Raw genomic sequence first — 121896 nt, 5'->3', positions numbered from 1 at the left:
TACGATGCTTTTTAAAGCTTAGTTGTGAAAACTAATGGCCTGAAGTTGAGGATGAAAAAGTGCACATTCCTTTGCAGAATGGGCCAACCAATTTATATTGTTGCCTTTTATTTAGCTGAAAGTGAAAGACAACTCTGCAAATGGTGGGAGACATGAGGTCAACAGGCTGCTCACAGTTCATAGTCAGTGAATTGTCACTGTTGGGATTTTAATGCGGTTATAAAAGAGGACTGAGAAAATACATTTTCTGCTTTGTCTGTTTGTTTTATTTGTCCCAGGAAATTTCTTGAGCTTTAAACTTGAATGCATGTTTGCTGCACCTGTATCAGTCAGACTGGGCATTGTGCAATTTTTACGCTGTCAGCTTATCGGTTCAGTGCTGATATTGTCTGAATTTAGCTGGCATGAAAACAAGCGACTGTCCGGGGGATTCATAAGGAGCCAAAGTGCATGCTAATAACTTTTGCATAATGCAGCTGAGCTGAGGTAAAACTTGAAGAATGCAAACCTCCAACAGTATGCAAAGCTTTGTCATCACCTGATGCGTGTGGCTGCCAGATATGATTGGTGAGTGGTGGAAATGCTTGTTTGTTGTGGTTCAAACTCTTCCCTCTGTGTGCTATAGTCCCACTAAACAGAAATGCAGATGACAACACAATCTTTTGACTTGAGAAATATATGGGCTCAGCTGTTTTTGGCCAAATTTACAGCCTGCTTCTGAGGGAAACCTTTCACCTGAACCAAACCATGCGTTCAGACTTTGGTCACATGACCAGTTTTTATGTGTCCATGTCATATTAATTAAAAAAAATATGTATACATGCAGATACTGTTGAGATACCACTAACGTTTGTTTGAAAAAACACTGAAATATCATCTAAAGGATGGAAAGTGAAAGAAAAATCTTCATCATCTTGTCGCTGTGATGATTTCCTAAAGTCCCACTCCGATCATCTTTTGATCTATTAAAAGAAAATGGCGAGCACTATAGGAGCTATCCAGCTGTACAGTTTTGAGCCACATGCCAGCTAAGATAAGGAAAACAAAGACGTACATGGATCTACAAATGGATGTATCAGAATGGAGCGGAGCAGAGACCTTGTGGCCTGCTGATTGTAGCACCTACATCAATGCTACAAGCTGTTTCCAACAGCAGTTAGAGAAAAAAATAATAATAATGGAGCAAAGCAGAGAGCTTGAGGCTTGTGGCGTTTACGTCAAAAATGCGCTCCTTTACAAACGGCCTGGAGTAAGTCTGCCATGACCTCCATGATTCCTCTGTTTACACTCTCTCCTGCTAACTTATAGACCCTCATAACCCCAACATAACATTACCAGTGCAAGAAAAATGCCAAGCAATATTAGAGCTATCCAGTTTGGAGTCAGAGGGCAGCTTAGATGAGGAAAACGCAGACGTACTTGGATCTTGCCATCTGCAAATGGATGCATCGTAATGGAGCAGAGCAGTGAGCACACGGCCCTCCAACTGTAGCAACGTCACTACTACAGGCTTTTTTTAATAGCATTTTTTCATCTGCTCCTGATTCACAACAATTTGAATAAAGAAATACTCAGAAATGCAATTTTAAGCCTTTTTTTCTTCATATATGTTTTCCATCATCAGAAAAATGCCACAAGCACATGCGGAAAACACCAAAAACATGAATTTCATCAGAGTGGGACTTAAACATTTCCTGTTGGAATTTAATTAAGAGTGATGCTGGCAGTGTGATCAGGAAATGTAGGTCTACTTTTAATATGTCCAAAATTAAACAAATTCGAACTCCTGAAAACACCAGAAAACCCATTAAATTCACCTCAAACAGCAAAAGGTCAAGTCGAATTGTGAGTTTGATTCATAGCGTTGCAAATCCAACGGTGGTGTGTGGCTGATTCATGTGAAACCCCCACCGCCCCCCACCACTATGGCTCCGGAATCCTGCTGACACAGCAGCTGTGAGCAATACATTGCACTTGTGTGTGCGTGTGTGTGGGGCGTGTGTCTGTGCAGGTGGTGGGAGGGAGGGCCAGGGAAGCCTGTGAGCTGAATAACAAATATAGAATCCTGCACACCTGAGAAGCTGTCATTGTCATAATCAGCCGTTTATAATGCATGGCGGAAGGGGGGCAGGTGTCGAGAGGAGGAAATGAGGACGCGGTTGATATCAAAGCTCTTCAAATATAATATCATTTTCCTCTTTAACTCAGTACACCTGCATATGAATTTAGGATCTTTTAAAGAGTTGGAATTTTTCTCCACAATATCTTGGACCTGCTCGGCCACAGATGCTACCAATGGAAAGACAGACATCCTGCTCTCCTTTTTCTCTGCTTTCATTCCAGCTTTCTCTTCACACCCCGTCTGGCCCAGCAGGTTTGCGTCCGGACGCCTCCTCCAGAGAGCTCAAGGTGACACATGGCTGCTCCGGCACAGATGAGAGACTGTGTTTCCAGGACTGTTGACAACTGCGCTTTTTTTTTTTTTTTGGTTTGTTTCCTCTACCAAAGTACTAAAAGTCCCTGTACAGCTGGTGCAAACATCCACCCACTCCTTTTGCAGCCTTGTGTTGTTTCAGTGTGACGGTAATCTATGGCTCTGCTGTGAGGGCCACAGTAGCAGGCTGACTCACTTCCAGCTCACTGACACAATCATTCACTGCTCATGTACGAGTGTGCAGCCGGAGCATGGCCCGTTGGACAGCCAGGCTGGTATTTTTTTGCAAGGTCAGCAGAGACTTGTCCGAGCCGGCATGGCCGAGGAATGAATCAACGAAAACCCAATAGGATTCCCAAAAAAAAGTCGCACTAAGGGATCACTGTTTCACAATTCCTAAACAAAGCCCCACCACAACCACATAGATATGTCAAATTTACCTTATTTTGATATTTTGATATAAATAAAATTTGTGAATTCTTCCCATCAAACACTTAAAATTCCTTGCGGGTAAAAAGTGCAGTCATATGTTTGCAGAGAGGGCAAGAAGTGAAGCGGTGTGTCTTATGATCTCCTCCTGAGCGAGCCAATTGAAGCACCCTTTGCTCTGAGCAACCTGTCACTAACATCTGCTGCTTTGGCTGCAAATGTGCCTCTTCAGTCTCTTCTGTCTGCTCTGAACCATTGTCCAGAATCGGATCATATATGTGTAGTTCGTGCAAAATTAAAGGAATACCCTTTGCTATAAAGATCCACTTCGTTCATCTTTTGAACAAAAGTTCCCAGTGGTCTTATTTTTAGCCAAAAAATAAATAAAAATCTGTGTCATTTTTTAGGACGTACAGACCCTTTCCAATATTTGGACGGTGATCAAAGATCCTGTTTTGTGACTGAAGTAAAGAGTGCCTTTCATTTGGGAATCAAGGTTCAAGGGTTTGGAGGAAGACTGGTTGACTGGTGAGGAGCAGAACCCAAGCTGCCTAAGGTCAAGTGTAAAATCTCCATAGTCAGTCATAATGTGGGCTGCAACGTCCAGCGCTGATGTTGGTAAATTCTGCTTTTATCAACCCAAAATCATTGAAACAGTCTAGCAGGATGTTCTAGAGGACATCCTGCTGAGGATCTGGATGGAGATGCAGATTTCATCTTCCAGCAGGACCCCTGCCCAGACTTTTGAAGTATTGAATTTGGACATTTTATTTTGAAAAAAAAAAAAAAGAAAGATACAGTAGATACAGTACAGACCAAAGGTTTGGACAGACCTTCCCATTCATTTGAATGAGAAGGTGTGTCCAAATTTTTGGTCTGCACCGTATATACTGTGATTGATTTGATGTTATTATAATCTTTGTCTTTATCTTTTAGCAAAAACTGAGATGTAAATAGTGATCTTTTCTCAGTATTCTAGTGTTTTTGGAATCCTGTATTTGTGGGTTTTATGAGCTGTAACCCCAATAAAAAAATAAACCAATAAATAGTTGAAATCAATTAAATATATCATCTATAGAGATTTAATTTTTGAATGGAATTATGGAAATGAATACACTTTTCCATATTCAGGTTTTTTTTTGCAAAGGGTGTGCAGTGTAGAAATTTGTCTCTAAGTTTAGGCGGGACGGTTGGAGTAGAGGAACCCCGTCCCCTTCCCTCACCTGTAGCTAAGCTATTTGTTTACACTCTCTCCTGTTTGGTAAAAGCCCCTCCCATCCACAACCTAACATTAGCGGAGCAACACAAACGGCGGGTAATATTGGAGCTTTCCAGATGTACAGTTTTAAGCCAGATGCCAGCTTGGACGAGGAAAATGAAGACGTAAATGGATCTAGTCTTCTACAAGTGGGTGCATCAGAATGAAGCGCAGCTTGGAGCTTGTGGTCCGCCCAGTGTATTTTCTACATAACAAATACATTCTTTTGTCAAACTGCATTTTGTCATTTGCTCCAAATTCACAATGATTTGAGCTTAATTTTCTTAATTTATTTCCTCTGTCATTAGAAAAATGCCAAAGGAACATGCTAAAAACACAACTTTTTTTTTTTTTTTTTAATCCAAGTAGGTCTTTAAATTCACTTGATTTTACAAAAGGTTTCACCTCACATTCACACAAGTCTGCAGGATATATGACAGTGTGTCATAGGTGGTTGCTAATTATGTTGTATCTTTAAGATATGCTACAGAAACAAACTTTGACTTTACTTTTGCAGGAGGATCAGATTCCTTGCTCTCTATTGTTCCAGAGTGTTTCGGCTTTTATCTAATTCTAATGAGAAATGTGCTATTTTCTCAACGAAAGAGAAGCAGCATCTTTGGATAACCTGCTGCCTGCTAATGAGCTGTGAAACGTGCCACCTAATCATTGTCTTCACCCTGGCATGGAATAAAATAGGTATTAATATTCTCTACAAGTGTTTTAGATTAGACTATATGGTAATTGGTCTGGAAGAAAATAATGTATAGCATTTGTAAGAGATAAAAAAATGTATTAAATTTGTTTATTTAATGTAAATGTCAATGCTTTTAGCTTGACCTTTTCTTTGTAATGCACAATTAAATTTTCTATAACAGATTAGAGACATGTCAAAATTGTAGACATCTGCTTGTATATTTTAAGTCATGATATGCAGTTATTGTTGCTAGAATTTTCACCTTGCCTTAAGTCTTTTAACTTAAAGCACCTCCTTGAGCAATCTGACAGGATTTCACTAAAATGGTCTTTTTTTAAGCTTACAGCAAATATTTATGTGATCTCTGCCTGAAAGCAAAGGGTAATAATGTGTAAAATCCAAAGTATTGCGGCAGAAAACATCAATGTAACCTCAGAAACAAATCATGAAGGTGGTAATCCTTAATCTCACTGTGCTTGCAGTTACAGAAAGCAGAGCTGCACTTTTAAACTGTTCTCCAAATGGCACAAAAGATAAAAAGCCCGATGTGAGGGGGTGTAAATGCAGAGCAGGCCTAATATAGATCCATCCAAACCCCTGTGCTTAGACAGGCTGCTCGTCCACTTAAGAAAAGCTGGGCTATCACTGCAACAGACTTAGGGCTCTTGCTGATCAAGGATGATAAAGTGAAATTCCAAGGACACTGATGGAACCTCAGAGGCATGCATACTAGATTTTAAACACTAAAGTTATGAAAAACTGAGATTTTTATGTGTTCAGCTCCCGTTTGTGCAATAAGACAAAATATATTTCTAACGTATAATGACAAAAACACGGAAAACAAATAATTCTGCAGTGAAATTCAGCTAGTTTTAAATACTATACCGGTAAATGGAAATTATCTTCTAAACACTGAAGTTCTTTTTTGTAGATTCAAAATTGTTCATATTTTTACTTTTAAAATCTACAAAATCCAAAGTGATCATTTACTATTAATTAGTATTTTAAAAACAGATACTTAATCATCTAAACATGACTTCCAGTGTTTTTTAGTGCAGTGTCTGAGACGACATGCTTGAGTTCTCTGTTTGACCTGTGAATTTCCCCTTGAAAGAGGTTAACCAGTCACTGAAGTTGGGCTTTAGCAGCTTTCTGGCCAAAGTCGAGACACAGCTGAGTGCATCTCTCTGGTAGAGTGCACAATCCAAGAGTGGATACAGCCTCTAGAGTTGCTGAGTGTCTCTAGCCAAGTAGGATTTTACAAACCTCTATCTGCTGGCTTTCCAGCCTTTAGGCTGGTCTGCTCAGAAGGAAGTGTGTGAGACGGTTTGCGGTTTTCAGTCACTTTGTGTAGCCTACATGTATGTGAACCAGTTTTCAATGTCAAAAAATACAATTTTCTCATACAGACCAGGGTGAGTAGTAGGGTCTGGATCCAGTCTACTTTTAGTTCACTTTAAGCTCACAGTTTGGCCTTAAATATTATGTTTTAATTAATTTGAGATCTAGTGAGTCTATTGTGAGTCACCCATTTGACATTTTATATTAAAGCTGTGAACGGCGTTTTATGGCCCTGCGAGCTGCAGGGAAATGCCACATGTGCAAAAATTCATGTTAACCAGTTACTAGGTGTGTGTAAATTTTGGTGAGTTTTTGGGTATGTGGCGGGGATGAAATTTCTGTTAAAACATGTGGTAAGAAAGAAGAATCTTTTTATTTTTTTTTATTTTTTTATTTTTATTTTTTTATTTATATATATAAAAAAAAAAAAAAAAAAAAAAAAAGAAAGAAGAATCTCTGTGTCCTCACAAGGATTGCAAAAACAATGTAACATGCAGTAAAAAAAAGGTGTTATGCACATTAACATGTGTGCGTGTATATAAATATATATATATATATATACATTCTGTTGTATCCAAATAGAATGGTAGGCAACTGTTTAAGATTTTGCTAACAGGATGAATAAAGTAAAATAATTAATGACATGAAATATGGCTTAACAAGTGAGCAATAAATAATCGTAGCCGTCCTTCTGTATTCGTGCAACACTAATGAAATATGTTTTCTTCTCTCCCCGGGTTGCTTAGAGGTTTAACACAATTTCTTTAATCAGGTAATCAATCACCATTAGATCTGTAAGCCACACCAGCACACAGCAGGCAGATTTGGCCCTTAGCAAAAGCTATGAACCACAAATTGGGGCAGACACACACATGTTAAAGCCCCGTGACTCTGCAGACATTGCCAAAGCTGCTTGCAAAGCAGCATTTTGCTTTCCTCTGTCGACGAGTGGCGGGCACCAAGCTGTCTTACTGACACGTCGCGTTGCAAGAATTTAAAGAGAAAGGGTTCAGCAGAAATGTTTGTGCACTTTGTTCTAGTGTTGTTTATCACTTTGGACACAGCTTGATTAAAATAATCCATTGATTTTACAATAGATCTGTCAGCATGGTGCACATACTGCATATGCAGCAACCTTTGTGTTGAATTTCTAGAGTATTTAACCCAATGCATCCATCCAAGACACTTCGAAAGGACAAAAACACTGCAGTAGTACAATATTAGATTTGTTCCTTTATACACATCACAGCTCAATTGCACACCGTCATTGAAGTGGTATAAAAGACCGAATGAGACCATTTGGTCCAACAGTGGAGTAATCAGAGCGTCACAGAGGTCCTCAGAGATCTTTTATTGAATGCATGACAATGAAGCTTGATTGAAATTGATAATGGCTTTGAAGGCTGAGTCGTTCTTTTCCACTCTCTAATTTGTTCCAAAGTGACCTATGACTTGCAAGGAATTGTCCAAGACAGAGTGATTAGACAGCTGCCAAAAGGGCTTCAGGTTTATATGTACATATGAACACTTTTTTTTATTGAAAGACAGTTGTTTCTTACTGACTGGAGCCTGATGTTTACTGTCATATCAAAATACTGCAGTGGGCTCTGAAAGCTGCTAAAAGAAAGCAGCTGCATGCATGAATTTCACTCGATGTTTGCTGCCTTTGAAAAATAAATGACTGAGCACAAAGCTACTGTATGTGAGAGCAGAGGGGCACTGTGTCATATTCCTGTATCAACACAAAGTCAGCAGATGTGAAAGTGCTGCTGACCTCGTCCATTTTTCTTCCAGGGCCATCAAGGCCACAGCGCCACAACGCTCCAGACCTCATCCAATTGTACAGGGTAAAAGGTGTGGAATCAGGGGTCTCTTCACAGGCCACCAGCTCCCGGACACTTGAGCTCATGAGAGTCAAACGCAGTGTCAGCGTTACCACTAACATGCATCAAAAATCCGCCTCACACATGCCTACAAAACAACATTATCTGTCTGCACACAGACAGCCCAGGCTTGAGAATATATTATCTGCACTGCAACCTTGGAGACAAATTTCTCCTCTGATTGCACATTTTAAAGCATGCCGAATTAAAGGACACACCGCAAATAGAATTCTCAGTGGGGGCGGGGGCTCTGAAACTGGTATTATGAATCATGCAACATGATATTGTTTGATTGAATGCAGAAAGTCCAAATTGGATTTCCACTAACACTTCGTGCCCCCTCCCTGCATAGACACATTTTGATGAAAGATAACTGCATCTCCATTAATCAAAGAGATGGAGCATTTTGATCCCACTCTGAATTAGATTAGACTGCACAATTTTAACAATTTGTTCAAAACACAATGTCAATTATCAACAGGTCATCCAGTTTGATCTTTAGCCCAAGTTAGCCTCAGCAAACAAAAGAAATTCACATGAAATGTCTCATGCCTGCAGAAAAAATGAAGAATATGTCATGTTGTAACAACTTTGGGGAAATCTGTGGCATGCCATAAACACAGCAGCTGTTCTTTGTTGAGCTTAGTGTTATCTCAAGACCGTAGTACTTTATTTCTTCTGCTGATTGAATTTGCTTCCATCAAAGAGTCTAATTATCTTGAACCGCGGTCTAGTCAGACACGCTAATCAATGACAAGAGCATAAGTGACACAAGTTACTTTTCTGCAAGAGGAGAACATTTTCAAAAAATGATTCGGCTCTGTCAAAATGTCTCTGCGGGTTAACTGGAAGTGGGATGTGCTGGTGCTTACTGTTTGTTTGAGATTACAACAGACTCCCGAGGGTGGGGGGATTTGATTCAAAAGGGGAGGAGAAGACTCATCACACAAATATGCCTGCTCCTCTAAAACACCAATAACAGAGCGTCAGAAAAAGAGGTGAAGCAAAAGTCATCCTTTGTTCATTATATTGGAGATGGAATGAGTATTTCCATCTTTTATTGAACTGAAGTGTCTTGGTTTTCCATTGAGCTGTCTCATAGCAGTTCAATTGATGTCAGCAACATAACCTACGAGATTTCATTTCTACCGGCCCAAATCACATGACAACCTAATACCAGAGAATTATTCATAGATTCTTTTAGTGGAACATGAAAAAGCTTTACTTACAAATTCTGACTACAAGTTTAGAGAAATGGCTAGAATACAAACTAAGAATTCCAGAGTGATTGAGTCATTTGTGAAACAGAGAGCTTATTAGGCAGCTACCAGGAAGACTGTGTGTGCTCTGACTCAAAAAAAAAAAAACAACAAAAAAAAGAAAGAAATGGGGCAACACACACCGATTTAGCTCCAAATTTACTGATAATTAATAATCTCTGAGATCAAACGTGCAGTGAGCAGCAATTATACCAGGGCGGTGGTGATTAGAATAGCATGCTTTATGATCAATAGAGTCTGGGCTTCTCTAAATGCGAATGGAGCCCTGCTTTACTGATGCTCGTGACATTCAGAGCACATTTTTCTCACAGGAGCCTAAAGCTTGATGGGTAGAATGTAAATGAAAAACAATAAAAAGCGCAGCGGGTCAAGATCCCAAATAATAAAACAAGCTTTGGAATCAGCTATGAAAAATGTGGATTTAGAAAATAAATTATGCATGACAGGAGTTATCTAGATTTGTTTGCACTCCTATTTTATTGCATTTTTGTTTGAAATGGATCATGTAGATGTGAAACATGGTGTTATATAGATGTATAGAATAGAGTAGAATAAAGGAGAATGGAATAGATCTTTATTTAACATTGCCAAATGTATATTGACATTAAACATGCTTTCTGTTCAATGCAACACTCATATTTTAAACAACCCATGGCAAAAACGTTCAACTAAAAATAATAAATAATTCTTAAAATATACATAACAGGTGCATTATCCCGTAACTAGTAACAGAAAATGTATTTTATTTTTTGTCGTTTAAAAACCAGGTTGTCCAAATATTATGTGCTAAAACTGTTAAAACCAGAAACCAATAAATGAAGAACAGCCTAATCAGAGTACTAAGTCAGAGTACTTTCCACATTTTGAAGATGGTATTTCTAAATGAAAGTGGTAGTTGACACCAGTATTTTTGCCCCAACCGAGCACGAGAGCAATAAAAAAGAAAAACACTGCAAATTCCTAGATGAGAGCTTCCTTTGCTGAACACTGAAATTGGCTGTGTCACCAGCAGGGAGAGACAGAGAGATGGCCGGGCTCGCTTTGTTTTTGTGGGACTGGATGGGAGGGAGCAGCAGCCTCAGTACCAGGCAGCGCGCTCCCACAGTTCGGGCTGGGCGCACGGAGGAGGAGGCTGCTCTACATGCTGCTGCTCCTGCCTTTTGTGTCGTACAGGGATCGTTTTCGAGGCCACTCCTGAGCCACTGGGATATTTCTTCTTCTTCTTCTTTTTCTTTTTTTTACACCTCCTCCTCTTTTTTGTTTTGCTTTTCTGTCGCCGGTTCCGAAGCGGGGACGTAAGCGGACGCACCATGCACGCGCCTCACGAGAGCAGCGGTCCGCTGCTGCTGCTGCTGCTGGTCTTGGCAGGGCTGCAGGTAAATCAGCGAGCGGGACTTTCTCTGGACACTTCACGCGTCTTCGGCTCAGTCGGTGCCGACGCGGTTTGCGGAGTTTGCGGTGCTCGTGACTCCGAACACTTTACGCAGTTAAAACACCACCGCGCCTGACGTGACGGTACAGTCAGATGACAGGGGTGGTAATTAACGTAAAGGCTCTCATTAGACGCTGGAAACGAGCGGATTCGACTTAATTAATTCTGTCAAGAGAATTCAAATTTGCATCGAGAATATTCAATTTGTTTCTGCGTCTTAGTTTTTCTTTTTCTTCCTCTGGAAAGCTGACAGACCCAGGCCTGGATTAACCTAGATATTTTATTTTAAAAACACTTCTGTAGATTGCTGCAGTATAATGCTCCAGTCCCCTGGCGAGTTAATTGTCTTTCTAACGGAAGTCGTTAGGAGCAACAATGTAAAGCAGACTGGAACAAATGATCCCAGTAATGCAGTTTTTACAAAGTATAGCAGAAAGTTATCACAAATACAAGGATGGTTAGAAGATGGGATGGGATTCTTTAAAGCAAAATGTAAAGATGTGTGTTTTAGATATAAAAACCACCCAGCTTAATTAGTGGGAAGATTTATTTCTACCACTTGTTTATTTTGTTTTATTATTAAAAAGGATGAACTAAGTTTCTCACCGTGGCGTGGACTGGTGTGGGTTGGTTTGTGACCGTTGTGAGTTTCAGCTCTGCTCCTCCCCCAGTCTGCAAGCATTTAAATTCCTCTGATTAAGAAAGGCAAGTGGCACGGATACCCACAATGCTCTTTTTCAGCAGGACTCCTCTCATTTTACATTCTTTTAAGGGAGCATGCAGGGGAAATAAGAGCAGACCTCTGTTCGTAAAGAAGCTGAATCAATGCTGGGGTTGTGCATGGAGTACATTTGGATAGGGCCACATGTTCTCTACAGTTATGCATTTTTATAATCTTCCTTTTGTGCCAAATCCACATTCAATGTATATGTTTTTGCATTCATAAGAAACAAAAGCTTAATTGGTGGTTCTTTAGAATAAAAGTAAAAGTGTTAAGTCTTTATCTGCAGCCTCTTTTGGAACAAATGCTGCAGTCTTTGTATGTTTATTCAGACATTCACACATGCATGTTTGTTTCCTGTTCAGCAGCTCCTTACTGAGCATCCACTGTTTTTAGTCTGTGGTTCCTGAACTTCAAAGCGAGAAGTGTTTGTTCGGAGCACTGTGCTGATCTGAGTGCCTGGACTGCCCCTCCGTGCTTTGGCCTAAACTCTGGCACAAATGGGGCTTGTTCTTGCCTAGCCATGCTTTTTGCTTAATGCTTAACCCTTTTGGCCTCATTATCCTAATTGCGGCCCCTGTTATAAAAACAACAGATGCTTTTGTACAACAGAGGGGACCTCGGAACGCGAACTGAGGGGTTTCTGAGGCAACAGCGTGCATTCTTGAAGGTTGATTTATGAGACATTGTTGCCCTCCTTCCCCTCCCCTCCCCCCCCCCCCCCCCATCACAGAGTGCAGCAGAGAGCAGGGGAGCCCCGCCATGCAGACCAGGTTTCTCTGAAGGTCTATACACTGTCATGATTCCAGACATCACAGAGAAGGGACAACCTCTTTTCAATGGTGAGTGGGCAAATTTGCCTTGTTCCTGTGCCATGCAGGATGCTGGTCATGTCTGTGTTCGATTGAGTGTGTACGTTTTTGTCGGCATGCAAATCATTTGAGTGCCTTCCTACATGATGCAGTTCAGGGGGAGGATCGGAACAAGCTTGACATATTTAAACAATTAGCTTCAGTGCAGTTCTGCGGTGTTCCGACCGTGTAGCTCGCCTTGTAAACAATGAAAAAGTCTTTCTTCTGTCTATTTAACATGCACTATTTGCACTTTTTTTATTTTATTTACAAGCCTTTCTGGCTCTTATTTTGCTGCAATTTAATTTTACTTTATGCTTATGTGATTAAACATATTAGTTAATAATAAAAATAGCAGTTGCCAAAACAATTGTTTTGTTGTAGTTCAGAGGGTAAGACACATGGTCTGTCAATCAAATAGTTGGGGTTTGAATTCCCTGGTCTGATAATCTCTGTTTCTGTGGGTAAGAAATGTAAGACCAGATTCAGAGGAATATTTGTGTTCTTAAAAGACCCATTCCAATGAAAACTCTACCTTTGGTGTTTTTAAAATGTTTTTGTAGCAGCTTTTCTCATGATGGAGGACATACTCAAAAAATTATGATTTAAAATGCGTTTCTGATGATTTCTTTATCAAGATTTGTGTGAATCAAAAGTAGATAAAAAAGTGTTGTTGGCAAAAGCCTGTAGCTATGACGCAGCTGCTACAGTCGGCAGGGCACAAGGTCCCTGCTCCGCTCCATTCAGCTTCATTCACTTGTACACGACTAGATCTGTGTACGTCTTCTGTTTCAGAGCTGGAAAGCTCCGATATTGATAGCCATTTTTGTTGAACTGGTAAGGTGAGAGTGTAAACAAAGTGATCGTGGCAAATGAGAGACTCAGAGGTGAATTTCTGATTAACTACTACTGCTCTATCGCTGCTTATCATAATTAAAAGACCAATGGGAACACTTTTACAATAGATTAAAATATGACTGCCTCTTAAAAAATGCCTCTTAAAAAATGCCTCTTAAAAAATATTTAAAGCAATGTTTTAGTTTTGTATGATGCACATATGGTTATTTCTTTGTAGATTTTGATGTCAGGGTAGAATCATCATTGCAACTTTATATCAAAATTGAAGTTAACATTTGATTGGCTGCCTGCCTTTTTTATCACCTTGCTTGTAATTTGATATTGGAAAAAGAAAACGCAGCATCCTTGGAATGGTACACAAGTCTGCAAGTGGTAATAAAAAGAGGAATATCTCGCCAAAGTGTCATCTGGAGCGTTGGAGCCTTTAGGTCATCAGGACCACAGTGCATTCACACCTGTGTTGGATTTCACAGTGCAGGTCTAAAACTTGCACGCTGCTGTTGATGTGAGTCAGAAAACAGGAGGGGAGATGGCAGTGACAAGCTGAAAAAAAAAAGAAGAAGCAAAAGGAGAGTGACGAGAGTGGTTAGGAGGGTGGGTATTGCTTTCAGTGGGTTCTACCATGTGCACCAGTTTCCGTTTGATCCTGCAGGTGATGGATTTCCCTGTGGTGGCTTGTGGATGAGCCGTGACCAGCGCTAATCAGGTCCTCTTTTGTTTGCCCCCGCACTAGCCCCTTTTCTGCTTTCCCCTCCCCCAGCGAGTTGTTGCTAAGAGGAGATTTCCTTGACGGAGAGGGACACTCCTGTGTCATTGTGATGCAGCGGGCTCAGTAGTGTGGGATGATCTTAATGAAACGACATTCTCTAATGAGAGTGTCCTGTGGTGCGTTTTCAAAGACAAAGCCCCCACACTGTGAGGAGTGGTTTTGAAAGTTTCCCTGCTTTGCTTTCACCCTGCTGTTTTGGGATATTGTTTCTGACCAATAACTGAAAGCTTTTTTTTTTAAATAATTGTTAGGTCATGCCTCTTTAGCCACATGCAGCAGGGTACCTCTTGTTTCCTGGCATTACGTTAGCTTCGTCATTTTTGTCCTGAAGTCGGGAATGACTAAGACTAATGAAATCATGTTTCCTACAGCCACAATATGCAAAATTAGTTACACAAGTGATGGTTTAATTCAATTTCAAAGGGTATAGATTTTTGCTTGAGTCATTTATAAGTGGTCATCTACAAGCCATTGGTTCAATGGGCTTCTTTGAAACAGGATAAGCCTTAGAAGCTGAAATACCATCACCAGATTGTGTCAGGTGTCAGTAACAGTACTCCTCTGTTCATATTATATTGCATTTGACCCTGGATACATTTTAGACACAGCAGAGCTGAGTCTACTCTGATGTCTTCCTTATTTCCAACCACTTAAAAACTCCACGTCCATACTGAGGTTCTACATCCTTTTGTAAAGATCTGAAACCCCCCCCCTCAAAACTGCAGTCACACGCTCACCACATCCTTTCACCATTTTTTTGGGGATGCAGTAATAGTTTGTAATAATCATCCCTGACTAGATGATGAGGAGACATTTTATAAAATGTATTGGAAATAGCCTCTGTCACTGTACAGAGTGACAGATGGTACAGGTGGATGTGGTAACATAGAGGGAGACATAATTAGACAGATGGAAATTAAGATTTATTTAGAAAACAGGGAAAACTCAAATACCTTTGTAGTCATGAAATTGATTTTTATGATTTTTTTTCTTCGTCAGTATTGACTTAAAAGCCTTTTACTAGTTTAGAGCTTCCGGGTTTTCTTATGGGGCTGCTAAGCCTATTCTTTATAGAAAAAAAAAAAACAGGGTTATGTAGATGTCATGAGTAGAAGTAAAAATATATATTTTTTAAGATAAAAGATGCTAGTGTGGATGTAACTGTCAAATGACAGCCTTTCTTCTTGTCTTTGATCAACAGAATGTCTGTTACAAGGAATGTAAGGTTCGGCAATGATAGTAGTTGTTTATGTGTTCCTTATTTCTTATGTGCAGCATCAAGACATACTGTGAATTTGAGAATATCAGTTATGGATGGAGTCTAGGTGCTGTGAACAAAAGTTTGAAACGCTAAAGTAGCACGTTACGCTCGTCGGCTTTCATCCGATTATACTTTTCAAATGTAATTTTGGACGTTTCAGCGTGAGAACTTTGCTCCAGTGGTCCGTCAAAGGGAGGCTGAGCTCATTGTTTGTAGAAGTAAAATCTCGTCTCCCTTTTGAGGTCACTTGGAATTGCTTTTAAAGAACATTTGCCCTGTCCCGATGCTAAGTAAAGATAGGTGACCCGACTTGGTTATTTATTACTAGCACATCAAACAGATGAAAAGAGCTAAGGTCGGTAAACATTTCATGCCGCTTGATGCTATGGCATTGAATTTGTCTAATAAAACCACTTGTTTTACAAGTTTTCTTTCAGCTTCTGATGTGATTGAGTTATGGAGGGGGGGGGGGGGGGGTCATCGCTGGGTGTCAAATGGAATGTCAGAGGCTCTAAAAAGTAGACACACGTTGTTCCATTGTTTTTCTTTTCTTGCTTGATGAAACCTTTTAAGCAGAATGGCAAAGTGATTCTGTCGGAGCATTATTCAGCAGGGTTTCCCTCCCTAAAAACTGGGTTAATGAAAAGCCCAAAAGCTTAATTGAGCTTAATACACTTTCTTATTCCGCTGTTCTACCATCTCCACCCCCAACCTTCTTTGCTGCTTTCATTTTTTCTTTCCTCCACCCCCCCCCCCCGTGCAGACTTTTATTTGGTTTTCTGATAATTATGTGAACTGCAATGATGAAAATGAAGAATACCGATAGCTTTGGCTTTTGTTCAAGAGCTTTGCATGGGAGGGCGACAAGAGGGTCCCAGTGAGCCTTCTGTCTAAATGAGCTGTGCGGGGGTGTTGATTTACAGTTGTCCAGTTTAATAATATGATTGTAGCAATTAGTGTCAGCGTCTGTAGTGTGAGCACCAAACAGAAAAGCTCTATCATGCTTAGATCTGTTTTTCTAGGTTGTTGGCAAATCCTTTCATGCTTTTTTGCTAAAAAAATAAATGAAATAATTGCACTTACTTTTTTGCTGGCCCCCCCCCCCTTTTAACATTCTGATTGGCTTGAATCCAGCTGGGGCCGCTCACGTGTGTTTTTAAGGGGCCTCACCATTTGGTGAGATGTGACCCCGCTCGACCTTCTCTTGTAAACCGGGGCAAGTGTGCACCAACATACTCAACCTTTTTTCCCTGCTCTGAGATTGAGAGTAACGGTGGTGGGGGTTTCCTGGTGGGATATAGATGACTGAGAACAACCACAAAGGTCCTGTCACATTACCAGGGAGGCCCAGAGACACGGCCCCTTTACAGTATCTGGGCTTTAGGAGTTTTCCTCAACAAATTCTGAAAGTCAGATGATTTTTGGCACTCTGCCTATCGGGGTTTAAATATTTGTCCTTGCTGCCAATTTTCTTCTGAATAGGACATCTGAAGGTGCTTTAGAGCTCTTGCGCTGTACACGAGCCGTTTAAGAGCAACCAGAGACGCCGAAGCTCTTCAGCTGTTACACATTTGACATATTTTTTCTCCATTAGTAACACCCTGGTCATCTCCCTCTGCTCCAACTATCTTATAAAGTAATGCAGTAGTTGAAGTATAACTTTGTTTGAAAGAGCTCTGTAACCCCCCCCATCCCCCTGTTTTCTTTCTGAAAGTGGATCAATGAATTCAGGGTCTTTGTTTGCAGAGATCAATATGTTGTAATGAAGGCTGCGCTCCAGTTCCCAGCTAAGGCATTACCGGGGGGGTTGGGGGTTGAATTTGTTTTATTCTTTATTGTAACACCCCTACATAAATTTGATTTTTATCTCACAGTCACTCTCAGCTTTTACTGTTCTTCTTTTTTTTTTCTTTCTTTCATTTTTTGGAGGGATGGGGGGGTGTGGGTTGGGGGAGGTGTGGGGGGAGCGTGGTGGCCTAGATAACCACCACATATTGTGACAACAGATTGAGTCTTGGCAGTATGCTGATTTGGAAAGAAACATTTTTGCGTGTTATTTGCAGTTTACCAGTGATTCACAGTTAGTTTGTTAAGACAAGATTTTTCTTTTTACAGTTATAAGACACAGGAAAAATGAAATCTGTTTGATAATGTGAGTATGTCAAGGCAAAGGTTGCATGAAAAGGTTATAGAATAAGCAGTCTATAAACCTTTTACAGTTGGTTAACTAGTAAAATTGAAAAAACAACAACAAAACTGTTGTGGAATTCCTTCGTTTTGCTAAACAATAATTTCTAAAAAAAAAAAGAAAGAAAAAAAACCAAAAAGACAGACTTTGGCGTCACAATGTCTTTCACCTCTGACATGTCCCTTTTGTCAGCAACAGACTGCGCCTTTTGCCACTTCGTCATTGGGTACACACACACGGACTGATGGTGTAAGTTGGGTATATGTCCTTGGCATATAATTAGCTTGCTCTGCTCAGAGAGCTCTTGATGGCCGCGGACAGGTATTGGTAACACCGACTTCCCCCACCAGCTGCCTCTGTCAACACTGGCTTCTCCTGAAAAATCATCAGTCAGCTCAGGTCCTCTGGTCTGACTGAAACTGCTGAGCTGACATTATAATTTTTCTTTCACATTACTGAATGGGACCACTTCAAAGGGCAATGTTTACAACGATGCTTTGAAAAGAAAAAGTAGCAACTTTTACACCTTCGTCTGTACACAGTCAAATCTAGATTTAGGTTTATTCATCGTTTGGTTTTAGATCCCGCCTGCTTTTCTGTTTTTGATGCTCCAAAGACAAGGGTTTAAAAACTGATGTGTGTATTCATCTAGTGACATAGATTTATTTATTCATGTAACATCACACTGCGATCATCTGTTTTTAAAAAGCGTTTGCAGTGGCAGAGCAGGGAGCTGGTGGAGCAAACAAAAAGCTTGTAGTTGTGGCGTAGAAGGTTTTTGTTTGCTCCTGAATTATCGCATTTTCAATAAAGAATTACTTAGAAATGTAATTTTAAGCTTACTTTTCTTCATACATGTCCTCAACAAGGTGCTACAGCAATGACACCCTCACCCCCGTTTGCTGATGGTTTTAGCATCAAAGGAATTTGGAGTATTCTTGTTGACTGTGTCGTGTCAGCGTCATCAGTTCTGGCTGCTTTGTTTAATGTGAAGAGCTCCTCCAAAGTGCAAATGATGACCCTACTATATAATGAGGCCATACAGAAATAGCTCTGTTGGCCTGACTCTTCTGCATAGGCTTCCATATAACTAGGAGAGAGTTCTTTTTCACAAGTGAAATGTTAGAACCAGTGAGGAAAAAGAAATGCCAGCTTGCAACTAGAAGACAATGCATCAGCACTGTGGAGTGAATTGTTTGCTTTTCCATGGACTGATTTGTGGATTTTAGCACCATTTTCTTACAGCAGAACAGTCGTTTTTTTGTCTGGCAAAGCAAACAAAACCTTTTAACAAATGCTGCCTTTACAAAGTAAGCTCTGTTGTGTTTCTTAGCTGCTTACTGCAGACTAGCCTTGCTTTATTTTGCCCAGGATCTCTTCGAACCCTGCTTGGTTTTTGCATTAAGCTACACGGGTGTATAGAGAGCTCTCTCCTCTCGTGTAAAATTGGCAGGCATGTGAAAGGGAGCCACTCCCATTCCCCTACTGCTTTCTCTCCCGCTCTCGTTAAATCTTTTGTCCATGTGGCAATACATTCAGCTTCGGCTCCTTTTCTCTGTTTCAAGCAGAAAGGCCTGCCCAGATGCAGGCCGAACAGCGCTACCTGTCTCCCTTAGCTTTGAACGATAGACCGTCTTTGTGTGTAGCGTGAGACAAGCAAGCCAATTCTCAAATGAATGTATTAATGGGGGCCACTTTCTGCAAGTGTTGCAAATAGAGCAGCTTTAGCCGTAACCCTTTTTTTCTATGTACAAGTGACGGGCATCGTTCTGTTTCCAAACCACATGCTGTGCTCAAGAGTTTACACAAATTTGCATGCTATTATTCCTCTGACAACACGAGAGAAATTTGAAGCAGGGACACATTAATTGGCCCAGATTCTGTAACTGTGTTCACAAAGGGCAATATCCTGCCTGTGAAGAGACATCTACCTCCTGGAAGCCACGTCAACTATCGTGTTCCGGCGCAGGCTTCAATTTCAATGCTCCAGCGCTTTCCTAGGCGCCTGCCTCTGATGGGTTGCTAGGATGAATCTCCTGACATTCTCTTAGCAACCTTCTTTGATCCCGCCCTCCTTCACCTCTGCCACTCCCTTCCATGCCGTCCCTTCCCCCTCTTCCTCATGAGATGGAAAAGCTTGCTCCACTCCATACTCCATGATTGATGTACTATAATTGAGCAATGAAAAGACAGTGTCGCAGCAACCAGGTTTTTTTTTCTTTTTCCTAATTTTTTAAGTACAATTTACTTTTTTGCTGTCACTTGATGAGATTTGATGGCTTTGTGTTGCTTGGGAAAAGCAGTTTCAGTTGTCTGGATATAGCTCAAATAGAAATCCTCCCTTTTTGTTGTCATAAATGAAAGGTGGTACCTCATCAAGTTAGCATATGTCACGCAACAAAGGACTCATCTCAAGTGATTTACAGCTGTTAAGGCCTCGCTGACACCAGTGCCGCCATCACCGTGGATATTATAATTGACCTGCAGCAATTTCTAACCCTCCATCGAAGTGCACACTCTGTAACAGTGTGAACAACGTATTGCTTTGTGGTCAGCACTGTCTGAGTTTATATGGAGTCGTCCTCTGTCGATATTTACTGAGGGTTTAAAACCGTGCAGCATTTTATTTTCTATAGCATCGCCATGGCAGCAGATCAAGATAAGGTTAGATTTATAAAAAAGAAGGTGTAGCTGCTGTAAACTGGAGTTCTGTTGCGTTCCAAAACTTTTTTTATATTGGATGCCCAAAGATTCTTTATGTGAGTGAATGGATGCAGACCTCATGGGATACCAGTTTTAATGTGCTTTTAATTGGAGGTTCTCTCGACAAGGGCTTTCTGACTAGTACTTTCATCAAAATGAACAGGAGTGTTCATGCAGTTAAGTGGCTTTATTATGATAAGTGGCTAAGAGATTAAAAAAAAAAAAAAATTAAAAAATCAAGGTTTCATCCCAGAGTGGGCTCTGATAAATTCTCTTATTTCTAATTTATCCAATCCAGGAAAATTGACAGCCTCTTTAGTGTTTTAAAATATTTTCATTTTAGCTATTAGTTTGTTCCGAGTCCTTGATGTCTTTAAGTGTATTTATTCTAGATAACTAGTGTTTATATTTTGCTTTGGTTTGCAGGAAAAACCCCAGTTTGGCTGTAATAAAATTAGGAGTCCTATTTGTATTGGCATTTGGTTTCCCCCCAGCTACATGACTGAGTTAAAACCAATAATCATTGATAACTTTGAAATGTCCTCCCCACGTGGCAGGGTCTGTGCTTCATTTGGAATAGGAAGAAATGTCTTGCATTAATATGCTTTAATGAATGCTAATTTCTTCTAGAATTCTAAATTGAAATGAGTCAGAAATGAGGCCCCTTGGTAATGATTGGGTTGGCTAAATGCATTTGTTTTTGATATGCTTTTCCCAAATTAAGATTATGTTCATTAGGATAAAAAATTAGCTTTTTTGTGTAAATCTGTTAACAAATGTGTTACTTTTTCTACTGTCAATTAATTCTGGCATACATTATAAGTTTTTAGTATTTTTTAACAACACTACTTTTAAAGCAATGATATTATTTTAAACTTCCCAAACTTCCCTTTCTAACTTCCCTTTAACCTTTGTGCTATCTTAGATGACCCCGCCCTTACATTGACGTGTTCTCCCTACCATGAAAAACGTGGATAAAGGTGGAAAGATTTAATGTAATCCATGGACACCAGTGAAGATCACAAATCATTTAAGAAAAAAGGTTCAGCGCACTGTCTAGTGGGTCTAGATGACCCAACTCCCAATGTTAAAGTGTCTAGGATAGCACAAGGGTTAAATGTGACTTGCCTTTTCTTGGTTGGGTGTCTATTTTATTTGATTCTGTGACAAACTTGTTTTCCAAGTTAGTTAAAAAGAAACAAGCAACATTTTGACCTGAAAATAGTCTTTCTGCTGTTGCTGTGCATACCTGTATTTTAGAGCAGATGGATAGTTTCTAATGTAATTTGATTACCGGTAACTCTGCATTCTTATTTCTAAAAACAAGACACTCAACCTAATGTAAGTCTGGTGTCAACTCTTCACTCCTACACTAAGTGATCTAAGCATTGTGACCTTTGTAGACGATGAGCTTCATTCGGCTGACTCAAAGAGTTTAGAATAACGGCCTCAACCATTAATTCATGGCATTGCTAACCATATGAGGACTATGAGCCAAGGGTATTGACCTTTCATGCTTGTCACTAGTGATAGAGGGAGCCAGACCCAGGAGTAAAATGAATTGCGCTTATTAAGGAGCTGGACTTTGAATCAAACCCAGGGGGCAACTTTACTTTTGGTCTTTTTTTCCAATTCCAATAAGTACTTTTCAACCGCGTTTGACCAACTTCTCAGGAGAACACAATGCTCTGCTCTAATCACATCTCCTGAAATATTTTGGGAGAGATCAGTGTGTAATGTACAAACAGCCAGCAGGATGAAAACATTAATTTTCATTCAAAAAAACCTTTAAGTAAACATTTATCCCTCTGCAGACCAGCTGCATAGACAAGGTTGAAGTATAACATGTTTTTTTTAGTAAGGTTATTAAGCAATCTTTGGATTTTTATTTACAAATGCCACTAAATTAAAAGAGAATGCATATCATAACCATTCAGCATCTACTGGGATGTTAACCAAACTAATAGGTTGGTTAGATTTTGGTTAAAGCTAGTGGTCATTTTAGACGGAAGAACAGACTTTGTGACCAACCTGAGAAGAAAACATAGAGATGGAAGAGACTCAGTAAGGAAGCTAAAACAGGCTATTATGTCTTCAATAGTTTTTTTATAGTGTTGGTTAGAGGAAGTACTCTATTTTTCCACACAGCAAACACTGAACACTATTCCAGAGGAAGCACAAGAGGAACCATCCATGACGTAACTGTAAAGCGATTTGTAATGAATACCCACGTGTGTACGATGTGTTTATTAACAAAAAGTCCATCAGTACAACAGTGAGACGCCTCGTTTGAAAGTCTCTCAATGTGTACCCTAAAAGCATAAAACATATTCAAGGACTGGAGTTTAAGCTTGATTATTGGAAGTATGTGCCAGAGAAGCTTAAAAAAATGTGAAGAGTGAACTGCTGATCGGCCTTTGCCTCACTCAAGCAGACGCAAACTGAAAGTCCTTGGAGGAAGGTTGTCTTTGCTGGAGCTTGCTTGTTCCCAGTTACTCTAAAGGATTTACTGGAATCATTTGGTGCCAAAATACCTAATGTTTGTTGGCATGTTTTCATTTGGACTACTTCAAAATTTAGTGTTTCCAGCCAAAAATCCAGAAAAAAAGGTACTGCCAATGATGTTGTTCCACAGACACTTCCTTTGAAACTTTTGGTCTTTCTTGGTGTTCAGATTCATTTGTGTCTTAGAAGCTGTAAGACACTGGAAGACTGCAGAACAAACTCAAACTGATTAAAATTAAACATGTGAGGGAAGTTGGATGTACTTTTGAGAAATCAAATACTAGTTGATTGAGCACATTTTATTTCAGCATTGCCCTCCCTCATAGCTCCCACACTGGAAATCCTTGTGGGACACATGCATTTATATAGGCTCAACGCAGAATGCATTTTTCCAACTCCATTTCTGTGTTCTTAATCACGCTTGGTCCCTTATGGCATGCAACTAAAACCTTTTTTATTGACTCTGGAGAAGCTTATCACTGCCTGATACACTGTTAGTACATAGGGCCTCAATTCCATCCCAGTGGAAACAAAAATTTGATGAAAAGAGAGAAGTTGTATCATAACTGTGTTGGAGTCATTACACAACCTTTCCAGTTCAAAATTTTACATTTCCTCCTTTATTATATGTTCCTCAGATATTACAAATGGGTTTTGCAGTGCTCACATTTACAAGGCAACCAAGAAAGTAAGGACATAAAATAGTGATTTGAAGCTTATAGACGATAAATAAAAAGCGTTTTGTCACAAGCTAAGAGAATGTTGTAACGTGGTAGAAGTGTGTATTGTGTACTGTGTGTTGGGGGACCTCATTATATTTTATTTATGAACTGCCATTTCATAAAAATGAACAGTTTGCACACTTTGAATTATCTTAGCATGTGGGTCACAGGGGTGGTTAAGTGGATATTTAAAGCTGAAAACTGTAGTTTCGGAATACTTGTAACCTGACTTTTACCTTAAATGACATCTTATGCTAAGAATGAGTATCAAATTAAGTGAAAATACACGTTTAAGCTAAATAATGTGCTTATTTCTTAAAGAAATTATAGAAAGTAATACAAAACATAAAAGTCATACTGCCTTTTTCTGTTTCCTCTCCTGGTATAATTTTTTCTATTTTAGCTCTGTTGCCTTTTTGCATTCAATCTTTAAAATAAAGTATGAAGTTTGACCTATATTCAGTTATAGTATAGACATGATTCTCTGCTATTTCTATTTTTGTGATGGTCTACAATTCTACAAAATTCCTGATAAAGATAATTTCGAATTTCATTCTATTTTTTTGTCTTGCAGCTCAGAAAATCTAAAAAAAGGCAATCAAACTATGAAAGCGCGTTATCAAATACATGACTCATTACAACAGCATCCTTTGTGCTTTCATTTGGTTGCACTTGAAGGTAAAACGACTCGGAGAATGTTGATTTGTATGCAAAGTTCAGTCTGATGCTGCTCTGCTGCTGTGTACATAAGTGGAAGGAACAAAGGCGGCGATAGTTTCCTACAGCGTGTTTTATTATAGGGGCTTTGTTCTGCACCCCTAAACTCTATTTACAAAAAAATTCTATACCACCTATAGCTTCTTATACTGGGGTTGTTTTGTTGTGTAAAACTAAATTATTGACTTTGTACAGGCAGCATACCTTACTGAGGTCTGTAAGGTAAGTATGTACCTTCAAAAGCAAAGATGGTTGTTGGAGTTGACAATCAGAAACTTTGTCTTAAACCGTTTGGACACCTGAGCCTAGTAATCCTGACAGATTAGAGATTTTGAAATTGGCTTTTTATTGTTACATTGTAAACAAAATTTTTCTTTCTTTCTTAGAATTTTCAATAATTTATTGAACTTGAAACAATGTAAAGAAAACACACAAAAAGAAAACAAGGATTTATCATGTTAGAAAAAACTTTTAGAGAAAGAGTGTTTTGAACGATTTGTTAAAATATCAACCATTGGGGTTGCATGACAACATTACGTCAGGGTTTAAAGTGGCCGAGCCATCCGGAGTGCACACACGGCTTATCTTTGTAGTCAATCTTATTAGATAAATGGCATAAAGAAACTGTGGTAAACCCATTTCAGTGTTTTTCCTGCTGTCCCACCAAGAATGTGTCGTCAGTCAGAGCTAAGGTCAAAAGAGACAATCGCGCCTTTGTTCTGGGTTTATCAGGCTTTTTTTTGTGCGTGTGTAGAGTGACTGTCGTGGTCAACACTGGCACACATTGTTCGCTTACACTTTTTTTTCAGGGATGGCGCAGTTAATTAAAGTAGAATATTTATTTGTGAGCTGTCACACTGTTTATTATCGTGATTCATTTTAGACTGACAGCATAATTAGCCCTGGATCCTAACTTCCGTCTGTTTAGTTACGTATCAACATGAACGTTGAAATAACCGAACTGGCAGGATTATTGATGTAGACTAGGTTACATGCTGATGATGCACATTGATGTGCCTTCTTTCTCAGTGGCAGATACTTGATGACACAAGTGGGAGTGCAGCGAAATCCATTTCTGTTGTTTAGATATAAGTCTATGCACATGGGACAAGCAAGCAAGCAACATTTGTTATTCTTCAAATGAATTATTTATGGTGTTGAATTTACGGACCAGAACTGAAGTGCACTTGTGTAAATTAATGTCCCAAGTCATCTGTTTCCTAAGGCCATCAGTCACTGCGTTATGAGGATAATGCATCCACATTTTCTTACAACTTTTAAGAGTATGTTTTCACAGGAGCACCAAACTTTTTCTTTTCTTTACATTAAATAAAAGATATTCAAACCTGAACACTTTTGGACGTGCCGTAACTCAAATAATTCATCATGTTTCACCGTGGAAGTTGTTCCCCAAAACCTGCAACAGTTTTTCACTGAACTTGGTATAACAGTCATTATATCCTTGTAGTCTATCCTTCTAACCTGACCCTCATTTACTGGTTTGTCTGCAGCGCTGCACCACCTTTGATTGTCTGTTTCAAACGGGCAGTCCAGACAAGAGGCGCATATTTGTCTTTTTTGTTTTACTCCTTCCCTTTACTATTGCCTCCCCTGTCTGCTCCTCATGAAGTCAACGTTCCTCATAGGTCAAAGGATGCTTCTTCAGCTCCTTGTTACATCTCCTTGTAGACTACTAAGGGGCTCTGCGCCACTGCTGAACTCTGGTCTTATGCAGGATAAGTGGGCATTCCTTGTTCATAAGAGCAGGCCTTGTCTGTTTAAAAGATGCAACAGCTGGAAAGAGCTTTTTTTCACTCCTGTATGAGGGGGACTGGCTAAAATGAGACATTACTCAGTCAGAAGAGTGACGTCGGCAGTGGTTTTGCCACTAATCGACTTGGCGATAAAAGAAAACATTTGTGCATGCGTTTTGCATTAGTGCTGATATAGCCGGTTTTTTTTACTAGATGTGTGGCTGATGTTTTCTTTTCTTTGTTCCCCTTTACTTATTGTGTTATAAACACTTTTTAGTGATGGTAGGAAGGGCAGGGGAGTAATTTATGTGAGGAGTAGAAGCCCGAGATGAGCCTTTCCTTTGGGATTAATGGGAGTCTGTGTCTGTTCACAGGAAATATGAAAGGCCCTTTGTTGGTAAAGGACTTGCTGCTGCCAGCAAATCACTATCCTCTGTCATATCAGAATCATCCAATCCTAAATTCATTGCCTCTTCTGTTGCTCATTTTAACCCCCCTCCTCCTCCCACACACACCCACACCCTTTTTTCCTCTATATGTTTTCAGTCAAAGTTGCTCAATTATAATTCTAGTCTGTGTCCTCAGTTCAGGATCTCAGGAGACACCAGCTCATATTGTTAGCATTCACCATCTCTGCTGGAGTCCTGCTTATTGGGGGATCGGGAAGAAGAGTTTGAAAAATGGTGCAGTTTACTTTGGGATTTATGTCTGACGGCAGGTCCAGAGATGTACAGCTCCCATTTTCTATCTGTGTTCACTTCTAATAATTATCATATCAAGCTGAGAAAGGCTAGTTTGCTGTGCTTTAATGTGTGACCAATGGACTGTGCTGGTGGTCTCGTTTATTTTTAGTGACGCTGGCGCTGTGTGATGCTCTGTGCAATGGCTAAGCGTACCTCCTTGGGCTAAGCTAAATAAAGAATGGCATATCAGAGAGAGGAAATGACTGTTGGGCATGGCGCTGGCAGTGTGTCTTTCATCAGGTCACACATTGGTCTCCTCACACCTGCGGCTCTGAACAGGAGGCTGAGAGCTTGTTGGCAGGTGTTAATTGTTGGGGAAAAAAAGAGTAGAGGACCAACAAAAAACATGACACATATTCCAACATATTGTATAATTATAATTGTATATAATTGAATAAAGAATAAATGCTTTTTCAGCATATTCAACAATTCCCGCTCCCGCCTTGGTGCTTTTTTTTAAATGTATAATGTTATTGAAACAAAACACTGTTATGCTACTACACACGTGGTTTATTCTATCTAGTTTTGATACAAACCGTTAACAGGTGAATTCATGAAATCCAAATTATTCACAAGATAGTGTGAAAATTTAAATATTTTTTTAAACAGGTTTAAATCTTAATGCCTATTAGTTACTTTGATTTTACACTCAAACTAAGAAGTTTGCTGGCCTTTTTTTTGTAGCTGACATTGAGGTCAGGTGACCCTTCAACATCTGGTAGGGCATGGAATGCTGCACCATGTACCTGTTAAATTGTACTTGAATATGTTTTTGTTTGCAGTATAAATAAGTCACACACAAGGATGTCCGCCGGACTCTTTGTTCAACTAGTGATGCAACTTTTTTGCAAACCGAAAGCGGGACTTGAGCTACTGAGACACGTTGGATGATTAGCCCATAAATGCTTTATAATTGAGGTTTCTAATGCTGTGCGTGTAGTGTAGATAGAATTGACCTTTTAAGAGGCTTCTTAATTTCACGTTGTTCTATGCTTTTAATTCTAATACTTAGATGCCATTCACTTGTTGTAATTTACAACAGTAGGAGCTGATGGCTAGGCTTTCACAGAAGGAGGCAGGTTAATGGCCATTCTCTTGAAAGTACAAGGCTTATTAGGACTGATGGACTGTTCCTGTATAACCAAATGTTGTTTTGATAGTTGGGATTCTAGGTCTGAATACATTGGGATCATAAATTGAAGCACATCTTAAGTCTCTGGATTTGGTAATTGTTCATTAAGGGCCGTGCTTGTGGATGGAGGAGCCATATGTCCCTAATGTGGGTGAGGGTCTAACGTCCGCTCTGAGACTACAGCTACTTAACAAAGAAGGGGCACATGCTGGACATCGCCTCTCATTAGGCTGACCCGTTCTCTGCTCGGAGACTCGTAAAAACAATTCCTTAATGTTCTTACCAGAGGAGCCCCAGAATTTACCCACAGTTCCAGTGCCATAAAAAGGAATTGAATTCCATTTGAATTGTCTGCTGTCATGCCTCACGGCACCAGCTGTCTGTCTGTGTTTTAGGCCTTGGGCGTCGCTCCTTCTGAGTTTAGTGTATTCCATATGCTACATTGATCTTAAAAGCTCAGCCCCCGCTGGTCAACTTCTGCAGAAGACCTAAACCTGATTAACTGTGACATATGGAATGACAACACCAAACAGTTCAACTTTTACAGTTGGATCATGATCCGGGTGAAAGGAATCCGACTGGTTAAAGCAAGTACATTATGTTTTTTTTTTTTTGTTTTTTTTTTAACATGACTGCTATCAATTATTTATTGGTTTCCTTCTTGTTTGTGTTTGGGCAGTACACCCCTAACAGCTGCCGCTGACACAAGTCTGCAGGGTTGAGTAATGCCAATGACCTCCCAGTGTGGATTCCAGTGATGCAGAAAGGCAAATGTTTGTGCTTCCAAGTCTTCTCAGTGTCCCAGGTCGCAGCAGCTGTCATATTATCCTTTTCCTGCATATAACTCTTGGCAGGATACAACAGTATATCTGCTAACCTTTTTGTTTCAACTTAAATATATCTTTCCGTGTGTGCATACTTGTTGGACGTCTTGCACACCAGGACAGCTCACAAGCTGAGAAACAACAGATGCATCTTAAAAAAAAAAGGAATTTGAATAATTACCTTTGGGATGCTCAGATATTCATATTTCAAATGTAGCACTGACTGTTTTCCAATTTCATCTTTTAGCTGAAAAGTCAAATTGTCTTTAGATTGGGTTGGTTAATGAATATTTACCAGCACAAAAGGGAAGTGTCCCACGTCTCCGAGCCTTGACGAACAACACTGAGCTCTGTTTCTGATTGATGGATGTTTTAGGTGTCGACTGAGAGGAGCCCCTCAGTTTCTGTCACGGACCAGAACACAATAAAGAGGCTACAAGCAGAGCTCCACTTTCCTCCCTTTCCTTTGTCCTTGTATCACAATGGTTTTTTTCAATCTTTTTTTCCTTTGTTTTTCCAGTCCTGCTCCCTACATCTCTCCTTAGTCTGGAAAACCTGATATGCAGAAAACGCTTCAGGTTACAGCACAGACTGGGATATTCTTTTTCAAACGGTGAACTCTGTAAATAACAGGATGTTGTAGGGGTGCTGGGATAGGGATGGAGGGGCTCTGCACCACAGGAGGAGCTTCTCCCTTCTTTGCCGCTGGGCTAAAAACATTCAGCTTATGCCCATTGTGAGCTTGTTCTCAAAGGGATTTGTGATGTGGATGATCTTTGACCCCTACACCCACATCATGTAAATGAGTCCACACAAGAGAAGAACGCTACAACTACTTTTTGACAAACACAAGACACAAGTATCACATTTTGGTTTTTAGTTTTGGGATTCATTAATTCCTTCTAATAATCAAATATTCTTGCAAGTATATCGTTATTTGTCTTATGCAGAAATATTAGACGATGGACCTGTTGATACATTGCATAGTTTATAAAGCAGGTTATAAAACTACTTTTAAAGGTAACCAGATCCATCCCATTGTCCTTTAGTAGAAAGGGTGGGGGTTGTGTAACGCTGGATGAAGCAACATGCTGAGGTTTATAACCAACGCCTTTTCTTGTTCTGCATCTAAGCATGTCTACCTGCAGTCCTGTGTCTACCACAGAAAGACTGGTGTGTTTTGTCAAACAGGTTCAATAAATGAACTGTGAACAAATGCAACCATACTTTTACCTTATTAGCTGAAAGTTAGACTGACGTTTCTGAAAAAAGGAACAAAGAAGCAAAAGCAAAGATGCAGGACAGTGGGAGGTCCTGCTGTTACAATGATGCAAAGAGGAAATGTCACAAAAAAATCCCAAAAGACAGAAGATCGGTAATTGAAAATACGTGGTGACTTCAAAAAACATGCAATAATATAAAACATTTATGGTAAAATCATAGGATGTTATTTCTCTTTGTTCATTGAGGTCACCAATAGAGAAAGGGTTCGTTAACTTGCCATGTTCTGCACCTTGGCTGGATGGCACCCGTCTTTGTATCACTGATGTTTCACACAACAGGGATGGATTATCATTATATGGAGTCTGTGACCATCTCTCTGTGCTTTAGGACACTTTCTACTTTCTACTTTCACATTCCAACTGGTTAACCTGCGACTTTCCTTTCTCCGTTCCACACCTATGTTGCCATAAAAATAAAAATAAACCTTTGGTTGCTAGAAAGTCCACTTTTTTTCCAAATCAACCAGCTACTGCTTCAGATTGACTTAGCTAAAACATAATCATTGAGCTTCTTTAGCAGAGCCGGAACTGCTTTTGGGCACTTGTGGTCTCTGGTGGGTATGGTTACCTTGATAAAACGGAAATGTAATAAAAATGTGAAAAATGCAGCCTGCATTCAGTGGCTTTTTATCTGTTCTTGTTCTAACAGGAATTCAGGTTTCCTTTGAAGAGTGCTTGCTTGTTACTTCCTATCTTTTGTGTGTGATGTTAATGAATTTAACATCACTGTGTTTGACACTTCAGTAATGGAAGCAGGGCGGTTTGATTTAATGGCCTTCACCAATTTCTTTTGTGTTATCTTCTCTTGTATTAACTTTTGCTCAGCACAGGAATGTAATGGTTTTTAGAGTACCAACGTTCCTCACACTTAAGGATTAAAACCTCAGCGAGGTTGTCATCTTTTTTATTCTCTTTTTTTCATTTTTGATCTTAAATATGAGCTGAATACATGTTGCCTGTTGAAATATACTACAGACCTTTGAGCCAAACACTTTCCTGAACTTGAGCTACAAACAATTTAGTCCAATCTGGGATTTGAAAGACTGCCAGGTCACTGTAACACTCATCACTGTTGGCTGTAAGTCTAAACTTCTAAAAAGCTGGATTGTCACATTTTGATTTAATGGTCACATTGGTATACTGTCAGCATTCCCACAAGCTTTAGCTGATTTCATTTGACATGAGTCATTCTTTCCCACTTTTGACTAACAGAAAACTTTAGCTTGTTGCTAAATACTGAAATCAACTGGAGTATTTTTTATTTAAAGCATATGTTAAAGCAGCTTGAAGGGTTTCCCCTGCATCAGCAAACACAGCTGGCCAGCAGTTTGTGATCTCATGCATTCTTCTGTCTTACCAAAGCCATACGTCTGCCAGACATGACAAATAACAAACAGGTTAACCAAAGACCGGAGCAATTAGTCTTGCTTTTCCCAAAAGCAAATAAGTAAATAATAAAATAAACGCTGTTGTTCATCAGGTTTCATTCAATGTTGTCGCCCTTCGGATGAAATGCTGAGCTTGAAGATCCGTTTAGACCCATAAAAGTGTCAGCTTTATTTTATGGATGCTGTGTCTGCATGTTTTGGACACTCATAACATAGGCACGGTAATTACAGTTCATACTGGCAGAGATTTGGGCACAGACAGTGAGTTATAGCACAACTGGCCTCAGTGCTGATCATTAGGAGGTCTAACACACTCAGGGATTCAAGTTTGTTTTACTGGTGTCATCAACAACCGCGTAGTGCAACAGCCGCGTTGCTGAATTCATACAATGTGAGAAACGAGGTCATGCATCTTGATTGTCCATTTATATTGCCAGATGTGTCCCTTGGTGTCTGAGAGAAAATAGAGTAGCTATAAAGATCATATTGGCTCATAAGCTGCAGCACCATGCACTGACCACAGAAGAAATGAACAAAAAAATAAAATAAAAACAAAAAGTTATTACATCTTATTATTAATAACTTTGCTGCATGCTGAGGTGCATGCGGGGGTCCATACTTGTGTTGGCTGTTTTTCTTTCAGAACAATAAATACGCTTAGTCTTGGAACAGAATTTTGTCAGCCAATAAAAGTAATGAGATTAAGCTGGTGGAGGGAAAAAAAAAAGAAAAAGGTTGGAGGGCGGGGGTTAATTCTTAGGCCCACTCCAGTGAATCAGAGGAATGTGAATAAGTTAGGAGAACAGCCATGGATGGATGAGGAGCAGTCAAAGTAATAAAATCTTTCTGCAGTCCAGGAGATGCAGCCCCCTCCATTCCTGTTGGTTTGTTCATGCGCTTTAAAAAAAATGCGATCAATTTCAGTCTGGAGAATTGCTCTTGTTATACCTGCAGGCGGACGAGTTTTAAAGAAAGTAGCACTCCTCTAGGAACAATTCAATGCTCACAATTATTTTCAACCAAGAAGTGCTGTATCCGCCTGGTGTCATCAGTTTTTCTAACTTATATCTAAAGTCATATAAACTTTTTGTGTTTGTAGAGAAGCTGTAACAAAGGGGGAAAAAAAACGGTATAAGAAGCTGTTTATGATTAGTATCTTTATTCAAGTGTTCAAATAGTAAAGCTGTTATCTATATGTAAGGGGAAGAAAGGCATAAACAACTGGTTGGTGGATTAGGGTTCTGCAATGTGGTTTGTTGTTTAATCACTCGCTGTACATAAGCTGTTCTGAGGGGGATAGAGGAGCTTTTGAGTAAGCCTGAGTAGTCTTCTTGGTGGATCTTGCCTCTGTTTGCATAAAGCTCTGTAAACCTGCATTTTTTTGTCTCCCTGAAAGGTTCCGCTGGAGCAGAATGATGGGACAAAAGCTCACACATAGCACCTCTCTTCTCTCTTGTTTATCCCACCGCCTCATTTGACGTGAACTTTAGAAGAACCGATTTATTCCGACAAAAATCACTTTGCTTTCTGATGGAGCAGGATGATACTTTAAGAATAAAAGAATAATATTGGTGCAGCACAGCGCATACATTCAAGTGTCGCATAAAATCCTGCATATCTATAAAACACAGAGAGTCAACGTGGCAGCACGGTAAGCTGTCTATGATTCCCGTGTTTGTGCCACCTGCTTGTTTCTGCTGCTGCTGTCAATGTTAGCACGACCCTGACTAACGTTGCTATCACCGAGAGGCGACAGAGTATTCCCGTGAGCCTTCATGTTAAAACGCCACGGTCTGGAAACATTTTCTCCAGGCCGCCTTTCCAAGCGGAGACAGATTTGTACGTGGCCTGCTTGTGGTTTGGTGTTATAGCTACAGACAAACCGAGGACAGATGTGTTTGGAGTTCCCCCTTCCTGTTTCCCCATGATCATTTATTCCTCCTTCCAGCGCTCCTTATTGTGTCTGAAATAAAGCCCAGCTGCACGGATCCCTCTGTGAACCCACTCAGTCCAGCTTTTTACAGGAACAGGAGAGCTGTTATATGTCAAGCTGACAGTCTAAGAACCTCATGTTTTAATCACTGCAGTCCTCAATTTTAATTGTAATATATTTCAATTAATGTAGGCTCAACTGAGCAATTTAATTTATTTTTTATTTAATTGATTCATAACTTAATTTATTCCTGAAACAAGTAATTACCAGGTTTTTCTTTTCTTATTTAGGACTTTGTGGACCGCTGCTCTCTGAACCACAATGCGATGCTTTTCTGCACACGTAAACCTGATGTGTCCTAGTTGGCTGTTAAATGTCATCCTCGCAGCGTGTTCAAGTGCTATGAATTTTTTTTAGCCCAGTTGCTAGATATGTCGAAGAGGAGGGCGGCGTCACTTTCCATCAGTTTGGAGCATGAGAGCCAAAAAAAAGCCGTCCTCTGGAGCGGTCCACTCGTCAAGTTGGACGTCACACATGGGAGTGTTCAAAAACAGCCATGACGGAGAGGAGACGCTTATGGAGCTGGAGCGATGCCAAAATTAATTGTTCTCACCTGATGGCTCAGTTGCAGAGAGCAGCTGTTTCCATACAGGGACTTGGAAATCGTGTTCATTCTTCTACTTGAGTCAAGTTCTGGTCTCACTGTATAAATATAGAATAGTCTTAAAACCACACAAATAAAAATAGATGAAGTTTTGATCAATTTGAGTAATTAATGTTATCTTCCAGTTCTTAGACGACATACATCATGGTATTCTTAAGCCTTGTAGAGTAAACTATATCCATATTTATGATAATAAATATTACCGTTGGCACATTAAAGAATGATTTTCTTGTAAAACATATTTCTTTTTCTGAGCATTTTTTTTTGCCAGATAGATGACTTGATAACTGAACCACCGCCTTTTGCTCCTTGTGGGCGCCGCCCATTTCATGACGTCAACCTAGAGTCGGCCTCAGCATCGTGTCTGCAATTCCCCCACAGAAACAAACAGCATCAAAACCTGTGCAAAGATGGATGGGCATATAAAAATAAAAAGTTTAAAGCCGATAACCGCTAGCTCAGTGGAGAAAGTGAGTGTGTGCGTGTTAGCCTAGGGGCTGGTGCTGGCAGTGCAGACTCTTCCTGGAAGGGGCGGTTCCCCATTTTGTGATGTCACAAAGTGAGGACCCGCTCATTTTCGTGGATTGGGAGGGGCTGGTTCATGTGACACAGTCCATTGATCAAAATGTTTACATTATTTCCCTGTTTCTTCCTAAACCAAAGTCTGAAGTGTCTGCAAATCTCCTGCGAACATCACAGGTTTTAAGTTAAAAATCCAAAGTATCTTTGTTCGCTTTTCCTGAGCTGTTGTCTTTTTAACAAAAAATTATCATAATTTTAGCAGAATGTGATGCATTGATTGATGTGCCCCTGCAAATACACATTCTTAGGCAAATGGCTTTAATCTATTTAATGTAATTTTTTTCAGCTGTTATTGTTTTGAAGATTGATCTATTTCTATCCTTAGTGATCCATATGTTTTTAAGCTCCTATTAAAAATTTAAAGGGCCTTGGGATTATTCACATGGAGAAAAATCAAGTATTCTGAATAGTCTGCTCACCAAAATAGTTCATTGACTTTTAAAGCATAAAAAAGAAGCACTTTGAATTTTTACATTTTCTTTTCTTCTTTTGGGTTCCTTTGGCATGAAAATATCCCGAAAAGTATGTTATCATTACACCGAGTAACTAAGCCTGAAGTAGACTGTTCAAGCTTTCATCATAAACATTTCAGAAGCAGTTCTATAAGACAGACGAGTGTTCGGGGATAAAAAATCGATTCCACATAAGAACAAAGATGCTTCAACTTAAAAATTCTAAATTGGTTTGAACAAAAGAGGCTGTCCCTCCAGAGGACGATTAAAGAAATATTGCTGTATATGTATTTTGTGGCAGCCTGTCATAAAATGTTCTAACTATATAGACAGACATCCTGCTCGTCTTTTGACCCAGGAATTATGGAAAATCTAATAAAGGATGGAGGAAATTGTATAAAATAACACTTAAATGTAAAGAATAAGTCAGATGGTTATTTTCATTTCATAAACTATAAATAATAACAGACGTGCATGAATTCTACAACATAGTCGTCTCTCAGCCTCATCTGCTTTTGTCTGCTGTCTTTGTTTCCTAGCTTAGCAGAAATCCCCGTCTTGTTTCTGCTTATGCATGACTTCTCCAAAATAAAAGGCACACCGAAATTCGTTTGTCTCCCAAAAACAATAGTGTGAACTGTCTTGCATATGACGACAAGGCGTCAGAAAACATCCCTTTTTATTTTAATACACATTTTATACCATCAGCGTGTGCCTACCCTTCATGTCTGTCATTTTACAAGCACTCCTGCTTGTATTAAACGTCTGGGTTTTTAGATTTGGATTAAAATGTCTTTGCAGGTCTTTCTTGAACGTGTTGAAGAATAATCGAAAACTGTAAGTATGTGCACTTATTTATGTGCATATAAAAATTAAAGGGAGGAATAGTGAACCAAAAAACCACGTTTGTGTGTGTGGTTAGGTTTGTAATTAGATGCAGTGGACTGTGTCAGTCTTTACCTGAGCTAGTAATTTGCATTTTAGCTTGATTGACAACAGAGCCGTGCAAAATAAGCACAGCATTTATTCTCTAAGCAGGCAGAGGGGGCACATCATACCTTTTCATTAGCAATCACCTGCTTGTCTGTTTGGATTGAGTCATCATTTCTGAAGAATATGGTCACAGTTTAATTTGCATAAACACATATTAATCATATTCAGTCTTGGCCCATCCAGTGCAAAGGTTTGCTTCATACTGTTGGAGTGAATGGATTTTATGTAATGTTTGTGAGGGGCCGTTATGCATAAATATCGACTGGCAGCTCTTAGTCAAACGCAGACGAAATGCGTCTAGGAAGAACTCAAAGGTGGAACCAAAAAAACCTCAGTTTGTGGAGGGTCAATCACTGGGTCTGGATTTATGTGGTGACTTTTTCAGATTTGTAGTCTATTCTTTTCTGTATTTGTTTTTTTAAACAGTTCCAATAGTATAACATTATAAGAAAAAGTGCAAAAGGTTAGTATAGTTAAATCCCCTTTATCAAAGAATTGCCTAAATATTCCCTTTTTTTTTACTTAAAGGCCTTTAATAGTAAACTATATCCATGTATATGATAACATTTTATCTCTGGCACACAAAAGAACCAATTGTTTTACTTAATACTAATTATTTTCCTGAGTTGTTTTCCAATCCGAAAGTAAGACGACTCGATATCTGAGGCACTGGCTTTCACTCCGTGTGGGTGCCGCCCAATTCTTGACCTCAACCTAGAGGCAGCCTGAGCAACGTGTCTGCGTCTCAAAGCTTTGCAAAGATGGATGTGCATAAAAGGAAAGCATTTATGCAAAACACCCGTAGCTCCATGGACTAAGTGGGTATTTGTGTCCTGGCAGCACAGTCTTTGCCTGGAAGGGGCTGTTCTCACCTGTCTACGTCAGCCCGTGAGAACCCGCTCATGTTCGTGGAATGGGGAAAGGCGGGTGCTCAGAAATCAGGTTTTTAGAGGAATACTCAGAAATGTGTAAATGGATTAAAATACTGCTTTGATGTTGTGAGGAATTAGCAATATAATGCACTTAATAGCTAAAAAAAAAAGATTTTACACACGGTATAAACAGCCCATTAAAAGGTTTTTAACCCTTTGATAAAATCCACAAAAACGTGCTATATAATTGTTTATGAGATAAAGATAGTAATAATTATGATAAGTTGGGTTATTTGGTGCGTTTTTAGCTCAAAACAATTTTAGTTTAAGATGCAAAAATATTGAGTATTAATGGTGTAACCGTTTTCTAAAGAATAATTATCAATAAATGTTCAATTCTTTCAGGACAGCAAGTAGTCATTTAAAAAATAAATAACAATTGTTTTTCTCACAATCAAAGTTTGAAAACTTTTCCTGCCAAGAGTTTTTGTGATTTAACGGAAGCAGCCATTTTGAAATTAGCAGGAGAAGCTCTTCTACTGCCCCTAGTGGAATGATTCTGAACTACAGGGGAGAAAACATTTTTCAAGTTATCTACTCAGATTTTTTAAGCAAAGTTTGGGTCAATCTAATGAGATATGGTGGTCACAGAAATGCATGTATCAAATATAATAAGAATAGTTATTTGTGTAACTACTGCATGGAGATTATAACAGCTGTGAACAACATGAATTGGACAGTTTGTGTTATTGCCCATTCACTTTGATGAGAACCTACCTTTGCAACCAAACATGCAGACATGTAAGACATGGTCAAGTCAAAGTTTTAAGGGTCACTGGGTGGCCGACGCATATATTTCTTTTACCTGTTTCTCATTCACCTGTGTGGATGCCTTAGAATCAGTGGTGCAAAGAGGTTCAATTAAATCGGAATGTTATTTATTCAGATTATCATTGTGTTGGACTGAATGTCACACAATGGTGTGTGCTGTGGCTGGTAATTCAGGGGCTTATTAAGCATGAAGTAATGAAAGCTCAAAGGTGTCTGCATACAGTGACATGTGCATGAAGTTTGCTGCATTGAGGATGAGCCACCCGCAACCGTCACGCCTCATGGTTATTATTTATGGTGGCTGGATCGGCTTCCTTTCAGCATTTAATGAGGCCCATGTCAAGTACTGACACAAGAGGTTAGGCAATTTGTCAGAATTTAATCACATTCTAATAAACAACTGCGCTAATCTTATCAAAACTGATAACGTACAAATGGCTTCCTCTGTGGTCAATCTCCTGGGAAATAGCTTTGTCTTCTCGAACATTCATTTGAACAACCTTTGACCAGTGCAAATCAAAGTTTTAATTAATTGTGTGGTTTGTTGTCCCCAGGTAAAGGTCCTTTCCCTCTGTCAACTTTCATGGAACTGGTACGCTTGGAATTTTAGCAGCAAAGCTGCATGTTTCATATCCAGTGGCAGGCTTAGCTGTTCCAGGCCGAACAATAACATGGGGCCCTCTGCAGTGGTAGCATTAAAGATTTTTTTAAGTCCTTACCTAAGATAAAATGTCAGTCAGTTACTTTCTAAAAAAACAATCAGCTATAGGTAAAATCGGATTACAGATGTTTTAAAGGCTGTAAAACCCCTCACTCCCCAGCTTTTACACTTTTTCGGACAGTTTCACAATTTTCTCTTTTTTAAACTATCAAAGTTCAAACCTTTGTGGTAAATTAAGTCCAGAATTATAGAATGAAAACAGAGATCTGCTCAGTATAGAAGATTTTTGTAGATTTGATAGACAAAGCATGGAGGAGGTTGATTGACAAGGTCTTTAGTCAATCAGGATGCAGAACAGAGTGTGCTGTTTAAAAAAAATCTTAAAAGGACATCACGATTATATGTTGAAGAAATGTATCGTTCATTATTTTTTGTTGAATTTATTCAATGAACTACTTTGTTACTCATTTCCTTTCTAGAAAAGAACAAATGAAGGTCTTCTGTCATATCTTTGATGAATCAGGTTTAACTTAAGAAAACAAAAGAAGCAAAAATACTTTAATAATGGAGTAGCATCTATAAGAGGAAAAGAAATATTCTTAAAATTACAAATTTCTGCCTTTCCTCACCATTTCTGTCCCTTTTCTCATTCTTGACCCTCTTTTGCGTCTTTTTAATTCATTTGATTCTGTTGTTCTTTTTCCTGTTTTGTCTTTTTTTCTGCACCTCCTACACAGCGGCTGGGCAAACTGCAATTAATCTTACCACTATTAAAAAATAAAAATAAAAAAAGACCTCTTCGAAGAGTTCTGCTAACTTGCTGTTAAAGGACTAGTCCATTGCTGCAGAGGGACGGGGGGGGGACGAAACATATTCACAAGCGCAGTCTTATGCCATTTCAGTAAGTTTGGGTTTATTATGAGAGTTAAATGATAATGAGTTTGAAAATTTCTTTTAGACATTTTTATTCTGTGTACAGCTCAGCAAGCAATCGGTTATCTAAGTCCTCGCCTGTTTATATACCAGCTTTTTTTTTCCTTCATTTTTTCAAATTTTTTTGCTCTACATTTGAAATTAATCTATTTTTTCCATTCGTTTTAGTAACACTAAGACATTTTGAAACATCTGCAAAGTTTCTCACCTCATCCTCCCTGTTTAAAATCACATGTGCTGCACAACAATGTGATCATTTGACCAAAAGTCTTACAGATTTGCTGAAATAACTAAAATCCACACTCCAGCCTCTAATAATGTCAAAGTTTCCTGTTTATTTAAAATATATTGTGGATTTTATAAATGGTTCTTATTCCATCAAGTTATTTTAATATTCACATTGAAATTCTGATTTGGAGGAAAATGCAAATAGCAGCATTTCTACTCTTCCCAACATTTGAATTCAACATACTAGCTAAAAAAAAAAAAAAAAAAACCTCAAAAAACAGATTTATTGATGTATTTTTAGAAGAGATGTGGTTGAACTGCTGTAAATAAAAGCAAAAAACAAACAAAAAATGCTTAAATGCTTATTTTTTAGCGTGTCATGGGCTTTACATCAGAAAGTCAAATTCACATCTTGAGTCTTTGCTCCTGCTAAATTCCGGGTCAGGTTTTCGCAAAAATACTGCTTATAGAATTAAAAATAAAAGAAATAAATAATGCTTCACAAGACTGAGCCTCAGCACTTATCTGATTTTTGGTCACTACATTTTCCTCTGTTGGTTTGGTTTATAGAATATTATGTCGACATGAGTGATCAAGGGAAAGCACTAAATAGCTTTGAGTCAGAGCTTTGGAGATCAAAAGACCCCTAATAATGGCACATTACAGATTGTACTGAGGCAGTTCTGGGGCCTGGTTCTCATGATCTACCTTTTTAAAAAACATCAGCTTAGTTCAAAAACACACACAGGAGTTCTGATTAGAGGCTGCAGCGGTTAGCAGCTTCATTTAGTCAACATGTCATTTTATTTTAAATTTAAAGCACAGACTTTAAAAATAGAAATAAACACTTGTAAAGTTTCTTCTTTATTCAGGGAAGGTCACAATTTTCCTTTTACCCCCACTTTAGAGTGGATGTCAGGTTTATGATAGTTACAATAATAGTTTGGCTCTTCTGAGTGCTAGTCTTGTTTGCATGGTAATATACAAATGAAAGTAGGTGATATTTGTCACTTTTAATAGTGATTGGTTACCGTGGGAGTTTGTGCATAAGGCACAGCTGTAGATGCTTGAAAATCATTTACATGTATGTCCACATTCCAGCAAACCTTAAAGTAGTGGACAATTACATAGCAAATCTATGTGCAATTAAATGTAATTGTATAAAGTTCCAGACCAATATCTGTATCTTAAACTATGTCTAACAATTCCTTTCGTTTGCTTGTTTTTTTCCCACCAGCTATTGACTTGATAAGAAAAATGATAAAACTTAAGTTTATATATTTTGTAATAAATAATAATAACAATAAAATGCAATCTAAAAAGAAAATCCATCTTTCAGGATAAAAGCCAATAAAACATAAAAAACGCAAACAGTAAATGGATACAAATGAAGTTTGGCTGTAGCACCACGAAGAGGGTCTTGAAATGCAGAAAAAAAACAAAAAGAAAAGGAAAAACTAGATGGAGGTTTCCTGGGCTTTAAAAATACAAGCTAATGTGTGCTTATTGGGAAAATAATTCTTCCAAAAAAATAAAAAGGTTCAAAGCTCTAAAAACATGATTCCTATTATAGTGGGGGGGGACACTTCTGTTCAAACAAACTTCTCAGTTTAGCTGTTTCAGCTCCAAGGGAGCTGGAATTGGAAAAACTGCTAATATTCCACCCATTTCTGTCAGTTTCTCTTAGTGTCAAGCATGTTTTTCTTCATTCCGTCATTTTTTGCAGGTTTTCTGGTCATAAATCTAGCACCCTCTTAGCATTTTTAGTCTTTCCATATTTGATTGTAAATCTCATCCGTAAACATCCTACAGCCGCCCTGCAAGGCATCATCACAAGTGTTTGACATCTCAGCATTGTGGCCAGTTTGATGCCCTTCCATGGCCTGTGGATCTGATGTTTCCTCAAATGATTGTCAGTTCAAACGCTTCATCCATGTGCTGAAAGCTGCAGTAGGCTGTAGCTTAGCCTTATCGGTTATCAGCTCCCCAGGCGCGTTAATCCACACAAAACTCAACAGTTTGGGTGCCTGCAAACACAAAATCACTGCTTTTTATTTTTTTGTTAACCACAGAGAATGACTTTTAATTAAGACCCATTGACACTTGAAAAAATAATAATTTATCATAAGCATAAAAAGCTTTAAACAAAAAAAGATTTTGAAAGGATTTCCTTTCCTAAGCAATAATTTGCGACTTTAAGTTGGCATGAAAGCAGCTGTGAATGGATTGAGATGGTGAGATTTGATGGCGCTTGTCTTAGTCTACTGTTAAGTAAAGTAAGGTTTTGTGTTTAAGGGAGAAACGATGAATACATTTTCTTAAAGGTTTTTCATCAGTTTTAGTTGAGGCAGCAGTCTTAAGATGGGAACTTTGGTCATAGCTGATGCATTCCTTTTCAAAAAAAAAAAATCATATAAACACTAAATGAAGTACAAACGCATGATGTTTTTTATGCAAATCCACCCCACATTTTAGGCACAGCCATAAGTGCATGCATAGTAAGCGTTTGAAGTGTTGTGCATTAGTAAAATACCTTCAAGGGCTTAGTCTGACAGAAGTATCATCTTTCTCAGAGTTGGATTTGAGCTATAAAATGTTAATGTTCTCCAAGAAAAATTCTATTTTTAGAAAGCATCGATATCCGTTTACCTCATTAATGACATAAAAAAATATTTATTTTGTCTGCCGTTTCATTAGTGAGCCTCATATGTGTTTACAAAACTTGGTGGAAGTCCAACTGGAATGTTTTTTGTTTCAAATAATCAAAAATAAATTGTTGTACATGTTAGGCATTCAAATAAAAGTGATGGTTATTTCTAAGATTTGGATGAACTAGTTTGCCTAATGATCTGTTTATTTATCGGCCTTAAAGTTGCAAAAAATGTTTTCATAATGGTTTATGTAATTAAGCTACAGAAGACCACACTAAAGCAATTATACGTGCAAGCAGCGTTCTGCTGTGTGTACCATTAGAGCAGAATGCTTTTAGCAGTTTACGCAATAATTGAGCAATTACAGAACATGCTGAAAGAGATACTCTTGCGGTTGAATGCGAGCTCTGTGCACTGTTGAATAATGCTGACCTTTATTCTATGTGTTTTGTCCATTTTTTCGAAGGGAGCAGGATTTCATATCCACCAGTTCAAACGAAGTAGCGCCGTGCTAGTTCCACCGGGGCTTCGCAGGATCTAGTAAACAACGTCGCTAGAATGGATGTCACGCTGAGTTGCAGCCTTTGCTCCGTATTGCATTGTCTCATTGCCAAATGCAAGGTCACTGTACTCAACAGTCAACTGTGAATAATGCATTTCGTCAGGTGGTTCAACAATTTGCCAGGGTCGAGGTGGGAAATTGTGAGCGTATGCATTTATGTGCTGCCACTGATTAAACACCTATCTCTAGTATTTCCCAGCTGTTGGAAAGCTCACTTCTCAGCGATGGTGTGCTGAAATGATCTCACATCAGAACTTTAGGGCTTGTCACATTAACAGGTCATTAGAGGGATGTTTTGAGTTTCATATGGCAATGATAAAATTGTGGAGGATTTTTGTCAAGTGAGTGTTTTGTGTTCCAGATTAAACGAGTGTCGCAGCTTCTCCCCTTCTCCCTCATGTTGCGTCTGTCGGAGTTAGTTACCACGTGATGAGCAGACAATAGTGAGGCACTCTTGCACTGGGGAGAGGTCAGAGGGGTTTTTGTGTTGTCCACGATAGGGGGAGGAGGTGCATCAAAACTGTGAATAGGATCATTGAGTCGGAGGTAATTTTGGGCCCCGATGCAGGGCATTAGTTGGACGGGGGCTTTCTGCTGACGTCCCTTTTTTTCCTCTTTGCTCCCCCTTTTTAACCTCAGCCCCCTCAGACCTCCTGTGCTGCATCGGCATTTCTGTCCTATTCAAGCCTTTATCGTAGTGCCCATGACAACACGGGGTGTGGCAAACGAGATCTTTTTGGCCTGTACTTTGGGGAGCCAGATGAGCTCCAGCTGAATTTGACTCGGGATTTCTGTGGGTTTTATTACCCCCCAGAGCCTGCGTGCAAAAAACAAAAAAACAAAAGATTGGGCAAATGCAGGACATTCCTATTCATTATCATTGGAAATGGTTGTGCCTGCTGGGAGTTTGTTCAGTGATTGCTGTGAGGCCTGACTGTTGGAGCCCCTCGGTGGAGCCCTGAGTGCCAAACCCCAGACAATGTTAAAGAGGACTGTGCACTACCAGAGGAGGCTCGGGCTGAAATAACTCGCAAGGCATTCCAGCTGTCAAGTGCACTGCAGCGCATTCACAAATATGATGGTCAGAACTGTCAGCAGAATAGACAATGGATATAAATGGCATAAAACTTTTACGAAAATAATAATGAATGAATTCCAACCGCTTTATGCAGTTTTTTGGAGGTTGATCTATTGCTGGACTCATGTATGGACATGAGTTGTTTATTAATGAGCTTCTGACGTGTTAATGTTCCATTACTTTTAGCCACTTATTGACTAAATGACCAGTTTAGCTGAAAGGAAACAGCACTTGCAAAACCACCAGACAATTTAGTTTAATCATTACCCAGCACAGACCAAGCTCATGTCAGATTAAAGCTGTTTTCAGAGCCCATAACTAAATTAGGTAGACACAATGTTTGAAATCATTTAAAAAGCCTTAAAACATACTAATTGAACATTACGTGAACTTATTAAACCGTATAACCGTGTCAGCTCACGTTGGGCTTGCAGAAATGCCTCCAACCATTTTGTTAATTAAAACTCAGAGCTGTGTGGCAGAGACTGTACTCGCACTCAACACTGTCAAGCTTTTAGATCTCAGGACTGTCTTCTGCTGCATTGTGAGTTATTTTGACAGTCCCTTACTCTGTATTCCGACTTCGTTCCAGTTTCTGCTGCTGACTCGAGATGGCTGGTGATTGCCTGAAGGCTTTGAGTTTACAGGCACCTGGCTTTTAAGCAAGACCTTCAGATAGAAAGAGAGAAAGAGGCTGCTGTCCAGCTGATGTCAGCTTTGACGGATTAAAAATATGGATCATGTAAAAGTAAAAGAAAACCCCTAACCTGCAGGTTGAGTGTAATTAAAAAATAAATTGTTTAGTTTAAATTTTTTGCTGATACGAAAGTACACTGCAAAAACAGCTCCCCTAGAAATTAGTCAAAAGTTTTTAAAATATGAAAGTTTCTGTAAACTCTCAAGACTCAGCATCCACATGGATCAACGTCACATTTTGGATTTCATTAACATAGTACTTAATTCTGCCATCAAACAACGAAAAAACAAAACTTCATATCGAACAAGAGCTTGGATCTTACGAGGCTAATAAAGCAAAAAAATGGAATAAGAAAAATATTTATCAAAAAAGATGTCTTCTTAAACTAGGATTATTGACAAACTTTCTTGAAATATTTTTCCTTACAAGACGGAAAATACATCTTTTCTTGAAACACAGGTCTTTTGGCTTTTCTAAGATTCCGTGTTTGCAGTGTGTATTTTAAGCACTTTTTATAATTCAAGACCCACTCCAATGAAACTCTCTGGTGTTATTAAGATTTACTTGCAGCATTTTTCTCATGATGGAGGACATGTATAAAGAAAATTAAGATTGAAACTTCATTTTTGAGTATTTTATCTAATCTATCAGAATTTCTGTATTTCTGAGTATTTTTTTTGATTAGACTCACCCTTTAAACAAGTATGACATATGTAAAATAAATATTATTTGTTCTTGATTCTACATCAAGGACATTCTACTCTTTTCATTCTTGTGAGGGCTTATACTAGATGGACCTTTGGATTTTGTTTAGAAATCAGACTTGTGTTTGGAATCCTTTTATCAAAGAAGCCCAGAGGAGCATGGTGCTCTCACTTTGCACATGATGTTCTGGAGACATCAGCCAATCCCTAAAGGTAGCAGCACAAAAGAAGATTAGGCGCCCACCTTCAGGGCTTTTTATTTAGTTATTCTGCATCGACTTTAATAATTCAGCAGACCTTCCATGCAAGTGATGTATACGAACATTTTGATACTCATATGCTATAAACACAAAAGTGCCTTCAAGGGAATCATTTGCACACAAAAAGGCGCAGGGAAGCTATGGGTGTATGTGTGTGTGTGTGTGAGTGTGTTCCATGTGCACATAGAGGTTGTACACGGACTGTACTATACTGTCACTCAGTTGTAACATGAACCGATGTTGTACCACTGCCACTGATGCACCTGTGGGACTTGAGCCCCCCATGAGCTACCTGTCTGCAGCGCCTGAATGCGTGCTATTGAGGCTTCCTTGGCTTAGTTGCTTATGAAATAAACATCACACTCAAACCCATCTTTCAAGAGGCTGGAGACTGTGGTTATCCACAGAAGGAATCCCTGTATGCCATCGGGAACAAAGTTTAGCCCGGAAGAAAACATAACTTCTTCGGCAGAATAACATTTAATAAACACCCTTCGTATTTTATCAAAGCCTAAAACTTCAAAGCACAAAAATTTGGTCTAATACATCCATCAGCCTATAAGGGCTTTTTTTTCCCTCCCCCTCTTTAATAGCCCTTAAGGAGCCCACTTCCTTTCACAGTTAGCTCTCCTGCCCATCTTTCTCCTTTGCTGCACCTGTTTTGAGGAATACCTTTGGGGTGCAGCTGGAAGTGAATAATTTATGAGTGAGAAGAAGAAAATGAAAACCATCGTGGACTCTCTGTCTAGCTGCCTGTCTGCCTTCTTCTTTGTCTATATTGATACCCAGCTCCCGCTTTTTTTTTTTTTTTTGCTCACTCCCCATTGTTGGGCTAATTTTGATCTTAAGTCTGTGTGTCATTTTTCTCTTGCAGTGAGGTTTGTCAGCTGCGGTCGTGGTGGTCTGGTGCAGTTCGAGTGCAGTAATCCATCTGACTTTCGGATAGAGGCTGACGGAGTCGTTTACGCTGCCAAGGCTCTTCAGCCCTCCACGCTCCCTGCATCACCTTTGCTGATCAAAGCAACTGACCCCAACACTCAGCAGCAATGGGTCACCCAAGTCAGACTGGCTCCCCCCATACAGGTAAAAAGAATCGATTTCATCTGCAATAACATTTTGAATTGTTTGCCGGCTGTCACTCCCCACGTTCACAAATGACTTTGCTGAATTGTAGCAGGCGTTCCATGAAACTGGGTAGTTGCTTGCTAATTAAAATTTAATGTGTCAGTTTTGGAGCATAAACATTGAAGCCTGGTCAATGGATAGCAAGAGCAGATTAAAAAAAAAAAAGCCCCTGATAAAGTTGAACTTTCCGAGGTTGCAGCCTCATCATTTAAATGAGGTCAGAACTCTTTAGATGGAAGCCATCTGCGTCGGACGCAGAATGCAGCCTGAACATTTCTAACTGAATGTTTTGTTCAGTCATCTGAAAGAGTCTCATGCTTCACTATTGTGGTTTGCTGAATATCAGATCAACATGCCATGTCTTTGTGCTTTGCATCTGTAAAAATTAACAGAATAAAGGCTGCTGAAGAATGTGGATTATTCAAACACGCTCTGATACCTGCAGATTAAACTCACACAACCGAAAGATCCAGTCATGCAATTTTCAACTGTGGGTTACTTGGTTTTCTAGCCCTTTCATGTGGGGGTTAGACTAAATCTTTTTGAGAGTAATTATTGCTGGAATAGCCTAAATCATTAGCCCCTTAGTGTCTGTGAACTCCCCCAAATGCCATAGAGGTTCTTGCGCTTTTCTCCTTTAATCTCTTTAATGTTCTTATACAAATGAAAAAAGAGGATGTTTCTTAGTATGTCTTACAAGAGATAATCTCAAGACAAATGAGCACCATGTTTTATCTAGATACAAATTAAGGTGTTTTTTTTTTCCTTAACTAGGAAAAATTTTTTTCGATGATTTTTGAAAGACTTTACAACAAGATTAGTATCATACAATTATTTAGCAACATGAAAATCTGCAGGTTTTTGATTTTATTAAGCCCATAGCTCACTGTTGCAAAGGTAAACTTTACCTCCTTCAAATTTCAAGGGGCATGCTGAGGGATAGGGGTGTCCATAAAAGTTTTTTGAAGGGGAAACCCTAGTGGCGGAGGGATACAGAGCCCTCTGCCGCGAGGGTAATCTATGTTGCGCTTTGCCTCTGAGAAGAAACGTGTGCTCTGAAGCACAGAAGGTTACATGTAAATGTATGTAATGATTTTTTGTTTTAGCATGACTTTTTAAAGTTATAAAACTGATATTGTTTTTATAACTCTCCATTTGAAGGGCTAAATGTAGGGTAGGGAGAAGCTGTAGGTGAAATATTCGGATTTGGGTCAAGTCACATCTAAGAATTGTGCCAAAGTTGTATAGCTTTTTAAAACTAATGCCTTAGTCCCATGCACATGTATGGGGGTTGACCTTTACAGGTCCTGCAGGTTTTAGGGTTGTCCAGGCCAATGGAGGGTTGTGGAAAGCAGCATTTGTATCTAAAGAGTTCAGGTGTGTCTTTTAGTTCCCTGTAACCCTTGTGCTATCCTAGGCACTTTAACGTTGGGAGATGGGTCATCTAGACCCACTAGACAGTGCGCTAAACCTTTTTTTCTACAATGATTTGTGAACCTCACTGGTGTCCATGGATTACATGAAATCTTTCCACCTTTATCCACCTTTGTCATGGTAGGGAGAACACGTCAATGTAAGGGTGGGGTCATCTAAGATAGCACGAGGGTTAAGCCTCTTACGGTCACCTTAAGGGACAGGATGAAAATGGAATATAGGAATGTTATGCTTGTGGTATTTTCATCGTGAAGTATTTGGTAGGAAAATTTAAGTTGCACAGATTCCCGAATACACATAGTGTGCACAGGACACGTAAATCCCCTTAGGACGCCTGTATGATTCTTCCCTTCACTTATCATTATGCTACGTTCCCACTGCCCTCGGCAAAGGAGTTTCAAGCGATCTCTTCCAATTAAACGCCTGTGTAAACGTTCATATTTGTGCATTTTGGGCTTCCCCCGTTAAAAAACTCTTGCATTCGCATCTCACAAGTTTTTAAGTCCGTTTTCAGGCTCTACATGCAAAACGTTGAGCCATTGAATGCAAATTGAAAGTTAAATCAGTTTCCAGATTTCCCGCCTGCAGACAGACCACATCCACCCGTAAGTGCATTTGTGACTAAGGCCTAACCAACCCATCTTTATCTGTGAAGAGCTGCCCAATTTTCTCTGATTTGTTCATGATAAAATCAGGGCTCGTCTTCTGTGTCCTGCATGTTTATGAGCAGTCTCTCCTCCCTGCAAGTGCAATTATTGTCATGAATCAACACACATGGTTCATAGCTAGTTTCCCAGGATCACCGTCTTCATTAAAATTTGAGAAACTCCTCGAAGCAAAAGTCAAAGCGGAAAGCCAGAAGACGTCTGAAGATGTTGGAGAGCTCAAAGGGCCGGGGCAGATCCAAGCCTCCAGAGAATCGTGTCGGTTGAGCAAACCCAAAATGCCAATCATTGCTCCAATCCCAAATAATTGACTCGCAGATGTTTTGAGAGGGCAACAAATATTTCTGAGGCATGGTCCTCCACTATCTGTCTGCTTTCATCTCCACATTTTCAGTGTGAGAAAAAAGGATAATGGCTTTTCAAATGTGATTAGCGGAAGCTCTGCTTCAGCTCCCCAGATGTTTGAAGAACGGCGAGCATTGGACGAGGTTCATCTTATAAGGCGAAGACTTTAATAATGAACATTGTGCATAAAGGTATTCAGACAATGGTTTGTAAGACTTGACAACTGAAGAAATCCTTAATCAACTCTTTAAGAAACCTGGCCCTACAAAGGATGTGGAACATCTATGAACAAAAAAGTACAAACATTGATGGATTTTATACACTTTTTTTCCTGCCTGCCTTGTTTTGTTCAAGGTTATTTTAACTTTCTCTGGCAGTACTTCAGTCTCTGGAGCAGCATAGGCAATTTGAGCCATCTGCGTGTTTAGTGTCTGGCTTTCAGGTACTATCCTCCTTTGTTTCAGATCTCATTCATTACAGCTGAGGGAGGATGGCAGATCCATTATGGAAGCGGGTCTGTGTGGGTGTTTTTTATCAGGACATAAGAAGAGGTCTGCCAGTTAAAGCAAACGAGCACTGGAGGTGTGCGGCTGCTGCAGCAGCCAATTCAAAGGGGTTTTGGAGCATACCATCACATGTGTACCGTGTGTATTTTGAATTAAAAAGGAGCCAGCAAAGAAAGGCTTTGTTGGCGCCGACATGTGGAAATGGGTATTGAATAGCATTTGAAAAAAATTCCGCCTGCTCTTTTATCACAATAGTTTCTCTGGACTATAAGCCTTTCTTCAGGGGTCACCGGTTCAGCTTGTATAGTGACATTATTTGAAGTAAAATTGCAACTTCAATCCACACTGGTGGGTTCTAAAATTATTACTGTTCATCTAGATAAATTTGTATCCAAATGTTATGGTACCGGTACTTGTTCAGAGTAAAGCCCATACATTTTTGGTGCTTCTGAAGACTCAATAAGTAGATTGCCAAAAGCACGTTCCTCTACAATCCAAAAAGGCTGAGATATTTCCAGCTTTGGCAAGCAGACACACCACAAAGATCAGTTTCTCTGTCCTCACAGATGTGCCTCCTGGGTCTGTAAAAATGTCTGTTCTCATTCTCCACTGCATAGATGTGATCACTAAATAATTTCCTTTTGTCAGGTCCGGGAAGTTGCTGTCCCTCCAGTCATATCCCAGGATTTAAAGGAAATAGTGTTTCCATCACGAAACACAGATAGCGAACTGAAACGCATGAAGAGAGACTGGGTCATACCCCCAATCAATGTCCCGGAGAATTCACGAGGCCCATTCCCCCAAGAGCTTGTTCGGGTAATGTATTTGACTCAGTCGCATACATCCACACAGATACCAGCTTCAAAGGAAGGACACACTGCTTTATATGACAACCCTGTGCTTTCCTTGTTGAACTCCAACTCAAAGATTTACACAAAAAAATGTTATGTTCAAAGTGTTAAATATAAGTGATTTTTTTTAAGTCTCTATATTACTTATGTTTTCATTCGTGCCGGCAAACATTTGCAAAGGAAAAATTATTTTTGTTCTGAAGCATAATGGCAATACCTGAGTGGCTATTGCAATAATAAACTCCCTTAATGGTTCATGGACCCAATTTTTATGTCCCAATTTGATCATCAGCTCTCAGCATGGGTGACTGGAAGTGTTGGACTAAGAAGTGCTGTCAACTATAAAGAAGGCACTTTTCTTTCAACTCTTAACCCTTTTTTCTTTTTCCAAAAAAAAAAATATATATATCTGCACGTACCTGGTCTTATCAATAGTTAACCACATTTAATAATTATCCCTTGTCCTTAAGCAAAAACATATCCAGCTTTGCCAGGAGGTTTATGACAGTTAATAAAACCCATGATTCAGTGGTCGACCACGCCCTGCAAAACCACATTTATTTAAAGACCCACAAAATTGAAAATGTTGTTTTTGGTGTTTTTAACATGTTTAACATTTTTCTGACGATGGAGGACATATATAAAGAAAAAATAAAAGCACTGAATAATCATAATTAAATAACCACCCAGAACCCTTTTGAAATGGATCAAAAGATCATCAGAGTGGATCTTTAAACATGTTCAATTCAATTCAGTTTTCTTTAGAGAGTTTTTTGTGTCTGAAAAACTTGTTAACCATCTATTTTCAGGAAAGAATTTTCAGGTTGAGGTGTCATAACACGTACTGTACCCTGTATATTCCAAGATTTATTATTAATCTCTGCTGTACAGATATTTCAAACATTGAAAAGTCTGACTTTAGTGTCATCTCCACTCTTAAGAAAACTGGCTGCCTTTATACAATTTTTTACTATGAGAAAAGGTATTAACATGTGGAATGATGTTCTCACACTTGTCCTGTTTTGGCTTGGTGTTTACATTTGAATTTCCAGACAAACTCACAGCCAAATATTGCCTTTGTAGAGATGCTGACACTTACTGACGATAAGTTAGTCACATGAATTCATCAGCAAATAGTTGACCACTTAAAACATGTTGAAGCAGTCAAGTTCTCCACATTTTAGTGTTTTGGTATTCTGTCCAAGCTTTGGTTGAGAAAACAAGTACATGATTTCGTGTCATTTGATGCTTCTTCCAACCAGGTTTAGACTTTGACCAAGAGTACTTCTTTTTGTTTGTTATTTTTACTGTATTTTTTACATTTGGAATTGTTAAAGCACAACTGTGGGACAGGTTAAGTTTCACACAACTCTACATTCCTCTTCAGCCACCACTATAGCCCTCCCTACCGTCTTTTTCTCTCATGTACAAATGTTGGGTACAAATTTGAGAGATATGTCAGGGAAGTTCATAATTATTGAGCGTACGTCGCTTACCAGATGATGCAGTTTTAGCTTCAGTACAGTTTGTTTTTTGATTTGTCCACTCTATTTTAGGCAGTGATATAATTTTACATACTAAAAAAATTGACTTTTTAAAAATATTCTTTTGTAAAGGTTTGAGTTAAAAGAGGTTCTTTGTATATCCTTTTTTCCATAGATCCGGTCAGATCACGACAAAAACCGCTCTCTCAGATACAGTGTGACCGGCCCCGGCGCTGACCAGCCCCCCAATGGAATCTTTACCATTGACCCAATTTCTGGAGAGCTATCGGTCAACAAGCCTCTGGATAGAGAGCACATCCCCAGCTTCCATGTAAGTTGGAATCTCCTGCTAAGAAGATACAAGCCTTCATTCTTTCTTAATAATTTAACAAAGAGTTTTTTCTTCATGCTTTATCGGGCAGATAAAGCAGACTTCCTGGCAGCCCAGCTCATTCCTGCCACTTGGCACGTGTTCAAGGGTCATGTGTAGCCTAAACAGTCTTCTCAGACTTAATAAAGACCAGAGTCTCCCAGGAAATCTGACTTATCCGTCTGAGAATTTAAAGGATTTTGAGTGAATCTTACGTTTGATACATTATTAAAACATTCAGGCTTCACAGTTGCTTCATGCATCAGTGGTTTTTCTATTTAGTCAGAATGGTTTTATAATGATGCCTTTTCCCACAAAGTGAAGTGAAGCTAGATTGTAGCTAAAATCAAATGGAACATTTGCACATGTTCAGGCTATCTCGCAAACATAAACAACATCAAATCTCGAGTTTCTTTTGCTTGTTTTGCCTACATTTTGTAAAGAATATAAACTACAGAGCTGCTCATTTTGATACTTGGCTGATTCTGGATGCCGCACACAGTATCATGTAACTGATACACCTTTGTTTAAACTTAATTTCAAGGTAATCAGATAAGAATGGACAATGTAATAGGGTTGGTGGATTTCAGAATAAATCAGTCAGTCATAACATTACTGATTAATTTTGGTTAATATCGTTCTGTAACATTTCATTCTTTGAAAACCTTGACACTTGCAGCTCCATAAATTTGAAAACATTGGTCTCCTACAGCAAAACTGGAAAATTTGGAGGCTCAGGGCTTCAAATCTACCCAGAGATTTATTTTAGGGCATCTGTGGAAAGCAAAGACCATTTAATATGTCCCCTCTAAACCAACATCGTGCTTCTAGACACACCAGGACACCCTCAGATGATTTAAATGTATAGAACGCTTAAGGACTTTAAGTCCCACTAGTTGCGACACACCTGGCTGTGTTAATTTTTTTTTTCCCATACTTTGGCCATCCCCTGGGGGAGCAGTGAGTTGCAGCCACAGCTGTGCTTGGGAACTATTTGGTGGTTTAACCCCCACAGTCCAACCGCTTAAATCTGAGTGTCACGCAGGGAGGCACTGGGTCCCATTTTTATAGTCTCTCGGATGACCCGACTGGGGATTTGAACCCACGACCTCCCGGTTTCCGCCCCTACAAATAGACCACTGAGGCAAATAGAAGAAGTGCTTCAGAATCTTGCTCATAAAAGAAACCAAACTGTTTTTTTTTAAAGAGAAACGTTAAGATACAGACTAAAAATGACCTTGAACCTTTCAAATGAAACCATTTGAAATGTATCAAAAGAAATAGAAACATCAAGAAAGCACAGATGATTATTGGATTTTTATGTTCTTTCATCACTTTTTACACAACATTTATAAAAAGAGAAGTTTGTAGTTTTTACAGCTGAAATTTCTCTTGCTTTCTGAAATCTACAGACAATATTTCTGTCTTTTTTCTCCAGTTGCGAGCTCATGCAGTCGACCTGAACGGCAACCAGGTTGAGAACCCCATTGATATTAACATCAACGTGATTGACATGAATGACAACAGACCGGAATTTGGCCATCAAATCTGGAACGGCACCGTTCCGGAGGGTTCCAAGCCAGGTAAGGAACTCTGTGAAGCCAGAGGATGCTGGCGGGTCAAACGGCACAGATGTCAGAATGAGAATGGTGTCATTGTCATTGCTTCTTTAGAAGAATCAATCCAATCGTTTTCATGCAGTTTAGGCAAGTGACAGTTCTAGTTCAGCTATGCGGTTTGTTCTCACGGTCCGTCTTCATGCAATTTCCTTTCTTGAGAGGATTTGATAGATTTTTAAGAAAATAGCAAACAATTTATCAACATAATTGCCATCCTTATAATAGTACCATATAGACGGGTGCGGTACATAGACAGAATGTTAAACCCCTATTTCTAAAACCTTAAGTTGTGTGTTTCATTTCAAGTCTGACCAGTTTCAGAGTTTCAGTTAAATCAATGCATTAGTGACAACTGCATGTGACCAAATGCAGGGAATATTTAAATAACATGTAAGGTTAAAGTAGGTGTGATACACTTTGCACTGATTTTTTCCTTATTTTTTAACCCCCCTTAAACCTGTGTGCACACGAGGCCCATTAGTGCAGTTCAAGTGATAACCCTCCTCTTTTGCGAGCAGCCTGGTTGTTAGAAATAAGGAAATTAGACAGAGTGAAATTTTTGTCCTACATGCTTTTATGTATCACCTGCACGCCCCATGGGTGCAGAATTTGGCATGCCGTCAGTTAGGAGCCAGTACATTCACCTCACTGATGACCAAAGTACGACATGAGGGCACCAGACAACATCATCACCCGGACGGGGATTGACCTGTAAGGGTGCATGTGAATGAGGCGTAACTTTTATCGTGTTTAGTTTTAGTCATGTAAAAATATCATATACCGGCTGGAAAACTTTGACTTGCAATCAAAAGTTTAGAGGAAAACTATGTCAAAACTTTTGACAATATCAAAGAATTTCATCCTATTTTCTCCTTTTGTTTCCAAAAGGAACCTTTGTTATGACGGTAACTGCTGTTGACAAAGATGACCCAAAAACAGCAAACGGTATGCTTCGTTACAAGATCTTGTCTCAGAGTCCGGAAAGCCCAAATCCCAACATGTTTACCATCAACAATAAAACTGGAGGAATCATTACAGTCGCAGCAGGCCTGGACAGAGAGGTATTGAACTCTGGGATTTTGATATGCCTTTTGTTTTAAGCTAACATGTTTGCCTTTGTCTGCCTTTATTTTTATTACAACCCTGTAAGCATTGTTGCTAATATTCCAACTGTCTGAGAACAAATGAGGCAAAATAAATGTGGTTTCTGAACTGCAGGAGAAGTGAATTTGGCTATTTTACAGTTATTTACTCCTACAATAAGACAGTGTGCACCAGCAAGCAGCTAAATGCTCGTCCTCCCTTCTTTGCACTTTTGCTTGCGCCTCTGTAAAGAGGCAGCTCTTTCTGCATCTTCCTCCCCTTCATTTTCCCCTAGCTGTAAATGTTGCCAGTCCCTCGTTTAATTGGGATTGCACGGTTGTTTGAGAAAATAAATAGATAAAATGATGTATACAGCTAGAGGTAGATGGTTCGATTCTTGTGAGGCAATCTGGCGGAGATGGCTGCTCAATCACTCCCACCCTGGGGCCACTGTTTCATGCCCGCCAGTTGCCACCCTGAAAGTAATTGGCCTGACTCTCATTACGCAGCCACTGGTCCATCACCTGAGCGGTTTTTAATGTGAAAAGATTCATTTTTCATCTTTTTAATGGTGTTCATTGTGAGCGTGTTATGTCTCAAGCTTGCACACTGAAAAACCAGCCCTAAGAAACAATGCAATTTCTTTTATGAAAATCTCATCATTTATAACTTTAATCCAAAAGTTGACAGGTCAGATTAGTTTCATTTAAGTTGAGCACATTCAATGCAGCTCTGGTAGTCGTTGCCTCCATTGTCCCATCAGCGCTTTGTGTTTGGATCACTTGTTAAGATGAAATCGGTTTTGTCTAAAAGCCTCGGGAAGTCTTCTCTGTAAAGCTTGCAATTCAACTGACTGTTGTCCCACTTCTCCTCCTTTAGAAAGTGTCTCAGTACACACTGATCATTCAGGCCACTGACACGGAGGGCAACCCCATGTACGGCCTCTCCAACACAGCCACAGCCGTCATCAGAGTCACGGATGTTAATGACAATGCGCCGGAATTTACTGCTGAGGCGGTAAGAAACAAGATTATATCTGAGATCACAGTGGACTAAAATAACAACAGCACCACCAGGACACTCATTTCCCTCTGGTGTGAATGTATGCACTCAACCGTCGGCCCTGTTCTGCTCACCCTGCAATTTTTGGAGAAGCCGCCAGCCATGCATGAAGTGTTATATCCCTCTCTAAATGTTGACATGTGCAACTATAGGGATGTATGTGTGAGGGAAAGAGCCATTTAGTGTGCTCGTGAATCACTGATATTTGTAATGCTACTGTTGTACTATCGGAGGACATGGGGAATGAGATGACCGTGACGACATGATAAGTTACCTCAGATGTCTGTTTGCCCAAGATTGGTCTTACTGTGCTGTTTGAGGCAGAGCTTGCTCCTTTTTTTGTGTTTTTGCTGCCACTGCCGTATCACTAACAGCTCACTGTTCTGTGCATTCATGATTTATTCATGCAGTTTTTCGGCAGAGTGCATGAGAACCAAGTGAATGTTATTGTGGCCAACCTATCAGTGACTGACAAGGACCAGCCAAACACACCGGCCTGGAATGCTGTCTACAAAATCATCTCGGGTGACCCCTTCGGCAAGTTTTCAGTGCCCACTGATCCGACCACTAATGAGGGCTTGGTAACGGTTGTCAAGGTACGAACCTCTTTATAGTTTCTTCTCTTAAATCCTCAACAAGAAGAACACATCAGTAACTGAGTGTCTGACATCTCTGAATGGAGACTTGTTTTTGTTTGTGTCCATAGAGTTGTTGGCAAAACTCATTACATGTATTTAAAATGCATGACATGTAAAGCTAATTAACTTTTGGAGAGGGTCAAGTTTTTTCTGAAACTTAGGTTACTTTTGGAATAGTTGGGTCGAATACCTCACACTTTTTTTTATTCACAAATAAGCATCCCATCTAAAAGATAATAATAAATAATGGAACTTTTTTTTTTGTAAGCTGCTGTCTTTACATGTACTCTTTTACTACATTGCAGCCTCTTGACTTTGAGCTCAATAAAACACATTTACTCAAGATTGAAGCAAGGAATGAGGTTCCCCTGGCTAGAGGCATCAGTTCCCCCAGACAGTCAACGGCCACTATCTCCATCCAAGTGTTAGATGTCAATGAGAGTCCTTACTTTGAGCCCAACCCCAAAGTCATCCGACTGGAGGAGGGGGTGATGCCAGAGACAGATTTGGTACCTTTCCCTGCAAAGGATCCGGATCAGTTCATGCACCAATCAATCAGGTAAATAAGAAATGATGAGCCCGAAAAGGAAATCTTTGACTGATTATTGATGCATCTTTTTTATGTGAAGAACAGCCATGTGGAAACTTGGATAAACTCAGAAAATGTATGAAAATGTTTGCATCTTATTAAAATCTTAAAATATCTTATTAAAATTAAAATATTATGACTGGATTTAGTAAAAATTAGTGAATTAAAGCAAATGTTTATATTTTTTTTTAGTACCGTTCAAAAAAACACTGTTTTTTTTAGTATGCTTTTTAATTGTTTTGTGTACAGATTGTTATCAAATGCTGGTGTCCCTGGTGACAGTGCTCTCCAAAACTTCAAAGATTATGCAAAACATGTAATGTCTGAAATATTTGTTCTGTCTAAGCAAAGACATCACAGAATTGCAAACTAGATCTGGATTATTCCTTTTCTAAGCCCTTCAGAATTTCTCTTTAAAGCAGGAAGGAAAGTGTCTGTTGAAGCATCGTATTTAAACAAGTAACTATTAATATTTTTTTTTTTCCACAGTTATTCCAAACTGTCAGATCCAGCCAACTGGCTCAGGATCGACCCCCGCACTGGGCGGATCAGTACCATTGCTGTTCTGGACCGGGAGTCTCCCCATGTGAAGAATAGTTATTACAACGCTACATTTGTTGCTCTAGACAATGGTATGTAAACAATGGAGTGCTACAGAAGTTTCCAAAAATCTTTTTTTTTTGTGTAATCCACTGGTTTTATGGTCTAGGTGTTTCACTCAGACTACTACACCGGCACTCTTTTTCCGACTCTTGCAACACACTTGTAAAAGACTCAGGAACAGCTCGTCTTTTTAGAAATAAGCCCAGAGGAGGCCTAGTGTAGCCTCGCTCTTAGAGGTCAGCCTTGCGCCCGGCATCCCTTTGACTACATCAGTGATGTTTTTTCTTTGAAACCAGTGCGTGAGTGTGCAAGAACTCCTGAAATATCTGCCTCATTTACAGCCACATTGAGGTCCTTTAAGATGGAAGCAAAACCATGTAGCTGGCACTTGTCTGGAACACTGACCACCTTAAGTTAAAGGTTAACGCTCTGGCACTCTTTGAATCATCCAGCACACGGATGCTTTCACCTTCTTTCTGCAGTGGTGGGATTAACCTGTGTGCAGGTTTACCCTGTTCTGTGGGGTAATACTCAGGCCAAAAAGGCTTAAAAACTCCCCCAATGAAGAGTTTTCTCTGCATTAGTGGGTCAGGATTGGATGACTAGCTCCTTTGAGGATGGACTGAAAGACTAAAAAAAAAGCTTAGCTGAGTGAATACATAGAGGAGCCTGAGAGGAGCGACAGTGGGCTCTGTTCATCTGCTTTAGTATTCCTATCTCGCGTCTTTCGTCAGGAAGACGTTCTCCAGGAGCACACACACCAAATGTTCAGATATTCTTTCCGCCTCCTTTCTTCCTTAAATTCAAACTCTTAAAACAGTTTGTAGTTTACACTGGGCTTTTACTAAACAATTTAAAGACCCATACAAATCAGATTAATCTATATTTTCTGTATATTGATAGCAAAAAAATATATAACTATATACGTTTTGCGGTTTTTCAATAAGTGTACATGTTAAGTCTGAATGATGTCACTTTATGATCCAAACAGGTAAACCAGCTGCAAGTGGAACAGGTACTCTCCAGATCTACCTGCTGGACATCAACGACAACGCACCTAAAGTGTTCCCTCACGAAATAGAGATATGTGAAAAGCCTGAGCCGAACGCCATCAACATCACAGCTCTCGATGGGGATCTAATCCCGAATGCCGGGCCCTTTGCCTTTGAGTTGGCTCATAAGCCCTTAGATGTGAGGAGAAACTGGACCATAACCAGAATCAGCGGTGAGATGCAAAACCAAATATCCCATTAATAAAGCCTAGTTTGATTTGGGACATTTGTCCTGCATCAAAAACCTCTGATAATGGGATTAAGCTAATCTTGTATTGCAGTAGCAGCGATGATGAGAGATGATGATTCAGCTGTATGACCTTTCTCTTTCATTTTGCCAAGTGTGAGGGAAAAAAAACAACTATCATCTATTGACTTTTATCAGAAAATAATGATCACAATTAAGGATATTTTGAAAACTGATATTAGATTTTAGTCGATTGATAATTTAATGTTGAAGCAGGTGTGTGAAAAGGGGTCAAATGTAGAGCAACAGATAATAATAAAGTAAGAACCAATGTTTAATTTGTTAGCCTTTGGAGGGTGTGAAACTCAGTAAATACATCATATGATGGATTATGGCAGCTGGGAATTTAGCCCAAGCAACATTTTCAGAAGGTACGCAGGAGATTTATAAGCTTCAAATCCTAATTAGGTTTCGGTTAGATGTGATGAGGCAACTTCCAGGTAGTGGCTTATGATGCCTGCATGTTTATAACAGGAGAGTTACCATACTGCTAGCAGATGTTCTCACTTTAGATGTAAAACCATCAAAATAGGGTTATTTGTTTTAAAAAGATGCAAAGGTGCCTAATACTTTGGTTGAATTCATTTCTTGAGTAGAGTTGTGATGGATCAACATGTCGTTCTCGCAGGTGACTATGCTCAGCTGAGCCTGAGGATTGGCTTCCTCGAAAGCGGCATCTATGAGATCCCCATCATAATCACAGACTCAGGCAACCTGCCGATGTCCAACACGTCTTACCTGAGGATTAAGGTGTGCCAGTGTGACATCAACGGAGACTGCACAGACCAGCAGCACATTAGGGCGGCCGGTCTGGGCACAGGCGCCATCATATCCATCCTGCTCTGCATCATCCTTCTCCTCAGTGAGTGCTCAAACAGCACGCGATCACACACAGGGATTATACTGACGACTGTCAGTCGAATTGATAGATTAATATGGGATCAACAGGAAGATGTCATTGATCAGACTGCAGTACATTTGGCCAGATTTACATTTATAGACCATTTCCAACAAAAATCATGTTTTCTCATTTTTCTCATTATGGAGGACATATGTAAAGAAAATCAGGATTAAAAGTGCACTGAGGGTGTAAACAACGGATGATGGGAAATGAAGGCGGGCTTAGTCCGTGCAAACGGTCTCTCCCACAACTCAATCAAATTTCTAATGAACTCCTGCCGCTCTGCAGAAGCTATGTCCTACAAAAAGACCCAGGTTTTTTGATTTTGCCTGAAAATGGCATAATCATAATTAAAAGACCACTGGGAACGCTTCCTCGTGAGCGGGTCTTTAAATCCACAACGTTAGTTTCCTTTTTTTTTACATGAACCCTTTTCTCCCCTATTCAGTTCTGGTGCTGATGTTTGTGGTGTGGATGAAGCGCCGGGACAAGGAGCGACAGGCCAAGCAGCTTCTTATCGATCCTGAGGATGATGTGAGAGACAACATCCTCAAGTATGATGAAGAAGGTGGAGGAGAGGAGGATCAGGTAGGAATCATGCGGTCAACACACTGCTGTGATATCATTTTGATTGATCTGAAAACCGGTTTCAACACATTAAGGTGTCCTTGACCAGCACCGATGTTAGGAAGAAGGAAGAAACATTTCCGCTTAGAAAACGGCAGCTTCTACAGACATATTTGTTTATTTGGCTGACATATTAGTATTTAGTGAAATATGAAACAGATATATTTGTGATTTAAAAACAAATGTGTTGCATTTTTGTGGATGGACCAAAACCTTGAAAATTCATTCTTTTTTAATCCAACTCTCATTTTTTAGGCCAAATGTGTCAGGATGAGAGAAAAAGTTCTTGATGTTAAATCAAACGTTTCCTTTTGTTAGTTAAAGATTATTCGCATAACTTGATGTGTTTGACAATAAAAGTGAAAGAAATGTGGATTGGAAGAAATTTACAGTCACATTTTCTTTGTGTTATTTGATGGAGGAGAAGTCTGCCAAACGCAAAGCTATAAGATCTCTTTGAAAAGGTGAAAGTAATAAAGTCTGGGCTCTTTGTGTAGTGCAGGAACATTCACTTCACATTCATGCAGCGCAAAAGCAGCAGCCGTTTGGCTGAAGCTTCATAAGAAAAACAAGAAGGGCTTAAATTGGTTTTGCAAGTATACGTTTGCAAACTTTCTGAGTTGATTCAGTTGACAAAGCTGCTCAGAAATATAAAGTCATTCGCAATAAACAGAGGGGCAGCTTTTACTGCAGATGTGATGCATTAAGGAGCTTATCTTATGAAAAGCAGATGAAAATCAAAAGCTGGGATCAATAAGGCAACAATATTTGGATCCAACCGCTTCAGGAAATATTGGAAATGTTTATTTAAAAGGAACTGTTAGCTGCTTTTCTTAATTTGAAGAAACACAAGGAAAAACGGCAAACACCAGCGATGTTCAATCTCTGCATCCTCCTGAGCTGATCAGGCACACAGAATTCAATTGTCCTAATAACCCTTGTCTGCAGACTGGAATCATTTCATGAAAAACAGCAGTAATGTACAAAATGGTCCATTTTTTGCAGCTGAATGAAGTGCTTGGTTGGCTTAGATACAGCAGAAGTGTGCGGGAGACCCCAGCCTGACCCAGCACAGAGCCAAATTAGCCTCGGAGACTTGTAATTGGTGAGCCGATGTCGTATAGAGACAGACATCTGCTGTGGTGAAATAATGAAGCCCTGTCTAAGGTAACAATATGACTGCAAAGCCATTACACATCTGCCACTGATTAGGCAGGCGGGAAAGCACCCATTTGTGTGAACACACACGTAAAATGCACAAACCTGTGAACCAGAACATGTTTAGAGGGAAACGGTCGCATGTTATAACACCTCTCAAAGGCAAATGAATGGGTGCAACAATTTATTGAGGGAAAACAAGCTTCCGTTGTGACTGGTCCTGGAAAGGGCAGGGCGCCTGGAGAAAATGCTCTTGTCTGGGGAGTCAGTGTTAGGTAAAAAATAGACCTGATTTTCTCAGTGATGTGGTCTTTATAATGCCTACCTCTGTTCTCCCTATCTCCCGCTGGGGAGGAAATTGAAGTGTCAGACCAATGGGTGCTCTCAGAGTATATGATTTTAGCTGCTGCTGTCATTGCCCTGGCTTGTATTGGTTTGTGAAGCCCTTGTTTAATCAAAAGCAGACAGCTGATCAGCCTGCTCTCTCCGGACACAGCATATGCTGTTGTCAACAAATCTTCTAGTGAGGAGGGGATGATGTTGGACAGAAATGAGTCATATTCCTTTTAAAAATGACTGCAGAATAATTTGATTCATATTTACCTTTGAGAGGACGGCCTTGGAGGCACACTTTGAAAACAGGCTCTGGGTTGTTTGTACTTTCAAGTAGACAAGTGAAACAAATCAAACATGTTTCAGCAAATGTTTTTGTCACGACAAGCGAAAGGAGGACATCTCATCATAGCAGCTTAGAAAAATGATTTTAGTTTATTATAATAAAGCATTTTTTTATGGTGACTTTAAAACTGCACACAGACTTTATAAAACCTGTATGTATTTATTTATCTTTCTCCCTGTTCTCAACGGTTGAATTTGCAGCGGTTTCATTGCCACAACAGTTTGTCTTATTGTGCTCCACTGCTAACACGCCCAATTAAATTAAGAAGGCAATTTGCCACATACGCAGCTAAAGGGTGACATTCAGTGGAGACAAAAGCCCTCGTTTAAAACCAAGAGAGGCTCTAAATTGACAGACGATAGCAGGTTGTTAATTGGAGTTATTTGTTTGACCGTTCTGACCCAAAGTTTTGATTGTGATCAAGATAATCCCAGGTTAAGGGCACATCACCTTTTTTCAGGTGACTTGGGACACCAGTGCAGATGGTAGTTTTCTATTTCATGATATAAATGCGCAACACACAAAAACCTAGTTCATAAAAATGATAAAGTGACTGACTGGGATTTAAGAATACAACAAGTCTAATCAAACAAAACTAAAATAGGTTTTTGTTAAGTGAACAACTTGATTGAGATAAAAGTCTCCATGTGTACAACAAAGAAAATCCCAATGAATCCCTCAGTATTTCACCAGGAAATATGACCCGAGTGTTTAGTAGGACTTCTGGACTAAACCAGCCTTTATACATACTGCAGCAGCATGGGAGTTAGTCGACTTCAAGCAAACTTCTGACTCCGTCGATCATTGTGAAGTGGTGAACGCAGAAGCTCGAGTGCAAGCTGATCAAAGCGAGGCTAAACGACATGATCCAATCTGGATCTGATGGACACATCCAATGACTCTCTCTTTTCTTTAGAAATAGCAAATCTTCTTCCTCCGTTTTAGACTTTTCTCTCCTCTTCCATCAACTCCAAGCAGCCATTTGTGCCACGGAACCCCCACCCCTGTTCTTTGTCTCGCAGCCATGCGTCTTGCTCCTCTCTGAGTATGAAGCAATGAAGCAGCATTAAGTATCGCTCACAGCTGAGGTGGAAACGAAGATGCAATTGACAGATGAATTTGAGCAGCATCCGCAGAGATGTGCGCTGGATCAGTCTGTTGTGGTGAGAGGAAAGCTGAGCAGAAAGACAAAGCTGTCAATTAGCCAATCGATCAACATCCCAGCTCTCACCTATCGTCTTGAACTATGAGGTGGCTACAAAGGAAAGGTCATGACTTCAAGCTGCTGAAATTTGTATTCCCAGAAGGAATGCCTTGTTGACGGTGTAGGAGTTTGTGTTTTAAAAAGACTTTTGAAGTGGTCAAGAACTGAGGAAGTTTGGGTCAGGAAGTCCCACAGACTTCTGCTAGTGAGGTTCCTTAGGATAGGGTCTGCTGGGAAGAGTCTTCATCACACCCAGTGGCTAGCTGGAGAGATATCTCTTTGGCTTGACTGACCTTAGATGAGCTGGTTAAAGGGGCTGGGAAAAGAGGGGTATGTTTCTACCAGACTTTCTGGTACTGAGAAGCAGAAAGAAATGAATGAAGAACCAATTTTTATAGGTATTTACCCTACACAGGTAAATTTAAGACACTTTCATCTGAAAATATATTACAATTCAAAGTAAGGTTACAGTAAATGTTTAGTGTTTTGAAAATGTGCCAACGTGATTTATGACACTTTGGCAGTTTAAGCTTCATCCAAGGATTTATATGCATTTTTATGTGTTCTTTCTCATATTCCATATTCTATAGCTCTGTCTTCCCCCCCCCCCCCCCCCCCCCCCCCAGGACTGTCTAAGTGTGAAGGTACATGTGCAACTGAGCAAAGACAATTTTGAAGGGGGATATTAGAGATGGATGGATTACCACAAATCTCTTAAGGATAGACAATCCATCATGCACGCTTATTAGGCTCACACTCTGATTCTCAAATGGCATTATCTCTATCATTCTGCCGTCTCCCTGATACCATGCAGTCATTCAGCTCAACTGCTCAGCTCTTTACCACGGCTTCTTCCTCTCCGAGCCCCTTTCCTCTCTTCCTTCTTTCTCCTTCTTGTCCGCTGCCCATGACTTTGCACAAACTACGAGCCATCCAGGTTGCCTTGGTAATGTTAATAGGATTAGCAATGGCTTATGTATATCCAGCATCCCGTGTCTGGGCATTGATTAGAGGAAAACAGTGGCCTGCACATGCTTCCTGCAGCAAACGCCACAAGTACAGACTCTCTGCGGTGTACGTTGTGGTCCTCAGAACTGGTTCTTTATGTGTCAAGTTGTCTCTAATCTCATTCTTCGCAGACAAAAAAAAAAGAGTAAAGTTTTCTTCTTGGTTATGCATTTAAAAAAAAAAAATCTTCCTCTCCCTTGAGTGTAACGTTGTCCTCTTTACAGCACAGAGTGTGCTTATTAATTTAAATCATCACACTTGGTTTGGGGTCTTGTCATGCTGCTCAGCTAAGTCCCATCTGTCTATGTGTTCTCCAGGATTACGATCTGAGTCAGCTTCAGCAGCCAGACACGTTAGAGCCCGATGCCATCAAGCCGGTGGGAATCCGCCGTCTAGACGAGAGACCCCTCCACCCCGAGCCTCAGTATCCCATGAGGTCAGCAGCACCCCATCCTGGAGACATCGGAGATTTCATCAACGAGGTAAAACTCCCATCCTCACAAGCTTATGGCACAATATCAGTTTGATTACTAAAGTCCGACGCTGTTCGAATAAGGAATTTGTTTCCAAACAACGAATTTGGTTCCTATTACTGAGTTATTATTATCTTTGAGATAGAGAAAATACTTCAAATTTAATTATTAATCAAAATACTTCTCATCTTTTCACTGTAGACTTTTAAAAAACTTTTTTAATTTCACATATATCCGCTCTGACTGGTACAAAGCCCACTATGTACATGATGCTAACTCACTGAGATATAATTGTTACCCCCCCTCCTTTGTGCCAAAGTGGAGATATAGATGTGTCAGCATAGAAATAGAAGATGAGAGAAGGAATACTTTAGCTTTCTATCAGCGTGCACTGCTCTGAGTGCTCTGGTTTGCCTCAGGCCATCATTGACTTCAGCATGAAGGGAGAATGTGAAATGAAAAGAGCAGTCATATATTTTTCACAAGCTCCAACAGACAAGAGTTTCACAGCATTACAAATGGAGTTCGCTCCTAGTTTTTGGATGGCACCCATGTTTTTAGATTAGAGCTTGCTCTTTCAGCTCTGCTGCCCAGCCATTTATTTCCCAGATCCCTTTACCCTGGCACCATCCATTCTCTTTCACCGTGACTCATGATTACACCTAATACACTTGTCCTAACAGCTGATATGGAGTGAAATTTAATAATTTGCAGTGTGTGGAAGAGAATGGCTTGAAAATTGTTCATCATCCTTCATGTGGTTTACTTTTACTTGTCATTATGATGAAATCTTTTAGATTTTTTGAAGCCTCCTGACCTGGAAAATACTCCATATCCAGGGGAAGTTAGTAGTTCACAAGACCCACTCTGATGAAACTTGTGGTTTTAACACGTCCTTGTGGGATTTTTGGGATGATGGAGGACATTTTTTAAGATAATGAAGCTCAAAATTGCATATTTGTTGTATTTTTTTATGATGTGAATCAGGACCAGATGAAAAAAAAAAAAAGCTCTTTGAAAAAGATCATATTTGTTAATGTGATCTTTTTGTTTGTATAAATCAAACGCTGGGCGCGCCAAAAGCTCCCATTCTGATAAAAAAAAAAAAAAAAACATAGGTACTTTATTTATCCCACAATGGGGAAATTCTTCTCCGCATTTGACCCATCCCCTGGGGGAGCGGTGAGCTGCAGCCTAACCGCGCTGCCTCCACTTGTAGACAAATAGATCCATGGACGTCTCAGTTTGCCTCGTCCAAGCTGGCATCTGGCTCAAAACTGGACTTCCGTAATGCTCGCCATTTTTGTTGCACGTGTAATGTTAGGTTAGGGGTGTGAGGGGCTGTAAGCTAACTGGAGAGCGTGTAACCAGAGAGCTGTCAGCAACAGGTAAAGTGGAGGGGGAATAAGCCCTGGGTTATGACTTAGAGGTGAATTTCTAATAACCTCCTGCCAGAAAATGACACAGTTTTTTATTATTATTTGGGTTAAAAACAGCGTAATCATAATTAGAAAACCACTGGGAATGCTTTTAAGATAGATCAGAGGAGGATCAGAGTGGGACCTTAATGTGAAGGATCAGCATTTGTTTGTCCAGTGAACACATGGTGCCAGAATCCAACCTTGTTGATCAGGCTTTTTGTTAAACCTGGGGAAGAGACAGATACGAGTGGGGGGAGGGAATGGTGCCAAATCCCAATCCTAAAGATGGGGAGGGGGGGCCCATAATTGAATAATTTCGTTAAAAAACAAAACAATCATGCAGAAAGCAGAAGGACTTTAATCAGATAAATGAAGTTTATTAGTGAAGTTCTTTTCTCGCACAGGGGGGTAAATATATTAGCACCACCTTGCCGTGGTCACTGTCATTCACAGGTGGGCACAGGCTTACACAGCTGAAGTGATTAGTTTCAGTGTTGGCTATAGTGGCTCCTGTCTTTCCCTTGAATATTATTTGGGAGCTGAGATAGCAGCGGATTTGATCACTCGTCCTTTTGTTATCAGCGGGACAGAGTGACTCCAAACATGGAGAACAGTTAACTATCTATGCTTTCGATTAGAGAGGCCAACCCTTGTAATGAAATTAAGAAAGCAGTTCAGCAATTGACCGACATTATGATACAGCCGGTGGGCTTTTGCTTGTAGATGGAACAGCCTATAACCAGCAGAGCTATTAGGAATATTGTATTGTAATAAATGATCCATCTGTCATATTTCTCTGAAATTATCAGCCCTGCAGCCCTGAGCAAATACTTAACAAATGCTAACAAGTGGAAAATAATGGCTAAGTGCTCAGCCACTTTAATTCAATTCATCTTTTTATTTGAGAGCTATCCAACATGATTGTGGCGGCAGAGAGGAAGCAATAAATCTTTGACGAGTTCCCGATGAGCAGAGCTCTCACTTCTCCGTGTTTTTCTTCTTGGCTTCTTTTAATTCATGTATTATTTGTTTGCTGTCCTAACGTGTAGCAATAAAAGAGAAGAAAACCAGGCCTGTATCCAAAAGTGGTTCATGACCAAACTCAACTCATGAGGTTAGCAGTCCGAGGTGTTTTCTGAGTCCTAAAAGAGAGTGAGGCTGGAAATCAATAGGAATCCATAAGGACCTCTTGCGACGCTATGAGGATTTCTGGGAATGTCAAGTGCAGTCTTCAAAATAGAACCACCCCCACCAGCACCACGAGACTTAAGATAAGACGGAGATACGCATGCGTGGCAGTACACACGTCCCCCCATCCAGGGCCGGGCCCAGCTCAGTGCCGGCTTCTACCCCATACAGCCACACAGGGATGAAATATTAAAGGTATTTTCAGTTAGAGGACACATGACAAATATCAAAGTTGTACTGTCTGTGTGAGTCAAGAGAGGGCATGGGGTTCAGTTACGGCTGGCACTGAAGGAAGAGATGCTTCCAGGCATTTAGAGAAGCTGTTTGACCAATCAGACAGTTAATGCCCCAGGACATTTTTTTATCACCTCTGTTTTAGCTCTTGAATTTCTGCATTTCTTAGCTTGAGTGTTTAGGATGCCACACTGCTTACAAAGCAATTATTGGGGTCAAATTTTCATATTTTATGAGTAAACTAATTCCACCTCGCACCCTGTCGCCTCTTTCCCCTGAAATGCCATTAATCCTTTGATTTTCTCTGAAAATTGAATTAGAAAAGGGGTCAAGGAAAGGCTCTGCCTTGGGTTTTAATCACGCATTTGCTAAGTCATCCTAGAAAGGAGGATCTAAGTAAAGCAGGAAAGCGATAGGAACTAAAACTTGATTAATCGAGACAAGAAACGGATTTCCAGAATAAACGGAGGGAGCCCTGTTGACAGGTTTTAGGATAGATGAGCCTTTTTTCTGTGAAGCAGCAGGTGTGAGGCAGCAGTGTTTATGTGGCCAGCTCCTCGTTGGCAGCAGCGTCTGTGTGCAGACCGCAGTGTGGTTGAATCGTCTCATCTAACCGTTGTTTTATTTCCAGGGACTGAAGGCGGCAGACAATGACCCCACTGCTCCCCCCTACGACTCCCTGCTAGTGTTCGATTACGAGGGCAGCGGCTCCACAGCCGGTTCCCTAAGTTCGCTCAACTCCTCCAGCAGCGGGGGCGACCAGGACTACGATTATCTCAACGACTGGGGCCCTCGCTTCAGAAAACTGGCAGACATGTACGGTGGGAGCGATGACTAAGACAAAGGAGCCACACCTGGAAGGATGAAAAGATAAAGAAAAGGAAGTATTTCCTGCTGAAGGACACGGACAGCTTCTGATATTCCCCATGAGAACGGCAGAACTGTGACTCTAAAGATACAAAAATCTAAAAAAATTGATACAGAATTTTTTCTAAAACAACCAACCTAGGCTTATTGTTGTAGTCTACGCATCATATGCTTGTTGAAAGCTTAGGCATAGGCTGTGGTCCAGATGAGGAGGAGGAGGAGGAGGTGAGACGGAACACTGATGGACTGTCACCCTCAGATTGTCTGTATTGAATGCGCTCAGTTACACTTGAATTTCACAGTACAGAAGCACTGGGATATAATGTGCCTTTTTGTACATTTATTTTTCATTTTCTTTGTTTTTCCTGATCAAATCGATTAGTTGTATGTTCAAGGCTTTAATGGTACTGACTTTTGGAGTGATTTCAAAGAAATTATGTAACACACTTTTTTTTTTATCTCTTTGTTTTTTTTTTTTCTTTTTCTTTTTGGTGACACAACGCTCCTGTTTGTTGAAGATTATTTAAATAAATCACCTAAGCAAAGGAATGATGGAACATCTCAGTTTGAATGATAAGAAAAAAAAACAAGAACAGCACTGTACAGTATGCTAGACGTTAGACTTACTCACTAAAAATTATGCAGCTGGTTGCAGAAAAAGGGAGTTATGATTCATACTTTTTAGCTGATTCTTTCTTTATTTTTTTATTTTCTTCCCTTGAAGTGATGTAGTATTTCACAGAAACGACAAATAAGTTTTGGTCTATGTACACTTCATTTGCCTTAGTCATCATCTGATATTTTCAAGTTTTACTTTAATGTAAAAAGATGTGTGTACATAATGTTTTTTTTTTCCTTTTAATTTTTTTTTAATTTTTTTTTGATGTAGTAAAATGAAAAAGTTCCAAGCTTGTAAATGTATAATTTGGACTACAAATTCAAAGTTTTTTGCATGTTTTTATCTTTTCATGACAACAAAAATTGAACAAAAAAAAATGTTGTTTCCCAAATTTATTTGCAAAGTGGAAGAAAAAATTAAAAACTGGGTGACATTAAATGTGTAGAACTTAAGAATTTCTTTTGTATAAAAATAAATATATAAAAAAAGGTTAAATAAAAAAACTGGAAAATTAGTGACTTTGTCAGCACAAATGTTCAATTTGTACCAAAAAGATGGGGTGGGGGTGGGATAACAGGCACTAATTACTGAATCAGCTTTAAGACTGAGAAAGGTTTTGGACTTAAGCCTTGTGGATAACTATGTGTACTGAATAACAAGTTATAAAACTGACCCCAGCCATCGGAATAAAATGCTAATTTTGGAGCTAAAATGCCCTGCCTCTTTATTTTGTTCAGCTCAGCCTTCTTGTCAAGAATTGATTTCAATCTTTAGAACAATCCTTTTTTTTTTTTAAGGGAAGGAGGGGGTTAAAGCCACTGATGGCAAAAAAAAAGAAGTTTAAAAACCGAAGAAGGCACATAGAGAACTAAAATCCATGCACCACCTGTCTGCTATCAAGGATTTGTTCTGTTGATCACTTCGGGTCAGATTGGACTTAACCTCCAGGCAAAGAGCTCCTCCGAGCACATAAGCGATTCTGTGCATCCGACATTTGGCGAAATGAAAATGAGAAAGAATGTTAAACTGTATTGTGGTTGAAACCGAATAACTATCTGCTAATCCGCCAGACAGGAAAATCCACCGTTTTATCCGTCATCTTTTTCCTTTCCTTCTGTGTCCAAAATAGTGAGTATCAGAGCGATCATTGAAATGTGAGGATTTGAGTTATTGAAACCAAATCACACACGTTTTGATTGGTGATCCTTGCAATAGACACAACCACGGCATTCTTTTAGGGTTGATAAAAATATTGTCACTGGTGATAACCACTTCCTGTGGCTCCCAGGATTCCTGCAGTCTTCATACACATTCCTGCACGAGCCAAGAAGTGACTCTTACGGTCTTTGTTTTCCGTTAACCTTGTCTGGAGAGCAGCACTTATCTCAGATCATGCATACCTCTGCACTCTATTGGCCAGGAGCAACATGAAATGTTATGGTGGGGAGCCAGATTTGATGTTAAACAACAAACCGTCTGACCTCGAGGTGTAGTTTAAACTGCAGCTGAATCAGCTTTGCTTTCCCAAATCACTTCCTTTCACTTTGGGTTATTTTTATAAAGCAAATGGCTGGGTTTTGTTGCTTTGCCTTTGCCTCCGCCTTCCTCGCGGAAAGGGTCACACCAGTTGAACCTTTGGCTAAGTACTTTCCTTGCTTTGATCTTGAGCAGACACAGATGTGTTTAGTGACTCTCTGTCATGGAGGAGCTTCATGAAATTATTATTGTGGCTTTGGAAGTGTGTGTCGAAGCAGAACGCTGAGCAGATACTGCAGTATTTGACATTTTTGTTTTCTGAGAATTGGAGAGGATTGATGCTGCAGAAAAGATGAGGAGCAATGTTTCCATAACAAACGCTAAAGAAAGTGCGTTTTATTTTACCTGTTAACTCGTTATCAGGCAAAAAACAGCACACATGCAAACATTCTGGCTTTCATTTGTATTAAAACTTAGACAGAATTTGTCTAAAAAAAGCCAAAAGTCTTTAATAAAAAACATAAAATATGTTTATGCTTGAAACTAAAAAGTGTCACAGAAAGGACTAATTAAAAAGTCTGAAGCTGCACATAATTTAAATTAAACCCGTCACTTATTTAAGAAGATGAGTGCAAAACTCATATCAGATGCAGGGATTTAAACAGAATTTTACCTCTGGGTTTTATATAAGGATTAAAAACACTTTTTTTTTTTAATGGAAGCTTAAAGCTGCAGCAGAATTACCTCATTTCTAGTTCTTGCCCAAATCTTCTGGCTCTATCTTCTATTCAAAGGACTTTTTTCAAACAAAGGATAATCAACATCTAGGTTGCAACAGCATCCTCTGCAGTGGAGACTCATCTCCTGCCTGGCTTTAACTCACCTGCAGTCCTGCTGTATTGTCATCTTGATGTTTAGATTGCTCCAACGAGTTCAAATCTACCAAGCTGTCAAGTCTCATTTCTTTTTTTCTTTTTCTTCCTCTTTTTTTTTCTCTCAGCAGGGAAAAAAAGAATTGATATTCCAGCACCTCACTTCAATTTCACAACATGGATTATCCCCGAAGGAACGCTGGCAATCTAAGAGAGCCCAGGACATAAAGGCTACTGCTTGGCTCATTCAATATCCACACCAAAAAACACACAGTTCTCTTCCTTTTATAGACATGTTCTGGCCGGGACTGTAATAATGTAATGAAAAGAAGCTGCTTGAATCAGGGGTGCTGCTGGGATGCATTACATGGAAAATCAAAGACAATAGGCAGTGTTTTGAGGATAATAATTGTTGGAATAGATGGACTGAGCACTAATTAAACACCATTGTGTAAGAAGCATATTTTCATCATCTGTTTGGCGTATGGTGAAGCGCCTGGGTGAAGTAATTGCTCTAAACAGCGTCTCATTTACACATTTGAGATAGCTGACAAATAGATAAAAATAGTAATGCAAGGGAATTTAAATTAGCACAAATGATTTGAAAAGCTAATTAAGTAGGACAGAGATTTAAGCAGCTTCGTCTGCAGATTCAGGAATGTTTTATTTTTATTTTTTACAAATGTGACAAACACGTGAAAAACAAAAAAAGTTAACATCTCTGTGAGACAAAACAGTAGAAAAAATGAAGGTTTTCTTGCATTGTGCTGTGCAAAGGTGTCACATCTTCCTTCACCCATCTGATAGTTAAGTTTGCTCCTGCCAGATTACTGTTTTAGGATTTTATTCAGACTGAAACTGTGAGAAGGGGCTGGGCTCATAATACCTGGTGTCTTCTCTGGGTGGGAGGCTCTCCTCAGGAAATGGCTGCAGATTGCTGTTCTTACAAGCACCAACGGGCCACTTTTATTGACTGTGAAACAACGCTTCCACCGTCACCTCCTCACCATAGCAGATTTACAAGACAGCCATCTTCAGCTCCCCCTGCATGTGCAGATGGCTGAGCAAGTGTCACAGTAGCACATTCAGCCTCCGTGGTGGGGCTGGTTGACAGTAAGCGTGCAGAATACAGACCAGAATCTAATGCAAACTTTCTCCTGAGTTATGCTGTTTCTGACCTTTGCTGGACTTTAGGAAGATGGATGCTACCCACGCTATCAATAGAAATCTGTGGCCCTGAGCAGCACGAGCATATTGCATGTGGTTCCCCGGCCCCTGCTTGGTACCTTCAAATGAATAAGTTAGTAGTTGGGATGACAGAGAGCACACACCGGGGTACGAGCTCTCCAATGTTTTTGTGTATAGACTCAGTCACTTGTGCAAAATCAATCAGTTTGATTTCTACATGGTTGCCCTCTAACTGTAATATTGTATTGGGTTGTTTGTAGAGTGTTGGGGGGGCCTGCCCTTATTTTTTTTTTTTTTCGGGGGGGATTCTGCTCACACTCAGCCTTGATCTACAGCCCTTTGCACTCCCACTGACTGGAGGCAGATATCTCTCCCTTGGCTCACCCTCTGTTTCACTAGATATTGTTCTCCCTCTGTAAGCGAGACTAATTCATCAAGTCGCGTTTATCAGACCCCGTCCTGCAATTATTCTCAGCCCGCGCACTGCCGTGACACCACAGCCACAGAGCTGGGGAGGGAAAGAGGGACGCCGAGCACAGAGGAAAATGACGAACGCTGCTTCTTTCATGAGATGCATATCAGCTGAGCATGAGATTCTCAGCTTGTACCCCAGTGTTCAATGATACTCTGTGCAGCCTGCCAGTGCACGGAAGACATTTCTCATCTCACTGTGGTTTTTCGTGCATGAAAGGTTGATGTGCTCCAAAAAAGGACATGTTACCATAAAGTATGCATGCGCATTCAAACACACAGAGGCTTTCTTTCTCCCTCACGCTCACGCATCACATTTGGAATGGCTAAAAGACGCAGTTACATTAGCCAGATTCTCACTCCAGAGTAATACTTTTGATATTTCTATTCTCCTGTGAAATTGAAAATGAAAAAAATAAATAAAAAAATGCTAGAAGGAAGACCACCATAGAATAAGTGGGAAACAAAGAATCCCCCGAGAAGCATTAGATTTATTCAGGCTTTTTAACGCTCGACATTCCCATCACCCTTTTGTCATTAAGGTTTCGGTCCCTGGGCAACATTCACGCAATAAATGGACAATTTCTCTCTGAACAAAGATAATTTGGTTCTTGTGGTGGTGACTGGAGTTGGGGACCTTCATGATCAGCGATTTAGAAGCCTGCTAAAGGCTGCGTGGCGCCATTGTGCAGCTGATTGTACTGCGTGGTTGTTAGATTTTGCGTATGTGAATGAAAAAGAGGCCAGACTTTCCTGTCTACTGACTCCATTGTATCCAATCATTTGTATGGATAGCAGAGAACTAAAGTGACAAGCCATCAGGCCGTCCTAAATAAAAAAACACTCCAAAGCTTGGTCCAACATCAGGTTTCCCCTCATGCATTGTCAAAGACATGCTCTGAGAGTTCACATCAGTTCAAGCACACTTTAATCATCCTATTATGTCTCTGACATGTGCAGTGCTGTTGGAGGAGTTACAGAACCAGACTGTAAAGCAGCAACTTAAAGTCATTAGTCAGTTCAGGCATGTGTCAGACAGTAAACAGTGACAAACAGCAATTAACAGCTTCTTTTGATCTCTTTACGCCTTTAAATTCAAATGAAAAAATTCCCATGATATAATAAATAACTCACTCTGGTAATTGAAGCTAATAGGAAGTTGCCCGAGCTGCTCTGAGAAGGTGCAAAGCGGATCCACTCAGCAGCTGGATGATGTTAAATGAGTTTTCACCCCGCGCTGACTAATTTCTCCTCAGGCCAGCGTTTTTAAAAATACCTGCCTCTTTGGTTTCGACCTCTTCACCTCGGCTCTTTGTGAAGATGAAGCTTCAGATGCCTGGTGGCTTTTAATGGGAACGTTTTTACTCTCTGTCGAGGAAAGTTTTTACAAGCACCATCCTTTTGAAGTCTGAGGTCCAAGCACAGGTATTCTCCTCCGGAGAGATTTCACAAGTGCCACAGTGGGTCTTTTTGGGTCCCGCTGCTGATTTACATGTCTCTCATGGATGGCAGAGATAAAAAAGAAAGATTCAGTTGTTGGCGTACTGGAGGAAATCTTCAGAGGTTTATTTATGTTGGTATACAGACTGCTCATTATAAAGTTAAATGGCTTTTTAGGCGCATTGCTGAGATTCATTTCTGCCTTTCATTACAGCCATAATAACCTGTTAACAACTGCTAGAGTGAAGGGAGTACAGGAGAGCTTCACACGTTTGAGGATTTCAAAACATCTCTCAGTATTTCTGTCCTGTTTTCTGATCTTTCACTCACACACACACACATCATACTGGAAATGACTTGCAGCACAAACAACCAGCCAAAGCAGAGAAATGAATGCCTCACTCAGTATGTTTATTTCATTGAAGAAATGCATTATGGGCAAACAAATGCACAGAGAGAGCAGATGTTGCCCTGTCCCACTGATGCTGCGTTCACACCGGGCACTTCCAATCAAAAGTCCACGTAAATAAAATTCAAGCTTCCACCTTTAAAAACTCTCAGGGTGTATTCACACTGGACATTTGGTTAGCTTAAACTGGTAAATGGCGTGTACTTATATAGGGCCTTTCTTCCTACAAGGACAAAGCGCTTTACAGTCACGGACCCATTCTCCCAGTCACACACACATTCACAGACTGGTGGTGAACCATATTTGTTACATAGTCATTCTGAATACACCCAAGCGGACCATAGTCTGGGACCACGATCCGCTCTCTGACCCATCTTTCCAGGTGGTCTTGGTTCAATCCCAATCGGGCTGAGCTCTGGTTCACTTTGAGTTTCTCAGTCTGAATGGTCTCCGTGCTCGGAGTGGAAGAACTGGACCAAAAAAGCCGGACATCACAATGTAAAGAGAGATTCGTGGAGAAATGTGAAGAAACAATAAGACAACGAAACTAACAGAGCTAATGTGGTCGGATGAAGGCGGGCTTATTAAAACAACTTTTAATGTGATACACATTGCTTTTCAGACTTTTTGTCATAAACGCTTATCAGCATACCTTCTTCGTCATTTCCTTAGTAACTGCCTTCCAGCATGCCTCCACCAGAGCAAAGTAGGACTCGGATTTGGAAATGACGCATGGATAGTGTTTTTTTTTTGTTTTTCTTTTAATTCACAGAAGTGCCAACTGTTTGAAAAGTGATGATGGAGGAGAATTTAATAATTGCAGTTTGTATTTGGCTGGAATTATATGACACCAAGTATTTAATATTTCTGAATAGAGCTGAGAATGAAAAAGCCTAAAGCTAGATTTGCAGCGGTTTGATATTTTGCACCAAGCCTCCTTTAACTGTGAAAAATGCTCTTGTATCTGGTAGTGACAGTCCAGAATCCATGTTTCCCAGTGTGTACATATTATCTGCACCTAAAATCTTTATGGTATTAACCAAATTCAAGAGGCCACTGCATTTAGCTAAAGAGTAACTTTTAGAAACTGCAAGGCCATCTGAGTCCACAGGCGTACACGTTCTTTTAAAAACCAGAATGGAAAATCTCCTGACATTTAACGCCCATCTTTATCAGAAAATAACAAACTGAATATATTATAACTATTTCCCTGGAAAATAGAATATGTTTTAGTTTTTTAACATTTTTATCTCCCCATCCTTACTGCAAACTGTCCAAAGTTATGACTCACCTAAGGTCTGAGATAACCGCCTTATTTTAGTGTATGAGATAAGTCAACACACGTGGGAGGATCTCTTCAGTTTGGTTTGTTTATCCACATCCTGGTGATTCAAGAGTTTGCACACATTTTCTTGGTATCAGCTTTAAATTGTTTAACACTGGGTCAAAGCTTTCTGCAGTCCATCCACGTGCTTCTCTCTTTGGTCCATTTCTCCTGTCAGGACTGATGCAACTTAATTGGGTTTGAAGAAGTTCTTGCTCACACATGTTTTTCCAAGACTGACCACAAGATTTCTTTTCTTTAGACTGAGGTCAGAACTTCGTCGGTCCAAGTCCTGTAACTTTTCTAAGTTGTCATTGTGTGACTTTGCAACAGCTTCTAGGAGCCAAAAAAGTCGTGTTTTTTTTAGTACAGCTTCAACAGCTGATGTGTCAGGAAGCCGCTTTAGATGGCCAAGTAAGTTCCCCTTTTCTTGTTGACAACATGTTTATGACTCATAACTCCTTTGGGGAGCGAAGCACCCCCACAACATGATGCTGCCACCTTCTGCTTCACAGTTTAGATGGTGATTTCAGTCCCTGTTTGTCGCACCATTATTTACCATGATCATCACGACCAAACTATTAAAATGGAAACACCTAGTCCACCACACACACATTTCCACAGAAAATAAGATATCCCACTAAATGTATCATTGTCTGCTATGGTTTGTATTTGTAATGCTAGCTTTAGTGCAAAGATTTTCTTTCTTCTTTCACCTGTCAGCCTATTTTTGTTTTGTGGAAAAAGAAAATGCTTTTGTTTTGTTTTTTCTCCCTGCATCTTCACAAGGTCCGCTGTCATTGTTTGGGGATTGTTTTGCACTTTTTAAACCAAAGTACTTTTGTTTCCAGAAGCATGACAGCTGATTTGTACTCTTGCAGTGAATTTTCTTTTCTGTGCAAACAATCCCAAGGATGAATTTGCAGAGGCTCACCTTTTCATTTTAAGGAGGCACGCCTTAAAATACGTTGACGGGTAAGAATTTACTTGACTCAAGTGTTGCCAATACCATTTTCTGTTTTAACCACAATCAACCAAGTTTGTTTGGCCAACTAAACAGCTTGGTGAATGATAGACAGAAACCCACTAAGCTTAACTATGAAATACTAAATTGCTGAATATTGAAACGCGAGTAAAACCTGAAATGCTTTTTGAACAAAGACAAAATCTGGCAGTATAGAAGGGAAACCATGGTGACTAAATACTGAGGAAACTGATGGCTAATGAGAAACAGCTGAAGCAATTAACAGAGACCAGGCAACAGGAAATAAACACAATACAAAAAGACAGAGTATTCTCAAAATAAAGCAAGAAAATCGAGAAAGAATTCATGCAATTAAAAAACAAAGTAAATTCAGGAGACATTGCACAGGAAACCCAAACACAAGAAGGTCAAAAACACCAAAGAACAAAGGATCTTATATTATGCATTATAAATATTTTACACATTTTCTCCAGATTTAGCAAATTAGGGAAAATGAAGATGCAGGTTTTGCTTGTTTATTTTGCTCAGATGCTGAAAATTAAACATATACCAGTAAACAGTCTTCATAGCTGGTCTGATGTGATAATCAACTGCTGCTCTTTCTGTCACTGCATTTATGTAACGGCAGACGTTCAAACCAATCGATCAATTTTCTGTGATATGACACTCATATCGGCTCTGACCTACTCCTTTTTGTATCAAAATAACATGGAAAAGCTGGAGGAAACAAATGTCACAACAGTTCTGGTGGGCATGGCGTTGGTGTAAAGCATTTGAGTTTTGTGCCAGAGTTAGACAGGTTTAACAATTTCCCTTTTACATTGGCAATGTAGTTAAAGACCCACTCCGCTCATCTTTTGAGCTATTTTAAAAGCATTCTCAGTGGTCTTTCAATAATGATTATGCAGTTTTTAGCCAAAAAAAGCATGTTGTTTTCTAAGACATACTTTCTGTTGAGTGTCAGTAGTTCATTCAAAATTCGCTTCTGAGTTGTGGACTGTACCATTGGCAAGGAGTCACCCTGCCTCCACCTTCTCCTTTCCATTGTTGAGAGGTCTCTGTTTACACACTCTCCTGCTAGCTTACCCCTAACCAGTGCAACAAAATGGCAAGCAATATCGAAGCTATCCAGCCGTTACGTTTTGAGCCAGATGTCAGCTCAGACGAGGACAACAAAGATGTGCGTGGATCTATTTGTCTGCAACTGGATGCATCAAAAGCCCGCAAGAAGGGAGCTTATTGCCCGCCCAAAGTGTTTTCTACTTGACAAAAGCAATCTTTTTTTAAAGTAATTCTTTTTAGCTCCTTCTGATTCACAGCAATTTGAATAAAGAAATACTCAAAAATGCAAGTCAGTGCCTAATTTCTTAATATATGTCCTTCATCATCAGAAAAAAATGCCACAAGGACATGTTAAAACACTAAAGTATGTGATTTTCAATGGAGTGGGTCTTAAACTGTAAAGATTTAGAAAATAACTTTTTATAGAATTTATTTATATAATACTTTGTTTCTATTAAATAATGTCTGTGGATTGCAAACTTTAAGATATATAGAGGATATAGAGATTGTTTAGGTTTGTACCTACCTTGATCAGATGCTCCCTTAAAGCTCATTTGTCCCAACAAGGTAAGGTGGTCCAAATAGTCACAACTACAACTACACACTTATACACACACATACTAAACTACACTAACATCTCATGACATACAGAGACTCTGTTCAGCAATTGAATGCTTTACATTGTTTTGCTGAAAACACTTATGACACATTTGTTGACCCCAGATGTTTTAGTCAATTCAGTTCATTTCAATTTATTTAAAGAGCGCTCAACTTAAATCTAAAAATCTGAGTGGTTCAATAACATCTAGTTTCCCAGAATTTATCTAGCTTTTCTTGGAACATTCTTGCTTTGTGTCTCATTCTAACAGAGAACCATGCAGTATTTCTTCGGTTTGTTCCTCTCAAAGCATTTTTAGAAAACAAACAACAAGACATGGTGCAAACAAAGACTTCCATACAATTTAAAATAAGATGTACACATGCCCACATGTATAAACATACTTGTGGTTTCAAAGTATCATAAAAAAAGCCATACATCTAAATGGTCTTTACAAATCAGTGAAAACGTTTTTACGTGAAAGAAAGAAATACAAAAATAAATGTTCCATTGTTGTCTCTGCAGTGAGTACAGAGACCTATGCACCAAGAAAAGATGGTACAACAAAGCTTTAGGTAAATCAAGTTATCATTGTAGGTTTTGCGCGAATAATTTATTTTTGAAAATCTCAGAGGTCATGGAAAGACTTCAAAGTATGAAAACCTTTTTAGGATTTTTTTTAATATAAAGTCACGTCTGGCACAAATCTGTGTAATTAAATACAAAATACATGCAGATGACCATATCTAGTTTTGTATTTTCATCACAAACGTCCCAGTTATGGTTACTGCAGATTATTTTTGTTAGAGGTCAGAGCTCTGTCTCCCCCTCTGGTCATTGGCGGGAACCAGCTTCAAAATTCTAGACACACTACATCTCCCAGCAAACCTAGCGCACAGTTTCTGGATGCCACACACCTGACTCTCATGTGGAATCACTCACAGTTATAAGCACTGCGCTGAGCCTCACTCAGTGCAAAGTATTTTTTGTGCCACTCTGCCTGCATTACTGAGCATTATATCCGGGTGTGATCTTCTGATTTCCTGACCCTGTTTTGTCTCTGATTGCGTTTGCCTGCTGCCTGTCCCAAATCTCGCCTGGATCCTGACTACTCCTCTTTCTTCTTTGACGCTCCCATGCTCGTTATTGACCCCTGCCTGCCTGACCCTGATTTAGCTTTGTGGACTTTTACTTGAGCTGATAAATGTGCTGCAATTGGAGCCAGCCATCTTCCCATCTTGTGACAATGATGCGGGTCACAACAAATTTCCTTCCTTTTAATGTGAACAGTAAAATGCATCATTGCAGACAAATGTGTTTTATGCGGCTGGTCTGCAAGAATTTAGCCTGGAAGATGCAATTAGAATAAAGAATTAACAATCTGAGTGACCAGTTGTTCACAAGGCAAAGATTGGTAATTAATTTGATATTACATGCCACGGTTAGAAATCTGTTACTGCCCATTATTGTCTTTAAGAGGATCGCAGGCAAGTCATTATAACACATTAGTCATGAACTGGCTGAGCAAAGCCAGTAATTCTTTGGTTTATACTTGGCTGTGTTAGAGCTATTAAACATTCATATGCAAATCAGCCTCTCAAGAAGGTTCTGCGTCATTCTATAGAATACTAAAGTACAAAAAAAAAAAAAGACTGAATGAATCAGGCAGGGTTTAAAAAAAAAGAATAAGTGCACAGTAATGCAGCAGACTGATTTTGCCGTGCAGGAATCTGAACTCCAACACTACTAATAGAAAGATGATGTTATCAATCACACCTGCAAATATGAAACAGGTGACATTTAGCTGCATGCTCCACCTGAATCCCTCTTTTACTCACAGGGCTTTCTGGATGCTTTCTTTCTCTTGCTGTTAAGCACTGACAGTCACTTTTCACTGCTCTGGGCTTTGGCACACTGTCAGTATTCCTTCTAAGCATCCTAAAATCACCTGTGTCATTTTGAGAACTGCCTGTGGGTTTTTTTTATCGGTTGTTTTCATCTGGTGTAAAGGTCCATTTCCACTAAAAGGAGAAATGACGTCACTCAAGTGGATTTTTCTTTTTTTGGAAAGTAAGAAAATGGGAAAAAAGGAGAGAAACAGGGTTAGTCTTGGAGCTTATGAAACATCAACATATAGTTTAAAGTCAGAGCAAGAAATAAGCATGTCGTTTTTTTAGCTGCACTGGGATAAAAAACATAATTCACAGACTGAAGGTACTAAGCCGGAATAATACCTCCTGTTGACTCAATATTTCCTGCACCGAAATGTGTAAATTTAGTGTGCTTTACAGAAGAAGAGAGTCTGAAAAGGGATTATACATATAATCTCTTTTGACAATATCTCCACTTGCTCTAAAATGAGCCATCGTACAACACCATGAATAATCTTATCTGAAAATAAATGCACATGATGAAATTCTGTTAGCTACACTGCCTTCCATTTAACAAAGTGTCTTGTATGCATGTGCAATTCCGAAACCAGTTCCTCAAAAGACATTCAACAGGTAGATAGAAATGTTTGCCATCATCATTTTTTTTTGTTCCCTCTCGTTTATCTGTTTGTTTGCATATGTATTTAATAATTTACAAACTCTGTTTACTGTCCTGGCACACACAGGAAGCAGGACCCCAGCAGAATGTTAATCCCTGCAGAGGAGGGTTGAATAACACAGAGGTGGACCATCGGCCATCTATCACTGCTGGACTTGTGGGCACAACCTCATCAAGGGCAACATCCATGTTTACACAATGCAGATAACCCCAGGAAAAATATCTGATGAGGGCTTTGTTTGGTGAATTACCTCACAGGGATTCATTAACAGTAAAGCAGTTATAAAATCAGACAAAAGTAGGAGGGAAAAACAGTCTGAGCTCATGCAAAAATATTAAATAAATGCTCAATACACCAGAAGCCTATTAACAAAATAGATTTGCTGAATAGTAGCAGTGTGTGAAAGGGTTAAGGATAATTTCTATGGCATGGAATAAACAAGCGTGAAGCATTGACACTCATTCTCTGTGTGCAGCAAGTCTAGTCAGTCAGTGGGCTTTAAAAAAGTGGTTCAAGGATGGAACGGTGGTGAATCAGCCACAGGGTCGAGGCTCGATGGTGCGCATAGGCTGAGTGCTAAAGCTCAATGGGTGAGCAACTCTGGTTTCAAGAGTTTAACCCTTGTCTATCCTAGGCACTTTAACATTGGGAGTTGGGTCATCTAGACCCACTAGACAGTGCATTGAACTTTTTTTCTTCAATGATTTGTGAACCTCACTAGTGTCCATGGATTACATTAAATCTTTCAACCTTTGTCCACCTTTGTCAAGGTAGGAATAACACAGCAATGCAAGGGTGGGGTCATCTAAGATAGCACAAGGGTTAAAAGATAAACGCTGCTTTACATGGAAGGGTGACTAATGCACAGTGCGCATTGCAGGTTGTTGTGTTTGGACTGCATAGAGGCAGAACAGTAATTTTCACCAACAATGAATATACAAACAGCAGATCTGGACCATGGAGCAACACGTGAAACATTGCTGTGGTGTGTTTGACCAATTTACAGAGATTTTGTTTCTCAGATGGGGACTGTTGCCCTCCAGACTTAGACATACCTGCTGCTGATTATGCCTCAGTCACAACTGTCCTTACGGGTAGATACTAGCTGTCTGAAGGCAAAAATTGGGTAAATCTTTTTGGGGCATGCAGGTGGCCCACATGCTATATCAGAGTCCTGGACAACTTGATGAGCCCCTAGAGTGAAACGGTTCATGCACAGTTTTCTACGGGCATGGCAATAGCAAACACTGAAACAATACACAAGGGTAAGTTAGAGTGAAGGAGGTGGGAAGTATAGCCCCGTTGTATGGATTTTTAATTTTGAAGCCCCCAAATCCTGTGTGCTGTGCAGCCTCTTAGTGCTGTTCAAGTGATAAGTACACCCTCCTGCTTGTGTGTAGTCTGATTGTTAAGCATAGTTTGTGTGGGTATCGTACAGGCGTCCTACGGGTACTTATGTTTCACCTGCACATCCCATGCGTGCAGCATTTGTGTTCGATCAGTAAGGGGCCAGGTTTTGCACCGTACCATCGACCATAGTTTGGTGTAAGGGCATCAACCTTATATCATAAGGGTGAGGAACTTACATTATCCTAAAAAATACCTCATGATACACTTACCACACATGCAAAAATCATCCCTTAAGGTGGCCAGACAGGCCTCAAGGAAACTGCAAGACACACCTACTGGATGTTCCTCTTAAGACACAACCACTCCACTCTATGACCCTCTACAGGTCCGGACAATCCAAAAACCTGTAGCACGTGTACGGTTCAACTCCCCTGCATGAGTGCATGTTACTACACCTTTAACATGATTAGATGTATTTAATCAATAAGAAGCTGCAATGGGAGGATAGTTAGAAAACAGGTAGGACACAAGCCCTTGAGGCCTGAAATTTGACACCTGTGCATTAATTTGTTTTTTAGTTAATTAAATTGTGTGTGTATGCTTTAATGAACATCTCTAGTGTCTCCTAAATGCATGTGGACTTTTTCAATCTTGTCATTTTAGAGTCAGAATCAAACAGAGGGAAACTGCTTTAGCTGCACACACTCCTATCAAGAACAGATGTTGCTCAAATCCAATCCCAAGACATTTCTCCTTTATACAGCTTCTGTTTTTAACTATGTACTGCCCTCTTCATTTTTCATTTTCTTATAACTTAAATGCCAAGCATTACACGCACATTAGGTCTTTTTGCTTGTTTTCTTTTGTTTTTTATTGTTTTTTTTATTATTTTATTATTGTATGTTACCAAAAGTTGTGCATCTCTGTAAAGTACTCAAAGTTGCCTGTGTGACCCATTGACTGAGTTTGAGGTCACACATAGAACATAGCTTGCTTCCGGCTCCTCCATGTTGGTCTCAGTCGGTCTCAGTCAGTGTTTCTATGGCAACTACTCTTGCCAATTAGGAGTAAGCTTGTTGGGAGTTAACACCACCACCTAAAAATGGCTTGGTGAAGTCTACCGTCATTGGCTACACTAAATATGTGCGTTTGACGTGAGACGACAAATTCTTATTGAGGCTTCTAATTTACCTACTTCCTATTGGGGGGAGGTGGGGTTGTCGCTCAGTCTAGTTCTCATATAGAATCAATGGTGTGTACATAAGGTGCTAAACCAACAAAACTGCTTTGCCATTTAATGTTTAGCAAGTTTTTATATCTAAATATAATTTTTACTTTTTTTTATTTGTATTTTTGTATAAGTTTTAATTTATTGTTTAAGGACGCCATTTTGGAGGAACCAATTTTAGCTACCACCTCTGAAAATAAAATGTTGATTTCTCTACATCAGGTGGATGATTGGGCACGTTTGCATTACTTACATAGGGACCTCAGGTCACTAGGAGAGAGCAGAAGCCAGCAGAGGCAGTGGGATGATTGAAGGAATATCCTGCTGCTTGGGTTCATGCTACTTCGACACAAACTAACCAAAATGCAGACTGTGTGCATCTTTTCATTAAAAAAAAAAAAGCATCCAGTATAGCTGTCACCTATATCAGCAGAGTAATATATTCTACCACAAGGCTCAGAAGCAGATCTCAGTCCACTCAAGCAGCTTTTCAAGGAGGCATCATCTCACTGCTTACCGAACTTAATGGATCTGCTTCTTAGTGCTGGAAACTGGGACACTTTTCCGGTCCTGTGGAGTCTTTTTTTAAGGTAAAACAAGGACTGACACATATTTGGTGGGTGATCAAAACTAAATTAGTGCATGTGGAAATTATTGTTCAAAAAGCTTATTGAAATCAAAAGTTTGTAAGCTGGGCAACACATAGCTGTGATTAAATTATAATGACACAAAATTAATAATATAAGACAGGAATTGATCCATTCAGGAGAAGAAAGGGAATGTGCCAAATGAGAAGTGAAGCAAAATGATGCAAAACATGTGCAAGAAAAAACAAGTAGAGAGGCAAACCTATGAGAAATCCAAATAGATCATTTAGTTTTTCCTTCTAACTATAAATTAAACTGTGAGCTTCGACATTTTGTGCCCTGAGGCCCATTGTTTAATAATCTCTACTTTCTGTGGAAATGGAAGCATTTTTCTGAACAAGTCAACTTTTGAAGAAAAAAGAAAGATCCAGTTCCACTTCACTGCTTATGAAATACCAGGAAATACACAGCATCACTTAGGGTGATGTGTTTGACAGTAGTTATACACTGGGCAGTGTTGGCTGTTGAATGAAGGGGTGTTTGATTAGTACTGTGATGAAGAGAAAAAAACAGAAATTACAGCATAAGACTTTTAACACTCTGCTGGATAGAAGCTTGAAGTGGGTCTATTTTTTTCTCCTGACAGTTGATTTTCTCTGTCAGTTCTTTTTAATTGAGTCAATCAGCCAGTAGTTAAAACAACAACAATGTGCGAGTGTGCCCAGCAAGACAAACGTGGGAGTGCTGGTACTACTCACAAAAGCAATAACCTATATAATTAACTATATCTTGTCAGTATAAAATGTGAGTCATAATGAAATATTGATAAAACTGGAATATTAAAGTAATGAGGACTTGTTTTTTATGACAAAATCTTCAAGTAAAATTCAAACAAATCAAAACAATCAAAATACAAATAAAAATGTGATGTGGATTCATAAAAAGATCCAGCAGTTTATTCCAAAGGAGATGAAATGCAACACCACCTGCAGCATACTTTAGACTCCAGGGATAAATTACAACATTCCTGTCGGTATCAGAGTAAAAGAAGGCTGGGCTGAGGCAATGGAGATATTCTTCTGGTCACAGGTGACCAAAGAAAGCTGAAGAGGACCATAGACAAACCCTATTGTGTGTGCAGGTAAGGCTCATTGTCAGGTTTCAGACCGTCAAGTTCATGTCAACTGCTGCATGCAGGATTCGATACTGTGTTGCAGGCTTATTTTTGCTGTATCAGATCATTTGCTAAAGGTGGCTAGAGATGATTACAGATAGTAGGAATCTGTAACAGGGTTTGACACAATGACTGTATATGAGAACTGGACCAAGTGAGTCTGAGCTCACTCACAGAAAGGGGCTTACTTCCGGCTCTCCAGTCAAATAAAGTAAATTCCATTGCCATTTTTTGTCATACAGGCGATTGGTCCAAGTCGGTCTATTGCAACCACTCCAACCAATCCGGAGTGAGCTTGTTGAAAGTCCACACCACTCCCACATGAAAGCAGGCTTGAGAGAATCTGACGAACATTTCAAACATTGGACGCGGGGCCCAGCAGGCACCACATACTTAGATTAGTGCATCTGATTGGTCAGTTTGTAACTTGAATAACACTACAGAAACGTATCGTGAAAAAATACGTTTAAAACGAACATGCTAATAAAAAAGGTAGCAGAGCATGAATGGTTATACTGTCAAATAGAATGAATGAGTAATAGCTGTTTATTTCTCCATAGAAGCCTATGAGATTTTGGATCTTCTTGGAGCCAGCGGGTACTTCCTGTTTGAAACCTAATAAGGTAATGATTACGGTACTCAGTCCAGTCAGTAGTTTGACACCATTACAGTCAAAACAAGAACAACAAAACAGCAAGGTTGTCCATCTTTACAGGAGAGCAAAACCCATAAAGCCTCCACATTATCAGAAGAACAGAGAGAAGTGTTTTCTAGTGACAACAAGTGACAAACACAACAACAAAGGGCAACGACAACAAAGGCCTCTATAACGACAAAGAGAATAATATTTTTTATTTTACCGTATATAAATGCAAATGTAAATGTGATGTCTTAATGGGTGCATTTTGTAATGGAAGTACTCAAAATACCGGACTAGGTTGTACCGTACTATACCGCTCAGTGGAAACAAGGCTTCTGAGACCCTTTGGGAAACTATTTAGCGAGTGTTCCCGGCATTTTACTTCAAGCTCTGCCAAGTACACTATACTGTAAGTCTTCATATTTCTCTCTCTGTTTCTCATATCTTCTCGACTTAGCTTGTCTTGTAGCTTGGAGATTCCCTTTACAAAGTTCAGTAAGTTGCCTGAAAACCAAAGGAAATTAGTTAAGTTTTATTTTATTTTATTTTTTTACATAAAACAAATTACTATTGTGGTTTAGCCTCTTAAGTCTGGAAGGTAACGCTTTACAGATTTAAAGCAAAAATCCTTTCACATGTGAAATTGCCCTCAATATGTTGGATTACACACATCTGAATTATTTAGGAAATAATGATCTATTTGCGGCAGTAAAACTTGTTAGTTTGTTATGTTGTTTCATTGGATACTTGTAAAAAGCAGGATTGGACATCACACGCTGGACATCACTAAAGGTATTATTGATGTTTCAGCATTACTGGCCATTTTCCACCATTAACCCTGGAGTGTTTGATCTTTTTCTTTTTCTTTTTTTTTTGGGGGGGGGGGGGGGGGGGGGGGCGCTTTCAGGCACTCCACTTAAATCTTCCTCTGAGGTTTGATCATTTGCAGTGTGAAGAAATGAAGAGAATGGGGCTTCTGCCAATACCTGCTTTGCATCTCTGAGCACCCAGGGACAGTATTAAGGGAGACACATTTCTTTTGTGTATCAGACACTAACAACTGCCAGGATTTTGCAGAAACTGATTGGCGAGAGGAACCTTTGGATGTGTGTGGGTAGGATGCGGTTGGAAGCCCAACAGGCGCTCTTTTAGCTTTAAGAGGACACCCACGGACTCCGGTGGGAGATGCTTTGACTTAGATGCCTACAAAGCTGGAGGTAGCAAGAAGAAAGAAAGGCGAAACAATAAAATGCAAATTTTTACCCGTTCGAGAGCGGACAAACTGTTGGATAGTGGGCACTAAGGAATCCTCTCATTTGCTGTTTAGCTTTCTCAAAATAACCCAATTGAGGCAATTTTCTACCACACTAGAGATTTAGTCATTCCTGGGGAGCAGCATGCAAATTAGTGGGACACTTGTACCAGCACAGCAGTGCTTACAGCACTATTCTGGGAAACAACCAGAAGAAGAACAATTCTGACTTATTTTCTTAAAAAAAAAAAGAAAATACTTATTAAATGTTTGTAAAATTGATTATTATCAAAACACAATAAGCTGAATCTTGCTGAAGTCTTTGCTTTCAATGTGTTTTTGCAAAAGATGAGAGAGACGACTGAGGTTTGGAGTCTTAGCCAAAGACCTTGGCATGTGTGGACTGGTTACCATGGAAAATGAACCAGCAACTTTTTAACATATTCTGTTTCCTTAGGAACCGGCATCTCTGTCTGTTACTCAAATCTAGCATACCTGCTGATAAAATCTGTCTGTTGTTACTTTTTATCTTGTTGAAAATATTGAAATGGGTCTATGATCAAATACAAATATTTGATGTTGCTGCCAAAACTGCATTTTTATAAATCTATAAGTACAATGGTTTTCTTGAAAATGATGGTGCTCTGCAGAGTGGTAAAGAGGCTCTGACCCATTTCAATATTACGGAGCATTTCCAACTGAGTAGAGCAACTGCAACTCTTGTGTGCAGTTTATATTTTATTCATACTGATATTAACACGGCTGGCATACAGATAAAAACATGCATTATCGATATAAATATTTGAGAATATAAATTCATGATGACAGTAACCAATGTGACCTTTTTAAAGAAGACAAAGTTATGTGATTGATAAAAACCAAAAGGAAGAGATTTTTTTGCACCCTTTCCCCTAACCTCTATCAAACATGCCCTGGTTCCCCACCCAGGAAGTGGTGCTGGTGATGAGAGCGCTGATAGCCAAGCACAGGGGAGTTTCGGCTCTGGTCTGCAACAGATTTATGACTGCCGTTGCCCAAGCACAAGTGACCCTCTTCAAACTGGTTCTTTGTAAGGTTCCACCTCAGATACAGTTAATGGATGTGCACAATGAGCCTCAATGGCCCTGCAACGATGGATCTGGGGCACTGTGAAAAGCTCCACAGACAAGGCCTTTCAAACGCCTTTCACCCAAACTTAGAAATGGCGTGGGAAAGAGCCACAGCAGAAAATGTTGCATGGAATATTTAGAAAAAAAAATAAATGGAGCAGTTGGTTCCTCAATGGTTCTGTAATTGTATTTCAAAGGAACAAATCCGAATTCTGTATGACCCAGAAGTGTCCTCTCTGCATGAGCTTTCTTCATACTGGGTATTAAGAGAATTTTAAAGTTCAGATGTGCAAAAACAGACTCCTTAGAAATAAGTCAAAATGTCTCACCCCGATGGCAGATTTTCTTTAAAAAAGGAAAAAAATCTGCCAATGGGGCAAGGAAAATGGTTTTACCAAGAATTTTTGTTTAAAGAAAGTCACTAAGTCATGTTTTCTCAAAGATTATTTTCCTATTGAAAAACTTCTTGATAAGAATTTTTTTTTACTAGACAGAAAGTAAAACAATTTTTCTTGCATCAACGGACTTTTTACTTTCTTAGGATTTCGTTTTTGCAGTGCAAAAAATAAAACTGAAACAGCGAAAGAAACAGGAAGGTAAACTCATAAATATCAAATAAACATTCTATTTGTCAGGTGCTTTTCCATTCTATTTCCGTATCAACATACTTATCTGAAAAGCAAAAACAAATTGACAAATCCCCAAACTTAGTTTCTTAAAACCTGGAATGTTTTTAATTGCATCCTCTACTTTTAAAATTTCCTTCTGATAAACTTTAATGACTGCAGACCAAATAAGGAAAACAAAATAATATGTATATGTATATATAGCATTTCTTCTGCTTTTTTTTTTGTTCCTAGAAACTCAAAGCTGCTTCATCATTAAAGGTGACAACCATCAGTGCGAGTTTAAAATTATCCTTTATGCTTTACAGCTTTGCAGTCAGTCTAAAATATCACAGCTGGGTAACTACCTCCTTTCATTCCAACACTTTCATTATTTGTTTTTTTCTTTTTCTGCCTCGTCCCTATCAGCTCCTCATCCCAGAGTGCAGCCATTAGGTGGGAGTTCTCTATGATCTTTGCCTCCACTCTGCATCTAATGAGAGAGCTGGATGTCACATGTCCTTCATCCTCTACAGGGATGCGGGGTGTGTGTGTGTGTGTGAGAGGGGGGGGGGGGGTAGTCATTATGCACAAGTGGGGAGGTGTGACACAGAATGGAGGTTATTACTTCCTCTGTGTGATTGCTAAACACACCAACGACTTGATGTCATACTTCAGTTTGTATTGTGCTGTTGGTATTTCAGCCTTTAATCACAGTATAATTAAAAAATATTATGACAGAGCAAATATGTTATCACAGCTGAGAGCCAAACTCGGTCCAAGCTGTGAATCGGAGGCCATTGTCTGACGAAGGTAAAGTCGTTATGAGTAATGAGTTGTAACAGAGGTCTCCGCTTCATACCATCAGCTGCCGTGTCACAAAAACTTATGTCGAGGTGCTTCACTACAGCGCCTTTTTCCCCGCCCTACCCAATCATCGTACACGGTGTTCGCTCCCACTCAGCAGCTTTGATCATGCTGAGATTGTTTGCTCAAGCCTGTCACGGCTCTCTCTTCGTCTTCCAATCATTTCTGTGCCAACCGTCTTGTCCTGAACTCTGTAACATGGAGAGAAAGCAAATCAACAATGGGTCTATTCGCCAAACGAGGAAGGGAAACTAGCGAGTTGCTAATAATGTGAAATCAAAAATGATTAAGCTGCCAGTCAAAATGGGGCTGATAGTTACAACCACTTGGCTTGATGGTTTTTGTACTACAAAACTCTTTTGGCTTCAGTTTCTACAGCCTGTCCTGCAATAATACACAAAATAGTCTTTGATGTATTGGTGTAATGAGTCAGTTTCACGTTTTTTTTTTAGGAATGCATCGATTCACTTTCCCCATGATTCAGTTCAAGCCATAAAAAAAAGGTCAAGGCCTTAATGTTGGGGTTTTTGGGTTACACTTTTGTTTCGGTTTAATATATGATCTGTAAATAAAAATTTAGAAAAATCTGTGTTTTGTTTGCCAATAAGTGAGTAAAAATGGAGTAAAAAAAAACTTCAGTTGGCTTATACTAAGCGTGGTGTATTGTAATAAAATAATATAAAATATATTAAGTTTACCACAAGCTTGACATTTTATTTTTTGCAAAAGTATGGAGTAGAGACGGAACAATTATCTTTCCCCACAGTTCAAAGTTAAAGTCCCTTCATCTATCACACACCTAGGTGTGAAATTTGTTCCCCGCATTTGACCCCTCCCCTGGGGGAGCGTTGAGCTGCAGCCGCGCTCAGGAACCATTTGGTGGTTCAACCCCCCAATCCAACCCCTTGGAGTGTCAAGCAGGGAAGCACTGGGTTCCATGTTTAGAGTGACTCAGCCTGGAATTAAACTCATGACCTTCCAGTCACAGGGTGGACACTCTACAGCAAGATGTTCAATTCAGTTCAATGTTGTAACAAACGGTTTAGTTTTTAAGGGCCTATACCATGCAAAATTAACTTTTTGAGCTTTGTGTGTATTATAGTGTATTATATGTTAATTACTCATGAAAAACAACCCCAAAGCGGTATTTTGATCCATCCATGCATCTCTAAGCATTCCTCTAAAAACCTGCTCTCCAAGCACCAGCCCCACAAGGAGCAAAAGGCGGTGCCTCCGAGATCGAGTCGTCTTACTTCTGGGTAGGAAAATCAAGGGTGAAAGTATTTCATAAAAAATGGGTTGTTTAGTGTGCCAAAGGTTTTATATCAACGAATACATGAATATGGTTTACTCTGAAAGGCTTAGGAGTGGCATAGTATAGGCCCTCTAAGCCAAGAATTCTGGCATCCCAATTATCTTTTCCAGTGTTTGTTTGATTACTTGACTTTCAAGGGCAGAAATCATTCAGAGGGTTAATTATTTATCTATTTTATTAGGGTGCTAAATAAAAAAGAGAGTTTCATTTCAAACAGAACCAAAGTATTCATCAGAAAGAAACTGTGAAAAAATTTAAAGAAAATTGACCGTGTGGGAGCCATGCTGATTTACAATCTGCCATTTATAATCATTTTAAGCAATAGAGGCAGAACTGTCAATCTAATTTGCCTTTTTCTGTTCTATGTCTATTGCATTTACAGATGGCAGGCTAACGCAAAGAAACACCAGAGGCTGTTTGTGCTTTCCACATTGAAAGGGATCTTGTGTGCCTGTGATTTGTTTTAATCAGTTTATGTAAGGACATATCCACAACAGCATCTTCCTGGCTTTCTCCAAATGTTATAACCCAAGGCGCGATTCCAGACACAATCCTGACATGGGCACTAAATCTATCTTCATGGTCAGAAAATATAAAACATCGAACTTTGAAGAAGAAATAAAAGAAATGTCACATTGACTCTCCAGCAAATCTCCATCCACCATCCATTCAAGCAGACACACTGACAGACATATGAGCCCCTCTCTGATACATTAACACCATAAATAAATCAGCCGTTATGCATCCAATTTCACTGCTCAGGTGCCACCATAACCTCCAACAACAATGTCTCTTCTTTGTGTCCCAATGGACAATCTCTCCATTAGCCGTGTGATTTGGAGCTGGATGAGTCCATCATGGGTGACAGCGATGAGGAGATCCTTCATTATGCTGCGCATACCTCTGAAATGTGCACAGCTGCACACTTCCAAAGAGTTCCTGGCTGTCCTTTTTCACCACGTTCCCCCACTTTATCATGCAGACACAATGACACCATATGGCCCATATATTATGAGCCAGAGAGGATACCTGCAATAAGTGTCTCAGGAATTCTTTTTTAACTAAAATCTGTCTAAAGAGGACAAATTGGGTCATTTCTGGAAACTCTTCGCTTATTTGTAGAAGAAGTGGTGATTTTACACCTTGGCTATGAGGGCCTCAAAGCTGAAGTATAGATTCTTGAGTCATTTATCTAAACTTAAACATTTAACTGACCTTGACTGTGTACAATTTTGCCAGTGTAGGGGAAAAAAAGTAGCTTTCTGATTTTCTTGACATTAAAGCTGGAGGGCACGTGGCAAAGGAGATTCTAAAAGCAGAAAATCAATCATATTTCCTCTAAATACTTGTTGTGCCAGTGTGTAGCAGTGCTTGTGTGAAAAGAAAGATCTGGCAATAAACATATGGTTCGATTGCCAGTCCTACTTTAACAGTTTATTTCCTGCCAGATTAGTCAAACTGGTTTCTAACATGCCAAGTGTTCACATTTGCAGCTTTTGGAAGACAACAAATAAAGTAAAAAAGGAAGAGAAAATGTTTGGACAGCACATTATCCTGGTCTACCTTCGACTCAGTCAGATTTGTTTAGCTAAGCAGCTTAAATTGCACATGGGAAAATGTGTCCTACATTATGTGCTGTTTGGTTCTGAGGTGTTCTGACAATCCATCTATCTCTGTCTCCCCGTTTTGCCACAGTAATGTGCTGACCCGGTGCTTTTCTCCACAGACCCAGTAGAGATAAGCAGTAATTCTCTTCCAGTTCACTGGACCCACACTTGAATTAAGCAGCTTTTGTTTAAGAGAACTCGGTGGAGTTTCTTCACTGCGAAGATCTTGAGAAACTCACAGGTCCAACTTAACTTTTGCCACTAGGGCTTTTCCCAAGATCGATTTTTTGTAAGCGGCAACTCTTCCTCTCATGGTTTGCCCTCTTCACTTTTACAGTTCTACAGCATGTGAGGAAAAACATGAAGCTGTAACTTGGTTTAGACACATACTTCACACAATGTCAATTTTATGAATTTGGGGTTTAAATGAATCAAAACAGCATGTTTTATCTGTTTTTGTACAAACATAGTTGTAAGCTCAGAAAGATTTTTTATAACAACTTTTGCTTTTTAACCCATAAGAACCCAGACCCATTTTTATCTTAAAAGTAAAATTATGTGCATTTTATCATAAGCCAAGTGGACCACAAAATTATTTCTGGTATTTTTCTGGTACACTGATGTCACTAAGTGTTATAGTAGGTTAAACATTACTCAGCCAAATGCTGTATATTAAACCTTTTCAAGTAGGATTTCTTGAGATTTCATTTTTAAATCATTAAAAAAATGGCAAATTCTAGTTTTAGCAAAATTACTAAGTTCACATATCCCAAATAGCCACCACACTGCCACCTAAATGCAAGTTTTTTAGCAAATTCGGCAGGTGGCCGCGCGGCGGCATTTGTAATCGAGAGGCGCCAGTTGCATTTTTACATGCCACGCGGTGGCAGCAGAGGTTTTAAGAAAAAGGTAACATTTTAAGGTGACCATGCGATTTTTTGATATTGGTCAGTGGTGCCTGGGCACATTTGAAATCTGCGCAATGGCAGTCCAGTGACAGGCAGGTGGCAGGAAGGCAGCAGTGCGATAATTGACTGATAGGAGGGTCTCCAAGGTCCCTAAAATCATCTAATGATGGGCTGATTTTAGACTGCTACCCTCTTGCCCCCCTGCTGCTGTCCCACTGCAGCATGGGGCACTCGACGATGGCTACTGTCATGGGCAAGGGGCCCGGCAATGACCAGAGGGCAAGGTGACAATCCCGGCCACTGTGGGTCCTGTATATAAATGGGGAGACGCCATTCATGCTGTGTTTTTTTGGGATGAATTTTGTCAAAAAAATTGTAAATTGACAAAATTATTATGTGTGCTCAAAATCTGAGTTGGGAATGACCAGTGGCGCAGAATGGCCCGCTGTACTGTATAGATATATCTCAGAGCCACCGGGTGACTAGGACGGCCAAACAGAGCTGCTGCTGGCTGGCGATCTGGCTGCCACTGTCCTATGGCCGCCCAATTTCGACTGACCAACACCTGACAGCCACCGTCTTCAATCATGACCACGCCAATGATTTTCCAACAATTTGAGCAGAGGCATGAAATCTTGAAAATTCTGCTAATGCCTTCCATCACGTGGTGGCAGTTGTATTTGTGACTGTGGCATAACACTTGTTTTATGATAATATCAGAATCAGAAATACTTTATTGATCCCACACGTGGGAAATGTATTTGTCACCATAGCAACTGACAGCAGAGGGAAAAATAATAATCATTAATAATAATAATAATAATAATAGGAACATTATGAAACTTACCCCTAAAAAAGTACTATTTTCAACTTTACAATCTGCAATTTTATTAAATGGTAACACTGACACAATATTTTGAATGGGAAAGATTTAGAGAAGGTTGAATCTTTCTCTCTGCTTAGTCAAATCTGAAAGCATAACTCTCTCCAGCAGCAGGATGTGGGGTTCAGCCCTGCCGTGGATCTCCAGCTTGGTTAAAAGTGAACCACATTTGTGACTGAAAGCTCTGGCTTTGGACTCGGCTTACCTCACTAAACCATTAATCTTGCTTTGTAGTGCATCCCTCAAGCAGACTGTTTCCCTTGAAGTCTATGTGCAAATCTGAACTAATTGGCTGCAGGCTATAGTTTCACATAGTGTACAGGCGCGTCATGGGTTTTGATGCTGTCAACTAACTTTTATCAAGAAAGTTGAAAAACTCCACAGATAGTCAGATTTTCTTCTCAAAGGAAAAACGATGCTTGGCTAATTAATTTGACTACAGACAAAAGACACAAATAATGACAAAGAAAAATGTTTTGGTCAGTTTTAAGTAATTCTTTGGTCCAATTAATTACTACACTGGAAATATTTAGGAAAAACACATTAGTTCCCCCAAAATTAAGTCTGAAAAAATTATGTAAGTTGGTTTGTTAGTTGTTATGCAGTCATGCAGAGAAGTTAGTGCACCTGCCTTAGTGCAGAAGTGTGTTCATAATCACACTCTGTGTATGCATGTTTTCCTGTCTGCTCTGTGAAGATCTGCATTGTGTCACAGGGGAAATAAACAGCAGCAGCTCAGCATGATGGGCCTAATTAAACACAGCGACTTAGTACTGCAGCCAGCAGTCTACTGCAGCTTGGACCAGTGTGGACCCGAACGGTCTAGCCAAAGACTGGCCGTTGCCATGAACACCAGCTGCCTCTTTTCGAATGAATGCCAAGGAGAAACAAGAGGAGGAAGGCTGCACTTACAGTATGTCACGCTGCCTCTGTGCAGCAGCCACAAGCATCACTCGCTCAGTCCTGTAATGCTCTGAGACACAGAGCTTTGATTTTTCTGAAGAAAAAGGACAAATTAAAGCCAGATTTTTTCAACTGGATGCAATTATCTCAGTTTTCAATAAAATGTTAAATTGCTCCAGGATTGAGACATATTGTTTAAACCTTGTGACCCTGAGAGACGTTGCACCACTGAGTATCAGCTGTGATACATTTGAAATGTCTAAATTTAACATTCACAAAGTTACATGTAAGAACTGAGACAAATTTAGAACATTGATTCTACTCAAGAATCAATTCTCCTCATTAACAACCCTTAATGTTTCTTTGTTACCAATGATTTTATTTAATGCCAAACAGATATTGGCCCCTTAGTCAGTCCATTACTGAGGTTCAACGATTATAATATAGCTATTTTCACCTTTAATATGAATTAATTTAATTTGCATGTATTCATCATTTTTGTGTGTAAAATTAGATATAATTTTTTATATCAAAGAAATCTAAAATTCTAAATGTTTAATATTATTATTTTCTTTTGTTGCTGTTTTATAGTTCTCTATAGGATCGCTATACTTATAGCGATCTCACATGACCCCAATTTTAAAATCCCTGCATTGGCTCCCCATATGCTTCAGGATTGATTTTAAGATACTTTTAACCGTTTTTAAATGTCTTAACGGTCTTGCGCTTTCTTATTTATCCAATCTTTTAGTAAAGTATGAACCCTCGCGGACCCTGAGATCCTCTGGTACTGGTCTGTTAACCATTCCGACTGTAAGAACCAACATCTACGGAGAAGCATCTTTTCAACACTATGGCCCTCGTTTATGGAACAGTCTGCCAGAGGACCTGAGAGCCGCAGAGAGCATTGAAGTTTTTAAGAAAAGGCTAATGGCCCATCTTGACTTTCAGCAAATTTTTTACTACCACTATTTATTTATCTATTTATTTGGTTAGTTATTCATGTATTTGTATTTATCTATTTTATCTTGTTTTATGAACTTACACTAGATTTTAATGTGTTAATTTAATTTTAATTTATCTTATTTCAATATTTTTTTATTGCTTTTATCAACATATTTAAGGTTTCATTCTCTTTTTTTTGTATTTTTATTTTTATTTATTTTTTGTGCTTGTTTATTTTAATCTTCATGCTTGTTTTGATATGATTTATTTTGACTTGTTTTAATGTAAAGCACTTTGTGTTATGCTTTTATATGAAAAGTGCTTTATAAATAAAGATTTATTGATTGATTGATTGATTGATTGATTGATTGATTGATTGATTGATTGATTGATTGATTGATTGATTGATTGATTGATTGATTGATTGATAGTTATCCCTTTGTCTTTATGAAGTAATCAGGTCTAGAAAATATGTATTTTGCTTCCAAAAACGTTTTGTGCTCATAGTTGGCATCTTTTCTTCAGTAGCCATCACTAACTTTCTGTTGTTGTAATATGAAATTAAAGAGAATTAGAAAAAATGTCAAAACAAATCAGGCAAACCTCCAACAAACCACATGTTCCAAGGATTTTTTTCCAAGGGGTATAACATTTTTGTCATTACTCTTGTTATGTTTGTTTTAAAGCAAACATTTCAAAGCAACAAACTTTTTTTAAAATCTCCCTATTCATCTACACTAATGTGTGTGTGTGTGTGTGGGGGGGGGGGGGGGTCGGTGTTGTTTCTACGCCATTGCAAACAGACAATTCAATTAGCAAACTTACCGGTGAGTTCAACAACTGCTGAGGCTTAAGGACTTTTACTGACACGACACCATGGGACGGAAACAGTGGAGCAGCCCTGTCTAATGTCCTTTTATTGTGTCAGCTGAGAAAATACTTCAATTTAGCTGAAATTGTCTGTTTTGAGGTTTTCCTTGGATGAGTCCTTTTGTTCAGACTTGTAACTTTTTACTTTGACACTAACTCTTGATGCTCGAACTTTTGGACACACACGTTGAAGTTCTGCGATATACTGCAGATGTACAGCAGGATAATTGGTTGCTTGAAGCCATGTGCAGAATTTTTTATTTTTCATTTAATTTGCATTTGTCTTCTCCATGCATTGCCTGTTCACCAAAAAAAAAAAAGGTTTGATTGTCTGGTGGTCACACCTCAGCAGCTCAGCTATTTAAGTGTTCCATCCATTTGAAAGTACAATTTTCACTGTCAGTTGTCTTTGGCTCATTTACCCACAGCACAGAGGCTGCCTCAGAATAAGAAGATAATCACTTTCAGCAGCATCCCTCCTTCATTAAACACATACACTTCTGCAGTGAATGAAGACATCGTGTAGGCTTTCATATTTATGGGGTTTTGAAAATAATGGTTAATTGACAACATGAACTGTAGGGGTTTGCGCTGCGCCACTATGAAGAAAAACAGCGTTGTTTTCAAATACTGCACCTACTGTGGTGAAGGATGGGAAAATAACTACCAACCTTTACAATACTTTAAATATTTTACAAAAAGAGCAGTCTGTATTACATAAACTAGATTTTTAGAGCACATGAATTTTTTTTTTTTTACAATTTAAATTATTAAAACTCCATGACCTAGTTAAATATCAAACAGCACAAATTCCTTTCAAAGCATTCCCTAAATCTTTTACCAACCAATATTCAAAAGACCTTTTGAGTCCATGCGATGTGCTATAGTCTGAGGGGGAGACAGAAATGGGAAACTGCCTCTGTACAAACCACTCGGAAAGGTTTTGGCGTAAAATCAGGGAAACCATTACAAGTACAATCAAGATATTCGCATTTTTAAAACACTTAAAAAAATGGTTTGGTCACAGTACAATGGCAATGGAAGCGACCGACCAAACCAAAAAATTATCTTATTGCAGCTTTGTTTATGGTGAAAGTGATATGTTGATGCAGTGCATTGTAAGTGTATAAAAAGCACAACGGGTGAGCTTAGACAAGCTTTTACCCACTCCCTTTCCAACATGCCAAACTGCTTTGTTAGAAATTATTTAAATTTTTTTTCATCATTGCTGTTCTTTAACCCTTGAACACCGAATCGTCATCTCCAGTGTTGACGTTCTCTCTTTTACCGTAATAAACGTAATTCCAGCGGATTCTGCAGCAGAGAAAAGCAGCCTTGCACTGATATGCAACACTGCTTACGCAATCCCCCCGATTCTGTCGCTGAGAAAGGCAGCTTTGTGCCGTTATGCAGAACACAAAGTTTGTAATGTGTTACGAATGAGAAAGGCCACTTTTCTCTGCGTCAGAATCAACTGATTCACTGTGTTCATGCTAATGAGAAAGATTTACGGTAAGTCAAAGAACGTGTGGTTTTTGGGTGTCGCTGGCGACATCTCAGGTATTAAAAGATAAGCTCTGTTATGAAGAATTTTTGTTTTAATTTTGCATGTTAAAATATAATGAAAAAAGAGATTTATTCAATAAGTCTCAAAATGATTTCTAGACTTTTTGGTAGCCTATCCTAAAGTCACATTTACAATCCAAATATAAAATATGTATAGTGAAAAGTTAACCTAAAAAAAAGACATGCACTTCAAAAAAAAATCTCAAAATCAATATTTTAAAATAATTAAATTTCTTTAAAAAATCATTTTTGTTTTTCAAATGGAATTTTTTTTTTTCTCATAGTCTTAAACACCACAGTTAAATAATTCTTTTGGACTTTACAACATAACTATAAGTTAAACAGTTATAGCAGAAAGGCTTCGGAGGGTCAAGTGAGACTTGTGACTCTTTTCCAAGCCAATTTCCTTCACAACTGTGCAACAATGTATATGAAAATAGACACAAATTTCCCTCAATAACCCCTTGAACCTAATTGCCACATGAAATAGGAGGCACCACCAATGGAGCACATAATTTAACTACAATAACCTTCTACATTTAAACTTTACATTTTACTCACAACAGCCTGCGATTGACTGGTAGTCTGTTCGCCTTCTCTAATACACGCTGATTTGAAAATTTAATGCACAGCAAAGCGAGCACTAATAAATTTGATTTCCTGTTTCCAGGATGCAGACAATGTGTCCTGATGTGACATTAAAGTGAGTAAATGGAAATGAGCAGGAAAAATCTACCTTGTGACAGTTCTCTGTTAAACTAAATGGCTCATTGAATGACAAACTTATGTAGCCTCCAGCAACGGGAGTGAAAGTCACTGTAGATTCAAATGCATACTTCCTTTTTTTTTAAATTCTTCTCTGAAACAAGTCTTTAAAGGTCAGCTGAGACATTTTCTATCTCCGTCATTCTGAAGCAAAAAAGGCTCCGACTTTTCCACTTGCTCCGACAGTGCAGCTCAGTTTGGGAAATACGTCACTAACGTGGATTTTCTATCTGAAATGAAATACCAGAACTCTCTTCTTGTGATTGAAAACAGCAGCCAGCAGTGAAAGCTGCTGCCGCTGCAGCTGACAGTGTTTTTAAGGTCTCACAGGAAATTACGACAAGCTTTTGCGAATGTTTGTTTGGAGACGTTATTTAGACGGCTGAGAGAAGCCAAGTTAGGGGAGCTATTAGCCCTGCCTCAGGTTTCAGATCCTCTTTGTCTCCTCCAGACTTTCCCCCCTTTGTGCCACTGAACATAATAAAAGATGACAGCTGATATTGGCCAGACAGAATCACATACGGAATGTTGTTTGGATCAGAGTGCAATTGACAACACACCCTGGCATGTACCTCACTCTTATAATCTACTAAGCAGCGCAATCGCCTGCTCTAACCTTGTATGTTTCATCTGACCTTTCGACTCTCACCGTGTCATTTAAAATAAACAGCTCCATCTCTAGTGCTATTCTTAAACCACTTAAACTGCCAGAGAGAAAGGGGAGAGAAGGAAGAAGGGGGAAGCTCATTCCCAGTGTGATGTTTATCTGGCATTTTCCACCGGCATGTGAGTCACTGTGCTGTGATTGCTAGCATAACACATCGAGCTGGCACGGGCTCCCTCCGTGGCGGCTACGAGGCAGCACTCGCAGGATGCTGCATTCCGGCATCCCTGCTCACACAAGAGCCAGTAATGACAATATAGACCACCTGGGATTAAAGGGGGTATCTGGACCCATTCTGGGTGTTTGTTTCCAACGTGTGCAGTCACAGTTTGTGTGAATTTGTTTAGATCGCGTTCATGTGCATCTGTGCTTTTATTGTCCAGCTGACTGGGCTGTTGAATCATGTGGACTTTAAATCTTGTGCCAATATGTGGGAAGGGGGAGTTCTGGAGGCAGAGTGTTTATTTAACACTTATATCATATACATCATTGGGAGAATTCCATCTAACCCATGTTTAAAATCAACACTTGAGGGAAATTGACAGTTAATACCTTCAAGAGTGATGCTACGTAAACGCTGGGCATGTGATGCATGTTCAAGAACATGCGGAACCTGGTTTTTGAAAGCACTTTTAGCATACAGTGTTCACAGAAGTCTGTCGCTACCCGATTCTGGCTCATGCACTCAAAGTTTGAGGAGGCTTGGTGCGAAATGTCGAAGCGGTACAAATCTCACAAATCTTGCTCCAGGCTTTTTCTTTCACAGCTCTATTCATATATATAAAAAACTTCCAGCAGGGCACGAACCGCAGTTATTAATTTATCCTTTATCGATTTTTAAATGGTTGGCACTTGTGTTTTTAAAAAGGACCATACCCATACCTCACCCAATCCGAGTCCCTGATTGGTAAAAGTTCAAGTGATCTAACTTCCAGACTGCATTCAATTGCAGCACGCTTTGTACGTAGAGCCTGAAAACCGACTTAAAAACTTGTAACGCCACGTATGAACACAAGAGTTTCGAACCCAGGAGCACGCATATGTGCGCGTTTAAGTAGACTTTTCATTGGAAGCGATAGCTCATCACTGTGTGAATGTAGCATCACATTAATTGATTCTAATTTCATTTTTGCCTCATACTGATGTTGCTTTTAAGTTTTGGCTCACCACATAACTTCTGTCAAGATGCCTTTGTAACAGAGATAAAAACAGAGGGCCCTGAAGTGAAAATCCCATCAACAAATCACTCAACGCAAAAACATCACAACCACAATTAAAATAATAAAACAACAAATAAAAGAAAACATCATTCCAGGAACCAAAGAATAGCAAAACAAAACATATTTCCAAAAAAATGAAACATGAAATAAAAGCAACATTTTGGAGAAAAAAAAAGTAATTTATAGAAATCTAAATGACATATTAGAAAAAATGACACAAACTAAGAAACCAGAAAAGTAGGTACTATGGGACATCACTGATTTGATGATGAGGCTAGTTCACCTTCCCAACAGAAAGTTATTTGGCATGGCAATTTCTTCCAGCAGAAGATATTTTTCTAAAATTCTGACCACAGCCACTGCAAAACTTCTGTGATCTTCAATCAACTCCTTACCACAATTCAGGCTTAATATCCGTCTGGTTTCCTTCTTCTTTAAAACTCAAACGCCATCATCCAATCAATGATAGGCCATAGTACCTTCCAATTTCTTACGTTTAATTTTGTACATAAGTCTGCTGATGCATGGCACAGTGCACGATTCTTGCCCGTCCACATAGATTTGAACAGCACTATGCCAAAATAATGTAAAAAATCTTTTACAGTTATTCCAAAATAGCAGTATCTCTTCTCAAAGCTTTGGTAGTTATTCTGTTTTAAATCAGATTTTTTAACAATATAGAAACTATTCATTATTGAATTTGATCTTTATAGCTTGAAAAGTGTGCTTTTAAATGAAATAGAAGCCTCAGACATAAAGAAACCATAGAAAGAAAGAATTGCAGCCATCAAGGTCGAGCATACAGAATCAACCTCGGGTAAATTCTCATATGCAGCAGTGAAATGACGGCGTAATATCCTGCTGTCCCGAAACACCAGACGGTGATGATGCTCCTCCATGTTCATATTTCATATTCAATTATGCCTGACTGTGAATAAGAGATTAGCAAATGCATCATCTCTCAAAGCCCTGTCAGGTTATTTCAAGTTTGTCCGTGTCAGTTTCTCTTCACCCAAACTCCTAAAAGAGAAGTGCAATGTTCAGTGGTTGAATGCATTCACTCTGCACGGTTCAGGTTTTAGAGCACCTTAATGGCCATATCAGGGTATTTTAGAAAAGCTGCCACAGATTAGGCAAAATAAACACTTTGGGAAACGTGTTTTTCTGCCCCTGATTCCGAACAGCTTTTAAGCACTTTCGGTCATTACTTCTCAAAACCACAAGGCCTCTCGTAATAAGAGCCACATGTGTACTGGGGCGGTCTGGTCGCCCAAATCAGATGTGTTAACAACCTAAAGCGGTGGCCTTGACACTTTTTCCATCAGGTTGATCTAATTCTGTTTGTCTGCTTTCAAGAGAGTGTTCACAGACAATTTTTCACAGCAATGAGCAGAAGAACATTTCCTCTCATTCATTCCTATGGCTTGCTCTCTGCAGGCTGAAATTACCAAACCATATCCGTGCAGGTTGCCCTGCATGGCCTCTCCGTGTGTGTGTCTGCACACTGCAGTGTGAGTCAGAGATGAATACAGATAACTGACTACACAACTGCTCTTTAGAGCAAATCGGAAAACATGTAGAATAACAAAAGAGGGGTTATTGATTCAGCCAGGCCTTAGCAGACGCCACAGTAATCAATTTCAACTGTGGAAAATTGTGGATGTTTCATTGTGGGAACCATGAAAGACTATCAACTTTTTCTCATGCATTCTTCCAGAAGAATATGAACATTCAGTTTTAAAAACACTATTTAGCAAAGTAACACATACTTGTCAAATTCTGTGATTTAAAGTTAGCCCACTGGTAAGTTTTTTACCATTTAATTTTGTCAAGTTGCTTTATTTTTGTTATAAATGTTTTATTTGATGTACATTTTCTAGAATCTGGATTTGTTTAACACTTACTGTAACAGTTTATTCTGCAATATGTCCGCCTTAACAATTTTCACCTAAAAAAAGGTGTCAAATGTTTAGAAAAAAATGACAGTGAGTAAGAGTCACAGCGATGATTTGCAGCAAAGCCTTTTTTCTTGTGCAATTACAGTGAATGAAAACCAAATTCTAAAGCAGGGGGAAAGGAATTTAAAATAAAATTGCAGGTATGTTTGAAAAACATATTCCACTCTGCCACAGAAGTTCTAAAACAGATTTTTTTTTCTAAAATTTCTATGTCTGAACACTAATTATCATGAATCTTGATTTGTTGTGTTGTGGGCCATGAGGAATGTAAATGCTACAAAATAAGATTATTTAACTTCTTTTTGCATCCTTTTGGAGTAAAGGTGTCACCCTTTCACAGATTTGTCAAACTCCTCCTATATTGTCTGTTGCACAACTCGACAGTGGCGAACACACAAATGTAAAGATATCAACCTGCAGCCTCATTTGTGGTGTAACTGTTGTGCTTTTTAAAAAATGGCAGCGTTGCTTTTCTGACATATTTAAAAACTCCTGCACAAAACCCACTCTGATGTTTTAAGTTTTAGTCTTCCCAGTGGAAGAAAAAGCAAAGGAAAGTCATGTTGATTTTACATTGGTGTCCATCTGAAATGTTCCTATTTCCGTAAAAAACGCCTGCTGGTTGTGTGTCGGTCTAACGTTGTTAACTTGCGTTTTTTATTTATTTCCACTTTTGGTCCACAAGATCAAAACTTTTTCACAGCTATGAACTATTTTTACAAAGTTTACTCAACTTAAAAAAGTAACTGCAGTTACTTCTCTTCATTACAGCATTTTTTTTTATTGACATACAAGCTGTAAATTCATTTTCTCAGTGCTTTTGCAGCAGCTGGTAACAACTGCTATTTTTGTTTTCTTGTTTTACATCAAATAGAAAGATTGTAAAAAAGAAAATAAAAAGTTAAACTTCATCATATCATCTTCTGTTTATACTCTCAACAGATTACTATAATATTTTACAACTTTGGTGCATAGACCGGGGAGCATCAATGTGCACATATTTTTATAAATATTGGGCAAAGCAAAAAGCTCACTTTTGTTGATTTACTTATTTTTATTTTTAGCCATGAAAGTTGGGTTGCTTATGTTAAAATAGTGACATATTCATTATAACACCACATGTATAAATGTAATCAAAAAGCATTATTTTATTTGTTATCTCTTGCTTTTAAGATGAATAAATTTCCACCTATTCTCACATCTGCCCTTCTTCATTCTAAAATGTAGTTTTGAAATAAGGTCGAACTGAATTTTCTTTTTTATTTATTGTTTTACAGTTCTGCGAAAGACGTGTTCTGAAGGATTTTTCTATCTGTGGTATGGCTGTTGTCTGGGTACTTACAGTACAATGACTTTAAAAATAAGAATTTTTCCTTGTTTTTCCTTTTGTTGCTTTGTGCTCGACTTGATTCCCTCCTTTGCCCTGTGGCAGCTGTGATAGGCTCCAGCAGGCCCCCACGGTCCTCAGTTGGACGAAGCTAATTTAGTTAATGACGGAAGAAAAAGCTGTCAGGTGTTCGAGCGGATGTGGGCAATCAGGTGACTGCTGGTGGATAGAAAAAGTGGAGGCATCTAGTGGATGGATGGATAAACAGCAGGTCAGAGGTTCAGTGTTCAAAAATGAAAACATGTAGCCATCCATCCATCCATCCATCCATCCATCCATCCATCCATCCATCTATCCCACTTATTTCCATTAGTAGTCATGCTGGACCCTACAAAGCTACTAAAAGAAGAAAGAAAACAAAGAACACATTTCTGAAGTAGGGAAATCCTCTCTGGCAGGTTTGATTGAACACAACTACTATGAAAGCGATTGAGATGGCGCATGGTAACTTCTAGCCAGAAACTATTTAGTAATATTACGTTTGAAATAATATTTTTTTCAAACTTTCTGTGTAGTAATCAAGCTTGTAAAACAAGCACTACTCAAATCATTTTTAATTTATTTTCAAAGTCTTTCTAATGCTCTTTTAATTATTATTAAAATGTTTTTAGCCAAAAAAGAAAAAGAATGTGTCATGGGATATAGGATATAGGATATAGTTTTTGTAGAGCGGCAGTAAATCTTTGGAAACGTTTACACCCTGTTTACACTTTCTCCCGCTAGCTTACAGCCCCTCACAAGCGCAACCTAACATTACAGATGCAACAATAATGTTCAGCAACATTAAAGCTATCCATCCGTTCAGGAAGACTTTGGCCTTCCCATTGCAGTTGCTTGGTCACAAATCTGAGATTATTTTATTTTTCTGGGTGTGATCTGCACCTGATCCATCACGTTTTGAAAAAAGAAATACTAGAAATGCAATTTTAAGCTTAATATTCTTCATAAATGTCCTCCATCATGAAAATAATGCTTCAAGATCATCTTGAAATCACCAAAAACACCATCATCATTGGAGTGGGTCTTTAATGAAATTTCTAGAAAAACGTTTTTGAATGGAAAAAGAAGAAGCAATGTATTGGGGAAAATCCCTTTTCTTTAATAAAAAAAAACACATTTATGGAACATTAAAGCCTGTAAACTCTGAAGTGTTTTACCATAAGGTTTCCTGCATCACGGATCAAATTCAATAGTTATGCACATAAAAAACAGATAAGCAACAACTTAAAAAAAAGTTACAATTTATGCAGGATCATTCTTTTTCCACTGTGTATGAGCATGAATTATACACAATTTACAGCCAAATATGTTACTCCATGGTTTTTCTGACAACATCCAGAAAAAAACGTATTTTTTTTGTGCCTGCTGATTAACTATTCTGTTAGTGGAGCCATGAGGCTTGTTAGCTCACCGCCAATGTCCAGATCAACCAGAGTTTGGATAAAAGTTTACATTGTTAGAGAAAAATACCCTGACTGGACAAAACATTTCTGCAAAGTTTCATTTAGCAAACTCAGTCAATTGTTGGGGAGAGTCATAAAAATGTCATAAAATGCAGGACATATCCTCTTGTGCCCCTTCTGTTGCAAGTTGTTCTTGCAAATAAGGTGTTTACATAGTCAAATATTCCAAAGAAATTTAGCGTATCCCACATTTCTCACTCTGAACATGTCTTATGCAAAACACAAGCTTATTTTGACAGAAATGATGAGGCAATTTACATTGTAGTGTTTAAATCTCTGCATGAGCTTAATCAGGATGAGAGAATGGTGTGCATGCAAAGATTTGGCTTTTAGCAGAGGAAGCTGTTTTGAAGGAAGTCATTGGGTTATGGATTTTTGAAAAACCAACCATATTTGCCTCAATGTTTGTTGCATCAGCTTTTTCTCATGTTTGCTGTTATTTAAGCAAAATTCTCATGTTGGGTTCAAGCGTTGGGTCAAACTACAGAGGAAAAAAAAATCAGACTGATTGAAACTTTTGAAGCTGAAACAACTTTGGTCAAATGATTGCTTTCCCATCAGTAAAGTTTATATTTTACAAACATTCAGCAACCGCATGGAGTTCTCAGGGCATCAATGGGAGTTTATTTTATAAGTTTGTTCATGTAAACAAAATAAAGGAGACTGCTGACACAGCAAACCCACAGATGTTTCTATGCACCGTCTTTGCTGCTAAATTCTGTGTTCTCTGTACTTCTGTCTGCTTTTTTTTGTTTTTTCTCAAGTAGATACCCTCTTTATCTGTAGCATCATTCTTAAAAACACACATGCTTTCACTTACTGAGGACAAACATGTCCAACCGTCCATTCATTCTCTGCACCACTTCATCCAGCCCAAGCTGATGCAGGATTTACACCCTCATTCAAAATACACATTGTTTTCGTTTGTGGTGGTTCCTCTTGTGCTTTCCTTTGGTTTTTATTTTTTTAGTTTTTTTTAGATTCAATTGACAGAACAAGTATTATTTAATTGATTTAAAAAGAAAATCAATTCATGAAAGTTATACTTAGTTATACTTAGTTATACTTCTTCAGGGTTTTTTTTTTTTTTTTTTAACTTTTCCTGTCCAACAGCTGGGCAGGCGGATGAGAACTTAGGGCCTCTTGTGTTGGACATATTTTACTTTAACAACAGGGGTTATTAATCTTCAGACAAAGCAAAGGAATGTCTGAATAAACCCCTTTTGTAATTGAGGCCAAACTTTATTAATTTCAACCATGTTTGAAAATCTTTGGTGTTGGACCGGACGGAAAAGGAAAGAAGGGAAGAAGAGAGAGGGACGATAGAGAGAGGGGGGGGGGGGGGGTAAGAGGGTGATAATAGGAGGGGGGGGAGGGGGATAAGACCATGAAGCAGCATAGAGCAGCAAGTTTACTGGTTGTCTATCATTACGGTAAGGTTCAAATGTAGTAAAAAAGGGCGGGGCCTGTTCACACACACACTCAAATATTATCAACACACCTGCTAGCTGCAAAAATGTCCACATGTCAACATGTACACAAAACAGATAGTGTTCACACACGCATACTTGTGCCTTTAAACCAACTAGTGTGAGATCTTTCATTCATTCCATCATGCAAACTATTAGTGCAAATGTGAGCCAACACCTGTGCTCAGGTGAGTGTTTATGTTCTTCTGAATTGGACGGTGGAATGTGAAAAGGAGGAAGGAGAGTGCCCAGCCATCCCCACACCAAGACCCCCGCCGCAGCAGCAGCGGAAGCCGGAACCCCCAACGCCACACGGGAGCAGGCAGGGAACAACCGCCCCCCGGGCGACCAAATCCGCCACCCAGGCCAGGGCCAGCAGGACCGCCGCGAGGCCCCGTGTGTTTAAATAATTTGCCAGGACTACCTTGAAAAATAGATTCTTAATCTCACCTGCCTTCCATCTTCTGTTCTTCAGTCCTCAAATGACCTCTTCTCTGCTGCTGCTCCTACATGCTGTGGATCATGTCTACGGCTCGACTCCGCGCCCCCGGCTGTCCCCCCAACTTCGGCTGGATGAGGCTCGTCTGCTGGACTTTAAATGTGTAGTTGTAGCGTTTGATAAATTAATTCTTCTATATGAGTTCTGGTAAATCGCCTGTCTGTCCTGGGGGAGGATCCCTCCTTCATGTGGGCACCCCTGAGGTTTCTTCATTTTTTCCAGAATCCGTTTTTTTAGGAGTTTTTCCTTACCGCGAAGGGGGGTCTATGGCAGTGATGTCCAGTTTGGCTTAGTCAGTTTGTTAGTTCAATTTAGTTTTTTCCTATTGAATTCTGTGTATTCATGATCCTTTTTATTTTATGTTTAACTTTTTGATTACCTATACGAAAGCCCGTTGAGACGACTGTTGTGGTGAATTTGGGCAATACCAATAAAATTGAATTGAATTGAATTGAATTGAATTGACCACAAAACTGACACTATTCCAGCTGTATTTCATCATTTGAACCTTTTGATTTGAGATGCTGATGTGAGCATACATGGTGGTAGGAGGACCCAGACACAGGAGAACATAAACTGATGAACAGGAACGTAAATAATTTAATAAATAAACAGAAAAACAACTTGTTTGAACCCAAACAAAATAAACCAGACTATGAATCACACCTAGAATAGCTCATTAACTTCTCCATTGTTTTTAAGGAAATAAAGAACGGGGCGACACAACATCACCTTTGGAGACTTTCTCCATAAATTGCAGATCTGGCAATTTTCCGAGAAGGAATCACAGTGTTGGTTGCCTTTCCTACATGATCAGCTAATCCTCACATTAAAATAAAACAATAACATCTTGATAATTGTTTTTTGTAATATGACTTAAATATTTACAAGAAATTGGGCATAACTGAGGCAAAATGATGATTCATTATGTTAATGCTACGCAACACCCACCTCTCCCACCAGACACCGAAACAGGAAGGGGAGAGTCAAACAAGTAAGGGGGAGAAGAAGAAGAACTTAAGGAAGGGGTACAAGCCCAACACTGAAAACGGAGGGAATGGAAACTTAGGGACAAACAATGTTTTGTGTAATTGGAGCAAAAAGACAGACCTCATCCTACCACACTAGCACAGGGGGTGTCCAAACCTTTTGCAAAGAGGGGGAGATTTTCGGAGGTGATAATATGTGAGGGCAAACCAACTAACTGGCTTGCTTTCTTTCTTTGAACCTATTTAATAACATTAAATTAAATTAACTATTTAATCACATTTTTGCAATGTTCTGCAATGGGTTAGTTTTCATTTTCTTTTGCATAGAATGGAAATTCATCTAAATATATACTTTTTTTAAAACCAAAATTACTTTGAATTTCCTATTTGAAGACCAGAAATACAAGGAATTAAATTCTGTCCAAAAAGAAAAAAAAGTCACAGTGAAATGTTACATATTATTCACCATTACGGTAAACTTGTATATCATGTGAACAGGAAAATAGTAATTCAGAAGTACAAAACTTTATAGTTTTGATTATAAAAAAAAATAAATCTGTCCCTCTCATTTAGCCTTTAAGGTTATTTGTTCACACTTAAGCAATTGTCTGCTCCTGTCAAATAATTATTATCTGAGTGATGTCAGATTGCATCTGTGCTTCATTGCAGGCTAAAAAAACAAAAACAACTCTAAGTCCCACTCTTTTTCATCTTTCTATCAATAGCAAATGAAATGTCTCCAGTTCTCCATACCACAATCTTACGAGCTTTGGCTCTGGCTGTCAACTTCCCTTTTTACTATTTACAATCAACAGTTAAGAAATGAGCTAGAATGTGTCACAGAATGATCCCTCGACTGTGTTGCTACAGGTTTACACGATTAATAATGGATTTTAGCCAATCAAAATCAAGAAATTTTACACAGTTTTTAAAAAGTGCCGGGGGCTGCATATTATTGATTCAATAACAGGAGCCTGCGGGCTGGGGGAAATTTGAATGCGGGCCGCATCTGGCCTACAGGCCGGACTTTGGACGTGCCTGCACAAGCAGAACTCAAAATGTAGCAAGCAAAGAGGAGGTGAGACACAGCATGAAGCATGAAACAGCTAAAACCTGGAGACCCTGGGGCTGATTTACAAGTGACCGCAGAGATTAAAATTCTTGGCTGGCAAAAGATTAGATGTTGGAAGGGGGAGAAGAAGGTCTCTGAGAGCTCTGCTTCTACCACTGCCCTCTGACCAGGTCTCATGTAAACCGAAAGAAACTGATGAAGGCTTAAAGAAGGAACACACATCTGATTGCCGACTCTCGGGACAGTTCGGGGAAAGTAAAAGTATGATCCCGTTTGTGGGATTTCTGTCATTTCTCCATACTTTTATTAATGCCTATATCCATGCGGATGGGTAATGTGTTTACGTGGGTTGGCAAAAATGTCCACTTTCCAAAGCTTAATTAATTCCCAAAATAAAACTCCAAATCCATACAGATTAAAGAAGATACATTAGACAAATCAAGAGGGTACAGAAAAGTAGTTTTTTTTTTCTCTCTTTACTAATCATTATGCGAGATTGGACTAGTAAACAAGACACATTGGGAATACTGGGAATGCAGCATCATGCATTCAACCAAGCTGTAAATGTGAGCCCCTCTGCAGCACAAGCACATTAAGACAGATGAGTGAACTCCAAGAAATACGGCTGAATAGAATTCAATAATTACACATTTTGTGATCTCAGGAGTTTACTGCAGCGATTTGGCTGTGAAGTGTCTTTCTTGGTGTCTTTCCAAAGAGGTCAGCTTTTGTCACTTAGCAGTGCTGCATCTAATGTTAGCTCATTGACTTCCTGACTCCTTTTGGAAAATGGCAGGCAGAACAACATCTGACATCATTATTTTCAATGTTGCTTTCTTAACAACACCCTTAAACGTACTGGTGAGTCATTATTTATTTCTACAACCGTTATTAGCAACAGATGTATAAGAAACCAACAAATCTCCATGGAGCTACCATTTTGCACAGGATGGAGGAGGAGATATTAAGCTAATGAGCATAATTATGACCATAATGCACCCCCCCCATCCGTCTGTTATTAAAGGTTCAGAGATCTATTAATTCTGACCTGTGTCTCTCCTTCCTTCCTATTCCCTGGCTTTACATCATCTCCTTCCGCTGCAGCCCTCTGCTTCTCTGCGTGCAGACGCTGCACATCTGACTAATGAACTTGAGCGTGCGTATGTGTAGGTGGGAGGATAAGTTGTACCCCTGATGACCTGTCTTTGTAATAGGACATTAAGGTGAGTCATTGTAACCACATAAAGTGTAGAATGTAACTGAATAAGGAACATAAAAAGGGTTTTTTATTGTCTTATGTGTAAAAAAGGTATGACAATACTACACGTGAAGTTTATTTATATTTTAACTACTTTTAGAGTCCCACTCCATTTTTAATCTATTTTAGAGAGTGGTCCCTGTGCTCTTTTGATTACGATGATATTGTTTTTAGCCAAAATAGAAAAAAAAAAACGTATTGTTTTCCAAGACGTAGTTTCTGCAGAGCGGCAGGAATTCATTAAGAACTTGGCTCTGAGTTGTGGGCGGAACCGTTGGTGCAGAATGAGGCTTCCTTAATTTCCCATCATGCCTTTGTTGACAGCCCCTCAAAACCCAACTTAACATTAGTAAGGCAAAAAAAAAAATGGTCAGCACTATCAGAGCAATCAAGTTGTACAGTTCTGAGACACATGACAGCTCAGGCGAGGAAAATTAAGACGTACATGGAATTGTTAGCAGGTGGATACATTGAAATGGTACAGAGCAGGGAGTTTGTGGCACGCTGATATCCTACTAAGCAACTACTTGGTCTGTTCATGATTTACTAAGAATTGAGTAAAGAAATACTCAGAAATCCAATTTTCTTCTTCATTTCTTTTATACATGTCCTCCATCATAAGAAAAATGCCACAAGATCATATTAAAATGACCAAAAACACGATTCATATTGGATTGGATCTATAAAAAGGACCAAGCTGAAGCATCATGCTTATTGTAGCCCATCCAAAAGAATGAAGGACACAATTTACACAAAAACAAACCTTTTCAAGTTGCCAAATATGGCACAAACAGAAAACACCAACACTCAACCAAATCCACATTCATACATACTTTTATACATATATACATGAATATACACGTACATGTACACATGCACATTCAAAAATACATACATACATGTTTACTAATGTGTAATCAAATTTCACTAATATCTAACAATTATTTGACATCTTAATAAACAAACATTAAAAAGATCTTGAAATTGTAAATTCTAAGGTAAAGGTTAAGGGATTTTTATGTACCGTAATTACTTGCTGGATTGGTGCTCAAATCTGGCAACATCAGAAATACAAAGATAGAAGAAGTCAGAAAAATGGCATTTCTAAAATTAAAAATACATATAATACTTCTTCTTAGATTTAATGCATTCAAAAATCTTTCTTTTTCATCATTTTTATGGTGGCTTTTAAGGCACCCTTCACATCCTTTCACAGGAACTGATACCTGCATGTTGTGCAGGGCACTTTTACCTTGTTTGTGAAACCTCCCTCTCTCTCCGACTGTTCATTCCTTTTACAGTGTGCAGCAGCCATTAAGCTGCTAATGTAGACAGGCCATTTGCTATTATTTCTACTTCTCTTTGGGAACGTTCAGCTGGTGAAATGTGAAATGGAAATCAGTGGAACGGCAAAACTATGCAACAGAACGTCTTGACATTTTTGCAGGAAAAGAAACATTGTGGAAAGCGAGAACAGATCTTTTAAAGGGCTGCAAGCAGCGGTTTGCACACATCCAACTGCTCTGCATTGAAGCGACCTTTCCCGTGCTTTGTTCTCGCAGGCTAAACAAAATCTGCACTTGTTATTGACTGTCTTTCTCAATAAACAATTTGATATTTCGCTGAAGGGACACCATCTGATCTTTTTGGGTGACAAAACACAAGCTTGCAGAAAAATTCTGCTGCTCATATTGAACCGTTCTTGTTAATATCACAATGTCAACTGCCAAATCAAGAGGGGCTGAAATGTCAAAAAGAGCAGTTACAGGAAACAACACCCATTCTTTATAGCTTTTGCAGCTTTTATGGGAGTCAATGCTTGAAATGACTAAAAAGCCAAAGCTTTATTTAAAAACGCATTAATTTAAAGACCCACTCCAACGGCAACAGTGTTTTTGGTGTATTTGTTACATTTTTCTTATTTAAAACATGTAATAATTTTTTAATTTTTTTTTAAATGTGGTAAATCAGGTGCAGAAGCAAAAAAATACTATTTAAAAAAAAAAACTTGGGGCTGTTACATAGAAACTTCAATAAGCAGGCCACAAGCTCCCCGCTCCACTCCATTCTAATGCATCCCCTTCCAGACAAATAGATCCATGTTCGTCTTTGTCTTCCTTGTCCGAGCTGACTTCTGCCTCAAAATTGAATGGCTGGATAGCTCCAATATTGCTTGCCATTTTTGTTGCACTGTTGATGTTAGTTTGGGGTTGTGAGGGGTGGTAGGTCAGCAGAGAGAGTGTAAACAAAGGCATGATGGGAAATGCCCACAACTCGGAGGCCAATTTCCGGCCACAAACTACTGCCTCTCTGCAGAAACGATGTCCTTAACAAAACGACCACTGGGGACGCTTTTACAATGGCCCAGAAAATAATAGTATAGTGGGACATTAACATGCTACCACTACTTTAATCCTAAATTAGCTGAAAAAGTATGAGGGCTCTGTCTGTCATTCCAAAAGTGTTTTGCACCTAATACAAGCTGAAGAGACATTCATCAGTGTATGGCAGGCTGTGACAGACTGTGCCGGGGGACATCTTATTTGTACTCTAAAATTTCATGTTTAATTCATCGTTAACCTGGGGGCCTTTTACAATATCGTCACCGTCAGAAGCGCTGGCCACTAAAGGACCAAATTTGAAGCAGCTTTGATGCAGTTACATTACGAGGAAAAATCAAAAGATAGGAGGGGGAAAAAAAGGAAAAGTCTTTAAAACGTTGGCTTTTATAAAGTGCACAAAGCTTCATGTGTCTGAACACTTATGATTTATGAAGCCTTCAGTGTATTGGTCCAGTATAGTTCATGACAGCTGGCAAAGCCATTAATCATGTGATGTGTATCTTGCACTTCCCACAGGGCTGATCTACTGTCATTGATCATTTTCATGTCAACAGCATCAGGCCTGAGACAGAGCCTGGAGATATTAAACTTTAAATAAAAAGATGAGGATGTTTCCTAATATGGCTTAGTGGGCCTGCCTACTGTGACTTGCAAATGGGTCATCCTGTAAGTTGAGACACGTGCAGAAACACTTACCTGGCAGTTTTTTACATGCGAGTGGTCATTCTCCATCAGGAGGAATAATCCCTCTCTGGATTAACCTGCATGCTTACTCATGTAGTAAATGTGAAAAAATGGTTCGTGCTTTCATCTTAATTAAAGATTCCATGAAAATTAGATGAAGGTGACTATGAAGTTTATGAAATGTGTTGCTTTATTCTTTAATAAGAAGTATGAGTGGGGAAAATGGGCACTGATGTGCAAAACTTTAGTTTCAGCATTCACCATTATGGCCTCACCACATATAAATGATCAAACAACTCATTACGCCAAATGCAAGTAAACTCCATCCAAATGCAGGTATTTGCATGCTGTGAAGTTCAAACATGCTGTGCTTTGTTGCTGTTAAATTATAACACAACAGCAAAACACCAATGACAAGTCTTTGAAGTGAAGACTCAAAGCATTAAACTCCACAAGACTTTACAGCATCATTCCCAGCCTATTCTTTATAAAAATGAATTTTTACATTAATTTACTATTTTTTCTGATTCCACACCGCAAACGCCTTTCCTTATTTTTCCATGCCTGAGGAGGAAAGTGTTGAATTCATGAGTGCACCCGCTGGCGATGCAGTCTGGCAGCGGTGCAGTTGGGTCTGTGAATTGTTGAACACAAGTGCTGATGGAAAAGAAAATCTTTGGATAATAAGAATTGTAATTCCCAAACCCCAAACAGTTTCAACTGTTTTCGTTCAAATCTTAGTGAACACGTTGTTCTGCAGGTTATCAGACCACACTTTGAAAGTTTAATTGTTCTACAGCACAATCCCTGTGTACGTCATGCTACTACCAATCCTAAGAGATCATGAGTAAAGTCTGCGGTGCTCAATGACAATAGCATTTTAATCACCCTGTTCCAGACTCGAGGTCAGCTGCATGAATGCAGTAAAACATGATAAATGATGGCCACTGTACCGCCATGGTTGTCTCCAGCACTATGCTATAATGCTTCAACAAAAAAAGCTGATTAGTGGCATCTGGGAGGATGATTAATTGATGCAAACACATTTCAATTTAACACCTCTTTGATCAATTATTAATGAACACATCCCCCCATATCGCAACCTCTTCCTTTGTTATGTACAACTTCAATTACCAGGCTCCCTGTTTTGGTCTTTGGTTTCACCAGTCCTTTTTTTGCCAATTCTGAAAAGGTTACATTGTGCAAGCACATCTTAGATAGCAAAAAATAAATAAATAAATAAAAATAAAAAAATCACCCTGGATTTATAAGTGGAAAAGGCTCCACTTGTACATCAATGTGCCTCGATGGGATGAGAGTGCTGTTCAGTTTTGAACCTGTGATCTTTGCATGATTTCTCTTTCAAATTAATGAATGTTACAAAGAGTTGATTCCTCATTTAAGGGCGTTTGTGTCTCACGCTCTTTTGCACGCTGCAATTCAAGAGTGTTTTTCAGTGAGGACCCCCTGGAGAAGGGATGCTCATGAATCTGCAGCAGGTTGGAAATTGTTCCCCCCGAGGTATCTCTGACTGAAGTCTCTGTGTGTGTTGCAGGCTTGGAGGGAAAAGCATATGGAGAAGAACACCTTGTAAGCATTGCCCTGGTGGGTTGCCGTAAGAAAAAATAAAATGAAAAGCTCCAGCATTGTTCTTTTTTGTCCAATTTTATTTATTTATTTGCTGTTCTATGTAATATTTGATGTGCACCTAAAACCTGCCAGAGACCAGAAACTAATTAATGACTGTGTTTGCTCTTTCTTCTCAGAGGTCAAACTGCATTAGAAAATGGAATATTTAAGAGGATTTAATCGATTCGGTTTATGCAGCAGCCAGGATTATAACAGTTTAGATCAATTGTTTATGCATCACAAATTAATTATGATGGAGTTTATGAGAAAGCATCTGCATCTTCAATCCAGATCGCAGCATGACTCTGTTCACTTCGTGGAAAAAAAAGATGCATCGCTAAATAATTTGCCTCTTTTTGAAGTCTAAAATGATGCACAGCGCATAATATTTAAAAAAAGCATTTTGGTATGGGGGCAAGTGATGCCTTCCATATCATTTTATTGCAGTCCCCTCTCCTTTCATTGCTATGTTTACTCCAAGGGAAATGCTCTCCACTCCCCCTCACTCTCTCTTCTATAAATAATTCATTAAGTAAAAAGGGATAAAAAGGGTTTTTAAAAATATAGGTAATGCAAATGATCTGGGAAGGAAGCCAAAACATATGTCAGATACTTTTACGGAGGGGGAGGAGAATAATTTCTTCCATGTCCCTATTTGTCCTCACTTGTCCGTTTGGCTCTGTTCTCAGCTCCTCCAGCTTGTGTGGAAGGGAACATTAAGGCTCAGGTAGACTGATAGGGTTTGAAAGCGACCCTCGATCTCTTCTTAACATCAGTACAAAGCTGCAGAGCATCAGGCTAAGCCACTCCGACTCCCCTCGCTTTCTTAATTGCTCGGAGAACCTGGCTGCAGCATTGAGCTCCCTGACTTACTGGCCCCTTGAGAGTGTATTACGAGTGCTCTGTTCAACTAATTGCCTCCTTTGTCCCCCATCATCCCCACACAGTTTGTCCACATGTAGCGACAGACTGGTTTAGATGATGCTATAGTGGTATCATCTCCCTTTTCCCACTCCCAAGGCCCCCGATCTTATTTCCTATATACATCTCTACGTGCAAATGGGTCGGGTTAATGACCAAAAGAAAAAGCAATAAAGACCAAAGCTTGCAACAATGCTATGCTCTGATACAGACGTGAGGTACGTGCCTTTACTTCCTATTACTTCATCATTGAAGGAAACTAATGTGATTCATGAATAACGCTCTGGTTTAAAGTGTTTTATTCAACTAAAGTGGTGGAGAAGTCTAATTTTCCATCATTTAAAGTCTAGCCATAACTTCCTTTATGCATTCATATTTTGCTTTTTTTGTTTTTATTGAGGGAAGGAAGCAAAATGTTTCTCTCACGTCCATTACATTAAAAAAATAAAAATAAACCCATTATTAAAAAGAACCGTTGACAGTTTATGACTGTCGAAGTCTTGTCTCATAATGGTCTCATGAAGGTTTTAGGACTCAGTAAATAATATTAATGTAAAAGGGAGCGTGTAGGATAATATAAATATATTTTTTGTTTATGAATAATACTGTTGTTTCAAATAAAAGTGGGATGTGTGCGGTAGTTTTGAATGTACATTTACTGAAAGGCATGAAACAAGTTGTTCTACTAGAGTGACTTTAGGCCCAGAGCATAGACTGTAAAAACAATGGATGAAGTGGGGGTGATGACACCCATAGAAAATGCCCCATCCCCGGCTCTCGCGAAGCCAGGCAAAATCCCTCACTATTGCTTCCTGATACGGGCGCTGCCAGGTTGAAACCAGTCGACAGTGATTGGTCAGAGTCGCTGTGAGTCATCGTATCTATGGCAATGTTGACAGTATTTGCCTTTGATGCAATGACTCTGAGCGACTCAGACCAATCACTGTCGACTGGTTTCATTATGGCGGCGCCCGTATCAGGAAGAAATGGTACTGCCAATTTGGGAGCAAGTAAGGAGAGGGGTGGAGCAGTCCCTTGTTTTTACAGTTAATGGCCCAGAGCTGTTAAAGGCCTTGTCTCATGCACCCGCCGGGGAAGAGAGAACGGGTGGGGGTGGTGTGGAGAGTCTTAGAGTGTAGCGGCTGTTCGGATGTGGAGTGCAGGTGTGTCTTGTGGTGCATGCGGTATCGTTAAGTATTTGTAAGGATAGTGAAAGTTACACACACTTATGACGTGTAGGTGATGCTGTCGTACGGTGCCCCTACACTACATTCTAGTTTTTTCTTAGGTGCGTGTACTGGCTCCTTACTGAACGTGCACAAATACTCCATGCACGGGGTGTGCAGGATATACTGTATGTAAGGGCCCGTAGGACGCCCACACAAACTACACTCTGATCGTTTGATTTCCGATTTCCAACAGACTGCCCACAAGGAGCCAGGAAGGAGCACGTACAAGATACCTGCGTCTCACCTACTTCACCCTTACTTACTCTTCTAGGTTGTATAAGCGTTTGCTATGATATGTTGCCTGCAACATGCCTGTAGAAAAATGGCATGTGCATGGCAATTTTTGCTCTGCGGGATCACAGAGTTGTCTATGATATTGATATTTTATGTGGACCACCTGCCTTCCACAAACAGGTTTGCCTTTTTTTGCCCACAGAAAACCCGTATAAGGGCAGTTGTGACTGAGGCTTAAACTATGGGGGTGGAAAGTAACCCCACACTGATATCCCATCACACCTTTGTTTACACTTTCTCCCTTTGTCTGCCAGTGGATGCATCAGAATGAGAGCAGAGATGGAAGACTTTGGCCCCCCCATTGCAGTTGCTGTGTAACAAACTCTGCAATATCTGCCCCTGATCATCACAATTTGATTAAAGACATTTTAATCTTAAAATATTTTTATATATGTCCTCCCCTCATGAGAAAAATGCTACAAGAACATCTTAAATTCACCAAAAACACCATTTTCACTGGAGTGGGACTTTAACTGAATAACTGACATCTCACACGGGCTTGCAGAACATTGTCATCATTTGTTTTTTCTTATTCATGGAATCCTTCCAGAGATATGTTCTTGAAAAGCATGATAAATATCAAGGCATGGGGTCATTTTTTGTTGCTTTAAAACATTAATTCTGTCACTTTCATCAAATGATAATGTGAATCATGCTTTCTTGCTAATTCTTTACATCAAGTTTTCTTGATGCAATTTGTCTTAATAAAATTGTTTTATGGTTATGCTACATTCTACTTTAAACTATTCACTGACATGCCATCCACTCCCCCTCTTCGGGTTATTGTTCTTCCTAAATCTAAAAAAAAAGAAAAATCAAGTGATCTGAACCTCTTTTTCTTGGGGCCGCTTTAGGTAAAATCTCTAAAATGCAGTTGAAGAGATTCTTTTTCTCTGGAAAGCATGCTGAAGGGGTTATTTTCCACCTTAAGAAAACAGAAGAGTAATATTTGCTTGAAATAAAAACAGTCAACGCTTTTAGACATGTCTTAAAAAGCAGAAAAAGGCAAATAAAAGTGACAGGTACAGTTTTATGTGTCGCAGGTCAAAAATACTTTGCTAGGATTGTACTTGAAGTTCAACCTTGAAAAACTGAAATGTAAAAGATGTATTGTGTTTGTTACATGAAAAACACCATCTTTTACGATGGGGAAAAAATCTATGAAAAATTTGTTGCACTGCAAAAAAAGATGTAATGTTTTGAAAATGGATGATTTTAAGATTTAATTGTGCTTATACTCCCAAACCCACATACTTGACCTTCTTTTCAAAAGCTATGATTTTTCTGAATTCCTTCAAATATAGCAATGACTGCAGAGCTGAAATGTTTTTTTCAAAATGAATCACAATATACTTTTTCCATTGTTTTTTTATGATTTATTTTTAGGTTATTGAGTTCAACTATATCTTTTTTGGTTCTTGGCTTTTGGTCAGTAGAACCCAATGTCCATACTGTGACTCTTTAAAAAAAAATCCAGTCACTCTACAACAGTGAGCCCCAACCCCCGGTGCTGCAGACCAGGACTGGCCCATGGAACATTTTGGAGCTGGACTGAAAAGCAAAAATGTACCTCAGGTTTTTTAGTTTCAGTTCTTTGTCCCGTTTCAAAAATAATTTCTTTCATTCATTCATCTTCTATGCCATTTTGTCCCTTTTGGGGTCACGAGGCTGCAGGAGCCTATCTTGGGTGACACAGGGGACACCCTGGACAGGTCACGAATCACACACCCATACACACTCACATTCACAATTTAGAGTGACCAACTAACCTATGAAGCATGTTTCTGGACGGTGGGAGGAAGCCAGAGTCCCCATAGTAAACCCACACATGTACAGGGAGAACATGCAAACGGCTCACATAAAGGTTCGCCATTGGTGTTCTGTTTCAGGTCAACTGGGGGCCTTCTTGCTGTGAGGCAAGAACTCCAACCACTGTGCCACTCTGCAGCCTGTCAAAAAATCCAGTCAAAAAGTCCATCCGCTATTTTCTCAAAGCGGCTGCACCGACTGCTAATTTGAAACCCCCAAGTTACCAAAGTTAACCAAAAAACAAACATATTTAAGAAAGTTTCTTTTGGCAGAAAAGAAAGAGAAGACAAGCCTTTAACTTTAAAAAAAGAAAAAATGCATTTAACCAACAAAAAACAGAGTTTTTAACTCAAAATATGGATGAATTCTGACAGTTATTCCTACACACCATACTAATAATTATAATAATGCCTAATATTCAGCAACTGACTGTCTAATGTTACGAGGATATTGCTAATAAACTTGCCCAAATGGTGGATTCACGTCGTTATAATTAGAAGATTATAGTGACTTTTTTATTTATCTGTCGCACCTTAAAAGTCAGATGAAACTGAAGTTGGCATTTTTTTTAGCTTCCACTCTGACAGTTATAGATTAAGGGAAAATCTATATCAAATTTTAACGGTTCCACATTAAACCTGATGTACACATAAAACTTACAACATCTGCCAATATTTTACAGAGGACGAAGATAAACCTTACCCTCAAAAGTTAGGGGACACTGGAAGCTAAG

The 121896-nt window shown here is 39.3% G+C and overlaps 1 protein-coding gene across 1 annotated transcript; it reads left to right on the top strand.

The window, feature by feature from the left end:
• The first annotated feature begins 10591 nt into the window (after positions 1-10591).
• On the top strand, positions 10592-70023 carry cdh2 (cadherin 2). The gene is given in 16 exon segments (NM_001305400.1): positions 10592-10698; positions 12209-12317; positions 46149-46357; positions 49998-50165; positions 51860-52015; positions 53493-53637; positions 54562-54734; positions 55636-55773; positions 56229-56414; positions 56762-57015; positions 57535-57677; positions 58640-58873; positions 59576-59809; positions 60297-60436; positions 64842-65006; positions 68472-70023. Coding segments are annotated over 16 exon segments (2727 nt in total). The 5' UTR covers positions 10592-10632; the 3' UTR covers positions 68679-70023.
• The last annotated feature ends 51873 nt before the right edge of the window (positions 70024-121896 follow it).

The sequence above is a fragment of the Oryzias latipes genome, chromosome 17 (assembly GCF_002234675.1).
Source record: "Oryzias latipes chromosome 17, ASM223467v1".
Lineage (NCBI taxonomy): Eukaryota > Metazoa > Chordata > Actinopteri > Beloniformes > Adrianichthyidae > Oryzias > Oryzias latipes.
Note: the sequence above shows the minus strand (reverse complement) of the source record. Positions and strands in the feature narration are given on the sequence as shown.